We start from the raw sequence: 144,179 nt of genomic DNA on the forward strand, positions 1-144,179 counted from the left end.
CCCCAGTACTGAAGGATGGAGTTATACTCCATTTCATATCCATGTATCTCTTGATACCACGGAATGGATTTGATCTTCAAGATGGCCGCCTCGTCTTCTTTGGATAAGGGAAGGCCCCGGTTACTTTCGGACGAAGAAGTAAACCTCCTCCAGGTGGTCGGGAAGTTAAGATCTGATGGAGGCGCTCGACAAAAAAAATATCGTTCGCGCCATCTTTTGTGGTTAGAAGGGCAAGTTCCTTTGGCGAGGATGCTGCCCCTCCAATCAAGTTCAGCCCTATTGCGTTTGGAAAGAAAGACCCATCCGGGAGGATGGGAGATAGAAAGAACATGAAAATGTACAAAAAGAGAAAGAGATGGCGTGATGCCAAGCTCAAAACACAAACCCAAGAAGCCGACGATGAGACGCCAGCTATTGGGGAGGAGCATTCCAGGACAAATGTTCCAGTGATTCAAAATCATGGAAAATAAAGGATTAAAAAAGGGAAAGCGAACCCCGCTTTCCAGTGTATCTATGTACAGAGAAAATTCACCCGAAAGGGATGAATCGACCCTCTCATCAGGGTGGGGAGCCCTAACCTGATATGAGGAAGGAAGGTCAAAATCTTGAACAGCGGAAAGAAGAGTTTCTCCATTATAAATGGAGGGAACAGAGCTAGGCCCACCATTGGACCCGGAGGTTTGAGGTTGCCTAGAGGAATCGACGATCTTGGAAGATCTAGACTCGACAAGAACAGGAGAAGTTTCGGTTTTTCTTTCAAAACCTTTTTGAGAAACTTCAGCGAACTCCTGCCAGAGGACGGTTAGGGTTTTGTTATCACTATCCGACTGTTCGGGAGCAGGAGAAGCAAAAGCATCACCGCTATCACCAACATGGGGTACTAAAGAAGCCCTATCATCCGCCATTACTCGTTTCAAGAAACTACAAAAAGAAAAGATCAAGTAAACTTACTGATTCAATGGAGACGGAAGCTTGAGAGCAGGAAGGCGAAAAGCAGACGACAAAGGTTCAAATTCCAAACAGGAAGAATGAAACCTACGAAGACAACGAACCGCTTTTAAAACTCCCGCACGAGTGTTCAGGAATCTGAACGATCGAGATTAATTCAAAATCAACGATCAAGATTGAAAGACGTTTTGAAAGTTTGAACTCACGAATCCGGAATAGGCGTTCGGAAACCGTCGCTTGGATGACGTGAGCCACGACAGATCAACTGCAACGGAGACATGTGGCCTTACACTCACAACGCTCGAGGAAAAGTGACCACTGCATTAAATGTGATATGACATTTAATGAAGCACGCAGAGATCATCACCTGACGACGAACCCAGTTAAAAACCAAGCCCTCGGGATCGACCGAACGCTTGGTCTGGGGGGCTCGTGATATGGAGAGTTTATGATCAGACCGGGTTCATACCTGGTCCGACCCTCGACCCCGGTCGAGATGGAGAAAACCAAATCGCTCCCGAGCGAACCGGATCCAGAAGATGGTTTGCTGAAGAAGAAAGATTACTCGGCTGCAAGCGTGCCCTAATCTTACTTATGGATTAGGGTAATCACCCTGATGACAGCAGACTCAAACTGACGGCTGCGGATAATCGTCATCAAAGGGATAACTATCGCATAACCTAACGGTTATCTCAGGAGTCCTCTACTAGCCCGAACTAGTAGAAGTCTATCGCTCAACGGATCTTATTGATGAGATCCAACGACTACCCGAAGAAGGCTCGAGTGCATCCAACGAAGGAGATTCAAAGGTACACTCTATATAAACCTCACTACTATACAGGGTGAGGGAGGGATCAATCGATCAAGGAGAATACTATCTGAGACTCAGGTTCAGATACATACTGATAGACCTCAACTATCAGCGTCCTGCTATCTAGATCACCTTTCCCGTTTCTTCATTCATTAGCTCTGTGCTTCTAGCAGAGCCGTTTGTGATTAAGTTCATCAACTGACTTAGCCTTCGGAGGTGGACTCCCGACCCCAGCGGTCGGGCCACATCTGACGCTTTTGTTTTGCAGGACACTACGTGGAGATCCAAGGGCTGAGCAGATTTTGGACGCATCACCATCCCTCGAACTTTGGAACTTAGATTTTCTATCCACAAACGTACAAGTGAGAGCAGATACCCACCTTCCAAGAAGTTTTAAAACTCATCATAAAAATCATGATCCAACGCCAAGAAATACTTCCACACCATTAGTAACTGTTCGCGTATTTCTTGCTGGTAAAAATCCTTGACTCAGTCATCCCATAGTAGTCATGGTCATGCTAATAAATTCTCACTTGACCATATTTTGTGATTTTAAATGATCTTCATGATAAATTTTCTCATTCATGTATATGCTCGAAAACAAAAAAAATTCAAATTGAATGTCACAATCAGGTCTGAAAGTAAACCACAATTGTAAAACAATGTGGTTTTCTTTGTGAGAGAGGTCTTAGTCCTCGGTCCTCCCTGGGAGCTGAGGTCAGGTGGGGTCTTTGCTTCGAGGAAATTGAAAGGAATTCATGGTATGAGTCGTTTGTCAAAATCAAAACTGCGTCGTTTACACTGTACTAAATTGTACTAAATTTTTTAATTTATTTTTAAAGAGGCAATTTTTATATATTAGAATGGAGTATTACATAATGGAAAAATTACTTGTGGACTTCCTAAATTTACAATTAATTATATACTATTCTTAAAAAGAATTAACTATAAATATTTTCTTACCATTAAGAATTGAGTTAAGTGATGATGTCACTACTAAATAAAAATTCAAAAGACCAATTTTATCCTTTTTTGTTCAAACATCTCTCATACTCAATTTGAACTCCAATATTATGGAAAATGCCTAAATAAATAAGGGTAAAATTGATCTTTTGAATTTTTATTCAGTGGTAACATCATCACTTAACTCAATTCTTAACTACAAAAAACGTTTGTAATAATATTTTTTTCAAAAGTACTAGATGTAATTGATTGCAAATTCAAGGGATTTATATGCAATTTGTCCTTATATGATATTAAGGGTGTCAATTGCATACCGAAACCGTTTAACCATACCGAACTGCGCCGTCTAAAACCGCACCATACCGTATAGTTCAAAATTTGGTACGGTTTCGGTTTTAGGTACTCATATCGTCGGTATATACCGAATTGGTACCGTATTGTTCAAAATTCGGTACGGTTCCGTTTTAAGTACTCATACCGTCGATATGTACCGAATTGATACCGTACCAAATTAAGGGATATAAATTGTAATTTTACAATTAAAACACTTTACCTTTACCCTATCCCTAATTCCCTATTTTAGTTTTTCATTTCACCATTTACTCATCTTCTTAGATTTACTTGTTTTGTCTCTATTAATTAGATTTTCTTGCTTTATCTATGTTAATTTCAAATTATATCGATTGGTTGATCACAATTTCATTATAATCTTAATGAACTAATAACAAAAGTGGCATAAGTTCATTCGTACAAAAATTGTACACGCACTAGATACTGTGCTTAAACCGTTTTTTGGTACCGATATAATACCGAAACTGTACCGAACCGTTTTTGTAAATACGAAACTGCATCTGCATCGTTTAAATAATTGATAAGATCGATTCCGTTTTTCGGTATTCAAAGTTGGTACTGTACCGATTGACACTCTTATATAATATACAATTAGGAAAAATCGAACTTACGATTTATTTACTGAAAGATATTGGTATTACCAATCGGACAACCCTGCAATGATTACATTGTACTAAAAAATTACAATAAGAAACTGATACGACATATTTATACCGTTCGATGGAATAGTACGATAATAATCAGACAAAATGATAGAATTGAAAAATGTAACACCGAAAACCTTTTTGTGTTGAATAAGTATAACATAGTGATGATATGATAGACTTTTTATTTTTTTGGGTAAAGTTATAAGACAGACTTCCATTAATATTATAGCAAATACGGATCCTCAGATCGTGTATGAAAAATGAAAAACCCACGATAGTACCATTTCTTCTTAAACGTTTCATGGATGTTGCTGGGAAAGGATGCAACAAACGGAGAAATAATGGCACGTAAAAGTTCATGTCTAGACTTTTCTCAACAAAATTTGTCCCAAGCAGCATTTATGTTAATAAAAAGGGCACTAAGAAGGTGAATGGACTTCTACTTTCACGTGTGAAAATGAAAACCAGAGGTGAGATTCCGGGAACCATCCAGCAGTGGAGTCATGGTGGCTTCGGACATCAGAATTAATATTAGGTCCCATTCATATGATTATATTGTAGTGTTGGAAAGTAAACCTGTTTGGTGTAATATGTATATATGAATCACTTGATATATATATATATATATATATATATATATAGAGGTTTCAACTTAACAGTATTTGAATGATCAGGCTGGTCCAACAAGACGAAATTTGAATAGTTCTCACTTCTCAGTCATGTGGATAGGCCAACTGAGACTTTAGACACATTACATATGGATTAACACTCAATTCTTTCAAACCCGTAATTCCTGTATCAGCTCTGAAAAAAATGAAAATTTTCTCTTTTATGAGGATGGGTAATGGGTTCCACCGAACTGTGAAAGGACAACAAGCCATAATGATTCATGTGGGCGGCGTTACTCTAATTTCAATGGGAATCGGCCCTCTCACGGATTCTGACCCTTCGCTTTAAGTTAGCAGTTAGGAGTTAGGACTTAGGAGATGGATAATTTTATTAATATATTTGTTTGTTGTCCTTGGGAATTTGAGCTTTGCTTGGTACAATTAAGGTAAGTATTTTTTGAATGGTACTACCGTACATCCTTTGCACGTGGGTTACTAAAAACCTTTGCCCCTATTGGTAAAAACCATAACATGGGGAAATCATCATAATCAGGCTATACTAACATGCACTAAAGTGCAAAGTTATAGAAATATCAATCAGTCCCTTTAGTACAGTCAGTCCAAAGTGAACGTGGAGACTTAGTCATCACTTGCAATCTAGTATGCACTAATTAATATATATATATATATATATATATATGAAAGAAAAACCAACATAGGAGATGGGTATACTCAGAACATATTTTTATAACAGAAGGTATCAAATCAAAATTGAACATATATATACACTAAAATGCAAATGAAGACCAGTCGTAGAAGACTAATATGTATTGAAGTGCAATGTGATTCATGGGTCTTGATAACCCCCCCCCCCTTCTTCTTAAGGTAAAGGGCCAGGCATGGTGGGGTAGGAGCATCCACTCAGCAATCTTTTTGGCTTGACCAAGAAGTCTTATGTCCTCCGAGTCGCACAGCGTTTTAACCGCAAGAACTTCTTGCGCAATTGATGCCTTTCTGTTTTTATAACAATTAATTGTTTCTTGATTTCCATGTAAGGATTCTACGTTTTTAACAATTCATGGGTTTGCAAGTGATGGGTCCAATCTACCTAAACCCAACTTGTCTTACATTAGTTTTGACCAAGGTTTAACATGTCAGTGATGTCACTGGGTGTCGACATGTCGGCGACTTTTGGCGGGGTGTCGTAAAAAATTCGCCCCCTAGTTTCGAAGGTATTTAGTGTTGTTTTGGCTTGAATTTTGTTGTGTAGCATAATTTGAGGCGAATAAACACACTGAGAGCATTATTTTGCCTTAAAACATCACTTAATCTAAAGTTCCTGATTAGCATATGCTCGACTATATGCGGGCAAAATTGGAAGCCTGGAAACTCATATAAACTAATATAAACATGAAAAGAGAACACAAGTACACAACTAGTGAAGAAAAGTACTAAAATCTATAATCCATTATACAATTATGTTGAGTATGGCTCATGCTTCACATTCTGTTGTCCACAAATACGGGGGTCCCGCTCCTAGGTAAGTGGGTAGGGGTCTAGGGAGGCCACTCTGACAAAGGTGTGGGGTTAGCTCCCTAGAGCCTGTAGAGGTTCTACATCACTTTGGCAAAAATCGAATGAAATTTTGCTAAATATCATGAATTTGGTGATATATAGCTGAAAAATCGACTTTATACATCGTCGATTTTTCAGCTATATATGGGTGATTTTTGGAAAGTCAATGTTGCTCATTGTTTTGTGTCGCCTCCCACCGACACAACAATATATCACCAACACCTTGTACCTTGGTTTTGACACAAAACAAGTATGAAATGAATAGTGTGAAATTATATATTGAGGTTACAAGTCTTAATACATAAATGAATGTACACATAAGCAAATAGCTATATTGCGCCTAGAGTAATGTACTCATTTCACAAAAAAAAAAAAAAACCCAAAAAGAAAGATCTACTCACTACCACCTCCCTGCAAGCGAGTTGAGTCTATGACCATGACCTTGTCATGGAGAGGAAGAAATCTAGCCCGAGACAACTCTTGTAGTGTACCCGCACTGTGGTCTAGTGTAGAGATGAATTGCACGTGTAACTGGTGTGATGCAACATGATCCCTCACGGTATGAAAGTCAATCTTGATGTGTTCCGTACGAGAATGAAACACAAGGTTGGCAGTCATGTAGGTAGTGACAATATTACCGCATCAGATAACAGAAGGAGTAGAAAGAAAAGCACCGAGCTTACCAAGTAAGGAATGAGTCCATAGCATATCAGAAGCAATAGAAGCAACAACATGATGCTCAACCTCAGTTTAATATTGAGAAATAGTGCACTATTTTGCAAGAATTCCTAGAGACTAACGGCGCGTTTGATAATGTTCTTAAAAAATGTTTTTGGCGTTTTTCTGTTCTTTGAGAACGGAAGAACGGGTTAGAGACGTTTGATAAAACGGTTCGTTCTTCTATTCTTTAAGAACGGACCGGTCAAAAAAGTGTTCTAAATAATGTTTTTTGCAGAACATCAAAAAGATGTTTTTACAAAAGAACAGAAATGGAAGTGATAAAATTGGTTCAAATTGAAGCCCTAGAACAAGTTTATCAAACACCAACTTATTTTTCAACCCAACAAAAAAAAAAAAAAAAAAAAAAAACACCAACATATTATCAAACACCCATTCAAAGAACGGTCTTTTAGCACAGAAACATTAAAAAATGGTTTTGCATAAGATTGGTTTCTCAGAACGCGGAAACGTTACCAAACGCATACTAAATGACTACCAAGGAAGATACTAAAGCCAGTGGTATATCACCAACCATTAGGACAACTTGCCCAGTTTGCATCATAATAACCAACCAAAGACATAATAGATTTGCACGAAAAGAATATACCATAGGAAGTAGTTCCACATAAGTGGTGTAAAATACGCTTAATTGATAGTAGCCCAATGAATATCAATAATGGCATGCATACACTACACAACCGGATTGATGGTAAATGGTTTAGTGTCAGCAAGGAATTGCAAGGCACCAACAATATGTCTATAAAGTGTGTCATCGGGAAGGGGAGGGCCACTACTAAGAGATAGGACCTCCAAAAGACATAGGAGTACAAACAGGCCTTGCCTCATGCATGCGAGTATGATGAAGAAGATCTTAATTGTATTTAATCTGAGTAAGATTAAGCCACTAGAGGATCGAGTAGCCTCAATACCCAAGAAATAATAGATGTTGCCCAATTGATGGCAGAGGCAATAGAAAGCGCCTTGAGAAAACTAGAAATGGTGTCAACATTGTTACTAGGAATGAGAATGTCATCAACATAGATGAAAAAGTAAAGGGTGCCACTCGAAGACTTGTATATAAACAAGGAAGCATCATTCTGAGATGCAACATAGCCATGTGAGATGATAAATGTGGTAAGCTTGGTAAACTAGGCCAAGGTGCCTATTTAAGCCCATATAAGGATTTATTGAGATGATATACATGATTGGGCTATGATGGATCCACAAAATCAGGTGGTTGGGCCATGTAAACTATCTCAGTGAGATCTCCATAGAGAAAAACATCAGAGACGTCTAGTTGTGTAATGGGTCATCCTGCGGCAATGGCTAAAGAGAGAACCCTATGAATGGTGGTATGCTTAAACCACAGGGTTGTAAGTAGCATCGAAGTCAAAACTTGGGCATTGGTAAAACCCCTTTGCAACAAGGTGAGTCTTGTACCTATCAATTGACCCATCAGGATTGCATCTTACTCTAAAGACCCATTTACAGCCATTTATATTATTCTAATAAGAGGAAGAAGGAATGAGAAACAATGTGCCATTTCTAACAAATGCATTGAATTCCTCCTTGATCACACAATGCCAATTGGGAGACTTCCAAGCCTTACTATAACAAGCGAGCACAACAGTATCATCACAATAGGAGAAATATTTAATGAACTGAAATTTTTGACCTAATAACTGTGAAATCCGGCCCAAACCTAGCTAAGACACCCTATTTGTTTTGGGTGAAGAAAGACTTGTTTGATGTTAGACCTTGATGTTGGACCTTGATTTCAGTGTTACTATCTTTGAAAACCTTAGGAAGTCATGTCAGACCTTTCCCTTAGGGTAGATCCATGTCCTGAAGTGAAGGAAGAGGTCTCTATGGGCCCTCTCTATAGAAGACATGGTATTTGACCCAAAACCCTTGGATATGGTTGATGGTGCTCCATACTTGGATGCATTGTTAGTGTTAGTTAAGAATCTGCAGCCTGAAGAAGGAGAGCTTAGTTGGTGGACCTAATGCACTCACGGACATGTTCCGAAGGTAATTCCCTAATCTAGACTTGTTGATTGACTTGTAGGAGAAAACCCACCTCAATTCGAGTTGATATCAACCTCCAATTCCCTCCCCCAAGTTGTTGTTCTTGTTTGGTCGATGGCCAGTCTACCAGTCAGTCAACCAGTCAGTCGACAGAGGATTATAAGCCCGAGAATTTTGGGGTTTTTGGTCATTTTGGGTTCTATTTAAAGGGACTTCATGGTTTTAAACCTATTCTATTGCTGGGACTCTCTTGGGACGTGGGAAGGCTCCTCTTAGGCTCCTCCTTGGCTTGGGTGATGATCTTCTACAAGGATCATTGTTCCTCTTCTCTAATTTCATCTTCAAGGTATGTTTTCTCTCATTCTCTCTCTATTCTACTTCTACCTCACATTATTCTTGCTGTTGGGACTATAAAGAAGGTGTTGCAACCTTGCAACCACCTCTTCTATTGTCTCTTTTGGTTTCTATAATCCCCCATTCATTCTATCAATGCTATGCATCTCATATCGATTCTTAACCTTGTCTTTCTTATGAAATTCTTTCATAGCAACATGATTTCATCTCCTAAACCGATTCCTATAGTATGCTAGGTCTGATTATATGTTACTAATCATTCCTAATTTATTGCTTATCATTCTCTTGATTGAACCCCTGATTTCCCCTTGCAATTACAATTGATATCATTATAGAACATGATGTTTAACATATAGAAATTAAGGTTTCAAGTTGGGGGTTTTTCAATTGGGCCATTGGATTATGCTCATTCTTGCTAGATAGTGTTCTTCTACTATTCCTAACAATCCCTCCAAGTTTCGGATCGATCCGAGCCCCGGAAGATCGGTTTCGGGCCAAAAATCACTATTCAGCCTGTTACTGTTCATTTGGTCGACTGAATCAGTCTACCAGTCAGTCAACCAGCTGAATATGATTTTTGATGCTTTGTCCGTTTTGATCCGTTCGACCTTCGATTTGCTTGATTTTCTTCTGATATTGCACCTATGTTGTCTAGGGTTCAAGTACTAACCTTGGGACCATCCTCTTTGATATCCGGACCCTCTTCGATTCGAATTAAGGTAAGGACAGTTATTACCATAATTACATGGATTATGTGAATATTACTTTTATGATTGGAAACTTAGTATACTCACCTTCTTTATCGTATTTCTTACAATATATGACTGTTGTAAGTACTTCAAGTACAGTAGTATTATGTTTATCTACTCTTTTGTTATCATGAATGTTCATTCTTGTTAATTACGTATGAGATTGATCATGTTTTATTGAATATCTTCTATATGATGAAATATCATTTGTATATGATGTGATGGAATTGGGAATGTGATTGAATAGGTATAATTTGGGATTGGGGAATGTCCTTTTGACATTTTTGTCCTTGGACATCAGAGGGATTAATATGGGATGTTCTCCGAAGATGCCCATCGACGCTTTCCCGGATTATTGGATGACATACATAGGACTTGTCTAGTGGTGTTGGCTAGGATGTCCCTGTCGTATCAGACCCGAATCGGAAGGGCATTGAGACCGAACAACCCGTGGTAGTAGTGTGATTTAATGGGAACTCAAGACCGGCGAGTTATATCCGTGAGAGGACATAAATCACACTGCGGATACCCAAAAGGGGCCAATTACTGGTAGGGTTGCAAATTGCTAGATTTGGGCTCATGGGAGCTCGAGACCGGTGAGTTATATCCGTGAGAGGACGTGAGAGCTTCCTGTCTACTATTTGTGGATGACCAATGGGTTTGGTGAGTCCGGTGAGTAATATTCGTGACTCTAGTGTGAAGGATACCAGAAAGGATAGCCCAGGGCGAGGAATGGACGTATCTGGATCTGACATGATATGACTGAGTAGATGACTTGCATTGGGCTAGGCTTTTCCGTGACATGAGCCAATACTTATACCAATGGTGATGTGAGAGAGCGGTGACTCAAACCCCAGCCATGGATTGTCCCGAGGGATGCATGACCCAATTACCACCGGAGAACCCAAGATACCGAGATGGTTGAGGGAAGAGTGATTTGAGACCTACCCAAAGAAGTATGGTGCTATGACTTAAAGCATGTCTACCTTAGAGACTAGCATACATAGAGTTAGTTTCATAGTTGCATCGTGTGTTTCATATCATCTTGCATTATGCTATACTTTGTATCATATATCTGTGTTATTGTGGAATAACCTGCCTTGCTGAGTTCTTTTGAACTCACTCCTTTTTGCAACATCTTTTGTTAGACTCTACTGTAGGTACTACTACTACTGTCGACTATGATGGTCAACACTTTGAAGACCAAGTTAGTGATTCTTACACTACTGGTTATGGCGACTACATCGGTGAAGACTATCAGTACGAGACCGATACTTATTAGGAGTAGTTCGGCATTTGCACTTGTGGGCCAGCGATGGGATATCGTCCCATTCTCTTTTTGACCTTTTATTTGATTCGTCGAGACCGTAGTTTAGTTTGTTCCCCTTCATTTGGGAACCGGATGTAACCTTTATTTCTATTCGATCTACCTTCCATTGTTGTTGTAGAATGGTTTCCCCCCCTTCATTTTGCACTTTGACTATTTATTTTATTAGTATCATTTTTGCACTCTGATGTTCTTTTGTGATCCTTCTGTGATCCTTTTTGGACTTTTAGTATTAAATTACTTGAATACAAAGATTTGTTCTTGCTTTTGATTATATTATTGTGCTAAGTGGATATGATCGTTCCTAAACTTGATCTTTTGGGCTGTGGATCACTCTCCCGAGTAATCCAGGTAGGGTATACCTTGGGTGGATTTTGCGGGATGTGACAATAAAGCCAAAGGTGCTACCACCATGAGAAATGCGAACGGCAGATCCATTACCTACAACAATGTCCTCTACACCTGTGTGTAGATCATAATTTACCTTGTTGGAGATGTCTACATATAGATGCCAATTAGATCCAGAATCAAGTAACCAAGTAGAAGAACAATTAGAACCAGAAATTGCTGAGCAACAAAAGCAAAGAATGGTTAAAGCGTTGAGGGCACTGACTACAGGTATGACCTTCAATTCGACAGAGCTAACAATAACCTGAGGTTCTTGTAAAAAGGAAGGAGAACCTACAGATGTAGATCCATAAGCTTGATTACCCACATGTTGATTTCGGGAAGCATTGTAATAGCCGCATTTACCACTATTGTAGTTGCTAGGACGCTGATTACCATTGTCATAATTCTGGTTACTAGAAGTAGTTGAATGAGATGGACGATCATTTACTGGAGGTTGATCAAGAACAGATCCTCCAGAAGAATTATATGCAGTAGCAATAATGGAGGAACGATCAACAGTTGTTCCAGAGCTAGGTTCAGAATTTTGAGTTGGTCGAGAAAAAGAATGACAAGAAGAATGATCTTGAACTACAACATTTGCAGTCAAGACTAAACTAGAAGCAGTAGTCGCTAGTACGTAAGTAACACTCATGATTGAGAAAAAGGCTGGAAAGTTCTTGAAAGTAACAAGATTGGCTCTTTCATGAATCGAAGTTGAGAAATCACGATAAGAATCTCCAAGACCACGAAACATGACCAATACCAAGTCCTCATCTGAAACAGGATTGGTCACAGTGAGTCAGTGCTGGCTTTGACGGAGAGAAGAAACTCAGACAAAGAGGAATCACTCTTCTGGAGTCAATAGAGCTGTTCTTTGAGATCCATTATATGAGACCAAGATGAAGGAGAAAATATACGAATAAGCGTTTGCCAAGCTTCATGAAACATTTTGGTAGAAATATTATGAGGAAGAGTAGCGTTGATGGGGAGGAGGCCAACCAACTGAGGACCAGTTGGTCTTGGCAATCCCAAAGATTAGCTGTAGAATCATTGGAAGTGGAAACATCATCGGAAGGAGAGTAGAACATTATATGCCAGAAACGAAGCAGAAGGCCGAGAAAAAGAACCGTCAACATACCCTAACAAGTTGTGACCATGCACGGAGTAGAGGGATGAATTTTGCTCTCCAGAGCATAAAGTTTGTAGGATTAAGCTTCAAGGGCAATATGGATTGCACATTAATAAGGGAAACTAAAGTAGAGTTTGCAGAAGCCGTGGAAGAACACTACAGGAAATAAAGAAACAAAGACAAGAAAACACTAACTAGACAGGAACGAGAAAGCCACTGGATATCATGAACGCAGCAAGTATGAAATGATTAGTCAATACAATGTTGATAGAGTGGTAAGATCCATACTTCTCAGTGGAGAGGTCATGGGTTTGACCCTTGCGAACGACAAAGCTCCCTTTGAGGATGTAATCAAGGTGTGCGTAAGCTAGCCCAGATGAACCTCAGACAAAAAAAAAAAAAAAAAAAAAAAAAAAAAAGTACTCAAAATACAATGAATGCATCAACAATTGTATACATAAGGAAATAGCTACAATGCGCCTAAAGTAATTTACTCACTAACAGGGTTTCATTCCAAATGCTGGGAAATCGATAAGAATTAATAGTTCATGGTTTCCTAACATAATCTATTCATTGCTAAGCTTGATGTAAAAATGGCATTTGTAGGTTGGTAGTAGCAAGCAAGAAGTACCTCAAGGAAGCCTTTCCTAAAGGTCTGCAACCAGCCCTAGCGTATAAACGTCTCTCTTAGTTCCTCCTCTTCTTCCCCCTTATTCTTCCTTGGAAATGCTAATAAAAATTGGAAAAGAATATGGTTCAAAGTTTTTATTCATAGTGGGGCTTTATTAAGAGTTCATTTGGCTAGGACACTTTGACCAAATTGTTGGGATTGCCACACCAGCCCTAAATTAATTTTAATCATAATAAACATAAAACACATATTTATCGCACCAGAAAATTAGACCAAGGCAAAGTAATTAAGATATAGACTGGGACAAGGCATGATTGAAAAACAAAATCCAACCAAGAGTGCACAAGTGTGTTGATGTGAACAACTTGAAGACTGAAGTCCACTTGAAAACAAAGAAGACCAAGTGCACTCAGAACATACATTACTTGTAATTTAGCAAACACTCATGCATCATGCTTAAATTTACATGACAAAGACCTAGTGTCACATACACCCAGCCGGTACCCTATCTGGAATACCCGAGTGTGTGATCCATAGTCCTGAAGATCCAGTATTCGAGGAAATCCTCCTTTCACATTCACAATAATATAATCAAGAACAAGATTAAATCAAAGTTAACTATATTAATCAAAAGATCAAGATAAGGTTAAAAAAATACAATCAGAGTGCGGAAAATGATACCAATAGAATAAGTCAAAATGTATAGTGAGGCGGAAAAGTCACTCTACAGTAGCAGCGGAAAAGTAGACCAAAAAGATAGATTACAACCGGTTCCCAAAATGAAAAGAGGAAGAAACAACTAAGGTCTTAGCGAATCTAATAAAGATAAAAAAGAGAATGAGACGATGTTCCATTGCTGGCACACAAGTGCTAAAGTCAAACTAATCTTGATAAGCATCAGTCTCGCACTAGTAATCTTGATCGACGTAGTCACCGTAGCCAGTACCTTAAGTACCATATGATTCATCAACTTGGTCTTCAAAGTATTGACCATCATAATCAGCAGTACCTGCAGATAAGTCTAACAAAAGATGTTGCAAAAAGGAATGAGTTCAAAAGAACTCAGCAAGGTAGTTCAATCCATAATAACATAATAACACATGATAGCAAATCATACCGAATGCAATATGATATGAAATAGACAATGCATATATGCTTCTAACTCTATGTTTGTTGGTCTCTATTGGCAGACATGCTTTAAGTCATAGCACCATACTCCCATGGGTAGGGTCCATATCACTCTCCCTCAACCAACTCGGTATCTTGGGTTCTCCCGGTTGGCAATGGGTAATGAAACTTTGTCGGACAACCTTGGCTAGTGTTTAGGTCAGCACTCTCTCACGCCTCCGTTTGGTTTGAGTACTGGTGCATGTCAAGGTTAAGCCTAGCCAAATGCAAGTCTTCTACTTAGTTATATCAACTTAGATCTAGATACTTCCATTCCCGCCCTAGGCGATCCTTTCCGGTATCCTTCTCCCTAGAGTCAGCGTATCCTATGGCTACAGCCAACTCGGACTACGAACTCATCAACTCTATTGGTATCACATCCACACAGCCGGTATTCTATCTGGCATACTCGGCATGTGATCCACAGCCCGAAGATCCAGATTGAGCGGCCATGCCTCCCACATACATGATAACATAATCATGAACAATATAATCAATGTATAAAGTAAACAATAAATAGATCAAATGAATGAGAAAAGGGTAATTAATCAGAGTGCGGAAACATTAAGTATCAACTTCTAAGTGACAAAATCTCAAAGAGAAAGAGTGATCAGAAGTCACTCCTTCACAACAGCGGAACAGTGGTAAATAAAGTTAAGTTACAACCAGTGTTATGAACAAATCCATAGGAACTAGAGAGAGAATATCCAAATGATTACAGTCAACCAGGGAAATGGGGCCTACACATAGGTTTCCTCTATCCTAATGATATCCTCTTCATATGTGTGGATAAAGTAAACCCAACGTGGCCGCTCCCTCACTAATGTGGGGCTAACCCTGGTACGCACTATAATCCTTCTCGGTATAGCAATCTTGACTCTCCGCGTAGCCATCACCCGAAGTGTAGTATGCGAGATCATAGCTCGGGTCATAGGACGTGCCATCAAGGTCTTCTGTACCTGCAGTATAATCTAACAAATTGCACAAAAGGAATGAGTTCAAAAGAACTCAGCAAGGCAAGTCGTTTCATAATCCACAGTTCATCCAACACAAGTCACAATATGATGCAATATGAGAGACAATGATGTAATATGATTCTAATCTTACGTATGCTAGTTTCTAAGGTAGACATGCTTTAAGCCATAGCACCATACTTCTTTGGGTTGTCAGTCACTCCCCCTCAATCATAAGATATCTTGGGTCTGCCGTGGTAATTGGCTAAGGTCCACATCAAGCCATGGTTGGGGATTTAGTCACCACTCTCTCACATCACCATTGGTATAAGTATTGGCGCATGTCGCGGCAAAGCATAGCCCAATGCAAGTCATCTACTCAGTTGTATCATGTCAGATCCGGATAATTTCCCTATGGCACTGACCAAGTCAGTTCCGTATCCTTCACACTAGAGTCAGCGTATCCTATGGCACCGACCAACTCGGACTACGGACTCATCAACCCTATTGGTCATCCACAAATGGTAAACGGGAAGCTCTCACGTCCTCTCACAAGTTGGTTACCGGTCTTGAGCGCCCGTGAGCCCAGGTCTATCCATTTGCAACCCTACCAACAAATGGCCCCTTTCGGGTATCCGCAGTATAGTTCAAGTCCTCTCACGGAGTGGATACCGGTCTTGAGCGCCCTTCAACCATCCTCTACCACGGGTCGTTCGGTCTCAATACCCTTCCGATTCGGGTCTGATACGACAAGGGGAAAATGTCCTAACCATACACCTAGACAATCCTATATATGTCATCCAACAACCCGGGAAAGCGTCGGTGGACACCTTCGGGGAATATCCCATACTACACCCTCCGATGCCCAAGGACAGAAGTATCGGAAGGACACTTCCTAATCCCAAGTCATACGTAGTCAATCACAAACTAAATCTCATCATATTATACTAAATCAATGATTCATCATATAAACAAATACATATAATAACATGATTGATCATATATAAAATCATAAAGTAAAACTGAACATGATATTCTAAATGATATATACATTCTATTGCTAATAAGAAAACACATAATAGTCATGTATAGTAAAGGAATATTCATATGAACATAACCATTAAACTCCCATAATGTAAGCATGTTGATATAATTAACATACGTGAGTTAACGACTGTCCTTACCTTAATCAAGTTGTAAATAGATTCAATGATTACCAAGTATGGTCCCAAAATCAGTGTTGTTACCCTAAATAATCATACAATTAATGTCAGAGAAGAAAGCAATTGAATTGATGTTCAAACAGATCAAATTGGCTAAGTACAGGGCCTTAACAACTCTTGGTTGACTGGCTTGGTCGACTGTCAGTCGACCAAGACTTGTTATCTTCAGGACAGCAATGGAAACTTGATCCGAAACTACCCTTCCGGTGCTCCGATCGTCATGAAATTTGGAGGGCATGTTTATAACAGTAAGAGGATACTACACACTAATTTTCATGATGATCCAACGGTTCAATGAAAAATACCCAAATCGAATTTTAGATCTTATATGATACTTATCAAGAATTAAATTGGAATTTATAGAAATTGAAAAGGATGATAAGAATCAATCAAATGAGTGTTAAGAATCAAGCTAGAATCTTAATTTCATTATAGTCTAAGCTTATCATGCATCTACATATCAGATTTGAATCAAAATAGGTAAGATTGAATAGAATCAAAGTGATGGAGTGCAATTAATCTCATTTGAATCATAGCATAGCAAGAGTGGGGGAGGATTAAGAAATTGAAAGGGGGAAAATCATGGTTAAGTGTTTGCAAGGTTGCAGCACTTCAACCATGGTTTCAAGATCATTAATTGATAGAAACATGAATAGATTAGGAGAGGAATAGAAGAAATCATACCTTGAGTTGATGATTAGTGTATACAATAATGATTGGAGTCAAAGATCTTCCCAAACATCAAGGAATAGCCCAAGAGAGTGTCCAACCTCGAGCTTTAGAGTGCCAATGATTAGTTTAGGTCCTCATTCATGAGTTCCAAAAAGGTAGGGGAAAAATGGGAAGAGATTTAGTGCAAATTCGAATTCCATTACTCTTGGTCGACTGGCTGGTCGACTGCCAGTCGACTAAGCACTCTACCAAGCTATGACAGCAACTTCAGGAGTGGATTCGGGAGGCTATACAGGGTCAAATCGAGCGGGGTTTTCTCCTACAAGTCAATCAACAAGTCTAGTTTCAGAAAATACCTTCGGATTGATCACGGGGTTCCGGGAAGTGCTTCAAATAATTCAATCTTCATCAATGCGCAGATTTTCACCCAATACTGACAATGTGCTCAAGTGAGGGGCATCATTGTCAATGTCCATAGGCTCAGCATCAAGCATCGAATCATCCACTAAGAGGGCCCACAAGACTCTTCTACCACCACTTCGGGTCTTCGGACCTGCAACAGTATAAAATCCGGGCCGGGTCAAGGTTAGGATAAGGCCGGATTTTACATTTGGTCAGTTACAGCAAGTTAATAGGAAGTTCCAATATCTTCTCACATGTTGGTTACCGGTCTTGATGTCCAAGGGCCCATGTTCCACTTCTGCAACCATACCATTGAATGTCCCCCACAATGTGATATATGTCCTCTCACGGATATAACTCACCGATCTTCAGCTCCCACAAATCCCCATTGCTACCACGGGTTGCTCGGTCTCAATTCCATTCTTATTGGGTCTAATATAACAGGGACATCTTAGCCAAACACTTCTAGATATGCCCTAGGTATGTCAACTAGTAATCAGGGAAAGCTTCAAGGGGCACCATAGGAAAATGGCTCATACCACCTCCATTGGTGTCCAAAGATAGAGACACCAAAAGGGTATTCCCCATTCTCCAATCACAACCTAGGGAATCACATTCCCAATCAGTCATTCCCAATCACAACTGATAATACAAACATAAGTAAATAATCATTCATACAAGATTGAAATAATAATTGAATTATATACACAAGTACTACTATAGTTGAAGAAACTACAGCAGCAATACAATTATAAGAAAGCTAATATGACATAGTATGATCATGTAATCCAATCCAATTATAAGTAGACAAGTATATTAGGTTATTAGGGATCAACCGTCCTTACCTTAAACAAACGTCGAAGAATTTCAGAGAATAACAAGGAGAGGTCCAAGACTAGCAAATAAACCCTAAACAAGCATATAACATTCATTAGTAATAAACCCTACAAGATTAGAAGTCAAACGGATTGAATCGAAAGAAGAAACAAGCTGCTGTTACTGTTGGCAGCTTGGTTGGTTGATTGGGTCAATCGACCAACCAATAGACCAATGGACCAGAAAACCCTAATTTGGTCATAACTTCTTCGTTTGAAGTCCGATTGCTCCGAAATTCGAAGGGGAGCTTCCTAGAACATATTAAGACTATTTAAGAAGGTCAAAGCATTAAATCATGGTCAAAAGATAGGATCTTGATTGAGCCATAAAATTAGGGTTTCATCATATATAGTCCATGGCTCTCATGGAAAGATTAGGGAGAATCAAGATTCACCCTAGGTAAAGAGAAGCATAAAATTTACAATCAAGAAAGTGTTGGGAAGGATCCAACAAATTAAAAGAGGATTAGGGTTTCCCAATTTGGTTACCTCTCATGAGAGTTACCCAAAATCAATTCTCAATATAACCCAATGTAGGTTCATAGAGGACAAGGAAAAAGGGGATCAACATAACAATCATGGGGATAGAAGGAAAGGTTGTAACACTGATGTGAGACCTTTCCCACAATCACCAAGATCGGTAGAAAAATAATGAAGGAGTGATCAAGATCATCGATAAAGTCAATTTCAATAATCATCGCTATATGGCTTCAAGATCATAGAGTGAATTGGAGATTCACTCTAGGGCTAATAGAATCAGAGAAGAGGCCATTATAGTAGTGTAATACCTTTCTCAATAGCAAGAGATCAGAAGAATAGAAGAAAGAATAGATCAAAGAAGCAACGATTCGATTCCTAAACCTTTTCAGAAGAAGAATCGATGAAGAAACTCGAACGGATGCTTGGGTGTAATAACCCCCGTATTTCTTACCCAAGATCCGTATTGCAAGTCCGAGAACCCGAAGGTCTAGTCGGGTTAGTTTGTGGAGTGTCCGGATAGAAGTCCATGATCCATATCTAGAACCCATGGATCTGGATTCTCTTGATGAAGAACCTACCTTAATGGGAAGTTGGATCTCTGGTGGAAGGCAAGTGGTATCTGGAGATGTTCGGAATGAAGGTAAGATCTTCCCCATGTGTTGATTAGGGTTAGGTTGTATTTGAGTTTCAACCCCTTGAGCAAAACACCCTTGTATAGTAATATACTAGGGGGTGGTTGCTTGAACCAAGCAACCGTCAGGTTTTGTTTGCGGTAAAATACCCTAATTTGCCCCATGTTCGTTATAAATAGCAACCCTTGCCCTATTAACTCAATATTATATTCTGGATTGCTATTTTGGGCGATTAGGTGGTAGGTCGGACCAATGTTACAAACCCTAATTTTAGATGCAGAGAGCACATGAGATTTTAGAGGGAAAGAACAGAAAATTAGAAGATATGGGTTGAAGAAGACGAATAAGGGAGAGAGACACTTAGGAGATGCGAATTATCATTCTTCCTTGCTCAAACTGCCTTTACCCTATTACATTTACAGTATGGATTGGTCCCCATTCTTAAAACCGTTTTACCCCTAGTATTCCCTGACTATGACTACCTTACAACTCACCCACAAATGACCTAACCCCATAGAACAGAGTCGTAACATTGCTGACCCCTTAAGAGAGCCTTGTCCTCAAGGTTCGGATGCACTACCATTAATTCAAGGTAAAAGAAACTTCCTTGAATGTCTGCGAAGATGTTAGTCCCATCCGGTACCCTACCTTTAATTGCTGTCGAAAATTGTCCGAGATCCCCAAATGCTGAAAGTGAACGAATCCCTTGCAGCAACCCCATCACTTGTCCATCCTTGCAAGCCTTCACGTCCGGCCAGATCAAATAGTGAAGCTTACTGTATGGGTTCGTCTCGGTGCTCCCCATGTCATAGTGCATATGAACAGCTCCTACCAGATGATGTTCACCCTTTCTTTGCTCAAGTTCTGTAGCAAAAGTAGGTGGTGCCACATGGATCCTATGCTCAACAGAGTCATTGGTATGCCCATCATGACCAAGAAGATCCACCATACAACCATAATGTTCTTGATTAGGCTGACAACTATAGGTCTCTGGCATCGCTTTGAAATACTCCCAGCCTCCTTTCACAAAGCCTGAATTAACACAAGCAAGAAACAGCCAAGAAAGGGTACTCAGTCTGGCCTTTAGTTTCATATCTTTCATATGCCTGTAGAGTTCAAGACATTGAGACCAGTTCCTATGTGTTGGTAATACATCAAAAGTAATTCAATTCAATTAATTGATGGGGGGAAAATTCCTTACCTGGATTCGCTTTCCCTTACTTGAAGTATTCGCAGCGGAAGTCTAGATCCACGTTCTCGTTCCACCACCAAAGATTTACCGGCGAGATTCCACAATCACTGGGAAAGGGAATAATATCCACAACCCAAATGCCGTGGATTAATGGAATGAAGATCAAAAACTAGGAAAGAAAAATTTCTAAGCTTGCGATTCTAAGAGAGAGGGAGAGAGAGATGGAGCCGCCGTTTCTCAGAGATTCGCTCGTGCGAATGAATCACTCAGTTACTTCCTCACTAATGCGGTGGTTACCAAAATATATAACCCTATTTTGTAACCGCCCTAATAGTGAGTTTCCAATATTGCCCTTGGGCATTTAATTTATTAATCAAATTAATAAATTCCAACAGCTCCCACTTGCACAAGGGCAAGTGTTAATCTTTCAATGTGCCCCAGACACACTTGTATGTCCCAGATATACACATTCAATCTCTCTGCTATGTATCCCAGATACATAGACCTCTTGTGTCCCTGACACACATGCATATCCCAGATATACATATATATTGATCTCTTCACTATGTATCCCAGATACACAGACCACCTGTGTCCCAGACACTAATATCCACAAGTCATACTGGCAAAATGGGTTGTGTGACCGGTGATATACCTGCACACGTGAGCCCCAAACTAGAAACCTTCCCAGAAGGCCAGAATGGCACATCACTCATAGAAACAAATCAAATAAGCATTAGTATAACACAGTGTCCTAGGTTTATTCAAACTCACCAGACTAAAGGTATCTTGATCCCTCTGAGAGATCACCTTCTTGTCCTTAAAATGTTCACTACTGTAACATATACGGTTGGCGCCAAGAAAACACTTTTTAGGGTGCGATTGAATCAAACCTTTCCTTTCGCCCCAGCACCATCACTACACTTAGGATTGACTCCTTTCCCGGTAGTGCCCCTTTAGGTCGAATCAATCATGACCATAGGTAACACCCCAAAGTAGCCACATCAACCCTTCGTTTCATGATGTCGTCGAAAGTCACTAAGAACACTAATGGACCATAAGGTCCAGGACTCACACAATGAGAGGAGCAGGATCCATCCTCTCATTTCCAATGATCGCTAAGCACACATAGTATGATATATGTGCTATGGTGGAGCACTCTATATACAATAGAACGTATGTCCATCTCAACACCATACAGGTCTTAGTCTAGTCGCAACCTCTTGCGCCTAACCCGAGTTTCTTTATTGTCGCCATCCTAGCGCCACATAAAGTACTCGCACCTGGCTCCTCTAGGCAACATGAATAGTGGGAACATTCATGTCGATTCTCTTCACAATAGAGAAACTCATCTTGATTCCAAATCAAGGCGACATCATGATTATGAATTGACCTACACAAAGTCATTCACAATCCGTCTCATCTCTGCTCGCCTCCAAGGCGCCAAAGGCGAATGCTCGTGTGAGTGAGCCATTCTCTTGCCTATTGACATATGTTGTTTTATGCTAGAAGAAACACAATCACACAGAAAGTGAATAAAAAAAAATGCTGGAATGAACTCATATTATTCATTAATAAGAAAGTCTCAGTACAAAAATAAGTCACAATCTACGCAAGCCCAAGGATTTTACATGAGAAATAAAAACATCCTTGGCTATAGGTTTGGTAAGAGGGTCAGCTACCATCTGACTAGTAGATATGTGCTTAAGTACAACTTTCTTCCTTGATGTAATGTCTCTAACAAAGTGATATCTCAACTGTATATGTTTGGTCTTCCCATGATACTTGGGGTCCTTGACATAGCTAAGAGCTGCCGTACTATCACAGTAGACAAGGGCAGCCTCTTTGAATGTCAACACAATCCCAAGATGTCGAAGGAATCTCCTTAACCAAACAGCCTCTTGAACCGCAGCTGAGCATGCCACATACTCTGCTTCCATGGTCGAGAGGGATATACAAGCTCGCTTCTTGCTACACCACGAAATGGCCCCACCATTCAGCAAGAAAGCATATCCAGAGGTTGATTTGCGCTCATCGATGTCTCCAGCCCAGTCGGCATCACTATAGCCAACTAACCGCAAATCCGATCCTTGGTAACACAACATGTAGTTACTCGTTCCTCTGAGATATCTCAATATCCTCTTGATCGCTTTCCGATGCTCTATGCCCGGGTTTGATTGGTACCGACTAACCAAACCCACTTTGCATAACAAATATCCGGCCTAGTACACATCATAGCGTACATAAGGCTACCCACCGCACCGGAATATGGAACTCTTTCCATCTTGGCTTTCTCCTCTAGAGTCTTAGGACCCATATCAAGGCTCAAATGCAAACCCTTCTCCACTGGAGTATCAATTGGTTTGCGGTTGTGCATCTCTGTATCTCGTCAAGACATTGTCAATATAGGTCTCTTGAGATAAACCTAGTAATCTCTTTTGCCTATTTCTGACAATCTTGACACCAAGCACATAGCTTGCTTCACCCATGTCCTTCATATCAAATACGGAGGACAACCATTTCTTAATGGTTTCCAATAGCTCCTTGCTATTGCTAGCCATAAGTATGTCATCTACATACAATGTCGAATGACATAATTATTATCGAGATCTCTTGGTGTAAACACGGTGGTCTTCCTCAAGCATGGAAAAACCATTTTCCATCATAGCTTGGTGGAAGCGCACATTCCACTGTCTAGATGCTTGCTTTAAGCCATATATGGACTTCTTAAGCTTGCACACTTTGCGCTCAAGTCCATGTGCTTCAAAGCCTTGAGGTTGATCCATATAGATCTCTTCCTCAAGTTCTCCATTGAGAAAAGCGGTTTTACATCCATCCGATAAAGCTCTAAGTCCAACTGAGCAACAATGGCTAGTATGAGGCGAATTGAGGCAAACCTAACCACGGGGGAAAAAGTTTCCTCATAATCAACGCCCTCTCGTTGGGTGTAGCCCTTAGCCACTAAACGAGCCTTGAATCTCTCAATAGATCCATCCGCCTTTCTTTTGATCTTGAGAACCCACTTGTTCCCAATCGCCTTTCGGCTCGGCGGCAAGTCAACCAAGTCCCGGACATGATTAACTTTCATCGACTCCAACTCTTCCTTTATTGCTTTTAACCATTCCTTTGAGCTTGACCCCGCAAGAGCTTCCTGCACGCTCTTTGGTTCATGCTCATCGACTGAAATCAACTCACAGTCAATCTCTTCAGGAGTTACCATGTAGGCTTCATCCTCTATTTCGAAACGTCGACGAGGAACTAGCCCGCGCCCACTACGGCGCAAGTGCATGTCAGATTGCTCACCGTCTAAGGTAGCTATCACATCTGCACTCCCACTCCCACTAGGATCTTCCGGATGAACCCCGGGTTCATTATCCGAGAATCTGAATCCCTGGAGTGACAAGACCACTATCTTGTATCTCAAAGAATTCCGATGATTCTTTGTTAACTCCTGAAAGAGATGGAAAATCATTCTCCAAGAATGTTGCATCCCTAGACTCAAGTTCCGTTCTCCTCTCACTCTCATCTAGTCCAATGAAGACATGGCCCTTTAAGGGTTCAGAATATCTCACAAAGATACACTTTCTTCCTCTAGGTCCAAGCTTTCCACATTGGTGAGAAGTAGAGTGAACATATGCTGCACATCCCCATGCGCGCAAATAACTCAAATCTGGCTTCCTTCCGGTCCACAACTCATATGGTGTGGAAGGAACCGATTTGGTTGGAACTCTGTTGAGGATATAGGCCGCAGTCAGCAAAGCATCTCCCCAATAAGAGATGGGTAGATTTTCCTGCGCCATCATGGATCTCACCATGTCTAGCAAGGTTCTATTCCTCCTCTCAGCAACCCCATTTTGCTGTGGAGTCCCTGGAATAGTAAGTTGTCTAGATATCCCCTTTTCATCACATAAACCTTTGAACATATTGGAGAGATACTCTCTACCTCTATCCGTTCTAAGAGTTTTAATCCTTTTATCTAACTGATTCTCAACCAAGCTCATGAATTTCTTAAAACATTCCAGAGCTTCTGACTTATGAGAAATTAGATAAATGTGACCATACCTTGTATAGTCATCTATGAATGTGATGAAATATGACTGTCCTTTTCTAGTATGCACATTCATGGGCCCACACACATCTGAATGGATAAGTTCTAAAGGAAGAGAGGCTCTTAAAGCCTTTTTAAATGGTTTTCTAGTTGCTTTTCCTGCTAGACATGACTTACAGGTTGGCAAATCAGATAGTGAACCTTGGCCTAAGAGACTTTCTCTTGCCAACCTGTTCATCCTATCTAAGCCAATATGTCCTAGTCTAGCATGCCACAAATTAGAATCAATACACACAGTATTTTGGCAAGCAAAATCACTACTAGAATTAAATGAATAATCAATTGTATCCAATACAATGAATTCATTATCAAGAAAACCATAACCATAAACTGTATCACCCAGATACAAAACCAAAGAATTGTTTTCAAATACAACTCTAAAACCATGTCTTAAAAGATAAATAACAGAAACAAGATTTCGCCGAATGTCTGGAGCATACAGCCCATCATGGAGTAACAGCGTCTGGCCACCTCGCAAAACTAATTTGCATGTGCCTATGCCATGAACCTCCACGCTTGAGTTGTTCCCCATCGTTATCTTTTACTTCCTCTTGGAATACGATGGTATTCCATGAAGCTCGAGCGTTCCCTTGTTATGTGTTCTGTCGCACCTGAATCAACAATCCACAAAGGATTTAGTTCAGCAAGCATAGTAGAACTTGTTACATAACAAGATGAGGTATAACACACAGTACATACCTCTTGCTCAGTGCAATCACGAACAAAATGACCAGGCTTTCGGCACTTGAAGCAAATCAAAGCTGATTTCTTCTTGCCAGCACTAGTCCCCCTTGAACGCTTGGGCCCACTCTTGTTTTTGTTCCCACCCTGGTTACTTTGCTTGGACCGCTGAGGTTGAGCTTTCTCTCTCTTGCGCTTGAAGCCTGCACCCTTACTAGTGCTAGCTTCAGCAGCAAATACATCAGTTTGAGGGGTATCGGCCAACATCCGATCCTCATCAAGCTCAAGGTGCTTGGCAGCTTGATCGAAAGTCTTGACCTCATCGGCATGAGTCAAGAAGATCTTCATATGCTCCCAAGTCTTTGGCAATGACCTGATGACTGCGGAGACTTGCTCCTCATCGGCTCTTCCGGCGCCCACATGCGCTCAACTCACTAATCATGTTAGACATGATGGTTATATGCTGCCTCATGGTGTGACCCTGACGCATCTTATAACCGTCAAAAGTGAGTCCGAGCTGGCGGCCTCTTGTGGTGGATGTCCCTCCACTGGAACTTCACAGCCTCCCACAAAGACTTTGCAGTCCTATGCTTCTCATAACGAAGCATCAGGTCATCCCTCATGGAGCTCAGGATTGTAATCCTGGCTACCCGGTCTTTCCTCTTCCAAGCATTGTATGTATCAAGGTCCCTGCGATGCTGTGTAGTGGTACCTTCCTCAGGTGGGTTCATGGTCTGGTTTATGGTCTCCAGCATATCTTGCTCTTCCAGGAGATATTGCACCTTTCGGTGCCAGAGGTCATAATTCCTCTCATTCAGCTTATCTCCTTTAGTGAGGTCAACAACAATGCTCTTGGTAGCAGCCATTTTTTCTAGAGATATTACATACAAGAATGAGTTCAATAAATCTAGCATAAAACACAACTCATGCAACAACAAATCACACTAGCATAGTCAACCTATGGGATAAGCACTTAAACCAAAAGAGATGCTAAAAAACATTCAATCAAATTCTCATGCAAACCCACATAGACTTATACACTAGCTTCATTCTGTGCAAGAAACATGATTGATAGACCCATAATTAAAAAATAGTTTTATTAAAATAAAACATGCAATCATGTTCAAGCTATGAGGTGGTTCACACAGAACACTTCTACCTCATTAGCTCCCACTAGGCCCCATTAGGCCCTCAATGCCCAAACATCACATAGATTGTCGGGCCATTGGTGTCCAGTAAGTTAGAAACACATTCCGAACTCGGACAGACCAATATCCAAAAAATCCATCTCCCAGACGGAATTCCGTCTGCCTTTTATGCCCAGACGGATGACCTTCTGCCCCGACGGAAATTCCGTCTGGCATTCTGTGACCAGACGGATGACCGTCTGGGTCACTGTGACTACTCTGATAATAGACGGACGACCGTCTGGTCAGACGGTCGTCCGTCTGGTCCACAGTGACAAAAAAACGGCGATTTTTCAATTTTTCTTGAACGAAATATTTTCAAAAAAAAACGGTAAAACACGTTTTTTCACTCAAAAAATCATCCAAAAACACATGAAAAAAATCCAACAATAAATTTTAAACAAAAATTATCATCATGGATTATCAATTCATGCAAATCTTCATTAGGGAAATTCACAAGGATCTCTCACTCGGATCCGAATCAAAATTAAGGGTTTTCAAAAACCCTATCAATTCTCCCATGGGTTTCGTATTAAACCCTTGATCCTCCCATTGGATCCATACAATAAAATTAAACAATGGGGAGGAACAATAAACGTGGGAACCAATGGCTCTGATGCCAATGTTGGTAATACATCAAAAGTAATTCAATTCAATTAATTGATGGGGGGAAAATTCCTTACCTGGATTCGCTTTCCCTTACTTGAAGTATTCGCAGCGGAAGTCTAGATCCACGTTCTCGTTCCACCACCAAAGATTTACCGGCGAGATTCCACAATCACTGGGAAAGGGAATAATATCCACAACCCAAATGCCGTGGATTAATGGAATGAAGATCAAAAACTAGGAAAGAAAAATTTCTAAGCTTGCGATTCTAAGAGAGAGGGAGAGAGAGATGGAGCCGCCGTTTCTCAGAGATTCGCTCGTGCGAATGAATCACTCAGTTACTTCCTCACTAATGCGGTGGTTACCAAAATATATAACCCTATTTTGTAACCGCCCTAATAGTGAGTTTTCAATATTGCCCTTGGGCATTTAATTTATTAATCAAATTAATAAATTCCAACACTATGCTTAGGGTATGCGCTGATAATAGAGTCCCATCATACGATATCTTTGGAGTCAACAGTTATTTGTATGCAACCACATTTCCCGTAGCTAATTAGAACTGCCATAACCACAGAGATGTCAAAGTTCAAACCCTTCTTTCTAGAGTACCCACGAAGGTATTGTAGAGTTTCTTATGCTCCTACAGGTAATATGTTAATTGCTGTAATTGAATCCACCTTGATTCCTTTGATGCTCATTTTAATGAAGAAAGACAGAGCATCATCATAGTGACCATGTTTCACATAAGCAACGATTGGTGAAATCTAGGGAATAATAGATTTGTTCAATAACAAATCAAAGATCTTCCGTGCAGATTCCACATTCCCACATTTACCACACTTCTCAATCAATGAGTTTAAGTACATATACTAGATAGTCCAAACCATTCCTAATCACCTGGGCGTGGATCTGCCTACCTCATTGAAGGGTAAAACCAAAACCAAATCCGAACCTAAATTTTAGGTGCTGATGCGATTGGCCCAAGTCTTGAAATTCCATTGTGTCACTTCAGGCCCATTCCTTCCATGCACTTTCTTAACCCAATAGCTTGGTTCGATCCAAGCCCAGAGAAACCACTAAGCCAAACCCAGTCCAGTGATCCAACACCTGCTCAAACCCTCTCCTCTTTTCTTCTGCTCCTGTGACCACTCTTCCTTCACTGAAAGTCCTAACTGCCACAACACCTGAAATCACCATTACTTCCCTGATGGACGACAATAATGGACCGTGGCTAGAGAAATTTGAGGACGTTGTTTGTCGCCACCGCTGCTTACAATGAGGCCACTATCCTCCTCTCTCATGGCGATTTTCAACTTCGTCCATGGAGGCTTCGCTGGTGATTGCGTCATCCAATTCATCTCTGCGGCTGCAACCCAATTTGGCTTATTCGGGTGATGACACCTTCTTTTCTTCCCATCGTGCCTGTTCACTGCACCAATGAAGAGTGTATATGCAATTCCCTTAGCTGCAGCTTTTCCTGTTCCATCAATACGGTGGACATAATCTTCTAAGTACCCGGGAATAGCATGAGTGAGCATAACTTTGGCATTCTTCACATCTTCTGTCTCACATCCAGCCAGTCGGTCCCTATTTGGAATACCCGGAGGAGTGATCCATAGCCCCGAAAATCAAGTTTATGAACGATTATATCCATTTAGCATAATAATATAATCAAAAGCAAAATCAGATCATTGTATTCAAGTAATTTAATAATAAAAATCAAGAAAATATCTTAGAATGATCACAAAAGAACATCAGAGTGCGGAAAAAGATACCAATCAAGTGTAGAGTGAGGCGGAAAATCACTCCATAACAACAGCGGAAAAGTATATCAAAAGCAAAGATTACAACCGGTTCCCAAAATAAAAGGGAAACAAACAACTAAGGTCACAACGAATCTAATAAAGATAAAAAAAAGAGAATGAGACGATGTCCCATCGCTGGCACTCAAGTGCAAGAATCGAACTACTCTTGATAAGTATCAGTCTCATATTGATAATCTTCATCGACGTAGTCACCGTAGCTAGTATCTTGAGTATCATAAGAATTATCAACTTGGTCTTCAAAGTACTGACCATCATAGTCAACAGTAGTAGTACCTGCAGGAATGTCTAACAAAAGATATTGCAAAAATAAAAGGAGTGAGTTCAAAAGAATTCAGTAAGGCAGTTCAATCCATAATAACATAATAACACATGATATCAAATCATACAGAATGCAAAATGATATGAAATGGACAATGTAGATATGCTTCTAACTCTATGTATACTGGTCTCTATTGGCAGACACGCATTAAGATACAACATCATACTCCTCTGAGTAGTCTCAGTCACTCTTTACTCATGGCTTTGATGCACATCTTTTGGGTTCTTCGCGGTAATTGGGTCAAGGCATCCATCTCGGACATTCCATGGCTGGGGTTTAGGTCAACACTATCGCTCACCACCATTGGTATGAATACTGGCGCGTGTCAAGGTTAAGCCGAGCCAAATGCAAGTCTTTTACTTAGTCATATCAACTTAGCTCTAGATACTTCCATTCCTTGCCCCGGGCAATCCTTTCTGGTATTCTTCACCCTAGAGTCAGTGTATCCTATGGCTACAACCAACTCGGACTACGAACTCATCAACCCTATTGGTCAATTACATCAAGTTACCAGGAAGTTCCGTGTTCATCTCACGGGTGGGTTACCGGTCTTGAGTTCCAGGGCCCATGTTCCACTTCTGCATTCGCACCAATGAATGGCCTCTCACGAGTATCCACAATGTGATTCATGTCCTTTCACGGATATAACTTACCGGTATCCGAAGCGCCCACAAATCCCCATTGCTACCATAGGTTGTTCAGTCTCAATTCCCTTCCAATCATGTCTGATATAACAGGGACATCCTAGCCAAACACTTCTAGACATGCCCTAAGTATGTCAACCAGTAAGTCAGGGAAAGTGTCAAGGAGCACCATAGGAAAATGTGTCATACCACCTCCATTGGTGTCCAAAGATAGAAATGCTAAAAGGGCATTCCCCAATCCCCAATCCTCAATCCCCAATCACAACCTAGGCAATCACATTCCCAATCAGTCATTCACAAGCACAACTGATAATATAAAACATAAGTAAGTAATCATTCATACTTAATTGAAATAACAATTGAATTATAGGAACAAGTACTACTATAGTTGAGAAACTACAACAACAATACAAATATAAGAAAGCTGATATGGCAGTAGTAATGGTCATGTAATCTAATTCAAAGACATGCATATTAGGTTATTAGGGATCAACCATCCTTACCTTAAGTAACTTCATAGAATTCCGAAAAATAATGAGGAAGAGGTCCAAGACTAGCAAATAAACCCTAAACAAGTATATAATAATAATTAGGAATAAGACCTAGAAGATTAGAAAGCAAACGGAAGCAAACAAAGAAGATTTGAGGCTACTAACTTGGTTGGTCGATTGGTTGGTAGGTTGGTCTAGTCAACCAACCAGTCGACCAATGGAATCAGTACGGGGCTGCAAACCCTAATTTGGTCATAACTTCTTCGTTTAAAGTCCTATTGCACCGAAATTCGAAAGGGAGTTTCCTAGAACATATTAAGACTATCTAAGAAGGTCAAAGTATCAAATCATGGTCAAAATATAGGATCTTGATTGAGCCATCAAAATTTAGGGTTTCATCATATATAGTCCATGGCTCTCATGGAAATGCTAGGGAGGATAAAGATTCACCGTAGGGAATAAAGAATAAGAAATCATATCAAGAAAAGCTTTGGGGAGGACCCAATAAATTACAAGTGGATTTGGATTCCCCAATTTGGTTACCTCTCATGAGAGTTACTCAAAATCAACTCTCACAAAATAACCCAAGGTAGGTTCACAGAGGGTAAGGGAAACATAGAATTAGTATTTCAAAATCAAGAATCGCATTGGGGATGATCCACTAAATTAACAGAAATAATAGGGTTCCCAATTGGGTAACCTTTCTTGAAGATAACCGAAATTTTCTTTAACAACACGCATAGGGTAGCTCACAAAAGAGCCAAGGGAAAGATAGGGATCCACCCCATAATCATGGGAACACAAGGGAAGGTCATGGTAATGGTATGAGACCTTCTCCATAATCATAAAGATAGGTAGAAAGAGTCATCAAGATCTCAGGTAAGATCATAGGCATAAAACATCTCATATGGTTTCAAGAAACATATAGTGAATGGGGGATTCACTCTAAGGAGAAAGGATAGTATTTCATAATCAAGAAGGTATTGGAAAGGGTCTAACAATTTAACAGAAACATTAGTTTTAACCAATTTGGTTATTCTCTCATGAGGGTTATCCAAGGGTTTCCTCCAAAATACCCTCCTTTTGGTTTCCCATAAACAACTCTCAAAATAGCCCAATATGGTTCACAGAGGATGGGGGAAAGAGGGGATCAACATAACAATCATGGGGATAGAAGGAAAGGTTGTAGCACTGATGTGAGACCTTTCCCACAATCACCAAGATCAGTAGAAAACAAAGAGGGAGTAATCGAGATCTTAGGTAAAGTCAATTTCAAGAATCATCGCCATATGGCTTCAAGAACATAGAGTGAATTGGGGGATTCACTCTAGGGATAATAGAATTAAAGAAGAGGCCATTACAGTAGTGTAATACCTTTCTCATTGTCAAAAGATCAGAAGTATAAAAGAAATAATAAATCAAAGAAGAAACGAATCGATTACTAACCATTTAGAAGAAGAACCGATGAAGAAACTCGAACGGATGCTTGAGGATCTTCATTGGCTTTGGAGGAGAGGTTCTAGGGTTCTTCCCACATTCTCCAGAGGCTTAGAACTGATTGTGAGTGAGAAACACGAAGTCCCCCCCCCCTTTAAATAGCATAAAAAGTCCAAAAATTACCAGAATTTCACCAATCTAACCAAACTGCCCCTGTTGGTCGATTGGCCAGTTGACCAATCAATTGACCAACCATGTTACCAACTCTAGAAATGGGATTTGATAGGCCTAACTTCAATATCTTTGGATGGGCTTCTCACAACTCCTCAAATAACTTACCTAGCATGGAGGAATGCCTTCAAACCAAGTCCAACTAGGCTTTAGGTCCAACAACCAGGCTCTCCTTCATCAATGAGCAGTTCAATGCCAAATCAAGTGAGGTCTCCATAAGGGAACATCATCATCAATATCCATGGGTTCCAGGTCAAACACCATGCCTTCTACTGAGATGGCCCACAAAGTCTTCTTCCTTCACTTCGGGTCTTCGGATCTAAACTAAGGGAGAGGTTTGACTTGACTTCCTAGGACCTTCCAAGGATAATAACACAATACTTAAGGTCCAACTTCAATGTCAAACATTAAACAAGCTCTTCTTCATCCAAAACAAATAGGGTGTCCAGGTTAGGTTTGGGCTAGATTTCACATCCATGATTCCTCGGATTGGCTTGGAAACCTCCTGCACCTATAACTAGGCTTCAGATTGTTATGTCTTGCCATTCTCAAATGCCATCATCGCTACACTGCGTGAATCACCATTTTCCATACTATTCAAACCACCATTTATAGGATCCGAGAAGATAGAAACAACTTGAGATTTGGTATGGAATTGTTCACCATTGGCACCATCTTTGGAAGCATCCTGTACGCCATCTAAGACAAAGAAATCATGTCACACCTCATCCAGCTAGATCTAGACTCACCCAAATACTGCTGGGGGTAATAATACTACAGGATTAGGTTCATAGACAATCCATACAATAATACAACACAACATAATCCAAGAGCAAGAAAGGAAAGATAAAGTTTCAAATGTTTAAAAATACTTGTTATTATAGTCATCCATGAACTTATATTCAAAGTTAGTATCCCAAGTTAGTAAAATCAGACATTAGAGTTTAAAAGAAGTATCTGTTCACAGCAAAAGGCTAAATGCTACCGAAGAGAAGTCAGGAATCTAAGTAGTGCCCTTGCCTAATAAAAGGACAAAGAATGAAAGTGATAGCCACTAGGGTGACTAGTTTCTCCATCGGTATCTCCATGATCTCAGAAGGAGTAGACTCTATAAGCACAATCCTCACAACGATATGATTCACCATTTGACTCCGTGTCCTCTGTCGTGGGTCCCTTGTAGGACTCTCGACGACAAATTCTTAGGAGAATGGGATCCTTATAACCTGCAGTAAAGTCAAAGAGAAAAATGCATATAAAAGGAGTAAGTTTTAAAGAACTTAGTGAGATTAACACAATCACACATCACGAAACAGTCACACGCATTTGTATATACAATATGATCATAGTGAAATAATGAATGATGACGATGATAATGCAAATATGAGTATAGACTCTAACAAATATAAGTCTCTATGGTAGACACACATTAAGTTATAACACCAGCCTCCTCTGGGTGATCTCGTCACTCTCCCTCAAGGATTGGTTACCTTTTTTGGGTTCTTTGTAGCTTTGGATTCAAGTCACATCATACTTTCGCTGGGGATTAAGTCACCGCTCTCTCACTATCACCATTGGGTCTGAGAACTGGCGTGTGTCAGGGATAATCTAGCCCAATGCAAAATCAACTATGTTTCATGCTACATGTGGTCCGGATACCTTCTCTCATGCCTAGTGCCCTTTTGGTCCTCATATCCTTCCCATCTAGGGATGTTGTTCCCCACGAAAATCGCACATTATGTTGGACTAACATCTTGTAACCCTATGGTTGTCCACATATGCATAGGCGAACACCCTCGTGGCTTCCCCACAGTAATCACATATTGTGCTAAAAGTACCAACAGCCTAACACTATACATATGCAACCTTCCCATTTGTATAACAATAGTGGGCCTGTGCCTTTCCATAGAAATCACACATCGTGCTGGATGACTACAAGACCCAGCCATTGCCAATCATACTTCTATACCCATGCCGAATGCATAGCAACACTCAATGGGTTTTCTAACTAATGCATCTAAACACCAATCGACTATGTCGCTAATGATTCTAGGGAAATGCAATAGACACCTGGGGTAATGGGTGGACCCATAACCCCCGGTGATATATATAAACATGTAGGTGACGATCTACCATCGAAATCCAACACACATTCAACACATCATTCCAATGAGTTAAAGAAATATCATGAACATATATTTCCAAGAATAATAAAATGAGCAAAACATCAAGTTACTGTCAATGGTGGGTTAGTAAAGCGGTTAAAAGCCCAGAATCCCATGGGGAGGTCTCAGGTTCGCACCTATCTGGCGACATTTCATTTCCAGTATTAAAAAAGCACTAGTACCAAAAAAAAAAAAAAAAAAAAAAAAAAAAAATCAAGTTACCTTCTGTCCGTGTAAAGTCCCACACAATTCTTAAGAGAATAAGTGAGATTGATAATAATGAGGAATATAAACAAATTAAATACATGATGTAAGAGAGTGTTTTCCCTCACCTGTCAATGATAATAATTTATCTCCAAAGTCCAAAGGAATCCACATATTGAAAGTGCAAAAGACCCAAAATAACCTTAGAAACATGAAGATCAAAATGGGCATCAATCGGGAATCAACCAGACTTCAAATGAGTCAAAACTCCCACCTTTAACTAGGAGGGGTTGGATAGGCCTATTAGGACCGATCGACTGCCCCTGGTGGACTGCCTACCCTAGGGTTGCAACCAAGTTTGGTCGATTTTGAATTATTGAAATGAACTCACTTGGGGGGGGGGGTTTAGGACTTCAATAGGACACTAGTATTTTCCCAAAAACAACTTCCAATCATCCCAATTAGTTCACAAACAAAAAAACCCAATTTGGCTCTCAAAGAGTCGGTTGCAGGCACCTCAAAGAGGTCCAGTTGGTCTTAAATGGGTGAAATGACACTCAATATAGGCTAAGAGGCTTAAAAGAAACTCAACTAACATTCAATACTATCCAACTCCCACAACAACCACCATTATTGTAATATCCTATCATAAATACACCAAGAAAAAGGTTGCAAATAGTGTTTTTAGAATCTCCTTACCTTAACACGTGTTTTGCCTTCATATCTCACGCCTTAACACCACCAAATGATTGAGAATTCTTCAAAACTCCATGTACTTCCTCTCTCCCATATTCACAACCTCCCTCTAGCATAAACAATGCATTTAGGAGGTAGGAGAATCATAAAATAGGGTTTTAACTCAATATTTTGAAACTGCCTCGAATTTGGAAAGGAGGAGGTTGATCTAGCCGTGCAATAGGCCCCCATTGGCCGACCCTCTATGTGAAATCCAACCCTAGCCTAACCCTGACCCTAACCTAGAATCCTTGATGTTTGTAGGTTCGAAGACCCAAAGTGGTGGAAGAAGATAGTTGTGGGCTCCCTCAGTAGAAGACACGGTGTTTGATTCCAAACCCATGGACATTGATGGTGGTGCCCCTTACTTGGTGAAAAGCATGCATTTACCATTATTTATTTGATTTAATTCCCCATACTTATTTAATTAAAGAGAGCTAATTGAGTATTTTTGTGTATTTTTCAAGAATAAGGTGATTTTGGATATTAAAGATAATATGAAGTAAAGTTGGCAAATATATTAGATATTGGTGGATTTTAAATTATGGCATTCAATCTTGCTGCCCAAGAAATCATGAAAAGTGAGATCTTAGCCAAATTGGAAACAGGTGGAGGTCTAAGGAACAAAATTGGTAATAAATCTGAAAATCGGGTAAACAGACCTACCTTCAGTATTTTGGGAATATCTCTCTCGTATGAGCTTGGATTTTGGTGATTCAAGATGCTATGGAACGATATTGAAAGTATCTACAACTTTCCAGTTTTAAGGTTTTTCAAAATCCGAAAGAATAAAGGTTAAATCGACAGGTAAAGAGAAGGGACTCATTGTGTGCGGGAGACATAAAAGAGAAGCCAACCACAGAAAAGAAGACGGCGAATGCGGCTCATCTCTCATTGCTGAAGAAGAAGACCACATCTCTCTCTCCCCCCCTATGTTTCATCTTTATTTTTCTTATGAACTTTGTAATATGAGTAGCTAGTTCCTTTTCTTTGGGATGTAGATGAACCATGCTTATTTCATTAATTTGATTGTTCTATCTCTTCTAGTTGATTGTGTTTGAGTTTGGCCAAAGATGTTCTATAGCTCAGCGAACTAAGCGTGCCAAGCTTCCGCAAAGGACGATAGTCTTGCGAAGATAGGGCATATCTAGGAAGACCATCCCTAATTTACTTTGAAGTATAGAGTTATATCGGTTAGGGAAAAGCATTGGGGATTCGAAATCCCAAAGATCTTCACATATTCATAGTTAACGTTTTTGCATTAATTAATAGATTTAGTTTAAATTAGTTTTGTTGAATTCAATCTTAGTAACTTAGCCTTTTAGTTCCCCATAGTTCGACTCCGTACTTTCTGCTTGCTAGATTAGTATAGGATTTTATTTTTGATTGGTTAGTGACACGATCAAATTTTGGCGCCGTTGCCGGGGAACCAAAGCACGGTTGCTAGGATTGATTTTTGTCAATTAGGCATAATTTTTAGAGTAATTTTAGTGTTTTTAAATTTTTATTTTTCTTTGCTTATTTAACTAATCTCTTTTTCTTTTGTTTTGTGGGTAATTGCAAGAGTAGCAATTCGATAATTAGTTTAGGTTGTTATCTTTTTTTTCTTAGATATAATTGTATTTAAGACTTTTCAATTGTAATATTTGCATCAGATTGGGTTGTTTAGGTTAATTTTTAAAAATCCCCATCCCTCAGATCCCACATGTGTAACTTTTGTTCTAAAGATCATGTGGATTGCGCTTCAGGTACGTCCTAAACTCTCCCTTTTGCTATAGTTATTTTCTTTTAATTTTACTTATTTAGCTTATTCTTTTTTTTTATTCTTCTGTGTGTATGCATGGTCGTCGGTCCCTAAACCCTGAGTTGACTCCACTTGACTTAGAGTTAGAAGAGACTTTGGCCAACCTTATAAGGCAAAGAACCATGGCAAACTATGAGCCTCCAATGAGGCCCTTGAGTGAGCATTTCATTCCTACGATATATACTCCAGTTTCTTGTATTAAGTTGCCTAACATAGAGGAGGCTCAATATGAGATCAAATCTAGTGTGATTCAAATGCTACCATCTTTTTACGGACTTGCCAATGAAGAGCCCTATCAGCACTTAGATGAGTTTTTAGAGGTGTCCTCCACGATTAACATTCAAAACCTCTCAGTTGATGCTTTAATGTTATTGCTTTTCCCATTCTCCCTTAAAGATAAAGCTAAGCATTGGCTTCATTTTTTGGATAATGTTAAAATTTCCACTTGGGCAGAAATGCAACAAGAGTTCCTTAAAAAGTTCTTCCCCATTGGTCGTACCAATAGCATTAGGAGAGCAATAACAAGTTTCTCCCAACAAGAAGGAGAACAATTTCATGAGGCATGGGAAAGACTAAAAGAATTACTTCGAAAGTGCCCCCACCATGTTATTCCTAAATGGCAATTGGTTCAATGCTTTTATGATGGCCTTAGAGACAGACATGGGCAGATGGTTGATTCTTCTTGTGGTGGGACTTTCATGCACAAGAATGAGAATAAAGCATGGGAACTTTTTGAGACCCTCAGTGAAAACTCCCAACACCATGCTTCAGCAGCTACGAATGAGATTCCATCCATTGGGCAACCAAAGAGGAGCGGTCTCTATGAGATCAATCCTACCATTGAGATGAGCACTAAGGTTGACTTACTATCAAAGAAATTAGACTATCTCTTGTCATTAGGACAACAAACCCCACCTACACTTCCTACAAGTTTTTCTCCACCTAATCAGATTGAAGCATGTGCTTTATGTTCTAGCATATCCCATCATGTCAGTGAGTGCTATTTGGCTACACAATACCCTGAGTTTGTTAAGGAGCATGCACATTTGGCCCAAGGAGTCTCTAAATTGGGTAATGATCCATATTCCAATACCTACAACCCAGGATGTCAAACCCACCACAATTTTTCATGGCGAAACTCAATGCAGAATCCCTCTAATGAAATACCTTATAGGCCACCTCCATTTAATATGCAACAAAATGCCTATAGGAATGAGCAACCATCATCTCCACAACCCTCACAAATTCATCATTTGAGGATAAGGTACTAAAGGCACTTAATGGACTAGAGCAAAACACTCAATTGTTACATTCTCATTCTCAATCCATTAACAAATTGGAAACCCAACTTGGTCAACTAGTTGATGCCATCAGTAGGAGGGAGGTTGGCCAATTATCTAGTCAACGAATAGGTAACCCTAATCATCAAATTGGGTTTAGGAAAGAACAAGTCCAAGCAATCTCTATTGTGACATGCAGTGGGAAGGAATATTATGCACCTTTGCCTACTCCTAAGCCATTGCCCATTGATCTTGAGAGTCGAGAAGAGGTTGATTTGACCCATGAGACTGGCAATGATGCACACAAGCCTAGTAAAGAAACACCACCTGTGAGTATTTCCCATCAATTTCCTTGTAAGGGGTTGCACATTCCGATTGTAGAGGGTCCTACTCCTGAATCTTACACTCCCAAAGCCCCCTTCCCTGAAGCTCTTGAGTCCTCAATTCCAAATTCTATAAAGAATGTATCTTTAAGCCCAAATAGAGATGAAGAGTGCTTTGTGATTAACTTTATTGATGAGGTAGTGGTTGATTATATTCTAAACATTCTTATTGATGATCCCCTACAACATTACTTGCCATTTGGGGAATATAACCTAAATATTGAGGAAGTCAACACATTGTTGGACTCTTCCACTTCTTTGGAGCAGTCACCATTCACATTTTGATTTGAGCTTCCACCTCCATTGGCTGCTTCTTACTGAGTTTGGCTGAAGACACTAAACTTAGCGCTTTATGGGAGGCAACCCATATGTTTAGATATTATTTCTTGTTCTTTTTCCTTTATTTTCTTTGGTTGTTGTTAGGTTTTACTGTTGCGTGCTCTATCATGATTTCAAACATCGGGTACACTCTTTCCTCTATTTGCTTCTATCATTTTTTTGCATGCACTGAGGTCATTGCATAATTTAAGTGTGGGGGGGTGTCAACTCGAGTAAGACTTGTTGATAGTTGGTAGAGCATTGTCACAAAGATAAAAAGTGCCCAATTTTTTCTAGCTTTGGTAAGATAAATGTTTTAATTCCTTGCTTAGATACAAAATGAGAGTTTAAGTGTTTTAGAAATCCCATCTGATGTAATGAACACCCTCTTGAGAGAATAGTAATGGGTTTTACATTTTGAGACCGAGGTTGAATCGGAAAATAGGAATTCCAAGTAGTCCAAAAAGTTTGACCATCTAGTTATCTTGTATTGCCTTGTGCTTATGGTGACAAGTTGAGACAGATTTTAGACTATTTAAATGTGAAGTGAATTAAAGTAAAATGTGAAAAAAAAAATGCTGAAGTTTAAAGGTTAGACCTCCTTCTTAGTAACCAGGTCTCGGTGTCACCAACATCGTGCTTCGCGTCAAACAGTTGGGGTGTCTTTGGTCCAGTCTTGGCCTGTAGCCTAGTTGGCTTGAGTAAGTAAGTTCAAGGGGTATTCTACACCTAATCCCTTAAGGCCATATGGCTTGAGAGCGGCTGACCCAACACTCGTTACATAGGCTATCTAGAAAGCTTAAGAGGCAAGACATTGCACGGACTAGAACTGTGACCATTAAAGAAAGAAGTGAATTAATGTGCTTATAAAGGTGAAATGTCTAAGAAGGTCAATATTGCTTAGATCTTGAGTTCTTGGTATTATTTGGTATCTAGTTTAGTTTTAATTGAGGGTGAACTGGTAGACTGAAGATAAGAAGAGACTTCTCGATTGAATTGTTTGCCTAGAGCTAGACTCAAGAGAGGGTGTAAAGAGCTTAAGTGTGGGGGTGCCTCTATTCCCTTCAATCTTTAATGGAGTGTCTTTGTCTTAGAATCTATCTTTCTACTCTTACTACTGCCAGAATAATTAGAAGCGCACTTAAGAATTTTGTGTGTATATTCTCTGCAAACACTCACGAGACACAACTTGTCCACTAGGGTAACCTAGGGGTTTAAAGGCTTGTTGTACATGCTAAGTGCAACCGTGATTCCTACGAAAGTGAGTTAGGTTTTTCTTTCTTTATTTTCTGTATTACTTTTATTGTTTTGTTTTGCTCGAGGACTAGCAAACACTCAAGTGTGGGGGTATTTGATAAGCATGCATTTACCATTATTTATTTGATTTAATCCCCCATACTTATTTAATTAAAGAGAGCTAATTGAGTATTTTTGTGTATTTTTCAGGAATAAGGTGATTTTGGATATTAAAGATAATATGAAGTAAAGTTGGCAAATATATTAGATATTGGTGGATTTTAAATCATGGCATTCAATCTTGCTGCCCAAGAAATCATGAAAAGTGAGATCTTAGCCAAATTGGAAACAGGTGGAGGTCTAAGGAACAAAATTGGTAATAAATCTGAAAATCGGGTAAACAGACCTACCTTCGGTATTTTGGGCATATCTCTCTCGTATGAGCTTGGATTCCGGTGATTCAAGATGCTATGGAACAATATTGAAAGTATCTACAACTTTCCAGTTTTGAGGTTTTCCAAAATCCGAAAGAATAAAGGTCAAATCGACGGGTAAAGAGAAGGGATTCATTGTGTGCAGGAGACATAAAAGAGAAGCCAACCACAGAAAAGAAGACGGCGAATGCGGCTCATCTCTCATTGCTGAAGAAGAAGACCACATCTCTCTCTCCCCCCCTATGTTTAATCTTTATTTTTCTTATGAACTTTGTAATAATGAGTAGCTAGTTCCTTTTCTTTGGGATGTAGATGAACCATGCTTATTTCATTAATTTGATTGTTCTATCTCTTCTAGTTGATTGTGTTTGAGTTTGGCCAAAGATGTTCTATAGCTCAGCGAACTAAGCGTGCCAAGCTTCCGCAAAGGATGATAGTCTTGTGAAGATAGGGCATATCTAGGAAGACCATCCCTAATTTACTTTGAAGTATAGAGTCATATTGGTTAGGGAAAAGCATTGGGATTCGAAATCCCAAAGATCTTCACATATTCATAGTTAACGTTTTTGCATTAATTAATAGATTTAGTTTAAATTAGTTTTGTTGAATTCAATCTTAGTAACTTAGCCTTTTAGTTCCCCATAGTTCGACTCCGTACTTTTTGCTTGCTAGATTAGTATAGGATTTTATTTTTGATTGGTTAGCGACACGATCACTTGGATGCACTATCAATGTTTGGTGAGAAGCTGCACCTAGAAGAGGGGAAGATTAGTTGAAGTACCTAATGCACTTCCGGACTTGATTCGAAGGTAATGCTCCGACCTAGACTTGTTGATTGAGTTGTAAGAGAAAACCCAAGTTAATTTGAGTTGATCTGGCCTTCCAATTCCCTGATCCAAGTTGTTATTCTTGCTTGGTCAACTGCTTGGTTGATTGGGCCAGTCGACCAGCAAATTATTAAATGCAAAAATTGCATTTTTCTTGATTACTTTATGCCTACATAAGGGCACTTCGTAGTTAGAACCCTATTCTATTCATTTAGCCTCCTGAGAACGTGGAGAGAGCCTCCTAAGACATCTCCTTGGTAGTTGTGAAGCATTCCTTTAAGAATCATTGTCTCTTTACTCAAATCTCTTCTCTAAGGTATATATTCTCTTATTCTCTCTCTATTCTACTCTCACCTCTTCTCTTTCTTGCTGTTAAAACCATGAAGATGGTGCTGCAACCTTGAAACCACCTCTTCATGTGTTTCCCCCTTTTCATTTGCTTAAACCCCTTTCAATCCATCTATGCTATGCTCCCATTTTGATTCTCAACCTTGCATTTCCATGATTCTCTTCATAGCAACGTGATTTCTTATTCTAAACTAATTTGTATAGTATGCTAAGTCTGATTTCTTATTAGTATATGATTCTAATCTATTGCTTATCATTCCCTTAGTTGATTCCCTAATGTTCCCTACAATTACACTTGATTTCATTATGGAACATGATGTTTAGCATATAGATGTTAGAATTTCAAATTGGGGATTCTTAATTAGACCATTGGTTGATGATAATTCTTTGCTAGATAGTCTTCATTTACTGTTCCTAACATTCCCTCCAAATTTCGGAGTGATCCAAGCTCCGGAAGATAGGTTTTGGACCAAAACTCACTATTCAACCCCGACATTGTTCACTTGGTCGACTAAGTCAATCAACCAAGCCAGTCGACCAGCTGAACCCAGAATTGATGATTTTGCTCCATTTGATCCATTTGACCTTCGATTTGCTTGATTCTTCTTCTGATATTGCACATATGATTGTCTAGGGTGCAAGTACTGAACTTAGGACTATTCTAATTGATCTTTGGATCATCTTCGATTTGATTTAAGGTAAGGATGACTATTATCATAATTACACGGATTATGTGAATCTTGCCGCTATGTTGGAAACTTAGTAGATTTACATTCTTTGTTATAGTCTTAACATCATTTGACTGCTGTGTGTACTTCAAGACAGTAGTACCATGTTATATATCATTTTGATGATCATGATTAGTCATTCTTGTTAATTACATATGTGATTGACCATGCTATATCATATCTCTTTTCATATGATGAAATATCATTTATGTATGGTATGATGGAATTGAGAATGTGATTGGATAAGTATGATTTGGGATTTGGGTAATGTCCTTTTGACATTTCTATCCTTGGACATCGGAGGGAATAATATGGGATGTTTCCAACGATGCCCATTGACGCTTTCCTGGATTATTGGATGGCATATATAGGACTTGTCTAGTGGTGTTGGCTAGGATGTCATTGTTGTATCAGACCAGAATCGGAAGTGTAAAATCCAACCCAAACCTAGCCCGGGATACCCTATTTGTTTTGGGATAAAGAAAGACTTGTTTAATGTTAGACCTTGAAGTTGGACCTTGATTTCAATGTTGTTATCCTTGAAAGCCTTAGGAGGCCATGTCCGGCTTTATCCTTACCTTGACCCGGCTCGGAATTTTTATTGTCTGTAGATCCAATGACCCAAAGTAGTGGGAGAAGTCCTTGTGGACCCTTTTGGTTGATGATTTGGTGTCGGAGCCCAAGCCCATGGACATTGACGATGATGCCCCTCACTTGAGAGCATTGTTAGTGTTAGTTTTGAATCTGCGCACCGAAGAGGGGTGAATTAGTTGAAATACCTAATGAACTCCTGTGTACAATCCAAAGGTATTCCCCTAAACTAGACTTCTTGAGTGAACTATAGGAGAAAACCCCATGCAATTTGACCTTGTATAGCCCCCCAAATCCCTGTCCGAAGTTGCTGAACTATGTTTGGCAAATCCTGCTTGCGCATCGAATAATGTGAGCTTAGTTTGTGGACCTAATGAACTCCCATGCTTGATCCAAAGATATTTCTGGAAACTAGACTTCTTTATTGACTTGTAGGAGAAAAACTCACTCAATTTGACTTTGTATAGCCTTCCGAATCCCTGTTCGAAGTTGCTGAACTTTTCCTGAGAATTTTGTTGAAACTGCTGTTGGTCGATACTATTGGTCGATACCATCAACCAAGAGCATCGACCAAAACAAGCCCAGAATCGTGAAAAAGGTGCTTTTTGGATATTCCTTTGTCCTTTTAAGTAAAACCTCGAACCTAAATCATTATTTCACTCTTTTCAACATCTGAGAACGTGGGAAAGCTCCTCTAAGCCTCTTCCTTGGCTTGGGTGTTGATCTTCTTCAAGAATCATTGTCTCTCTTCTCTAATCTCTTCTCTAAGGTATGTAATCTCTCACTCTCTCTCCAATCTACTCATACCCCATCTTGTTCTTGCTACTGAGTTCGTGAAGAAGGTGCTGCAACCTTGCAACCACCTCTTCTACAAGCTCTTTTGCTTTGATTAAACCTCTCTTCATTCTTTCCATGCCATGATTCTCATACATGATGTTCTTGCTTTCTTATTTTGATTTTCCTCTTCTTTACAACATGAATTCATCTCTTAATCTGATTTTCCCTTTCAATTAGGTCTGATTATATGTTAGTATGTATCTCTAATCTACTGCTCATCATTCCCTTAATTGAATTCATAAGTTCTCTTGCAATTTCAATTGATTCCATTGAAGAACATGATTCTTGCAAGTTTAAACCTAGGACCTCAATTTGGAGGTTTTCAATTTGACCATTGGATCATGTTAATTCTTGCTACATAGCCTCTTGCTACTGTTCCTAGCATCCCCTCCAAGTTTCGTATCGATCCGAGACCCAGAAGACCAATTTTGAGCCAAAACCCAAAGAAATAGCCAATGCCATGATTAACAACTCTTGAACTTGATATGCCAATTTGGGGATTTCTAATTTGACCATTGGATGATGTTAATTCTTTGATAATTAGTGTCTCTATATTGTGTTTGAACTGTTCCCCAAGTTTCGTATCGATCCGAGACCCGAAAGACCAATTTTGAACCAAAACCCCAAAAAAGCCAGCTTGCTGTCCGAGACTCTATTGGTCGATACTATCGACCCAATGTATCAACCAACAAGGTTGCTGTCAGAAACTTTTGCCCAGTTTTGATCCGTTCGTTCTCCGATTGTTTTGATTTCTTCTCTAATCCTTCATGTATGTTTGTTTAGGGCTTTAAGACTATAATTGGACCATTCTCTTTTGACTTCGGATCATCTTCTTCACAATTTGAGGTAAGGACAGTTATTGCCATATAACATAGACTGTATGACTTTTACACTGTTGTTGGTAACTTAGTAGACTTAACTTATTAGTTGATTTTAGACATCATATGACTACTGTAGTTACCTTATGACAGTAGCACCATGCTTAATTACTTGGTTTATCATGTTTACTTATTTTTGTCATTTATTTATACACTGTATTATGAGATGTTATGACATGTTTTCAATATGATAATGTAGTTTTGATATGTAATGGATGGAAATAAGCATGTGATTGCTTAGGTATGATTTGGGATTGGGGAGTGCCCTACTGGTACTTCTGTCCTTGGACATCGGAGGGAATAGTATGGGATGTTCTCCGAAGATGCCCATCGACGCTTTCCTGGATCATTGGATGACATACATAGGACTTGTCTAGATGTATGGCTAGGATACCCCTGTCATATCAGACCCGAATCGGAAAGGCATTGAGACCGAACGACCCGTGGTAGTAGTGTGGATTTGTGGGCGCTCAAGACCGGTAACCACTCCGTGAGAGGACATGAATTGCATTGCGGATACCCAAAAGGGGCAATTTATTGGTAGGGTTGCAAATGGCTAGACTTGGGCTCACGAGAGCTCAAGACCGGTGAAATGATCCGTGAGGGGACGTGAGAGCTTCCCGTCTACTATTTGTGGATGACCAATAGGGTTGATGAGTCCGGTGAGTAATATCCGTGACTCTAGTGTGAAGGATACCAAAAAGGATCCCGAGAAGGGAGGAATGGACGTATCTGGAACTGACATGATATGATTAAGTAGATGACTTGCATTGGGCTAGGCTATACCTTGACATGCGCCAATACTAAGACCAAATGGTGATGTGAGAGAGTGGTGACCGAAACCCCCAACCATGGATTTGTCCGAGAGGGATGCAGGACCCAATTCCCCCCCGGTGATGAGTGACTGAGACTACTTAAAGAAGTATGGTGCTTTGACTTAAAGGATGTCTACCATAGAGACCAGCATACTTAGAGTTAGAATCATATTTGCATCTTATGTCTCATATCATCTGCATCATTTCATGATTGATATCATATGGCTTATGTATTATGGAATAACTTTCCTTGCTGAGTTCTTTTGAACTCACTCCTTTTGGCAACATATTGTGTTAGACTTTTCTGCAGGTACTTCTATTGTTGACTGTGACGGTCAACACTTTGAGGATTAAGTTGGTGACTCATACCACTTTGGCTACGATGACTACATCGGCGAAGGCTATAAGTTCAACACTCATATTTGTCAGGAGTGGATCCGGCCTGGCTTAGTTTCTTATGATTATGTTATTGAGGAGACATTGTATAAGTTAGAAGAAATTGTAACTTAGTTGCTTACCTTTTTATTTTCCTTCTTTGGAGATTTGGTTGTAATCTTTACCTTATTTCGATCTACCTTCTGCAAATGTTTGTAGAGTATGTTTCCCCTATACTATGTAGTTGTCTTTGATTTGGTACTTGTTATTCCGCACTCTGATGTTCTTTGTGATCCTTCTATGATCATTTCTTAACTTTTATTATTAGATTACTTGAATACTATAAATTGTTCTTGCTTTTGATTATATTATTGTGATAAGTGGATATGATCGTTCCTAAACTAGATCCGTTGGGCTGTGGATCACTCCCGAGTAACCCAGATTGTGAAACCCAGCCCTGACCCTAATCTGGAAACTTTGTTATTTGTAGGTCCAGTGACCCAAAGTAAGGCAAGAAGTCATCTTTGGGCCTTTTCTGTTGAAGACTTCATGGCTGGATTGGAATCCATGAGTGTTGATGCTAGTGTCCCAATGGTGGAAACTGCACCCGGATGAAGTTGGATTAGTTGATGGTCTTGGAGTGGTCTTTGTATTGATTCGAAGGCATTTATAACTCCTAGGTATGTCACTCTAGGTGTGTGCAAAACCCCTTGATGTTTGGACTTGATCTGAGCCTTCAATTCCCTGTTTTGAAGTTGCTGTCTTGATTGGTCGACTCATTGGTCGATTGGACCAAACGACCAATTTATTCTGTTTTTGAAATTTGAATCCTGTCTCTTCTATTTAAGTCTAATCCCGGGAATACTCCGCCTCCTCTACCTCCTAAGCCTCTGGAACGAGTTAGAACCCTAATCTAACCCATTCCCTTGCATTCTTTGGTGATTTCTCGCAAAGACTTGAAGAATTCTTCATCTTTCTACGGCAAAGGTATGATTTCACTCACTCTGTCTTCTATCTCTGATTTTCTTTCTTTTATTCTGTTCTTCATTGAGATCAGAAAGATGATGAAGCATTCTTGTAATACTCAATTCTCTGATCTCACCATATTCTTTAAGACTCATGATCATCATCATGATCTTAAACCCTGCCTGTTGAATTCTTGAAAACCTAACCGTAATTTTTTGAAACCCTAACCTGTGTGATTGTCTGGAGAACTTTTGGTAACCTACCTTGTGAAAGGGAAATCCTTTTTGGGTGACATTGTGTTAACCTAAAACTTAATCATCTATATTTTCCTGTTTTGATTTGTCTTTGTTCATTCAGATCTCACAATTATTTGTTCAGGGAGCCAAAAGGGTGAAACCCTAATTTTCTTGGATCAAACCCAGGAACCCCCTTGTTGATCATGTTAACCCAATTATTATGTTTTCTTTACTAGATCTGAATTCTTTCTTATCCTAGTTCATTATCTTTAATTTTTCTATTTTTCCCTCCTAACCTATGTTCAACCTAATTAGGTTAACCTCATGATTTCTAGGTTGTAACTTGAGAACTTGTTTTGATTTATGATTTGATATCCTCTATACCCTAGAATACTACCATGATAATTCCCCTCTGATTTGTATCCTTTTGAACCATCGAATTCAGTTCTGGATTCTCAAAATTCGGATTCTTGTAGGCCACTGTCTGCATTGGTCGACTCATTGGTCGACTGGTCTAGCAGACCAATCAATCGACCAATGATTACAGCAACCTCAATCTTGGTCTGTTTCGATTGATTTTTGATCTTTTCCTTTATGCATCTTTCCTAACATGTTGTGTGCACTTGTTTAGGACTATCTTCTCATGTTTAGTCAAGATCATACTTGATTCTTTAAGATTCCATCCAAGCTAGAAGGTAAGGACAGTTAATTCCTTAACTGCATAGATTACTTGTTCTCTGGTTTCTACTTTATGAAACTATGAGATTACCTACTGTTATTGTATTTTAATTCTGATCTCCTACTGTGGGAACAGTAGCACTTGTTTATATCATTTTTTTCATTATTTATGTTATATGAATTACTTATTACTGCTTAATCTGATGTTGCTTTTACATTCTCTTTTATATGATGAACTACTGGTTGTGTATGTCATGACTGATCTGAAAATGTGTTTGATTAAGTTTGGTTTGGGATTGGGAGGTGTCCTTTTGACACTTCTGTCCTTGGACATTATCAGAAATAGTATGGGATGTTTCCGGGGTTGCCCATCGACACTTTCCCGAATCAATGGTTGTCATACCTAGGGATGTCTAGCAGTGTTTGGCTAGGATACACCCTTGTTATATCAGACCTGATTCGGAAGGGTATTGAGACCAAACGACCCGTGGTAGCAATGGGGATTCACGGGAGCTCAAGACCGGTGAGTTATATCCGTGAGAGGACGGGAATCACATTGTGGGGACCATTTATTGGAGGGTTGCATATGGCTAGACTTGGGCTCATGGGCGTTCGAGACCGATTGAGTTATATCCGTGAGGGGACATGAGAGCTTCCCGTTTACCATATGTGGATAACCAATAGGGTTGATGAGTCCAGTGAGTAATATCCGTGACTCTAGTGGAAAGGATACCGTAAAGGATCGCCCGGGGCGAGGAATGGAAGTATCTAGACCTGAGTTGATGTAACTGAGTAGATGAGTTGCATTGGGCTAGGTTTTTCCCTGACATGCGCCAGTACTTATGCCAAATGGTTGTGAGAGAGTGTGTTGACTTAACCCCCTACCATGGTATGTCCGAGAGGGATGTAGGACCCATTACCAACCGGCTGCCCAAGATATCTTAAATGGTTGAGGGAACCCAAGATATCTTATATGGTTGATGTCACACCCCGCCCGCCAGGCCCGGTTAACCGCCCGACAACCCGCGGATGTGAACCGTCACAGGATCCATGGTTTTAGTCTATCAATAATAATAAATACAAATACAGATAATCAAGAGCAAGAATAGTGCAATAATTAATAAACAGGTTACAGGAGTCCAAATACTCCGATAAATATCCAAGAAATAATCAAAGGAAAGAATCAAGAATCAAATGTAATATCGAGTTCAGCGGAAGCAAAATAAATAACTAGATAATCTTCATCTTCAGGAGGCTTCATGCTCTGCAAGTCCATGTACCACTGTCAGTGCCACATCAGCTTCAAACGAGAAGGCTCTTTCATACGAATCATCTCCAACTTCCGACGTTGTGCAACCAGCTGTACAGTTTATATAATACATACAATGAAAGGAATGAGTTCCAACGAACTCAGTAAGGAACAAGCAATTCTCATATATATGTCAATACAATCCACGAATGCACAGATGAAATGATATGGATGGTATGCAGAAATATGAATGCTACTAAGATCTAACTATGCAAGTCTCTAATGGCTGACATGCTTTAAGATATACACCAGCCCTCCTTTGGGTAAGTCTCATCACTCTGATCCGGCAAGGACTGGTTACCTCTGTAGGGATCCTGGGCAAAGGGGTAAGTCCACACCGGCTCTCAAAACCGTGGCTGGGGGTTATGTCAACACTCTCTCACCACGACCATTGGCAATGAGTACTTGGCGCATGTCGGGGTTTCTAATCCAATGCAAGGTCATAATGGTAACATACTATATGAAGTCCAGATACTTCCCCTATGGCACCAACCAACTCGGTTCAGTATCCTTCGCAACCTAGGAGTGAGAATCCTCACGGACTGGCTACCTCTGTTGGACTCCACTCCTTAACCCTATGGTCATCCACATATTATTGGGGCGGATGCTCTCATGACTCCTCGCGACACCCGGTCCGCTCCTTGGACGTCCATGAGCCCAACCCTAACATATGCAACCCTACCATTACATGACCAATAGTGGACCACTGAGTCTCCGCACGGACTGGTTACCGCTGTTGAATGAAACATAGTCACGTCACCATTGTCACGGGTCACCCGGCTTCAATTCCCCTACTTAAAGGGTAATAGCATGTGGGGTACCTAGCCATGCAATTCTAGACTCCCTAAGTATGTCATCAAGTAATCATGATAGTGCTGGAGACATCAGCAGGCATGTGTCCCATTCCACAGCCTTCTGATATCCCAAGCCAAGATATCCCAATGGAATACCCCTTCCATCACAATCACACTACATCACTCTTTATCATATCATGAACAGTTGTGCAATATCATAAAAGATGAAGTACATCAAGGAACACCACAAACAGCAAGTGTACAATAAGATTCACATGCTTTATACAATTACAGCAAGTTACATGATCAAAGAATAGTAAATAGAACAACAGAATCATCATGTATATGTAATTGCATATAAATAAGAATGCATGTCCTTACCTGTAATTTAGTAGAAGTCCTCTAACTTGCAATCCAAAAACTATTATAAGACTTTTATTTGAAACAGAGAACACCTAGGCATAGGGTTACAAGAATGTATAAGAGTCAAGAGTCAAAACAATTCAAAAATCAAACCTACACAGTTACTGGAAACCAGCCGGTTCCTTGTGGCGGTTGCTTAAGTTAAGCGACCTCCACAAGCGACCGCCCCTGTTTCAGACAGTTTCCAACTCCGAAAATCAGACTTTTTATCATCCGATTTCAATCCGTTTTGGGATGATCTTAGTCCGAATTTCAAGCTTAAAAGGTCTAGAACAAGGGGGTAATAAGAAACCCTAAAATTAACAAAGATTTATTACCCAAATCATTCCCCTTGATGGGATCCATCCATTAAACAAATGCGGGGATTCGTTTCTGGACAGGATCTCATCAAGAACATTGGAAAGGGAGTACAACAAATCAATTGGGTAACCACCAACAAAAAGGGGATGGGTTCAAATCAATTAGAGGTTAAAAGAAGAGAATTGCAGATGGAGATTCATTACCTTAATAAGAATCACCAAGAATAGAAGAGAAAAGGTTTCATATCATTAACAGCACTTCAGACCTGAATCCCGCACGTTTCCACAGCCGCCTAATCGCCCAAAATAGCAATCCCGAACATAATAATGCGTTAATAGGGTGAGGGATGCTATTTATAACGAACAGGGGGCAAAATAGGGCATTTTCCCGCAAGCAGAACCGGGCGGTCGCTTAAGGAGGTCGCTTGGTTTAATCAACCGCCACTAGTAACCGCCCCCAAGTATATTGCTATACAAGGGTGCTTTGCTCATGGGGTTGAAGACCAAGTACAACCAAACCCAAATGAAGACATGGGGGAGATCATAGTCCGAAAAATCAATCATAATAGGTTTGTAACAAAGAGGTTAGGGTTTCATCATAACATATGGCTCATGAAAAGGTTATGATCACGGAAAGAGAGGGAATGATTGTTATCAAGAAAATAACAAGAAATCATAGGAAATCTAGTTTATGTTAACAGAAACATTACCCATGAGGTTTCCCGCACATGGAAGGTTACAAGAGGTTTCCAGAAAGATCATTCAAGGGTTAGGGTTAAGGTTTCAAGAATCTATTAGCTAGGGTTAAGATCATGATGATGATCATAGATCTCAAAGAATAGAATGAGATCATGGAATAGATGGTTGCAAGAATGCATCATCTTCTTCCTGATCTCAAAAAAGAACAAGAACGAAGAAAGAATAATTAGAAATCCTAATTAGGTTAAACATGGATCATGAAGAAAATATAGTGATCAAGTTTAGGTTAACACAAATATCACCCAAGGGAAAGAGAAACAAAGAATGCACAATCTGAAAAAGGTGTTGGGGAGTTTCCAACAAATAAAAGAACAATAGGATCTCAGATATGGTTACCTCTCATGAGAGTTGGTTACCTCCCATGAGAGTTACCCATAAATAACTCTCACAAAAACAACCCAAGATAGATAAAAGAACATCTCATTAGTATTTCAAAATAAAGAATGGAATTAGAAAGGGTCTACCAATGAGAGAAAATAAGGTTCTCAATTAAAGTGAAGGGAAAGAAATTCAAATCATATAATTAGGGATTTACTAACAAGAATCCGTGTATCCCACGAAAAGACTAAGGAGAATAAAGATTCACCCTTAGGGCAAGGAATTTACAATCAAGAAAGGTTTTGGGGAGGGTCCAATGAATTAATAGAAAATAAAAGGGTTGCCAATTGTTCCAAAGAAAAATAAGGATCAACTCCTCAATCATGAGGACACAAGGGAAGGTCATGGTAATAATATGAGACCTTCCCCACAATAATAAAGATAGGTAGGAAATTAGGGAAAGTATCATTAAGAGCTTTGGTGGAATCAAATTCAAGGATCATCGCCATATGGCTTCATGATCATAGAGTGAATTGGGGGATTCACTCTAGGGCTAAAAGAATTAAAGAAGAGGTTATTACAGCAGTGTAATACCCTTCTCATGATCAGAAAATCAGAAGTAGAGAAGAAAGAATGAATTAAAGAAGAAACGAATTGCATACCAACCTTTTAGAAGAGAAACCGCTGAAGAAACCTGAACAGTTGCTTGAGGATCTTCCTTGGCTTCGAAGGAGAGGATCTAGGGATCTTCCCACGTTCTCCAAAGACTTAGAAACAGATTGAGAGTGAAACACATGGAGTTCCCCCTTTTAAATAGCACAAAGAGTTCAAGAGTTACTAGGGTTTCACCGAACTGACCAAACTAACCCTGTTGGTTGATTGGTTGCCAAAGAGGAAGTTCAAAGGTCGATCTCACACTATCTAGAGGTTTAGAAACATGGTGGGAATAGTTTACCACGAAATTAAAAGAAATAAAGCTTTTGAAAACCTTCAAAACAGATATTTACGAAAATGCCACTGCCTGGACAGCTTGTTCAAAAATAGGGATTTAATGGGCCTAACTTCAATATTTTTGGATGGGCTTCTTTCAACACATCATACTACTTACCTAGTATGGAGGGAAGTCTTCAAACCAGGTCCAACTAAGCTTTAGGTCCATCAATCAAGTTCTTCTTCACAAATAAAAATAGTTCAACACCAAATCAAGTAAGGTTTCCATAAGGAAACACCATCATCAATATCCATGGGTTTTGGGTCAAACACCATATCTTCTACTGAGATGGCCCACAAAGACATCTTCCTAAGATTTTCAAAGATAGTAAAACTGAAATCACGGTCAAACTTCGAAGTCAACATTAAACAAAACCCGACTTCACCCAAAACAGATCGGGTCTTCGGGCTAGATTTGGGCTGGGTGTCACAGTTGAGGGTGTGAGCGGACTTTCCTTAAGAAGTACGGTGCTATGACTTAAAGCATGTCTACTATAGAGACCATCATACATAGAGTTAGATGCATTCATACTTTATCTGTTTCATATTGCATTGCATCATGTTATGTTTTGCCACATGTTATCTATGATGTTATGGATTAACTACCTTACTGAGTTTCTTCGAAACTCATTCCTTTTGTATATTTCTTTTGTTAGATTATCCTGCAGATATAGATTATCATGACGAGCAGTACAGTGAAGCACAAGTTGATGAAGCGTATTACACGCAAAGTGCTGGCAACGATCAAGATTTCTTTGATGATTCCCCGGCAGATCAAGCTGCGCACTACTTTTGAGAACTGCATAGAGTTAGAACGGATTCATTGGATTGATGAAGTCCATACTTATGAAGACGTTATCTATAAACTTGAAGACGCTTGATCTTAGTTTATTTCTTAGTACATTTGTTTTAGTTGTAATTCCTTTTGATTTTCATACTACGTTCCGCTATTTTTGGTGAAGTGAGTTTCCGCCTCACTTTACTCCTTTTTGATATCATTGGATATCTAGTAGCTTTCCGCACTCTGATTATACTGATTATTCATTTTTGTTTTGAACCTTGTTTATAATATTAAAACTTGATTTATTTCCTATTTATGATTATGTTATTGTATATGTGGGAGGATGATTTCCTCGATACTTGATCTTCGGGGCTGTGGATCACACTCTCGGGTATGCCAGTTAGGGTACCGGCTGGGAGGATGTGACAGAATGGTATCAGAGCCCAAAGTTCAAGGAAATCCTAACCACAGAAAACAGTAACGTAACATTCCTGAGTCATAGATCCAGAAGTGACTCATCTTGTGAAACCCAGCCCTAACCTTGACCCGGAAACCTTGTTATTTGTAAGTCCGATGACCCGAAGTAAAGTAAGAAGTCAGCTTTGGGCCATCCCAGTAGAGGACTTGGTGTCTGGCTTTGAATCCATGAAGGTTGATGATGAGGTTCTATTTATGGAAACAGAATCCTGATGAAGATCTAATTAGTTGATGGACTTGGAGTGCTCTCTATCTTGGTTTGAAGGCATTTCTACCTACTAGGTAAGTCACTTGACTTGTGTACAAAACCCCTTTAGGTTTGGATTTGATCTGGGCCTTCAATTCCCTGTTTTGGCCTTCTTTGTCTGCATTGGTCGACTGATTGGTCGACTGGGCCAGTCGACCAATCCACTCGACCAATGGGTGCTGTCTTTGGCAATTAGGTTGATTCTTGCTCTATTTAAGTCTAACCTCGAGTCCACTTCGTATTTGCTGCCTCCAAACCCTCTGGAGCGAACCAAAGACCTCTGCAAGTCATCTCTCTTGCATCCTTGGAGTTTTCTTGGCGGATCTTCGTCGGAACTCTTCTTTTTGCATCAAAAGGTATGTCTACTCTCTCTTCTTCTCCTACATCTTTGTTTTTTTTTTTTTCCTTTTTGAGTTGAGACAGTAGAAGAGATGCTGCATCCTCTGTTGCAAACATCTCTGAACATGTTCTCATGATCATCCTAAGGATTAAAGGCTAGAACAATGATCTTAACCATGATCATTGCAAGCTTTTGAAGGATTCATGATCAAACCATGATTTAATCTCTGTTAATTTCCTAATCTGAATTCTGATCTCTTTGGATCTTCTTTCATTGATCATGTTAGTGGTTAATGGTTGTGTTTTCTTTCTATGATCCATAATCCATAGAATTCTAGTTGTTCTCTTCTACCTTACTATGTGTTCTTCATGATGCATGATAGTACATATATGGTAGGTTTTATTTCCTTATTTAGATTTATGCTTCTAAGCCTTATTCCATGAAGACCTATGCATGTTTTCATGTTTTCATTACCAAAAGCAATGATCCATCCTCCTATAGTTCTTATCTTTGTTTTCTATTTCAAAATTCATCAAGATCCATGTTTGATTTATTTATGGTAACTTTTTGTTTCCTAATTTGGATTTTGATACCTTGATTTGATTAGTGTTTTGAGGTCCCCTATATGTTAGAATACTACTGATGTAGTCTACCCCTCGATTAGTACCCTTTTGAACCACCAAATTCGGATTTCATATCTCAAAACTCTGATTTTCTAAGCTCTCGTCTCGCATTGGTCGATTGATTGGTCGACTGGACCACTCGACCAATCCACTCGACCAATGAGTACAACAACTCCAGAATTGGTCTGTTTCGGATGTTTTGATATATATTCTGTTAGGGATCTTTCCTAATATGTTGTATATATTTGTTTAGGACCTTCTTCTCAAGTTTGCCAAGATCTTACTTGATTTCTTTGGATTCTTTGCGAGTTATAAAAGGTAAGGATGGTTATTTCCTTAATTACATAGATAGCATGAATCTAGTTTCTATATTTGAATATCACTAATATGTTTCCTAAATTAGATTCTTACAATGATATTCTACTGTTGCATAACTTTGATTACAGTAGCATTATGTATTCATATTGAATTGATTCATGTATGATTTACTTACCAATGATATACAAGTGATTGTTATACTGATTTCTTTCCATATATGGAGTTACCATATATGTGATGATATGAATTGATGCATGTGTATGCTTACGTATGGTTTGGAAAGGAGAGGTGTCCTTTTGACACTTCTGTCCTTGGACTACTACGGGACTATTATGGGATATTTCTGGAGATGCCCTCTGGACACCTTCCTAAACTGTTGGATGACATATATAGGATTGTCTAGTAGTGTTTGGCTAGGATGTCCTGTTATGTCGGACCCTAATCGGAGGGGGTATTGAGACCGAACGACCCGTGGTAGCAATGGGGATTCATGGGCGCTCAAGACCGGTAACCAACCCGTGAGAGGACAGGAATCACATTGTGGGGGCCATTTGTTGGTAGGGTTGCATATGGTTAGACTTGGGCTCACGGGCGCTTAAGACCGGTAACCAACCCGTGAGAGGACGTGAGAGCTTCCCGTTTACCATATGTGGATAACCAATAGGGTTGATGAGTCCGTAGTCCGAGTTGGTCGGTGCCATAGGATACGCCGACTCTAGTGTGAAGGATACCGGAAAGGATCGTCGGGGACGAGGAATGGAAGTATCTGGATCCGACTTGATGTAACCAAGTAGAAGACTTGCATTTGGCTAGGTATTACCCCGACATGCGCCAGTACTTATACCAAATGGTTGTGAGAGAGTGTGTTGACTTAACCCCCTGCCAAGGTTTGTCTCGAGGGATGAAGGACCCATTACTAATCGGCTGCTCAAGACCGGTGAAATGATCCGTGAGAGAATCCAAGATATCTTAAATGGTTGAGGATGTGAGTGGACTTTCCTAAAGAAGTACGGTGCTATGACTTAAAGCATGTCTGCCAATAGAGACCAGCATCCATAGAGTTAGATTCATTCATTCATTGTTTGTCTCATATCATATTGCATTTATGATTGTTCGGAATCCTGCCATTTATGTTATTATGGATTTTAATCGCCTTCTTGAGTTTCTTTGAAACTCATTCCTTTATTGTACAATGTTGTTAGACTATCCTGCAGGTACGGAATACTATGACGGTCCCTATGAGGAAGCGCAAGGCGAAGAGACATATCTCCGGGGAAGGTGATTGCGGTTACCACAATTACTCCGAAGATCCCACGGGTGGTTATGCTCCGTACGATGCTTAGTCCGACCATTGAGTGGAAGCGTCCTTGTGCTATTTATGAGATCTACACCTACAAGGATGTCGTCTACAAAGTGGAGAATAATTTAGTTACCCAATGTACTTGCTACTCGGGATTAGCTTTTATCTAGTTTATTCTTTAGAGCTACTTTTCCGCTGGATGTAAAGTGGGATTTTTGCTTCACTTTACTTATCTGTTTTGACACTCGATTATATCTATTATTCCGTTTCATTTATGATTCATTCTTTCATTATTGGATCTATGATTTATCTTCCGCACTCTTGTTATGGTTGTTCATGATTATGTTATTGTTTATGTGGGAGGTTGATCACTCGATACCTGATCTTCGGGCTGTGGATCACACTCTCGGGTATGCCGGATAGGGTACCGGCTGGGAGGGCGTGATGATTGGTATCGAGCCTCTGGTTCGAGGAGATCCTAACCACAAAAGACAACAACTGAACATTCTCGAGTCATTGATCTGAAATGACTCTTCTACTCTTAGAAGTGAATAATAGAACCTCGAATTAGAAACTTGAACTTTGAGGCATAACGAACATTTCGAATAACATACCATAATTATACTTGAACAAATGTCACTAATGCAAGGAAAATAAAAGTGCATAATATACAATAATTAAAGAGAAACAAAATGAACTTCATTAATTTCAAAAGTTTTTACAATGATTACATCCGAAAAGCATAAATGGAAAATCCTAAAGTACGGTCTATCTAGGTGATCTACTCGATCTCTATATGCTCGAACTCCTCTGCTAGGCCGAGTCACCCGACGCTCTATCTCGTCCTCGTCGAGACTCCATCCTCTCGTACATCTGCTCTGTCCGACCTCCATCCTCTCTAGCATGGAAGTCATCGATCTCATCTGTGCACCAAGATCTGAAGTCTCCGGAACCGCATGTGAAGGGCCGCCTGCCTCGAAGTGTGATGAAGGAAACTCGTGATGCACGGGCTCGGCCTCGCGCATATCCCGTATCATCTCCGGCCTGATCATCACTATCGGGACCGATATCCTCTCCTCCATCCTCCGATCCCTGATCCTCATCCTCCGATTCATCATCATCCTCACCCTCTGGACCAGGAGATCTCTCTAACCGATGTAGTCTCATCCGTCGAATGGTCCGAGTCCCAATGGGGTATCCCCGTGATCTAGTGTCCATCGGAGTATCCTCGAAACTCACCCCGAAATGCCCGAAGATCAAAGTCGAAGCCTTCCATAGCAAAGGTTCCGCATGCTAGGCCGCGAGAACTAAGTCCAGCATGACCTGCTGAATGATGTAGGAAAGATCGATCTCGAAGCCCATGTAGATGCGGTAAATGACCAAGGCCTCCATCACCGTGACCCGACGATGGTGATGTCCGGCTTTCGGCATGATGTTTCGGCCGACTATGCGACCGATAATACGTGCAGAACCCGTCATCCGTCCGCTAGTCCACGGTGTGAAGCATCGGCGGCTATCCCATAGCGTAGAGCATATCTCGCGAAGCTCGTACGGCATCGAGATGGCTGTCCAGTGCCGCTCCTGCAGGTATCCACACACCCTGCTTGTGGGTAGTAAGGGACCCCCAAGATCTCGGCCGGTGTCCGGGTGGAGAAGCGAATCCGAGTCGAAGGACCACTGCTCCCGAGGACAAGTCCGAGTGGATGTCCCCGGCCCCGAGCCTCCTCTGTGTAAGTAAGGTTGCTGAAGAACAACCTCACTAGCTCCGGGTATACCGGCAAATCCTCGGTGAAGAGGTGAGTCCACCTTGTAAAGTGTCGAACCTCTGCCGGATCTCGAAGGCTCCGAGCTGGCGTAAGTGAAGTAGACGCCCCATCTCGATGTTACAATAGCTGAAGTAGGCCTCGTATAGAAACTCGGCTCGAGGTGTGTCAAATAGGTCCGGTCTCCTAACCTCCTCTCTCGGGCTCGAAAGGAACCCGACCTCCGCCCCCGAGAGCACCTACGATGCGACCTCGACCTCTACCTCCTCCTCGTCCTCCCCTCCGCATGATGTATCCGTGGAAGAGACAAGAGACAATTCCAATTAGTGCTATTTCAAGATTTGAGCCAAAAGGGTATTTTCGTAATTTTTCGGAAAATTTCAAATTTGGGGGAAATTTGATTTGAACATACTAGCATGTGCACAATACTTGGAATTTCATGTCTATGAAGTTGTTTTGATGAAAATCGATCGAAAACATGGATTAAAGCGAAAAATTCAGCAAGAAGAAATTTGGGGATTTTGCAATTTAGGTCAAAATTGGATTTTTGAAAAGTTGAAATTGGTTAAATCAAATTGTATGGACCTATCTACAATGTCATCTTGAGCATGTAGCATTTGATCTCGTGCGAAAATTTCAAGCGGTTTGAGAGAAAACGAAATTTTTCTAAAGATATCGATTTCGATATAAAACTTTGCGAGATGAGCACCAAATGTGTTAAAACTTGTTGTCTATGCATGTCATTGTGTTTGAAACCTAGGGAATATGTTTCTAAGCATTCCTAAGCATGATTTCTAGCATTGGATACAAGTAAAGCATGGTTTTATTGAAATGCAAGCATGAGAAGATGAAAATGGAAGAAAGAATGAGAGATTTACCTTGTTTGTGAAGATGGTGTGTTGTGGTGTTGTTGTGGAAGCACTAAATCACCTCAAGAACACTTGTGGGAACTCTTGGATATTTTCCCTAGAGCTCTCTCACCTTTGGAAGAAGTTAGAATGAGGTTGGAATGTGGAAATGAGGCTTATAATGCGAATTTTCGCATTACTGTCTTCATTGGTCGATCGATTGGTCGACTGGGTCACTCGACCAACCACTCGACCAATGGTCACAGTGACCTCATTTGCTGTTGATTTTTTGGGAAATGTGATTTTTGCCTTATGGAATATTGTTTGATGACTATATGGATATATTTGAGCATGATTTAAGTTTTCAAATCATTTGGACTTGTGGTTTATGTTGAATCTTCGAAATTCGGTATTTTGATGTTCTCGGTTTTGCGTGAATGGTTACTCCGAGAAGTGGGCGTGGTGAATCCAGTGGTCATGGAGGTGGTGAAGTACCTCGGGGAGGTGGTGAAGTACCTCATGGAGGTGGTGAGATACCAAATGCTGATCGGGGTACTCATGAGATCCCCGGGTGCCCCGAATGTTGGAAGTTTCGAGAGATATTGCCAATATCATGGGCAATATGATGCAGCGACAAGCGGCTCGGTTCAACCGAGATGTTGGTGGGTTTCATGACTCGCATAATGAGACCCGGGCTGGTGCTAATGTGAATCCTCATGCCGCGATCCCGAATGCGGGAGGTTTAGCTGGAACTCCTCATACTCCTCCGATGGAGAGTTTTCCGCAAGATGCAAGTACCCACTTTCTTTGGAGTTACCAAGGACCCCTTGTTTCCTAACAAGTGGCTTCGTGAGTTGGAGAAGGCTTTCCGGCATCTGCAATGCTCGGAAGCTCGAAAGATTCCGTTTGCTTGAGCGGAGTTGCAACAAGAAGCCTGATGCATGGTGGATCTCCACTCGTCTCTGTTTTGGAAGGTTTGCATGCGGGAGTTGTAACTTGGGAGTTATTCAAAGAGGCTTTTTGTATGAACTACTTTCCCGAGGCGGTGAAGGATGCAAAGGAAGCTGAGTTTATGATTCCGACTCAAGGAACTTTGTCCGTGTTGGAGTACCAACGAAGTTCGAGGAGCTTCATTTCTTTGCTCCGATTCTTTGAAGGAAGACCTCGCGAAAGCAAAGAAGTTCTTCAAAGGACTGCGCCCGCCATTAAAGCTTATCTCACGATCCGACCTATAGTGAGCTATGCTCAAGTGGTGCAGTAACTCGAAGAAGTTGGAAGAAACAGAGAAGGAAAGTGCTCGTGTGCGAGAAGCCTTGGCGATCAAGGAATTCTGGTTTGGTGGATCGCAATGACCGTCGTTATGTGAGACCTACACCCTACCCCACTCCTACCTTTCGGGCTAAGAGTGTAGGTCGTAACACGGGTTTTCAGCAGCCCGGCCGGTTTAAACAAGATGCGGCGGAAACCGATCACCAGCAAATGCAAGTGCAAGTGCAAGTGCGAGTGCAAGGCCTTTTGTTCGAAGCCCTCTGTTGCAGCCACCCCTGTTGGATCCAGCAATCTCGTTTGCTTGCTTCTCTACGCAAGCAAGCTGGTCATTTTGCTCGTGCTGTCCGAAGCGGCCCGCCCAAAGCCGCCCTGTGGTGAAGAGTGCTCCTGCTCCTCCCTCCGGTAGAGTTTTCAGTATTTCCAAGATCGAGCAGGATCCAAGCCATGATGTGATTACGGGTACATTGTTAGTCGCTTCTATTTCGCATTTGTCTTATTTGATACGGGTGCATCTCATTCGTTCATGTCATCTCGCATTCATCAAGAAGACTAACCTAATCCCCGAGAAGTTGTCTAGTTGTTTATTGATTAGTACACCTACTGGTCCGTTGTGAAACTAGATAAGGGGTTATCTAAATGTCCCGTGTTGATTGGTGAGAAGAACTTGGAAGCCAATTTTGTGATTCTTGACATGAAGGACTTCGATGTTATTTTGGGAATTGATTGGTTGACAGCCCACAAAGCTGTGTTCCTTTGTTCCTCAAAGAAGATTCAGTTCCATATTTGTGGAAGTCCGGTCTTTGAATTTCAAGGTGAAAAGAGAAGGGTTTGTAAGAAGGTGCTGTCTGCGCACCGATGCAAGTCTATGCCCTAGTGGATGATGCTTCATCCGAAGGCAAGGGTATAGTGGAGAAAAGAGTCGATGAAGTCGAGTTGTCTGCGACTTTGTTGATGTCTTCCCGATGATCTATCGGGAGTGCCTCCGGACGAGAGATGTCGAATTCTCTATTGATCTCGTCCCCGGTGCCGCTCCGGTATCTAAAGCTCCGTATAGGATGGCCCCTACCGAGTTGAAAGAGTTGCAAAATCAGTTGAATGAGCTCATTGATAGAGGTTTCGTACAGCCTAGTGTGTCACCTTGGGGAGCTCCGGTCTTGTTCGTCAAGAAGAAAGACGGTAGTATGCGCTTGTGCATCGACTACCGTGAGTTGAATAAGTTGACTATCAAGAATAGATATCCGCTGCCCGTAATCGATGATCTCTTCGATCGGTTGAAGGGTGCAGTTTGTGTTCTCGAAGATTGACTTAAGGTCCGGATATCACCAATTGAAAGTGAAGTCTAGTGATATCTTCAAGACAGCTTTCCGAACGCGGTATGGTCACTACGAGTTTAGAGTCATGCCTTTCGGATTGACCAATGCTCTGCGGTGTTCATGGACCTCATGAACCGAGTATTTCATGATGTGCTTGATAAGTTTGTGATTGTGTTCATTGATGACATCTTGATCTATTCGAAGAGCGAAGAAGAGCATGCGAGTCATCTAAGTTTCACTTTGCAAAGGTTGCGAGAAAAGAAGTTGTTTGCTAAGTTTAGCAAGTGTGATTTCTGGCTTAAGAGAGTGGTTTTCCTTGGTCATGTAGTTTCAGCCGAAGGTATTCGTGTCAATCCCGAAAAGGTCCAAGTCGTGGCTGATTGGGAGAGACCGAAGTCGATAACGGAAATAAGAAGTTTTCTTGGATTGGCGGGGTACTACCGAAGGTTTATTGAGAATTTTTCTCGGTTGGCTGCTCCTATGACTAAGTTGACCAGGAAAGAAGAGAAGTTTGTTTGGTCTGACGCCTGTGAGAAGAATTTCCAAGAGTTGAAAGATAGATTGACCAGTGCCCCGGTTTTGACTATACCTGATAGTTCCGGTGGTATGACAGTTTATACCGATGCGTCAAAGATTGGTTTGGGTTGTGTACTGATGCAACATGGCAAGGTCGTAGCCTATGCTTCTCGGCAATTGAAGGATTATGAGCGGAATTACCCCACTCACGATCTAGAACTTGCCGCCGTTGTCTTTGCTTTGAAGATTTGGAGACATTATCTTTACGGTGAGAAGATTGCCATTTTCACGGATCATAAGAGTTTGAAATATTTCTTTACCCAAAAGGAGTTGAACATGAGACAAAGGAGATGGTTGGAACTAGTCTCCGACTATGATTGTGATATTCAGTATCATCCTGGGAAAGCAAATGTTGTTGCTGATGCTCTTAGTAGGAAGAACCAGAAGAAGACTTTGGATTTAAATGCTTTGAGTTTACCATTGTGGTCTTCTATTGAGAGTTTTGGTTTGGAAATCGTCCCTGAGAATTCTGATTTTATTCTTTCGCCATGACGGCAAGATCTGGTCTTAGAGATAAGATTGTTGCTCTGCAGAGTTCCGATCAGAGTTTTTGACCAAAGTTGAGAAGATTTCTTCGAATCCCGAGTCGGACCCCGACTTTGGTATATCCATGGATGGTGCTTTGTTGTTTAGAGGAAGACCGTGTGTGCCTCAAACGATGAAGTTAAGAAAGAAATATTGAAGGAAGCACACCAGTCGGTCTTTCATGTACACCCTGGAAGCACCAAGATGTACAAGGACTTGAAGGAACATTTTTGGTGGATTGGTTTAAAGGCGGATGTTGATGATTTTGTTGCCAAGTGTGAGACTTGCCAGCGTGTGAAAGCCGTTCGACAACCTCCATCCTGGATTACTTCAACCTCTTCCTATTCCTAGTTGGAAGTGGGAAGATATCTCCATGGACTTTGTGACTAGCTTGCCTCGGACAAGTAAAGGCAATGACACCTGTGTGGGTGATTGTTGATAGGTTGACCAAATCAGCCCATTTCATTCCTATGAAGATCACTCATACTCCGGATAAGCTAGCCGGGCTTTATGTGGATAATGTGGTTCGTCCGCATGGTGTGCCATTGAGTATTGTCTCGGATCGTGATCCTAGGTTCACCTCAAGGTTTTGGAATAGTTTGCAGAAGGCCTTGGGAACCCAATTGAACTTGAGTACAGCTCATCATCCACGGTCGATGGACAATCGCGAGCGGACAATTCAGACATTGGAAGACATGCTCGATCTTGTGTGGTGGATATGGGTGGAAATTGGGATGAACACCTAGCTTTGGTTGAGTTTGCCTATAACAACAGCTTATCAAGCAACAATAGGCATGGCTCCATTCAAGGCTTTGTATGGTAGTACTTGTAGGACACCTTTGTACTTGGGCTCGAGACAGTTGAAAGAAAAGTCTTAGGTCCCGAGATGATTGAAGCTACAAGTGCTATGGTAGATATGATAAGAGAAAGGATTAAGTCCGCCTAATCGAGACAGAAATCTTATGCTGATAAGAGAAGGACCGATTTGGAATTTCAAGTTGGAGAGAAAGTCTTTCTGAAGGTCTCACCAATGAAGGGTGTGATGAGATTCAATGTTAAGGGTAAGCTTAGCCCTCGTTACATTGGACCTTTCGAGATTTTGGAAAAGGTTGGACCTGTTGCGTATCGATTAGCATTACCTCCGTCTCTTGCTGGTGTGCACAATGTGTTTCATATTTCGATGCTCCGAAAATACATAGAGAATCCGGAACACATTTTGCAGCAAGCACCGAAGGACTTAGTGCTGATTCCCCCCCCTTAGAGGAACCCCCCCCAAACCCCGGTTGGGAGGGCCAACCCCCGCGGAATCGCGCCATTCCTTTGGTGAAGATTCGGTGGAAGAACCATACCCCTGAAGAAGCTTCTTGGGAGAAGGAAGAAGACATGAAGGAGAAGTTTCCTTACCTCTTTGGAAGCACAGTACGCTTTCAATTTCGGGGACGAAATTTCTTTAAGGGGGGAGAATGTGAAACCCAGCCCTAACCTTGACCCGGAAACCTTGTTATTTGTAAGTCCGATGACCCGAAGTAAAGTAAGAAGTCAGCTTTGGGCCATCCCAAAGAGAGGACTTGGTGTCCGGCTTTGAATCCATGAAGGTTGATGATGAGGTTCTATTTATGGAAACGGAATCCTGATGAAGATCTAATTAGTTGATGGACTTGGAGTGCTCTCTATCTTGGTTTGAAGGCATTTCTACCTACTAGGTAAGTCACTTGACTTGTGTACAAAACCCCTTTAGGTTTGGATTTGATCTCGGGCCTTCAATTCCCCGTTTTGGCCTTGTTGTCCGCATTGGTCGACCGATTGGTCGATCGGGCCAGCCGACCAATCCACTCGACCAATGGGTGTTGTCTTTGGCAATTAGGTTGATTCTTGCTCTATTTAAGTCTAACCTCGAGTCCACTTCGTATTTGCTGCCTCCAAACCCTCCGGGGGCGAACCAAAGACCTCTCGCAAGTCATCTCTCTTGCATCCTTGGAGTTTTCTTGGCGGATCTTCGTCGGAACTCTTCTTTTTGCATCAAAAGGTATGTCTACTCTCTCTTCTTCTCCTACATCTTTGTTTTTTTTTTTTCCTTTTTGAGTTGAGACAGTAGAAGAGATGCTGCATCCTCTGTTGCAAACATCTCTGAACATGTTCTCATGATCATCCTAAGGATTAAAGGCTAGAACAATGATCTTAACCATGATCATTGCAAGCTTTTGAAGGATTCATGATCAAACCATGATTTAATCTCTCGTTAATTTCCTAATCTGAATTCCGATCTCTTTGGATCTTCTTTCATTGATCATGTTAGTGGTTAATGGTTGTGTTTTCTTTCTATGATCCATAATCCATAGAATTCTAGTTGTTCTCTTCTACCTTACTATGTGTTCTTCATGATGCATGATAGTACATATATGGTAGGTTTTATTTCCTTATTTAGATTTATGCTTCTAAGCCTTATTCCATGAAGACCTATGCATGTTTTCATGTTTTCATTACCAAAAGCAATGATCCATCCTCCTATAGTTCTTATCTTTGTTTTCTATTTCAAAATTCATCAAGATCCATGTTTGATTTATTTATGGTAACTTTTTGTTTCCTAATTTGGATTTTGATACCTTGATTTGATTAGTGTTTTGAGGTCCCCTATATGTTAGAATACTACTGATGTAGTCTACCCCTCGATTAGTACCCTTTTGAACCACCAAATTCGGATTTCATATCTCAAAACTCTGATTTTCTAAGCTATCGTCTCGCATTGGTCGATCGATTGGTCGACCGGACCACTCGACCAATGAGCACCAATGAGTACAAGAACTCCAGAATTGGTCTGTTTCGGATGTTTTGATATATATTCTGTTAGGGATCTTTCCTAATATGTTGTATATATTTGTTTAGGACCTTCTTCTCAAGTTTGCCAAGATCTTACTTGATTTCTTTGGATTCTTTGCGAGTTATAAAAGGTAAGGATGGTTATTTCCTTAATTACATAGATAGCATGAATCTAGTTTCTATATTTGAATATCATTAATATGTTTCCTAAATTAGATTCTTACAATGATATTCTACTGTTGCATAACTTTGATTACAGTAGCATTACGTATTCATATTGAATTGATTCATGTATGATTTACTTACCAATGATATACAAGTGATTGTTATACTGATTTCTTTCCATATATGGAGTTACCATATATGTGATGATATGAATTGATGCATGTGTATGCTTACGTATGGTTTGGAAAGGAGAGGTGTCCTTTTGACACTTCGCTCCTTGGACTACTACGGGAATATTATGGGATATTTCCGGAGATGCCCTCCGGACACCTTCCTAAACCGTTGGATGACATATATAGGATTGTCTAGTAGTGTTTGGCTAGGATGTCCGTGTATGTCGACCCTAATCGGAGGGGTATTGAGACCGAACGACCCGTGGTAGCAATGGGGATTCATGGGCGCTCAAGACCGGTAACCAACCCGTGAGAGGACAGGAATCACATTGTGGGGGCCATTTGTTGGTAGGGTTGCATATGGTTAGACTTGGGCTCACGGGCGCTTAAGACCGGTAACCAACCCGTGAGAGGACGTGAGAGCTTCCCGTTTACCATATGTGGATAACCAATAGGGTTGATGAGTCCGTAGTCCGAGTTGGTCGGTGCCATAGGATACGCCGACTCTAGTGTGAAGGATACCGGAAAGGATCGTCGGGGACGAGGAATGGAAGTATCTGGATCCGACTTGATGTAACCAAGTAGAAGACTTGCATTTGGCTAGGTATTACCCCGACATGCGCCAAGATTTATACCAAATGGTTGTGAGAGAGTGTGTTGACTTAACCCCCGCCAAGGTTTGTCCCGAGGGATGAAGGACCCATTACTAATCGGCTGCTCAAGACCGGTGAAATGATCCGTGAGAGAATCCAAGATATCTTAAATGGTTGAGGATGTGAGTGGACTTTCCTAAAGAAGTACGGTGCTATGACTTAAAGCATGTCCGCCAATAGAGACCAAAGCATCCATAGAGTTAGATTCATTCATTCATTGTTTGTCTCATATCATATTGCATTTATGATTGTTCGGAATCCTGCCATTTATGTTATTATGGATTTTAATCGCCTTACCGAGTTTCTTTGAAACTCATTCCTTTATTGTACAATGTTGTTAGACTATCCTGCAGGTACGGAATACTATGACGGTCCCTATGAGGAAGCGCAAGGCGAAGAGACATATCTCCGGGGAAGGTGATTGCGGTTACCACAATTACTCGAAGATCCCACGGGTGGTTATGCTCCGTACGATGCTTAGTCCGACCATTGAGTGGAAGCGTCCTTGTGCTATTTATGAGATCTACACCTACAAGGATGTCGTCTACAAAGTGGAGAATAATTTAGTTACCCAATGTACTTGCTACTGGGATTAGCTTTTATCTAGTTTATTCTTTAGAGCTACTTTTCCGCTGGATGTAAAGTGGGATTTTTGCTTCACTTTACTTATCTGTTTGACACTCTGATTATATCTATTATTCCGTTTCATTTATGATTCATTCTTTCATTATTGGATCTATGATTTATCTTCCGCACTCTTGTTATGGTTGTTCATGATTATGTTATTGTTTATGTGGGAGGTTGATCACTCGATACCTGATCTTCGGGCTGTGGATCACACTCTCGGGTATGCCAGATAGGGTACCGGCTGGGAGGGCGTGACACATCTACTCTTAGAAGTGAATAATAGAACACTTGGACTAGAAACTATTAATGAAGCATAACTGAATACTTCTGAATAATGCACAATAATTATATTTAAACAATTGTCACTTAATGCAATAAAAGAAAAGTGCATAATACACAATGATAAAGTGAAACAAAGAGAACTTCATTAACTTTAAGAAAAGTTTTACAACTACTACATCTGAAAAGCATAAAAGAAAATCCTAGTACAGTCTATCTAGGTGATCTCCTCTGATCTCTGTAAGCTCGGAACTCCTCTGAAAGCTGAGTCACCTAATACTCTATCCTATCCTGTCGTGACTCCATCCTCTCATATAGCTGCTCCTGTCTGACCTCCATCCTCTCCTGCATGGAAGTCATTGATCTCATCTGTGCGCTGAGATCCGAAGTCTCTGGAACCGCATGAGAAGGACCACCTGTCTCGAAGTGCGAGGAAGGGAAATCGTGATGCTCCGGCACTGTCTCGTGCATCTCAGTATCATCTTCGGCCTGATCATCATCACTGTCAGGACCGATATCCTCTCCACCATCCTCTGACTCCTGCTCATCCTCTGTCTCATCATCCTCCTCACCCTCTGGACCAGGAGATCTCACTGTCTGTGTCAGTCCCATCTGACGTACCATCCTAGTCTCCATGACATATCCTCGTGGACCAGTGTCCACTGGTGTATCCTCGAAACTGACCCTGAAATGCCTGAAGATCAAAGTCAGTAACCTCCCATAGCAAAGATTCCGCATGCTAGGCCGCAGAACCAGATTCGGCATGACCTGCTGTATGATGTAGGAAAGGTCAATCTCGAAGGCCATGTAGATCCGGTAGATGACTATGGCCTCCATCACTGTAACCCTATGATGATGTCCAGCCTTCGGCATGATGTTTCGACCGACGATGCGACCGATAACTCGTGCAGAATCTATCATCTGTCAGCTGTTCCTAGGAGTGAAGCACCGGCGGCTGTCCCACAGTGTGTTGCATATCTCGCGCAACTCGTATGGCATCAAGTAGCTATCTATATCTGCTCCTATAGGTATCCATACGCACTGATCTGGGTAGTGAGGGACCTGCAAGATCTCGGGTAGTGATCTGGTGGAAAAGCGAATCTGAGTCTGAAGGACCCTGCTCCTGAGGACAAGTCTAAGTGGATGCCCTGGACCTCTAGCCTCCTCGGTGTAAGTAAGGTTGTTGAAGAACAACCTCACTAGCTCTGGATATACAGGCAGATCCTCTGTGAAGAGATGAGTCCACTGCAAGGTGTCAAACCTCTGTTGTATCCTAAAGACTCAGAGCTGGCGAAGGTGTAATAGACGTCCTAGCTCGATCTGGCAGTAGCAGAAGTAGGGCCTCATACAGGAACTCAACCTGTGGAGTGTCGAAGCGCTCTGGTCTCCGGACATACTGTCTAGGCTCTGAAGGAACCTGACCTCTACCCCTGAGTACCCCTACTATGCGACCTCTACCTCGTCCGCGTACTCCTCTCGGCATAGTGAATATCTGTAGAAGAGACAATGACATTGTTGGTTAAGTGCTATTTCAAGACTTAAGCCAAAAGGGTATTTTCGTAATTTTTTGGAAAATTTCAAATTTGGGGGAAATTTGATTTGAAGATACTAGCATGTGCATAATACTTGGAATTGCATGTCTATGAAATTTATTTGATGAAATTCGATCGAAAACTTGATCTAAAACGAAAAATTCAGCAAGAAGGAATTTGGGGATTTTGCATTCTAGGTCAAAATTGAAATTTTGAAAAGTTGAAATTGGTTAAATCAAACTATATGGACATATCTATAGTATCATTTTGAGCATGTAGCAATTGAATTCATGCGAAACTCCAAGCGGTTTGTGAGAAATCGAAATTTTTCTAAAGATAACGATTTCGGTACGAAAACCTTGCAAGAAGTGCAAAGAGGTGTTAGAACTTGTTGTCTATGCATGACATTGTGTTTAAAACCTAGGGAATATGTTTCTAAGTATTCCTTAACATGATTTCTATCAATGGATACAAGTAAAACATAGATTTGATTGAAATGCAAGCATGAGAAGATGGAAGTAAAAGAGAAAATGTTAGTCTTACCTTGTGTTTGATGAATGCGAGTTGTGGTGTTGTTGTTAAAGCACTTGAATCACCCAAAGATTCTTGGAAGAACCTTAGAAGATGTTTCCCTAGAGCTCTCTCACTTGTGGAAGAAGTTAAAATGAAGTTTGAATGTGAAAATGAGGCTTATAATGCGAATTTTCGTATTCTGTGAGCATTGGTCGACTCATTGGTCGATTGGGTCAATCGACCAATCAACCGACCAATGGACCCAGTAGCTCCAATTTTGGTTGAAATGTTGGAAAATGTGATTTTTGTCCTATGAATTGTTGTTGGATGACTAAATGGATGTATTTGAGCATGATTTAAAATTTTCAAATCATTTGGACATGTTGATTTCATTGAAACTTTGAAATTTGGTATTTTGACGTTTCCGGTTCTTACAGAATGGTTACTCTGAGAAGTGGGCGTGGCGAATCCAGTGGTCATGGAAGTGGTCGTGGTGAGATACCTGAAGGTGATCATGATCAGCAGACTGGTGACCAAGGTACCCAGGACATACTAGGTGCCCCGAATGTCGGAAGCTTTCATGATATTGCCAACATCATGAGCAATATGATGCAACAGCAAACAACTCAGTTTAATCGATGTTGACGGGTTTCATGACACTGCATAATGAGACTCGTGTTGGTGTTAATGTGAATCCTCATGCCGCAGTTCTGAATGCAGGTGGCCTTGCTGGAACTCCTCATACTCCTTTGATGGAGAGTTTTCTAAAGATGCAGTGCCCAACTTTATCGGTGTTACCAAGGATCTCTTGTTCCCTAACAAGTGGATTCGTGAGTTGGAAAAGACTTTTCGTCATCCGCAATGCTCCGAAGCTCAAAAGATTTTGTTTGCTGAGCGTGGTTGCAAAGCATGAAGCCGATGCTTGGTGGACTTCCACTCGGCCTGTTTTGGAAGGTTTGCATGCAGGTGTTGTAACTTGGGATTTATTCAAAGAGGCTTTTTGCATGAATTATTTCCCTGAGGCGGTAAAGGATGCAAAGGAAGCTGAGTTCATGGTTCTCGCACAAGAATCCTTGTCTGTGTTAGAGTACCAACAGAAGTTTGAGGAACTTCATTTCTTTGCTAAGGCGAAGAAGTTCTTTAAGGGATTGCGCCCTGCCATTAAAGGCTATCTCACTGTCCAGCCTATAGTGAGTTATGCCCAAGTGGTGCAGAACTCGAGGAAATTGGAAGAAAATGAAAAGGAGAATGCTCGAGTGCAAAGGCCTTGGCAGTCTAGAAATCCTGGTTTGGTGGATCGTAATGATCAGCGCTTTGTGAGACCTACGCCCTATCCCACTCCTGCTTTTCAGCCTAGGAGTATAGGTCAAAGCCCTGGTTTTCGACAGCCTGGTCAGTTTCAGTATGGCGGGAATAGACCACTAGTGAATGCAAGTGCTAGGCCAGTGAATGCGAATCCTAAGCCTTTTGTTCAAAAGCCTCCCGTTGCAGCTATTCCGGTAGGACCAAGCAATCCTGTTTGCTTCTACTATAAGCAGTCCGGTCATTTTGCTCGCGATTGTCCGAAGAAGTTTGTCCAGCAGCCTACCCCAGTGGTGAAGAGTGCTCCTGTAAAATCCAGCTTTTACCTAACCTTGACCTGACCCGGTCATTGTTATGTTTGTAGGTCCAAAGACCCGAAGTGGTGGTAGGAGGGACTTATGGGCCCTACTGGTTGATGACGTAATGTCGAGATTCCAGTTTATGGACATTGATGATGCTGCTCCTTCCTTGAGCACATTACCAGTGCTAAGTTAGAATCTGTGCACTGATGAAGAGCGAGACAGTTGAAATAGCAAACGGACTCCTGTGCATAATCCGAAGGTACTCCCTGAAACTAGACCTCTTGAGTGAACTGTAGGAGAAAACCCCATGCAATTTGACCTTGTATAGCCCTCCAAGTCCGCACCTAAAGTTGCTGAACTATTCTGTAAAATTTCTGCAGAGATTGTTTTGGTCGATACTATTGGTCGATACCATCGACCAAAGGTATCGACCAACAAGTCTCTCGAGCCCAGATTTAAAGATTCTTGGAATATTCTTTTCTATTTATTTATTCCTCAAGACTGGAGCCCTATTCTCGCGTTTTTAACATCTGGGAACGTGAGAGAGCCTCCCAAGAACTCCTCCTTGGTAGTGGTGAAGCATCTTCTTCATCAATCATTGCCAACCACTTATTCCTACTTTCTTGTTCCACTTTAAAGGTATGACTCTCTCTCCTAATCACTTTCTCACTCATCTTTTCTCTATTTTACTGTTGGGACCATGGTCAAGGTGCTGCAACCTTGCATACACCTTGCCATGAACCTTCTAAACCCCATACAATGATGTTTTCACCGATATGACTATGATTGATTCACCTCATGATCATTGACTACACATTTCCATGAGTTATTGCTTACCAACTTGCTTTATTTACCAAAACTGAGATGAAGCTCGTGATTAACCTAATCTATACCTTGCATATGTGCTCCATGTTACTTCTAAACGATTCCCTACCTAATCCCCCATGTTTTCCCCTAATTTGCATTGAGATATAGCCAATGCCATGATCTACAACTCTTAACCTTGATATGTCAATTTGGGGATTTCCAAATGGACCATTGGATTATGAAAGTTCTTGATAATTAGTGTCCCCATGTTGTGCTTAGACTATCCTCCAAGTTTCATGTCAATCCGAGACCCGGAAGACCAAATCTGGGCAAGAATCCGAAAAGCCAGCTTGCTGTCCTCGGAATTGATTTGGTCGATACTATTGGTCGATACTATCGACCAAATGTATCGACCAATAGAGTTCTTGTCGAAGCAACTTTTGCCCGATTCCGATTCGTTTGATCTCCGATTGTTCTGATTTCTTCTCTAACCTTTCATATATGCTTGTTTAGGACTTTAAGACTATTTGGGCCACTCGCTTGTGATCTTGGACCATTCTCTTCTCCGATTCAAGGTAAGGATAGTTATCGATGTAATTACCTAGGATATGGAAATCTTGACTTGGTATTCCTAACCTAGTAAATATAGTTTCTATTTCATATTCTTATCGTGTTAGACTTGCTACATATGTCTTTTAACAGTAGCTTTGTGTTTACATTATATTACTTCAATGTTTTATCATGTTTATCAATTTCAATATATGATGACTTATGTCAATGTCATGAATTGAATGTTTATTATGACGTTGTATCTTGTGAACTGATATGATGAACTTGGGCATGTGATTGCTTAAGTATAACTTGGGATTGAGGGGTACCCTACTGGTGCTTCTGTCCTTGGACATCGGAGGGAATAGTATGGGATGTTCTCCGAAGGTGTCCATTGACGCTTTCCCGGGTTATTGAATGACATGCATAGGATTTGTCTAGATGTATGGCTAGGATGTCCCTATCATATCGGACCCGATTCGGAAGGGCATTGAGACCGAACAACCCGTGGTAGTAGTGTGGATTTGTGGGCGCTCAAGACCGGTATCCACTCCGTGAGAGGACATGAATTGCATTACGGTTACCCGAAAGGGGCCATTTATTGGTAGGGTTACAAATGGCTAGACTTGGGCTCACGGGCACTCAAGACCGGTGAAATGATCCGTGAGAGGGACGTGAGAGCTTCCCGTTTACCATTTGTGGATGACCAATAGGGTTGATGAGTCCGGTGAGTAATATCCGTGACTCTAGTGTGAAGGATACAGGAAAGGATCCCGAGAGGGGAGGAATGGAAGTATCTGGAACTGGCATGATATGATTAAATAGATGACTTGCATTGGGCTAGGCTATACCCTGACATGCGCCAATACTTAGACCAAACGGTGATGTGAGAGAGCGGTGACCGAAACCCCCAACCATGGATTTGTCCGAGAGGGATGCAGGACCCAATTCCCCCAGGTGATGAGTGACTGAGACTACCTAAAGAAGTATGGTGCTATGACTTAAAGCATGTCTACCATAGATGACCAGCATACTTAGAATAAAGTCATATTGCATTATATGCCTCATATCATCTGCATCATTTTATGATTATCTTGTGGTTTATGTGTGGTGGGATAACTTCCTTGCTGAGTTCTTTTGAACTCATTCCTTTTCTCATTGCAATATTTTGTTAGGCTATTCTACAAGTGATTACTCGATGGCACCCTCCCCGAGGCGGACCCGGATACCTCATACTACCATCCGGAGGTCTGGCTACGTTGAAGACTTCGGTGACCATACCGAAGAAGATTACCAGGCGTACCAGGGTTAGCCCCGGAGTTGTATGGGAGCAGTCATGTTGGGTCTCCATGGTCCTCAACTTTGAAGAAGATATATTTATTATGGAGGAGACTTATGAGTAGTTACCCCTTCTTTTGTGACAGTATACTTAGAAGAATTGTAATAACTTTAACTTACCTTTATAACTTGAGACTTGTACTTAACTAAATTTTGACCTCACTTCCGTTTGGTGAAGGAGTGGATTCCGCCCACTGCCTTCTTAATTTATCTGATTTGATATTTATTTCCGCACTCTGATTATGTCTGACACCTTATTTCTGAATTCCATGATCATTCATTGTTAGTTTATGATTATTATCTGTTCATGATTGTATTATCGTCGATGTGGATTATGTGGTCCCTGAACTATGGATCTTCGGGGCTGTGGATCACATCCCGGGTATGCCAGATAGGGTACCGGCTGGGTGGATGTGACAGCTCTTGCTCCTCCCTCTGGTAGAGTGTTCAGTATCTCTAGTACAGAGCAAGATGGAAGCCATGATGTGATCACAGGTACATTGTCAGTCGCTTCTTTTCCTGCATTTGTTTTATTTGATACTGGTGCATCTCATTCGTTCATATCATCTGCATTCATTAAGAAGATTTACCTTATCCCTGAGAAATTGTCTAGTTGTTTGTTGATTAGTACACCTACTGGTCCTACTGTGAAACTAGATAAAGGATTAGTTAAATGTCCTGTGTTGGTTGGTAAGATGAACTTGGAAGCTAATTTGGTACTTCTTGATATGAAAGACTTCGATGTTATTTTGGGAATTGACTGGTTAACAGCCCACAAAGTTGTATTTCTTTGCTCCTCGAAAAAGATTCAATTCCATACTTGCGTAGGTTCAGTTTTTGAATTTCAAGGTGAGAAAAGAAGGGTTTGTAAAAAGATATTGTCCGCACTGATGCAAATCTACACCATAGTAGATGATGCTTCTTCTGAAGGCAAGAGAAAAGTGGAGAAAAGAGTTGACGAAGTCAAGGTTGTCTGTGACTTTGTTGATGTCTTCCCTGATGATCTATCGGGAGTGCCTCCAGATAGGGATGTTGAGTTTTCTATTGATCTCGTCCCTGGTGCCGCTCCGATATCTAAGGCTCTGTATAGGATGGCTCCTACTGAGTTAAAAGAGTTGCAAAACTAGTTAAATGAGCTCATTGAAAGAGGTTTCATACAACCTAGTGTGTCACCTTGGGGAGCTCCGGTCTTGTTCGTCAAAAAGAAGGATGGTAGTATGCGTCTGTGCATTGATTACCGTGAGTTGAATAAGTTGACTATCAAGAATAGATACCCGCTACCCCGGATTGACGATCTCTTTGATCAATTGAAGGGTGCAGCTGTGTTCTCAAAGATTGACTTAAGGTCTGGATATCACCAGTTGAAAGTGAAGTCAAGTGATGTCTTCAAGACAGCCTTCCAAACAAGGTACGGCCATTATGAATTCCGAGTCATGCCTTTTGGATTGACTAATGCTCCTGCTGTGTTCATGGACCTCATGAACCGAGTCTTTCATGATGTGCTCGATAAGTTTGTGATTGTCTTCATTGATGATATTCTGATTTATTCGAAAAGTAAAGAAGAGCATGAAAGGCATCTAGATTTCACTTTGCAAAGAATACGAGAAAAGAAACTTTATGCTAAGTTTAGCAAGTGTGATTTCTGGCTCAAGAGTGTAGTATTCCTCGGCCATGTGGTTTTTGCTGAAGGTATTCGTGTTGATCCTGAGAAAGTCCAAGCGATTCTTGATTGGGAAAGACCGAAGACTGTAACGGAAATAAGAAGTTTCCTTGGTCTGGCAAGTTACTACAGAAGGTTTATTGAGAACTTTTCTCGGTTAGCTGCTCCTATGACTAAGTTAACCCGGAAAGAAGAGAAGTTTGTTTGGTTTGACGCTTGTGAGAAGAATTTCCAAGAGTTGAAGGATAGACTGACAACTGCCCCGATTTTGACTATACCTGATAGTTCTGGTGGTATGGCAGTCTGTATTGATGCGTCGAAGATTGGTTTGGGTTGTGTACGGATGCAGCACGGTAAGGTTGTAGCCTATGCCTCTCGGCAATTGAAGGATTATGAGCGGAACTACCCCACTCATGATTTAGAGCTTGCCGCTGTTGTTTTTGCTTTGAAGATTTGGAGACATTACCTCTATGGTGAGAAAATTGCCATATTCACGAATCATAAGAGTTTGAAATACTTCTTTACCCAGAAAGAGTTAAACATGAGGCAAAGAAGATGGTTGGAACTAGTCTTTGATTATGATTGTGATATTCAGTATCACCCTGATAAGGCAAACATTGTTGCTGATGCTCTTAGTAGGAAGATTCAGAAGAAGGTTCTGGATTTGAATGCTTTGAGTCTACCCTTGTTGTCTTCTATTGAGAGTTTTGATTTGGAAGTTGTTCCTGAGAATTCTGCTGTTGTTCTTTCTGCTATGACGGCAAGGTCTGGTCTTAGAGATAAGATTGTTGCTTTGCAGAGTTCTGATCCGGAACTTAAGGACAAGGTTGAGAAGATTTCTTCGAATCCTGAGTCGGATCCCGACTTTGGTATATCTTTGGATGGTGCTTTATTGTTTAGAGGTAGATTGTGTGTGCCAGCAAATGAAGATCTTAAGAAGGAAATATTAAAGGAAGCACACCAATCAATCTTTACAGTACACCCTGGAAGCACCAAGATGTACAAGGACTTGAAGGAACATTTTTGGTGGATTGGTTTGAAGGCCGATGTTGAGGACTTTGTTGCCAAGTGTGAGACTTGCCAACGTGTGAAAGCCGTTCATCAACCTCCATCCAGATTGCTTCAGCCCCTTCATGTTCCTAATTGGAAGTGGGAAGATATCTCTATGGACTTCGTGACTAGCTTGCCTAGGACAAGTAAAGGCAATGACACTGTGTGGGTGATTGTTGATAGGTTGACCAAATCAGCCCATTTTATTCCTATGAAGATCTATCATACTTTGGATAAGCTAGCTAGACTTTATGTGGATAATGTGGTTCGTCTACATGGTGTGCCAATGAGTATTGTGTCCGATCATGATCCCAGATTCACCTCAAGGTTTTGGAACAGTCTACAGAAGGCCTTGGGAACCCAATTGAACTTGAGTACAGCTCATCATCCATAGTCAGATGGATAGTCTAAGCGGACAATTCAGACTTTGGAAGACATGCTCAGATCTTGCGTGGTGGATATGGGTGGAAATTGGGATGAACACTTAGCTTTGGTTGAGTTTGCCTATAATAACAGTTATCAAGCAACGATAGGCATGGCTCCATTTAAGGCTTTGTATGGTTGCACTTGTAGAACACCATTATATTGGACTGAGACGGGTGAAAGAAAAGTCATAGGTCCTGAATTGATTGAAGCTACGAGCGCAATGGTGGATATGATAAGAGAAAGGATTAAGTCTACCCAGTCAAGACAGAAATCCTATGCTGACAAGAGAAGGACTGATCTGGAATTTCAAGTTGGAGAGAAAGTTTTCTTGAAGGTTTCACCAATGAAGGGTGTGATGAGATTTAATGTTAAAGGGAAGCTTAGCCCTCGTTTCATTGGACCTTTTGAGATTTTGGAAAAGGTTGGACCCGTTGCTTATTGATTGGCATTACCTCCGGCTATTGCTGCTGTGCATAATGTGTTCCACATTTCGATGCTCCGAAAATATGTTGAAAATCCGGAACATGTCTTACAGCAGGCACCTGAAGGACTTAGTGCTGATCTTACCTATGATGAAGAGCCAGCTGAAATGTTGGATAAGAAGGACAAGCAATTGCGGAATCGCACCATCCCTTTGGTAAAGATTCGTTGGAAGGACCATATCCCTGAAGAAGTTTCTTGGGAGAAGGAAGAAGATATGAAGGAGAAGTTTCCTCACCTCTTTGGAAGCACAGGTACGCTTTCAATTTCGAGGACGAAATTTCTTTAAGGGGGGAGAATGTGAAACCCAGCCCTGACCCTAATCCGGAAACTTTGTTATTTGTAGGTCCAGTGACCCGAAGTAAGGCAAGAAGTCATCTTTGGGCCTTTTCTGTTGAAGACTTGATGGCTGGATTGGAATCCATGAGTGTTGATGCTAGTGTCCCAATGGTGGAAACTGCACCCGGATGAAGATTGGATTAGTTGATGGTCTTGGAGTGGTCTCTGTATTGATTCGAAGGCATTTATAACTCCTAGGTATGTCACTCTAGGTGTGTGCAAAACCCCTTGATGTTTGGACTTGATCTAAGCCTTCAATTCCCTGTTTTAAAGTTGCTGTCTTGATTGGTTGACTCATTGGTCGATTGGACCAATCGACCAATTGATTCTGTTTTTGAAATTTGAATCCTGTCTCTTCTATTTAAGTCTAATCTCGGGAATACTCCACCTCCTCTGCCTCCTAAGCCTCTGGAACGAGTTAGAACCCTAATCTAACCCATTCCCTTGCATTTTTTGGTGATTTCTCGCAAAGACTTGAAGAATTCTTCATCTTTCTACGGCAAAGGTATGATTTCACTCACTCTGTCTTCTATCTCTGATTCTCTTTCTTTTATTTTGTTCTTCATTGAGATCAGAAAGATAATAAAGCATTCTTGTAATCATCAATTCTCTGATCTCACCATATTCTTTAAGACTCATGATCATCATCATGATCTTAAACCCTGCCTATTGAATTCTTGAAAACCTAACCCTAATTCTTTGAAACCCTAACCTGTGTGATTGTCTGGAGAACTTTTGGTAACCTACCTTGTGAAAGGGAAATCCTTTTTGGGTGACATTGTGTTAACCTAAAACTTAATCATCTATATTTTCCTGTTTTGATTTATCTTTGTTCATTCAGATCTCACAATTATTTGTCCAGGGAGCCAAAAGGGTGAAACCCTAATTTTCTTGGATCAAACCCAGGAACCCCCTTGTTGATCATGTTAACCCAATTATTATGTTTTCTTTACTAGATCTGAATTCTTTCTTATCCTAGTTCATTATCTTTAATTTTTCTATTTTTCCCTCCTAACCTATGTTCAACCTAATTAGGTTAACCTCATGATTTCTAGGTTGTAACTTGAGAACTTGTTTTGATTTATGATTTGATATCCTCTATACCCTAGAATACTACCATGATAATTCCCCTCTGATTTGTATCCTTTTGAACCATCGAATTCGGTTCTGGATTCTCAAAATTCGAATTCTTGCAGGCCACTGTCTGCATTGGTCGACTCATTGGTCGACTGGTCCAGCAGACCAATCAATCGACCAATGATTATAGCAACCTCAATCTTGGTCTGTTTCGATTGATTTATGATCTTTTCCTTTATGCATCTTTCCTAACATGTTGTGTGCACTTGTTTAGGACTATCTTCTCAGGTTTAGTCAAGATCATACTTGATTCTTTAAGATTCCATCCAAGCTAGAAGGTAAGGACAGTTAATTCCTTAACTGCATAGATTACTTGTTCTCTGGTTTCTACTTTATGAAACTATGAGATTACCTACTGTTATTGTATTTTAATTCTGATCTCCTCTTTGGGAACAGTAGCACTTGTTTATATCATTTTTTTCATTATTTATGTTATATGAATTACTTATTACTGCTTAATCTGATGTTGCTTTTACATTCTCTTTTATATGATGAACTACTGGTTGTGTATGTCATGACTGATCTGAGAATGTGTTTGATTAAGTTTGGTTTGGGATTGGGAGGTGTCCTTTTGACACTTCTGTCCTTGGACATTATCGGAAATAGTATGGGATGTTTCCGGGGTTGCCCATCGACACTTTCCCGAATCAATGGTTGTCATACCTAGGGATGTCTAGCAGTGTTTGGCTAGGATACACCCTTGTTATATCAGACCCGATTCGGAAGGGTATTGAGACCGAACGACCCGTGGTAGCAATGGGGATTCACGGGCGCTCAAGACCGGTGAGTTATATCCGTGAGAGGACGGGAATCACATTGTGGGGACCATTTATTGGAGGGTCACATATGGCTAGACTTGGGCTCATGGGCGCTCGAGACCAATGAGTTATATCCGTGAGGGGACATGAGAGCTTCCCGTTTACCATATGTGGATAACCAATAGGGTTGATGAGTCCAGTGAGTAATATCCGTGACTCTAGTGGAAAGGATACCGTAAAGGATCGCCCAGGGCGAGAAATGGAAGTATATGGACCTGAGTTGATGTAACTGAGTAGATGAGTTGCATTGGGCTAGGTTTTTCCCTGACATGCGCCAGTACTTATGCCAAATGGTTGTGAGAGAGTGTGTTGACTTAACCCCCTACCATGGTTTGTCCGAGAGGGATGCAGGACCCATTACCAACCGGCTGCCCAAGATATCTTAAATGCCCAAGATATCTTAAATGGTTGAGGGAACCCAAGATATCTTATATGGTTGAGGGTGTGAGCGGACTTTCCTTAAGAAGTACGATGCTATGACTTAAAGCATGTCTACTATAGAGACCAGCATACATAGAGTTAGATGCATTCATACTTTATCTGTTTCATACTGCATTGCATCATGTTATGTTTTGCCACATGTTATCTATGATGTTATGGATTAACTACCTTACTGAGTTTCTTCGAAACTCATTCCTTTTGTATATTTCTTTTGTTAGATTATCCTGCAGATATAGATTATCATGACGAGCAGTACAGCGAAGCACAAGTTGATGAAGCATATTACACGCAAAGTGCTAGCAACGATCAAGATTACTTTGATGATTCCCCGGCGGATCAAGCTGCGCACTACTTTTGAGAACTGCATAGAGTTAGAACGGATTCATTGGATTGATGAAGTCCATACTTATGAAGACGTTATCTTTAAACTTGAAGACGCTTGATCTTAGTTTATTTCTTAGTACATTTGTTTCAGTTGTAATTCCTTTTGATTTTCATACTACGTTCCGCTATTTTTGGTGAAGTGAGTTTCCGCCTCACTTTACTCCTTTTTGATATCATTGGATATCTGGTATCTTTCCGCACTCTGATTATACTGATTATTCATTTTTGTTTTGAACCTTGTTTATAATATTAAAACTTGATTTATTTCCTGTTTATGATTATGTTATTGTATATGTGGGAGGATGATTTCCTCGATACTTGATCTTCGGGGCTGTGGATCACACTCTCGGGTATGCCAGTTAGGGTACCGGCTGGGAGGATGTGACACAGATAGGGTACCCCCTAGGTGGATTCGGGGCGGGATGTGATAGGAAGGACATTGAGACCGAACGACCCGTGGTAGTAATGTGGATTTGTGGGCGCTCAAGACCAGTAACCAACCCGTAAGAGGACATAGATCACATTGCGGATACTCGTTAGAGGCCATCTATTGGTAGGGTTGCAAATAGCTAGACTTGGTCTCACGGGCGCTCAAGACCGGTAACCGACCCGTGAGAGGACGTGAGAGCTTCCCGTCTATTATTTGTGGATGACCAATAGGGTTGATGAGTCCATAGTTAGGGACTATCCTGACTCTAGTGTGAAGGATACCCGAAAGGATCGCCAGGGGCGAGGAATGGAAGTATCTGTATCTGACTTGATACAATTGAGTAAATGACTTGCATTGGGCTAGGCTTTACCGTGACATGCGCCAATACTTATACCAAATGGTGATGTGAGAAAGTGGTGACTTAAACCCCAGCCATGGATTGTCCCGAGGGATGCAGGACCCATTGCCTACCGGAGCCGAGTGACCGGACCTACCCAAGAAAATTATGGTGCTATCACTTAAAGCATGTCTACCATAGAGACTAGCATACATAGAGTTAGATTCATATTTGCATCATCTATTTCATATCATCTTGCATCATGTTATGTTTTGTATCATGTATCTGTGTTTATTATGGAATAACTTGTCTTGCAGAGTTCTTTTGAACTCACTCCTTTTGTGCAATGTTTTGTTAGACTATCCTGCAAGTGTCGAAGAACTTGATGGCCCCCACTATGAGGAGACCACTGATGAAGCATACTACCCTCTGGGTGTTGGCTACTACGAAGATTACTCTGAAGATCCCAGGGTGATTATGCTACGTTCCAAGATTAGCTCTACCCTGGAGTGGGAGCGGCCGTGCCTAGTGTCTTTTGTTTACACTTATGAGGACATTTTGTATAAAACTGAAGAAACCTTAGTTTAGATGTTTAACTCACTATCTTATGTGACTTGGTTTGTAAACCCTTATAATTTTTGAACTACTTTCCGCTGCAACTTAGGGAAGGATTTCCACTCACTCTCTTCTTTTCGATTATATATACATTGATATATTTTACTTCCACACTCTGATTATATTATCTCTTTTAATCTTGTCTTGATCTTATTGTTTATATGACATTACTTTGATTATATTGTTCATGATTGTGTTATTGCGTATGTGGGAGGCATGGTTCCTTGATACTTGATCTGCGGGGTTGTGGATCACATACCCGGGTATTCCAGGTAGGGTACCGGCTGGGTGGATGTGACACTCTATCTCCTTCATGCGAAATCCGATTTTGATAGGCTTCGGTGGGTAGAAAGCTCTAATTATTTCCCAATCAATGGTATAGTTTACCTTGACATTTAAGTCTTCTAGCATCGATTTTCGGGCATGCCAAAATCTTCTTTTAATGCCTTTTGGACTGACCTTATCTCTCCTTTTGAACTCGATTAGTGGACCTACAAACAACAGGGTTTCCGGCTCAAGGTTAGGGCTGGATTTCACAAAAAGAACTCAGCAAGGCAAGTTATCCCATAGCAACTTAGTAAAACATGATAACACAACATAATATGATGCAAAATGAAATGAGATAGACAATTCATGTGTGAATCTAACTCTATGTATGATGGTCTCTATTGGCAGACATGCTTTAAGTCGTAGCACCATACTCCTCTGGGTAAGGTCCAAATCACTCTCCCTCAACCATCATGGTATCTTGGGTTCTCCGGTTGGTAATGGGTCCTCCATCCCTCTCAGACATTCCATGGCTGGGGTTTAGGTCACCGCTCTCTCACGCCACCATTTGGTATGAGTACTGGCACATGTCAAGGTCAAGCCTAGCCCAATGCAAGTCATCTACTTAGTCATATCAAGTCAGAGTCAGATACTTCCATTCCTCCCCTTTCGGATCCTTTCCGGTATCCTTCTCACTAGAGTCAACGTATCCTATGGCTACAACCAACTCGGACTACGAACTCATCAACCCTATTGGTCATCCACAAATAATAGATGGGAAGCTCATGTCTTCTCACGAATATAACTCACCGGTCTCGAGCGCCCATGAGCCCCAGTCTACTAATTGTGACCCTACCAATGAATGACCCCTACAATCTGATCCATGTCCTCTCACGGGTTGATTACCGTTCTTGAGCGCCCACATACTCACATCGTTGCCACAGGTTACTCGGTCTCAATACCCTTCTGAATCGGGTTTGATATAACAGGGACATCCTAGCCAAACACCGCTAGACAAGCCCTAGGTGTGACAACCAATAATCAAGGAAAGAGTCAAAGGGCACCATAGGAAATGTCCCATACCATTCCCACTGATGTCCAAGGACAAAAACGTCAAAAGGACATTCCCCAATCCCAAATCATACCTATCAATCACAATCCCAATTTAGTCATAACATACGCAATTGATATTCCATCGTATAGAATGATACATAGAACATGATCAGATGAATAAGTAACATCGCATGAATAAGTATCCATACATGATCAAAGAAATATGAGAAATACATGATTAAGATCCTACTATACTTAAGGTACTTACAACAATAGCATCACGATAAGAAACTATAAGAGCAGCAGTGTTTTTGTGAAATTCCCAAATTAGAAACTAAGATCATGCAATCTAGGTTATTATGGAAACAATTGTCCTTACCTTAATTAGCTTCTATGAAATCTAGAGATCAAAGGGAATGGTTCCAAAGTTAGCAAATAAACCCTAAACAAGCATAAAGACATCATTAGGAAAAAGACCTAGAAGATTAGAAGTCAAACGGATCAAATCGAACGAAGAAAACCAAAGTTTTCAACCTTGGTCGATTGGGTGGTTGCTTGGTCCAATCGACCAAGCAATCGACCAGATGAACATTACGCAGCATAATTCATAATTTTGTTCCGAAACTCATCTTCTGGGATTCAAAGCACTCTGAAAATTCAAAGGAACATTAGGAACAATAATCTAAGACTAACTAGCATAGATTAGACACCAAACAATGATCAAAATCATGACTTTATAATTTGAAACATGGCTTTCTAATTTGATCAAAACATGGTTTTCAATGAAAAACAACCATGGATTCAAAGGAGAAAACAAGGATTCATTCTCGATGAACATCAACAATAGATCATTCATGAATCTAACATGAAAACATATCTAACATGCTAAAGAAATCAAATCATAAGAATCATGGTTAAAATCAAGTATGAAGATCATTGGAATGAAGGGAGATTCATTCCCAACCTTGGAGACTATAGAAGAGGAGTTTGCAAGGATACAATACCTTCTTCATAATCACAATACATGAATTAGATCATGGCAAGAGTAAATTCAATAGCAAGTATGAGAGATTACTAACCTTAATTGAGGAACAAGAGATGAAAACTTTAAAACTTGCAAGTAGCTCTTCCACAACACCAAGAGAGGCTTTGAGATGGGTTCTCCACGTTCTCTAGGGGTTTTAGAAACAAAAGAGGCTAAGAAACACATAGTTCTAATATATAGAGCACCAAAAGACCTAACCAGAGGATCTTCAAAGATTGTGTCCCTGTTGGTCGATTGGCTGGTCAACTAGCCCAGTCGACCAAGCATGACAACAAGGCCAAACGAGGGACATCAAGGTCCAAACCTCTTCCAAATCCAATAGGCTTCTCCCAACTCAACATATGACTTACCTAGTATAGAGGAATGCCTTCAAATCATGTCCAACTAGGCTTTAGGTCCATCAACTAAGCTCATCTTCATCAAGGTGTAGTTTCATTTCTAAATCTGCCAAAGCTTCCAAGTATGGAACACCATCATCAACTTCCATGGTTTCTACGTCAAACACCATGTCTTCCACTGAGATGGCCATACTTGACTTCTTCCTTCACTTTGGTTCTTTAGACCTACAAACAACAAGGTTTATGGGTCAAGGTTAGGTCTGGATTTCAGGAATTTGATCTTGGAGATCCAAAATTTAGCAAGATGAAGGTGGGAGACCCTTTGGTCGATCCCATTGACCAAAGCATCGACCAAGGCTGCTTCGTAAACAGAATAAGTTATTTTTGGATGTTTTGGATTTTGGATCCCCTATATATTGTAACCTCGTGTTAAACCTAATTGTTTGGCCTCTCAACTATTGAAGAACGTGAGAACAACCTTAGAGCCTCCTCCTTAAGCCAAGGAAGATCCCCAAGCATTCAACCAAGTTTCTAATTTGATTCCTCTTCAACAAGGTTGGTATTATACCTCTTTCTTCTCTAATCTCTTCTCTCTATTGTTGTTTCTTATTGTTTTGATTATGAGGAAGGTATTACACCCCTGATCTCCTTTGTCTTAGAGTGAATTCCCATTTAATCTATGGATTCCTTGAAGCCATATAGTGAATCTCCTTGATTTTGATTGATTTTGATTTAGTTTTGATAGCATGATCTATTCTTACTATAGTTTTCCATTCTAAACTATGTTAGACCTATTTCTTACTTGTTTTATATTACTGATTTGTTGTCTTCTATCTCTTTGAATGAATCCCCATTCATTCTAGCCATTCAAGCCTTTCCTTGATGATCCATGGTTTTAGATTATTATGGGTTCTGTTAGAATTCTATTCCATTGACCTTATTAGATGTCTAAACCTTCATAGATAGTCTTAGTATGTTTATCTGGATCTCCCTTTCAAATTTTGGAGTAATCGGACTTCAAACGAAGAAGTTATGACCAAATTAGTGTATTATGTCCGTACTGAATCTACTTGGTCGATGCCTTGGTCGATCCCATCAACCGAAGCATCAACCAAAGGAGCTACTGACAGCAACTTTTCACTATTTTGACTCCGTTTTGACTCCAATATTTTGGAATTACTTCTTATTACATGTTTTTTCAAGCTTGTTTAGGTGATTTTGGAATTGTTCTCTGATCTCTTACTTGAAGATTATAAGTTTGGATTACGAGGTGAGTATTCCAACTCACAATATGCCTATTTACATGCGTTTTTGTGATATGACATAATGCATGATCTAGTTATTGCGGTTTTGTTTTCTTTAGCATGTTTATAAGGTGATTTATATATTGGAATTGACTATGGATTGATGTGAATGTGATTTGGATTGTGGTGTGATATGTATGGAACCATGATATGATGCAAATGCCTAGGTTGTAGTTGTGGAATGGGAAATGCCCTTTTGGCGTTTCTGTCTTTGGACACCAGTGGAAGTGGTATGAGACGCTTTCCTATGGTGCCCCTTGGCGCTTTCCTTGACTACTGGTTGACATACCTAGGGCATGTCTAGAAGTGTTTAGCTAGGAAACCCTTGTCATTCTAACCCCATTGGAAGGGGAACTGAGACCCAGTGACCCGTGGGCAATGGGGAGAAGTAGGTGCTCAAGACCGGTAACCAACCCGTGAGAGGACATGGATCACATTGTGGGGGCCATTCATTGGTAGGGTTGCATGTTAGACTTGGGCTCGTGGGCGCTCGAGATTGCGAGAAGCATGAGAGGGCACGAGGGCTTCCCGTTTACTATGTGTGGATGACCAATAGGGTTAAGAGTCTACGTAGCCGGGAAGGAAACGATGACTCTAGTGGGAAAGGTATCGGAAAGGATCGTGAGAAGCAAAGAATGGACGTATCAAATCCTAAGTAGATATGACTCAGTAAATGACTTGCATTGGGCAAAGATTATCTCTGTACACGTGCCACTACTTAGACCAATGGTGATGTGAGAGAGTGTTGACCTAAACCCTAGCCAAGGTTGTCCGAGAAGGTTTCAGGACCTTTTACCAACTGGAGAACCCAAGATACCGAGATGGTTGAGGGAGAGTGGTTTAAGACCCTACCCAGAGGAGTATGATGCTATGACTTAAAGCATGTCTGCCAATAGATACTAGCATACATATATAGAGTTAGAAGCATACTTGCATATATTGTTTCATATCATTGCATATATGTTTGCCTTGGAATGTGTGTGAAGATGTTTATTGTGATTGGATATACTTGCTAAGTTCTTTTGAGCTTACCCTTCGGTGGACTTGTTTTTAGATGACTTTGCAGGTTTGGAAGAGAACCCATGCCACGGTGTGGAGGACCCTTCCTCATATGGTGCAGCTCCAGAAGTCTCTAAAGAAGGTTATGACCAGTGGAGTAGCCAGTTCACAGGTTTGGACTGCGTTGACGACTCCTATTGATGGTAGTCGGCATTGTCTTGTTCGCCGATGGGGTCGTGAGCTAGATGCTAACCTAAAGCTACAAGAGCATAACCCAAAGGTGAAGAAGTTGAAGATTGAAGAAGAAGAAGAGCCGATGAAAAATGTTGATTAGATTTCTCTTTTCTTCTAGACTTTTCCTTTTATTTGTAGTAGCTTAGCATTGTTTTAGTTTTTGACCTACCTTCCGCATATGTTTGTGGGGTATATTTCTACTCTACTCTGCAGTGTCTTTTGGTTGGGTATTTTGTTATCCGCACTTTGATATTCTTTTTTTATCCTTTTGAGATCCTTTCTTGACTTTTATTATTGAAATACTTGAATACAATGATTTGTTCTTGCTTTTGATTATATTATTGTGCTAAGTGGATATGATCGTTCCTAAACTTGATCTTCGGGGTTGTGGATCACACCTCTAGGTATTCTAGATAGGGTACCGGCTAGAGGGATGTGACATCTTGGGTTCTCCGCGGTAGTTGGATTAGGGCATCCATCTCAAATATTCACCATGGATGGGGTTTAGATCACCACTCTCTCACTCCACCATTGGTATGAGTATCGACCATGTCAAGGTTATACTTAGCCCAATGCAAGTCATCTACTGAGTCATATTAATCTCAAGGTCAGATACTTCCCTTCTATGCCCCAGGCAGTTCGTTCAAGTATCTTTCCCTCTAGAGTCATTGTATCCTATGGCTCCAACCAACTCGGACTACAAACTCTTAACCCTATTGGTCATCCATATATAATAAACGGGAATCTCTCATGTCCTCTCATGAGTTGTCTACCGATCTTGAGTGCCCATGAGCCCAGACTTATTACATGTGACCCTACCAATGAATGGCCCCCACAATGTGATTACGGATCAGATACCAGTCTTGAATGCTCATAATCCCCATTGCTGCCATAGGTCACTCGGCCTTAATACCCACGCTGATAGGGTGAGATATGACGGGGTTTCCTAGCCAAACACTTCTAGACAAGTGTCACATCCCCCCAGCCGGTACCCTAACTGGCATACCCGGGAGTGTGATCCACAGCCCCGAAGATCAAGTATCGAGGAAATCATCCTCCCACATATACAATAACATAATCATAAACAGGAAATAAATCAAGTTTTAATATTATAAACAAGGTTCAAAACAAGAAATGAACATTCAGTATAATCAGAGTGCGGAAAGATACCAGATATCCAATGATATCAAAAAGGAGTAAAGTGAGGCGGAAACTCACTTTACCAAAAATAGCGGAACGTAGTATGAAAATCAAAAGGGATTACAACTGAAACAAATGTACTAAGAAATAAACTAAGATCAAGCGTCTTCAAGTTTATAGATAACGTCTTCATAAGTATGGACTTCATCAATCCAATGAATCCGTTCTAACTCTATGCCGTTCTCAAAAGTAGTACGCAGCTTGATCCGTCGGGGGATCATCAAAGTAATCTTGATCATTGCTAGCACTTTGCGTGTAATACGCTTCATCAGCTTGTGCTTCGCTGTACTGCTCGTCATAATACTCTGTACCTGCAGGATAATCTAACAAGAAAATGTACAAAAAGGAATGAGTTTCGAAGAAACTCAGTAAGGCAAGTTAATCCATAACATCATAGATAACATGTGGCAAAACATAACATGATGCAATGCAGTATGAAACAAGTAATGAATGTATGCATCTAACTCTATGTATGCTGGTCTCTATGGTAGACATGCTTTAAGTCATAGCACCGTACTTCTTTGGGAAGGTCCGCTCACATCCTCAACCATTTAAGATATCTTGGATTCTCTCACGGATCATTTCACCGGTCTTGAGCAGCCGGTTGGTAATGGGTCCTTCATCCCTCAAGACAAACCATGGCAGGGGGTTAAGTCAACACACCCTCTCACAACCATTTGGCATAAGTACTGACGCATGTCATGGAAAAGCCTAGCCCAATGCAAGTCATCTACTCAGTTACTGTCACATCCTCCCAGCCGGTACCCTATCTGGCATACCCGAGAATGTGATCCACAGCCCTAAAGATCAAGTTTAGGAACGATCATATCCATTTCGCACAATAACATAATCAAAAGCAAGAACAAATCATAATGTTCAAGTAATTTATAATAAAAGTCAAGAAAGGATCTCAGAAGGATCACTATAGAATATCAGAGTGCGGAATAACAAGATACCAAATCAAAAGACAACTGTAGAGTATAGTGGAAATACACCCTACAAACACATGCGGAAGGTAGATCAAAATCTAAATAAGGCTCTAAGCTAATACAAGTAAAGTAAAAGATAAGTCTAGAAGAAACAAAAGAAATCTAATCCACATCTTCAGTCAGCTCTTCTTGTTCTTCAGTCTTCATCTTCTTCACCTTGTGCTTCCTCATACGTATCGTCAAAGAAATCCGAACCTGTAGAGAAGTCTAACAACAGATTGTACAAAAAAAAGGAATGAGTTTCGAAAGAAACCCAGTAAGGCAAGTTAATCCATAACATCATAGGTAACATGTGGCAAACCATAACAAGATGCAATGCAATATGAAACAGATAATGTATGAATGCATCTAACTCTATGTATGCTGGTCTCTATGGCAGACATGCTTTAAGTCATAGCACCGTACTTCTTTGGGTAGGTCCGCTCACATCCTCAACCATTTAAGATATCTTGGATTCCCTCACCCATTTAAGGTATTCTTGGGCAGCCGGTTGGTAATGGGTCCTTCATCCCTCAGGGACAAACCATGGCGGGGGGTTAAGTCAACACACTCTCTCACAACCATTTGGCATAAGTATCGGCGCATGTCGGGGAAAAGCCTAGCCCAATGCAAGTCATCTAGTCAGTTATATCAACTCAGTTCCAGATACGTCCATTCCTCGTCCCTGACGATCCTTTCCGGTATCCTTCGCACTAGAGTCAGCGAATCCTATGGCACCGACCAACTCGGACTACGGACTCATCAACCCTATTGGTTATCCACATATGGTAAACGGGAAGCTCTCATGTCCTCTCACGGGTTGGTTACCGGTCTTGAGCCCCCATGAGCCCAAGTCTAGCCATATGCAACCCTCCAATAAATGGCCCCCACAATGTGATTCCCGTCCTCTCACGGGTTGGTTACCGGTCTTGAGCGCCCGTGAATCCCCATTGCTACCACGGGTCGTTCGGTCTCAATACCCTTCCGAATTGGGTCTGATATAACAGGGGTGTATCCTAGCCAAACACTGCTAGACATCCCTAGGTATGACAACCATTGATTCGGGAAAGTGTCGATGGGCAACCCCGGAAACATCCCATACTATTTCCGATAATGTCCAAGGACAGAAGTGTCAAAAGGACACTTCCCAATCCCAAACCAAACTTAAGCAAACACATTCTCAGATCAGTCATGACATATACAACCAGTAGTTCATCATATAAAAGAGAATGTAAAAGCAACATCAGATTAAGCAGTAATAAGTAATTCATATAACATAAACAATGAAAAGATGATATAAATAAGTGCTACTGTTCCCACAGTAGGAGATCAGAATTAAAATACAATAACAGTAGGTAATCTCATAGTTTCATAAAGTAGAAACCAAAGAACAAGCAATCTATGTAGTTAAGGAATCAACTGTCCTTACCTGATTATCGCCGAAGATAATCCAAAGATCAAAGAGAGAGACACCAAACATGGCAAATAAACCCCTAACAAGCATAGATATAACATTAGGAAAGATACCTAAAAGATCAGAGAGCAAACGAATCAAATCGAGTGAAAATTGAAGCTACTGACTTCATTGGTCGATTGATTGGTCTATCTTGACCCGATCGACCAATCGATCGACCAATCGAGTCGATACGGATAGTGAAAACTGTTTTGGCCATAACTTCTTCGTTTGAAGTCGGATTGATCCGAAATTCGAAGGGGAACTTCCTAGGATGTATTAGAATCATATGGGAAGATAAAATCATCAAGTCATGGTCAAAAGATGGGTTCTTGATTTAACCCAAGAAATTAGGGTTTCAACCTTATGGCTCTCATGAAAAGGTTATGATCACAGGAAGAAAAGGGAATGGTTGCAATCAAGAACATAATAAGAAAATCTTGTTTAGGTTAATAAAAACATTATGGGAAGATAATCATGGTCAAAAGATGGGTTCTTGATCTAACCCAAGAAATTAGGGTTTCACCCTTATGGTTCCCATAAAAAGGTTAAGATCACAGGAGGGAGGGAATTGATGATTGGCCAATTACAACAAGAAGAATTAAAGAATATTGAATTTAGATCAACCTCCACATTACCCATGAGGTTTCCCTCACATGGGAGGTTACCAAAAAGGTTCTCAGGTAATCACCCAGGTTAGGGTTTCAAAGGATTAGGGTTAGGGTTTTCAAAGATTCCACTGGCTGGGGTTGAGATCATGATGATGATCATAGATCTCAAGGAACAAGATGAGATCATGGAGTGGATGGTTGCAAGAGTGCATCATCTTCTTCCTGATCTCAGCCAAGAACAGATTAAAGAAAGAAAATCAGAGATGGAGAAGAAAGAAAATAGAGTAGACATACCTTTGATGCGAGAGGAAGAAGATTACTTCAAGTCTTGTGAGAGATCACCAAGGAATGCAAGGGAATTGATTAGATTAGGGTTCTAACTCATTCCAGAGGCTTAGGAGGCATAGGAGGCGAAGTAATCCCGAGATTTGACTTAAATAGAGGAGACAGGACCAAATTGGTAAATTCAGACACCATTGGTCGATTGGATTGGTCTACTGGTCCAGTCAACCAATGAGTCGACCAATCAGGACAGCAAGGTTCAAATAGGGATTCGGAGGGCTATACAAGGTCAAATTGAGTGAGGTTTTCTTCTACGAGTCAATCAAGAAGTGTAGTTTCCAGAAATACCTTCGGATCAAGAATTGGAGTTCATTAGGTTCACCAACTAGGCTCATCTTCTTCGATGCGCAAGCAGGATTTGACAGACATAGTTCAGCAACTTCGGACAGGGATTTGGAAGGTTATATGAAGTCAAATTGAGTGGGGTTTTCTCCTGGAAGTCCATTAAGAAGTCTAGTTTTGGGAAATATATTCAGATTGAGCACAGGAGTTCATTAGGTATTTCAACTAATTCACCCCTCTTCGGTGCGCAGATTCAAAACTAACACTGACAATGCTCTCAAGTGAGGGGCATCATCGACAATGTCCATGGGCTTGGGTTCCGACACAAAATCGTCAACCAAAAGGGTCTACAAGCAACAAGCTAAAATCAAATCAAGGTCCAACTTTAAGGTCAAACATTTAAACTAACCCTTCTTTACCCAAAACAGATAGGGTGCCCTGGCTAGGTTTGGGCTGGATTTCACATTCTCCCCCCCCCTTAAAATAATTTCGTCCTCGAAATTGGGAGAGTGCTTGGTTTCAAAAAGGCAGGGGTACTTTCCTATTATCTTGGCTTCCTTTTCCCAAAGTCCACGGAAAACAAATAACAATAAGTCTTTTTGTAAGAAAACAAGGAGTAAATCTGACATGCTTTGAAATCAAATGGAAAGTATGATCATGGCTTCATGAAGATTTCACAAGGATCATGGCGAAGATTAATATGAAGATCATAAAACTTTAAGAATGAAAGGAGATTGTAGAAGAGATGGTTGCAAGGATCAATATGTTGCAAGGATGCAACATCTACTTCATAATCTCAATCTCAAAGAATAAATCATAGCAAGAGTAGATCAATACAACACAAGAGAGATTACAAATCTTTGATTGAAGAATAGGAGATGAAAAGCTTGAAACAATTAGAAGGAATAACAAATCATGAAGATCACACTTGATTTCTCTTTGAAATCATCATGTGGAGAATTTACAAGGTTATAGAGTGTATGGAGATCCACTCTAGAACAACAGGGATAGAAGGATCAGTCATGGGAATGATTTAAGATCATCCTCCTATCAAAGGGAAGGTAAGGCACAAGAAGAAATCATGGAGAGAATAGATCAGCTTTGGGGTAAACTTCTACCAAACGAAACTAGGCAATTCGTACAGCAGAGAATAAATTGAACAATGCATATGGTATATATGTATTTAGTACAACAGCAAGGTTAGGAATAGGTGGGATCTCACAGTTACATCAACTCAGGTCCAGATACTTCCATTCGTCGTCCCTGACGATCCTTTCCAATATCCTTTCCACTAGAGTCCTAATAGTCCCTGACTACGGACTCATCAACCCTATTGGTTATCCACATATGGTAAACGGGAAGCTCTCATGTCCCCTCACGGATCATTTCACCGGTCTTGAGCGCCCATGAGCCCAAGTCTAGCCATATGCAACCCTCCAATAAATGGCTTCTTTCGAGTATCCACAATGTGATCCATGTCCTCTCACGGATCTTTTCACCGGTCTTGAGCGCCCACGAATCCCCATTGCTACCACGGGTCGTTCGGTCTCAATACCCTTCCGATTCGGGTCTGATATAACATGGGTATATCCTAGCCAAACACTGCTAGACAGCCCTAGGTATGACAACCATTGATTCGGGAAAGCGTCGATGGGCATCTTCGGAGAACATCCCAGACTATTCCCTCCGATGTCCAAGGACATAAGTGTCAAAAGGACAACTTCCCAATCCCAAACCAAACTTAAGCAAACACATTCTCAGATCAGTCATAACATATACAACCAACAGTTCATCATATACAAGAGAATGTAAAAGCAAAATTAGATTAGGCAATAATAGGTAATTCATATAACATGAAAAATGAAAAAGATAATATAAACAAGTGCTACTGATCTCACAGTAAGAGATCAAAATTAAATTATAATAACAGTAAGTAATCTCATAGTTTCACTAAGTAGAAACTAGAGAACAAGTAATCTATGTAGTTAAGGAATTAACTGTCCTTACCTGATTATCGAAGAAGATGATCCAAAGATCAAAGAGAGCAACTCCAAACTTAGCAAATAGACTCCTAACAATCATAGATACAACATTAGGAAAGATGCCTAAAAGATCAAAGAGCAAACGAATCAAATCGGGCGAAAAACGAAGCTACTGACTCCTTTGGTCGAGTGCTTGGTAGATCGGCCCGATCGACCAAGCGATCGACCAAGCAAGTCGATCGGAATTGTCTGATCGCTTTGGCCATAACTTCTTCGTTTGAAGTCGAAATGATCCGAAATTCAAAGGGGAACTTCCTAAGGTATATTAGGATCATATAGTAAGATAAAAACATCAAGTCATGGGGAAAATTTGGGTTCTTGATTTAACCCAAGAATTTAGGGTTTCAACCTTATGGTTCCCATAAAAAGGTTGAGATCACAGAATGAAAGAAAATTAAATAATTGGCCAAAGGCAATAAGAAAATCATAGGAAACTAATTTAGGTTACTAGAAATATTACCCATGAGGTTTCCCTCGCATGGGAGGTTAACAAGAGTTTCCAGAACTCAAGCAAGGGTTAGGGTTTCAAGAAAATCTTCGGCTAGGGTTGAGATCATGATGATGATCATAGATCTCAAAGAAACGAAGGAGATCACGAAGGGATGGTTGCAATGATCCAGCATCAACTTCATGATCTCAATCAAGAACAAGATCAAGAAAAGAGAATTAATAATTCAGAAGAGATACTAACCTTGAATTGTAAGAACAGAGAAGAGAGGTTTCAGATCTGCAGAGGAATCTTCGAAATCACCAGAGAGAGTTTCGGAGAGGTGTTCTCACGTTCACAAAGTGTTTAAGAGGCAGCCGTAACAAAGAAATATGAAGTAGGGTTTAAATAAGAGTGAAAAACCCTAAAATTACAATTTCTCGGATTTCACCTTCCTTTGGTCGAGTGCTTGATCGAGTGGCCCACTCGACCAGTCAGTCGACCAAGGCAGACAGTAAGGAATAATCAGGGATTTGGAGGATCAAATGGGCTTTAAACCTTATGGGCTTTTGCATACGCATCAAGTAACAAGTCAAGTGTGAAGAAATACCTTCAAACCAAGTCAGATAATACTCCAAGTCCTTCAACTAATCTCATCTTCAGACAACTGTAGCTTCCTTTCCAAATCTACACAGACAACCAAGTATGGAACTCCGTCAACAACATCCATGGGTTCAGAGTCAAACACCATGTCTTCTACTGAGATGGCCCATAGTTGGCTTCTTTCTTTACTCCGGGTCTTCGGACCTAAAAACAACCGGGTTACCTGGTCAAGGTCAGGGTTAGGTTAGGGCTGGGTTTCACAACAAGTCCTAGGTATGTCATCCAGTAATTATGGAAAGCACCAAGGAGCACCAAAGTAAAGCGTCCCATACCACCTCCACTGATGTCTTGAGACAGAAATACCAAAAGGGCATCCCCATTCCACAACCACAACTTAAGCCATCACATTACAATATGATTCCATATATAACATCATATCATAATCCATTCATATTCCAACATTTACATTCATAAGAAATATGCATATCACATAATTAAATTCATACTGAAATTACAAAGGCATATCCATCATGCATAAATCCTAAAAATAGTAAATAAGATCATGCTCTCAAAATAGAAAGTAAATCATGTTATTTGTAAGTGAATGACCTTACCTTATGTTCGATTCGAAATCTCCGAAGAACAGATCAAAGGATAGGTTCAAAGTTGCCAAAGAAACCCTAATCATACAAGTATTAAGTATTAGGAACAAACCCTAAATGATCGAATATGAAACGGGGTCAAAACAAGGCAACTTGCTATCATCGTACCCTTTGGTCGCTTGGCCTGGTCGCTTGAAGGGACCAAGGCAATCAACCAAGCCTTCCCAGAATGGACAATGAAACCTAGATTTAATCAAAAACTCATTGTTTGAGTCCCAAACACATTGAAATTAATAGGAACTCTGAAATAATATAAGGAGACTATCTAACATGGTTTAGGCCTCAATCATAGTCAACAGAATAAAAACCTAACGGATCACATACTAGGCTTCTTCCAAAATCAATCCGCAGATTTTATGAATAGACTAGGACTAAGAAAACATAGATCAAGGTCTGAAAAATAACTTAGAAATAGATCTGGCATGGATTAGAAATCAAATCAATCAAAAGAGAATACAATCATGAAGGTCATGCTAGGCTTTTACCAAATAGCATTGTGATGTTCACAAAAGGAATAGAGTGAATTGGGATTCACTCTAAGACTAAAAGGATGAAAGAGTAAGTCATTACAGTAGTGTAAGACCTTCCTCACAATCACAATTATGGAAATCAATAAAGAGTGTAGATCTACAAGGAATGAGAATGTCTACTAAACTTGAAGAAGAAGAGTCTTCAAGTGGAAAATCTCACGGATGCTTAGAGATGTTCCTTGGCCTTGGAGAGAGTGTTCGAGGGTTCTTCTAACGTTCTCCAATAGCTTAATGACAAAGTGACTTGAATTAGATCGAAGTTTGAATATATAAGGCTTCGAAAACCTAATTTCCAAAAAGTACCAACTTTTGTCCCGAGGATAGTTGGTTGCTTGGGGCAACCAAGGTCGGCTGCCAACCAATACCTTTTTGACAGAAATTGAATTTTACTCTCTGGAAGTCACAAACTCCTCTTGGGTCCTTTTCCAAGTTATGAAAGGGTCTTACCTAGTTTTATGGGACCTTCCACTTGTGTCATCACCACACTTATGGTCCATCCACCAAGTCCGTCTTCATTCAAGTTGCATCTTCTTCCAAAATTAGATAAGGTTTCTATCATAGGATCATCACCATCTACTTCCATTGGTTCCAAGTCAATCGAATGGGTTCAATTGGGATGGCCCACGGTTGTCTCCTTCCTTTACTTCGGGTCTTTAGACCTACGATATGAATTTTCGGGTTAGGGTTGTGAGGGATTTCACAAGGCTTCCTCTTCACAGACTCCCCTTCTTGCTGCTAGTGGGCAAGAGTGATCCCTTCCAACCCCTTGTCATCTTCATTGTGAGATCTTCTCTCCACAGTTGGGATAGGCAAAATTAGTTCTAGGTTCCTCTTCATCAGTTGATTGGGTATATTCTCATCCAAAGGCTCTTGAACAAACCCATTATTGCAAGGGATCAATCTAACCTCATTATATGATTCCTAAGAAGTATTGGTTTGCTCAAACTCGTGATGTGGGTCCCTTGACTAGGTCATCCTAATCTGAATTTTGAAAATTTGAAGTTTGAACTTCCATATCAACCTTCAATGCACCAACCTCTCTTGATGTGTCTTCCTCCATATGGGAACTGTTGGGCCCCACCTGTGAAGTTAAAATATTTTTACAACATTATTTGTTTTCCTTTTGGTCAATACAACATTATTTGTTGAAAGTTTGATTTTGAATGGTTCCTTCTCCCCAACCAGCATTGATTGAAGTCTATTCGTTGAGAGAGTTTTATCCATCAAAGGAATTCTAGCTCCATCCATGGCCGCACTTCTAAGATGGCCATCCCCAACCTTCTCCTTTCCCTTGCATTGTGTGGTTGCATGTCCCCCTTGATGACATAAGGAACACTTTGGAAGACTATCTTCATAGACAATTTACTACAAGAAGCTAAAGACCCGTGTAGAGCTAGGTTCTAATCTCTCAATTGGATCTCCTACGTTCTTCCCCTTCTTCCAACTCGACTAAGACATGCACATAATGCCCCATTGCGTCACTGTGAGTTCACTGGCACTACAAGAAAATGGACCTACGGCGGCGTTTCACGCCGCCATAAGTTAAAAAGTGCTGTTGAAAAGCTTTCCCGGCGCTTCAAAAACGCCAGCAAAACCACTGCCGTATTGTTACATCGGCACTAAATAGAAGCGACAATGATGGGCACTAACAGCAGCACTTTTAACGGCGTTTCCTAAAAGTGCTTGTTGCGGCGTTTCTTATAAATGCCGGTAAAAGTGCTGTTGAGGCGTCCACTTTAATGACGGCGTTTTAACAAACGCAGTGGTATGTTAGTTATGCCAACATTTGTAAAAAGCCGGGAAAGGTTTTTTTAATTTTTTTAAAAAAAATCGTTCTAAAAAGCCAATTTCAATTTTACAAATGAATATTCAATTCCATCAATCCAAATTCAATTTTACAAAAGAATATCCAATTCCATCAATCCAAATTCAATTTTACAAATGAAGTATATTATTTAACAGGAAAGCTTTGCTTTACTCCTACTTTACAATTTTCATTTTTATACTTGCTCTCCAGTAAGCTTCTTCACCATAGATAATATCAACTCCATATCATCACTTCTCCTCCAACTTACTTCAAGTGAAGGCACTTTCTTTTCCCTCTCAACAAGACTCTGAGCACTCAAAACAAACTTGACGCCTCTTCTGAGCTTTCCAATTGCCCTATTGTTCTTGCTGATGTCTTTCCCATGCTTCTTCTTGATCAATTTGATGAAGTACTCCGTAATCTGATTTCAAAGAACAAAACATATGTTCCTGGAATAAATTGCGACCTCTATAATCCTCCTATGACGCCTTCTACTTCATAGGAAGAAAAATGATGTAAAGAGAATGGAAATTAGCAACCTTTAATTATGGGAGGACACACTAGTACCTTCATCTGATCTTAATCACATCCATAATTAAAGGAGCCTACTATCATCAAGCCGTGAATAGAAAAAGCAAGCAAAGAGAAGACTAGCATGCCTACAGTTTTGTACTTATTTTTCTTCATACAGAAAAAGAAAACCATGTACAAAGTTGTTCCACCATAAGTAGTCTGTCAACATGAAGAGAGAAGATACAAGAGATAGTGGCTTAGCAGTACTGGTAAAGAATTTTCCAGTAATCCTGATGAGTTAATGTTGAACACATTTCTTTGTCCTTAACTTCCACAAACTGGTGACTTTATTTAAGGCTCGGTCATGAATTGATAACAAGTAACTAAAGCCCATAATATGCTCAGTCACAAAGGTAAAAGAGGAGAAGCTTCAATCAGTCAAGGAGTAACGAAGAACATGCAAGGAGTAACAAAGAACATGCTAACCCCAAGCTGTCATAGAGTAAATCAGGCTCACATTGGCCAATGAGTAGCTACCAACTCTCAATCAATTCTCCCCTGCTTCAACCAATACCTAGCTCACCACTATATTCACTAAAATATTCAAGTCAAATGAGATCCTTTGTGCCATACAAGGACCAACTATTTAAACTTGGGGTTTTGAGAGTTCTACATCCCTTCCTCCACCCCCTGGAAAAAGAAACCCATATACCACCTAAAAATCATTCCACAGATGTGTGGTTTTCGGGGCTTTAATATATTTTTACGACATAATTATAGCAAATGAAGGATTGGAATCATGTCAAACACAGTTGAGCTCTCAACTTAGAAGTAGGGATACAGCAAATTGGTTTCCCAAAATCTAAAGAAGGCTATGGAAGATTACTCAAGCAATAAGAAAGGTATTCAAGCTGCATGAAAGTAATTAACTCACCAAATTGCTGTGCAAGAATGTGCAGAATGGATAGCACCTAGAAAACTGGCTTCAGTTTCACAATTTTGAACTTGAGTATTAGTAAAGGAATAGAAAAAGCAAGCAAGGTGAAAACTAGCATGCCTACAGTTTTGTATTTATTTTTCTTCATACAGAAAAAGAAAACCATGTACAAAGTTGTTCCACCATACAGCATTCACATATTAAAGACAACTAGAAGACAAAAAGTAGTGATTAATTCATTGGAGTTATCCATGGAAGAACAGAGTAGATGTAAGACAAATAAATATATCATTTAGATCCAGAGCTCCTAAAACATAAACACCATAGCTAAATTTCATTTCAATATCTGCAACTGTAAGTCACATTTTCATGTAGTTCTGTAAGTGATACACTCCAACCAGATGTTCAGGGACAGAGAATCAATGATGATTTAAGACCCTTCATCATCGGCAACGTATAGATCCCACAAAGGATTCCACATTTAGGGGGACAGACAGCCTAAGAGTTTTCTCGACTTAAAACAAATTACTCCATAACAAACAACAAAAGCAAACACAGACTTATCACAGTAATCATTCATCAATTATCAGCAAGTACAACTTATCTCCAAGACATAGTGCATGTTATAAGCATTTTCCAGAATGCTACAAGTAACATTACACTAGTGTCCATAGTCTAACAACATCCTTCAAGAAGCACCAACGAATGGAAAACCTCTTCTTGAACCTATTCAAAAGTAAGCACCTGGTGCCATGAAAGCCAATACTTATAATTCCCAAATGGAGGCATTTTTATAATGTGAACCACATATAAATCCACCCAAGAACCATGCTCCATAGAACTATTAAATGTGATTCAGGTTTTGGGTTTCTGCTCCCTAACTTTAAAATTCAGTTGCCTCTTCTCAACTTATAGCATTTTTAGGGCATTAGTTGATCATGTCTTCCCTATATAAATGCATTCAAAACCTTACTAAAAGCTCTTACATCGCTCGCTTGCTCTCTGTCTCTCTCTCTCCCCTCTTCAGATGAGATCTTAATATAACCATTCATCTCTCATCCAAATTCTCATAACAACACACAGACAAGAAAAGAGAATTATACAAAAAACTTATTTGCCATTTGAAGCTTGTAGTTTAAGTGTTTAACATAAGAGAGTAAATGGCAACATTTTTCAAAGCCAGAAATGAAAAGCAGAATGGGGAATTGATGCCCAAATATATATTTTACGATAACAGTTTTTATGGTAAAACAATAGACTCCCCATTCAGCCATCTTCTTTCCCGAATCAGCTTAAAACATAACAGGATGGGGTTGGAGTTCCTTATTTTCTTTGACCTCTGCTGCTGCAATTCCCCTTAAAATTTCTCACCCTGGCCTTTTTCACTCAAAAGCAATATCAAGAAATCAACATGGACAGAAGCATTTATAACAGGGTGGGGATGGGGATTCCTTGTTTTATTAGACCTCTGCTGCTGCAGTTACCTTTAATTTCTCACTTTTCTTTTCACCCAAAACTAATATCGCACAGTAGCATCCATGTGTGATGTGTTTTTAGTTAAAAGAGGAGATTTTGAATGAACAAACTGGGGAACTGGAAGATGACCCAATCTAGCCACCTATAACATCCTCAGTAAAATTGCACATGGCATTGAGCACTGTCATCCTCTACTGAATTACCAAATAGATAGGGAGTTTACAAACCCCCACATTTTGACTCCTCTAGTTCTTGCCTTAATGCTTCCTAGAAATTATTCCAATCTGTTCAGAACAACCTACCTCCCTGTTTACTTATGGGTTAAGAAAGGGGGGCAGGTCAAGCCAGAGGGCTCACTTCATTTCTTATGTATGCTTCATAACACATGCCTGTAAGAATGCACACAACTGCAACTAATAATCATGCTAAATCGAACTTAATGAAAAATCTGTCTGAAGCGAAACATGTGTTTTAACAGAATAAGTCATCATTTAATTCCTCTATAATCCTGTATATCATTATTAAATATTAACTCTATATAAAAGAATTGTAAAACCAACTATAATCCTGTATATCATTATTAAATTCCTGCAATGTTTATTCTGCTGAGAGAAGAAATCTAGAGCTGCTTGTTCCTATAAGACTATCCGACCATCAAAGGAATGGAGAAAACCTAGCCAGAGATTTTCTTCACATTAATTCCTCCTTTGCAAGCTATGTAAGCACTATGGATGTTCCTACATTTTTTACTGCAAGACAGATTGATAATATAATAGGGAAACAGCTACCATATTAGACTAAATAACATATAAACATTGAGGAAGAAAAATAACTCAAAATGATGAAAAGTTATCCATCAGATGAATGTAAAGATGAATGAAGAGTGACCAAACATTTCCTCACTTAAGTTATAATGATGAAACAGCACAAAATGCTTCCAGATTTCCCACTTCTTAAACATGAAATCCACTGTCATTGCTCACACCTTCAGATACACAAAGAGGTTCCAACCATAAACAAAAAGCATAGGAGAGAAGTCCAGAGCAGCACCTACTAACATCATTCAACTAAAAAAATCAAACAGCACTTCCACAAGTAACCTTGGTGTGATAAACAAAAGTTCAACTTAAAAAGTTCAGAAGCCAAAAAAAAAAAAAAGGACGAAAAGAACATCTATAGTGAAAAATACACTCAAAAAAGTGAACCAATTACGCAATCAACAACTAATCCGGAAAATCAAGCGTACTATATTTTCCATCCTTAATCAATAATTCCTATTTAACACACATGCAGACGATATATACCCAAAAATGAAAGCGAGACACAACAAGATATACAAAAACCCTAACATGCTTTAGACAGATTTTATACACGCTTCAAAGATAGGCCAGATCAGAAACAGAAAATCCAAAGAGATGTAGTATGACTTCAAAAACAGAAACAGAAAATGGCCTGTTTTGGAAAGATAGTATGATTTCCACTGCAAAAATTTGGGAAATAAAAAATAAAAAGAGGTAAAATCCCAGAGCAGAGTAAGGCAGAGAACTGCAATACTCGTGATGCTCAGATCTTAACTAAAACAGCAAAAAAAAAAAAAAAAAAAAAAAGGAGGCCAATTGTCTGTTTTGGATTCCCAAGCTTCAAACTAACAAAATTATTAGGATTTCATAAAAACGAAGAAAATGAAAATAACTTTTTACAGGGAGAGGGAGAAAAGAACTCAGGATCTCAACAATAATCTAGTATATCAAATAAGGGAATTAGTTCTCTGTCCAGAAGCATAGCGTAGTCTAGCACTCCCCAAGTTTCCAAAGGGGAAAAGAGAGAATAAAGGAAGTGCAAACGAATGCTACGCTCCGAGACAGAGTACATTTCCCAATTAAATAAGCAACCATAATGAACAACAGAAGAGAAAACAAACAATAACTAATGCAAGGGTTTCTCTGTTGAATAACTAGCAGATGTTTCTAATTAACACGAGAGATGGAGAGCAGTGAAGAACACTAGAAGAAAGAAATTATAATTGGAATTACCAGACGCACGGGGAGGGAGTCTCAAAGGCAGATTTGGATCGAACAATCTCGGGAGTATATTTGTTGCCCAAGAGTGAAAACCACCTGGAATCAGCTTTGAGCAATTAGAGCCAGTAATCGAAGCCTTGAGCAATTAGAGCCAACAATCTTTTCAAAACTTCGCAAATCTCTGAGTCGTAACGACTGTCAAGTAAAGGAGCCGGCGCACACACAAAGAAAACCGATGAAATTTGCGAGAGAGAGCGCGAGACAGAGGGATTGCGAGGGATTGAGAGAGAGAAAGAGCAAGAGAATCAGAGGGATTGCAAGATTTGCAAATCTGAACTTCAAGATGAAATTTGCAAAAACGATGGGCCAAAGAAGATGCTTGAAGAAGAACTCCAGAAATGCCTCATTTATTTCGGTCTACCTTGGATCTGTTCATCTGCTAGTGATTGGAGCTGATCCAGGTTGGATCTGCGTGAAGAAACAAAAACTATTGAATTGAAGACAAAGTGAAATGTTGGCGCGGGCTTGGGCGGGAGGAATTAGGAAACAGCGTTTGTAATAAACGGTGCAAGTGAAAGGGACATACAACGCGGCTAAAAAGTTTTATATCGTTTAAATTGGAATTCAGAATAGACATACAAAGACTTACAAATGAACATACAACGGCATTTCTTAGAAATGTTGTTAAAAAACTGAATGGTAATGTTTCAATTATTATTCTTTCAATCTTTTTTAAATATTGTAAATTTGCAAATTATCATTTCATCCTCTGGTACAATGTTTGGAATCATTTTGGTATATGGTCGTCCTCAAATTGAGTAACGACAGCGAATTTGGTATGAATTGTCACAGTTGGATTCCTCTGTAAGTTCCTACTGGCTTGTTCTTGGTGATTTTAATGAATTGTTATCAAATAATGATAAATTGGGAGGGATCCCTAGACCCCAATCACAATTAGATGCACTTAGAATGACCATTGATAGTTGCCACCTCTTTGAGGTTAAGTACATTGGGCCTAAGTTTTCTTGGTCAAATAAGCATCAGGGGAGGGATTTGATAAAGGAATGCCTCGATAGGGCTTTTGTAAATATTGAGTTTCTTAATCTTTATGAGAGTGTTCAAGGCCATAGACATGCCATGGTAGGTCTAACCATACCCCCTTGGAAATATCCCTACACCCTGCAAACAAACACCCTATGAGATTTCATTTTGAAACTAAATGGGAAGATCACCTTGACCTTATTTCTCAAATTAACATCGGTTGGTACTCACCTAATGATGGCTCCCCTGCATACAAGTTGCATCAAAAGATCAAAAATTGCACAAGATCCTTAAGGTTATGAAGTAAATATACTTTCCACAATGCCTCAAAGGAAATTTTTAGGTTATCCCAACTATTGGAAGAGTGTTAGACCAAATCTGTTTCTAAGAGTTCTACTAAGGAAGAATTTGAGATGAAAAGATAAATTGAGAAACAACTATTAACGAAGAAAAATTTTGGTGCCCAGAGATCTAGAGTCCAATGGTTACAAGAAGGTGATAGAAATACAAAGTTCTTCCATGTTTCCACTGCACAAAAGAGGCAGGAAAATTCTATCACAAAAATTAAAAACCATCTGGGTAACTGGTTTTCTGAAGACTTTCAAATCAATTCTGCAATATGGTTTCTCAAGAGTACTCCTGTATGCATTACAGCTTTAGATAACTCTCTTCTTTGCTCATGTTTTTCTCTTGATGAGATTAAAAGAACTTTGTTTCAAATGAAGGGCACCAAGGCTCTTGAATATGATGGGCTCCTTGCTATTTTCTTTCAAAGGCACTAGGATATCATTGGCAATGATTTCACCTTTGTTGTGCAACACTTCTTTAATGGGGGATATATGTTGCGTAGTCTTAATAAAACCATTATTTCCTTAATTCCCAAAAAAACCCACCCTTAGGATGTCTCTCACTTTAGACCCATTAGTCTATGCACTACTCCATATAAAGTCGTAGCAAAATTTTTGGCTAATAGATTAAAACCCATTTTGAGGTTCATTATTAGTCAGACTCAAAGTGCCTTTGTTTCAGGTCGTGCCATTTCTGATATTATATATCTTGCTCATGAGTACTTACACTTTATGTGCTAATCCAAATCCAAATCTAGATATATGACTCTTAAGTTGGATCTTTGCAAAGCTTATGACAAATTAGAGTGGTTATATATTGAACATACTTTGAGACATCTAGAGTTTAATTCTAAATGTGTTCAATAGGTTATGCAGTGCACCACCACTATTGAATATAAAATAAAAATCAATGGTGCCCTGTCCAAACCTATTGTGCCACAAAGAGGGATTAGACAAAGCTATCCCTTATATCACATCCCCCCCCCCCCAAATACACCCTAGCTGTATTACCCAGGGAAGTAATCCACAGCCCAAAAGATCAAGTTTAGGAACGATCATATCTATTTAGCACAATAACATAATCAAAAGCAATAACAAATCATAATGTTCAAGTAATTTATAATAAAAGTCAAGAAATGATCTCAGAAGGATCACTATAGATTATCAGAGTGCGGAATAAAAAGATACCAAACAAAGACAACTGTAGAGTATAGCGGAATTATACTCCACAACATAAGTGAAAGGTAGATCGAAATCTAAGTAAGGTTCTAAGCTAATACAAGTAAAGTAAAAGATAAGTCAAGAAGAAACAAGAGAAATCTAATCCACATCTTCAGTCAGCTCTTCTTCTTCTTCAGTCTTCATCTTCTTCACCCTGTGTTTCCTCGTACGTATCGTCATAGTATTCCAAACCTTGTACGAAGTCTAACAAAAGATATGGTGAAAAAAGAGTGAGTTTCGAAAGAAACCCAGTAAGGCAAGTTAACTCATAACAACATAAATAACATGCGGCAGAACATAACAAGATGCAATGCAATATGAAACAGATAATGTATGTATGCATTTAAACTCTATGTATGCTGGTCTCTATTGGCAGACATGCTTTAAGTCATAGCACCATACTTCTTTGAGTAGGTCACGCGTACGGCTCCTGTTGGTAGTGGGTCCGGCATCCCTCAGGACAATCCATGGCATGGGGTTAAGTCACCTCTCTCTCACATCACCATTTGGTCTAAGTATTGGCGCATGTCAGGGTAAAGCCTAGCCCAATGCAAGTCATCTACTCAGTTACATCAACTCAGGTCCAGATACTTCCATTCCTCGCCCCGGACGATCCTTTCCTGTATTCTTTCCACTAGAGTCCTAATAGTCCTGGACTACGGACTCATCAACCCTATTGGTTATCCACATATGGTAAACGAGAAGCTCTCATGTCCTCTCACGGGTTGGTTACCGGTCTTAAGCTCCCATGAGCCCAAGTCTAGCCATATGCAACCCTCCAATAAATGGTCCCCACAATATGATTCTCGTCCTCTCACAGGTTGGTTACCGGTCTTGAGCGCCCGTGAATGACACTGCTACCACGGGTCGTTCGGTGTCAAAACCCTTCCGATTTGAGTCTGATATAACGGGGACATCCTAGCCAAACACTGCTAGACAACCCTAGGTATGACAACCACTGATTTGGGAAAGCGTCGATGGGCATCTTCGGAGAACATCCCATACTATTCCCTTCGATGTCCAAGGACAAAAGCGTCAAAAGGACACTTCCCAATCTCAAACCATACTTAATCAAACACATTCTCAGATCAGTCATGACATACACAACCAACAGTTTATCATATAAAAGAGAATGTAAAAGCATAATCCGATCAAGCAGTAATAACATTTCATATACTTGAATAATGGAAAAGAATACATAAATAAGTACTACTGTACTTACAGTAGTATATTAGAAATATAAAATACAAGAACAGTAGATAAACTCAGAGTTTCTTAAGGTAGAAACTAGAGAGTATGCGATCTATGTTATTATGAAATAACTTTCCTTACCTTGATTATCGCCGAAGATAATCCAAAGATCAAAGAGAGAGGCTCCAAACTTAGCAAATAAACCCCTAACAATCATAGGTATAACATTAGGAAAGATGCCTAAAAGATCAGAGAGCAAACGAATCAAACTGAGCAAAAATTGAAGCTACTGCCTTCATTGGTCGAGTGCCTTGGTCTACTGACCCAGTCGACCAAGCAGTCAACCAATCGAGTCAGTACGGAATTGCAGAATTTAGATTGGTCATAACTTCTTCGTTTGAAGTCGGATTGATTAGAAATTCGAAGGGAAACTTCCTAGGATGTATTAGAATCATATGGGAAGATAAAATCATCAAGTCATGGTCAAAATATGGGTGCTTGATTTGACCCAAGAAACTAGGGTTTCAACCTTTATGGCTCTCATGAAAAGGTTATGATCACGAAATGAGAGGGAATGATTGCTATCAAGAAAATAATAAGAAATCATAGAATAATCAAGTTTAGATTAACATAAATATTGCCCATGAGGTTTCCCTCGCATGGGAGGTTACCAAAGGTTTCCAGAAAGATCATACAAGGTCAGGGTTTCAAGAAATTAATCAGGTTAGGGTTAAGATCATGACGATGATCATAGATCTCAAGGATTAGAACGAGATCATGGAATATATGGTTGCAAGAATGCAGCGTTTTCTTCCTGATCTCAATCAAGAACAAGATTGAAGAAAAGAAATTCGTAATGTCGAAGTGATTACTAACCTTGAATTGGCAGATCAAAGATGAGAAGCTTCAGATCTGCAGAGGAATCTTCGAAGTCACCAGAGAGAGTTTCGAAGAGGTCTTATCATGTTCAAAAAGTGTTTAGGAGGCAGCCATTGCTAAGAAACACGAAGTAGGGTTTAAATATAAGTGAAAAACCCTAAAATTGGATTTTCTCGGATTTAGCAAACCTTTGGTCGAGTGCTTGGTCGAGTGGTCCAGTCGACCAATCAGTCGACCAAGTAGAACAGCAAGGTTCAAACAGGGATTCGGAGGGCTATACGGGGTCAAATTGAGTGCAGTTTTATTCTACAAGTCAATAAAGAAGTCTAGTTTCCAGAAATACCTTCAGATCAAGCATGGGAGTTCATTAGGTCTTCCAACTTAGCTCACCTTCTTCGATATGCAAACAGGATTTGCCAGACATAGTTCAGCAACTTCGGACAGGGATTTGGAGGGTTATATGGGGTCAAGTTGAGTGGGGTTTTCTCCTACAAGTCCATAAAGAAGTGTAGTTTTGGGAAATACTTTCAGATTGAGCACAAGAGTTCATTAGGTATTTCAACTAATTCACCCCTCTTCGGTGTGCAGATTCAAAACTAACACTGACAATGCTCTCAAGTGAGGGGCATCATCGTCAATGTCCATGGGCTTGGGCTCCAACACCAAATCATCAACCAAAAGGGTCTTCGGACCTACAAACATAACATATTCCGGGCCGGGTCAAGGTTAGGATAAGGCCGGATATTACAAATCTACCCTAAGGGAAAGGTCTGCCATGACTTCCTAAGGCTTTCAAAGATAATAACACTGAAATCAAGGTCCAACTTTAAGTTGTAACATTTAAACTAACCCTTCTTTACCCAAAACAGATAGGGTTTCTTGGCTAGGTTTGGGCCGGATTTCACACTTTAAGCCCTTACATCTTTATCCTCTGCCAAGAGAGTTTTTCACAAAGGCTTAGTTCCACTTTAGGTATCCCTCGACTATCGGGTTTGAGGTTCTCCCATTTTGCTCCATAAATTAACCATCTCTTTTTTGCTGATGATAGCATGATCTTTTTCCCTGCATCTATTTCTAATGCATCACAGATAAATATTTTGTTGCAAGATTATGAACAAGTCTCTGGCCTTCATATCAATTCTGAAAAGTTTGCTGTTATATTTAGTACCAGAACCCCTCATGACCTCCGGACTGATATAGTCTCTGCTATTGATATTAAAGAGGTCAATTCTCATTGAACCTATCTGGGTCTTCCTTCCTCTATTGGAAAATCTAAAGTGCAGACTTTCTCTTTTATCTTGAAGTGTTTAGATTCTAAATTATCTGGGTAGAAGGGGAAATTGCTTTCTCATGCAGGGAAGGAGATTTTAATCAAAGCAGTAACTTTTGCACTTCCTATCTATGTTATGTCGTGTTTTCTCATATCCAATGAAACTTGCAAACAAATGAATCAAATGATTCGACAATTTTGGTGGAAAAATGATCAAGGAATGGGTATTCATTGGGTAAAATAAGAAACTCTGTGCAAGGGAAAAAGAGATGGAGGCCTGGGGTTCAGGGATGTACACTGTTTCAACAAAGTTCTCATTGCTAAACAAAGTTGGAGACTTTTACCAACCCAAACTCATTATAGGCCCAAGTGATGCATGCAAAATACATTAAAGACATTCCATTTTTTGAATGTAGTGTCCCAAATAATTGTTCATAGGGTTGGAGAAGTATGCTGTCTGGGAGGGATATTCTCAGACAGGGCATTATTAGGCAAGTAGAAAATGGTGCTAATGTGCATATTTTTAAGGACCCATGGCTTCCCTCTTTGCCTTTCCATGGCATTAGTAGTGCCCCTTTGGGACATAGTTCATCTTATGTGCAAGAGCTTATTGATTGGGACACTTGCCATTGGAAATTACCTTTATTTCAATCTCTATTTTCTCCAGGGGAGGTCTCCTGATACTTTAGACTCTTGGATATGGGACAAAACAAAGGATTGTAAGTTCACTGTGAAGTCTGCTTATTATCAATGTTTAGCTATGGTTGATGATCAATGTAATGTTGCTTCTTCTTCCTCCACTTCAATATATTGAAAAATTATTTGGCAGATTCCTATTCTTCCAAAGATTAAATAATTTTTGTGGCGATCCTCATATGAGACTATTGCAATTGGGAGCTCCCTCTTCTCGAGGAATGTTTCACTTACCCCTCTTTGTCTAATTTGTGGTCATGGTTCGGAGAATGTATGTCATGCCTTTTTTTTGTCATTATGCGAAAGAGTGTTGGAGACTATCCCCTCTCCATATTAATACATCTGATTTTTTAAGGACAAATTTATTTGATTGGATGGATTTTATCAAAATAAAGTTCAATGGTTGTGACAATTTAACCCTAGTGAATCAAATGTGGAATGCCTTAGATCGGTATATATGGAATACTAGGAATGCTACATTCTTTAGAGGGATTGATGCCTCCATAATTCATACAATGACTACTTTCTCTTATCTATGTGCATATATATAATCTCATATTATGGAATTTCAAAAGGCTCATGGAGTTCTTTATCTATGGCCTAGTCATATCATTTATGAAGAACTAGCTCTTTTTAAAATTTTTGTTGACGGATCATGGGATAGTACTTCTCACAAAGGAGGTAGAGGGTGCATTATGTGGGATTATAATAGTGGTTTTGTAGCGGCTCAAAGCAGATGTGGTCATAGAGCTTCAACAACCTTAGTTGAACTTGAAGCAATTAGAGATTACATTATTCTATGCTCTTCTTTAGGAGCGGTTGATTTGCATATTCATTCGGACTGTTTACTAATTGTTAGTGCTCTCCAGGGTCTCCACTCATCTTTAGATTGAATGTGTCTCAATTTAGTAGTAGATATTTTAAAGCGTTGTTCATTCTTTCCTAGGGTTTCTTTTAATTATATTCCTAGAACTGGCAATGGCTTTGCTGATTTTCTTGCTAAGGGTGCTTGCAAGTTATTTCTAGACAAATCTTAGTGGGGTATACCACCTTTGTTTATTGCAGATTCTTCTCGTTTGTAGAGGTTCTTTGACCTAAACTCTTTCATTTAATACATTCGTTACTTTTTTGTTTTGGCTAAAAAAAATAATCGGATCATTGGACCTATTTCGCTTGAGGGGGCACGTTAAGGAAAGATATCCTACTCTGACATCTACAATAGTATAGCCTGTCTTGTACAACTGTTGGCAGCTTCTAGATGCTCAGTTTCGTGATCTTGCCTCTCTTGTATTCTTTGTATATATCTTGGCAGCCCATTCTGGATGCTCACCTGCGTGATCGCGCCGCTGTTGTATTCTTTATAAGTATCTTGTAAAACCTTCCTTAATGAATATAGTGATAGAAAAATCTCTCTCGCTCTATATCAGTAAACAAGCATGCGCAAACGCAGTGTTTGTGTCTCAATCTACTATCTACTACAAAAATTAAAAATTAACAGACTCATTGGCAGAAATCATAAAATTACTTCTTGAATCATTTGTCTCAAGTGCTAGCTAGAACACGTAAGGTTCAGTATGCATGACAGACATGCATATAAATATGAAGTATGATACTTTTACATGATCATCGTGCCTATTAAAATATTTACCACCTCATGCATGATAGCTTGCAAATCAATATGAAGTAAAATACTTTTACATGATCATCGTGCCTATTAAAATATTTGCCACCTCATGCATGCATGATAGCATGCATATGAGTAAATTTCATATGATTAAGTTGCCTGATTTTGCAAACAACGATGTTTCCACTTTTGGAATTTATATTCTACTACAAACATCCCAATTCCCACGTGCCTAATCCTAAAGACATTTGTTTTTACAGAAAAAGTTGAAAACATACACAAGATCGAATCTTACTCCTCACTATAGTCTTTTTTCCCCCAAAAAAATTTGGTGGACCATCATCCTTGCCTCTAGCCCTTCTCGATCTTCCCAACAAACCTTCCTTTCCAATCATTCAAAAATGCAAAACTCTCCTTCATGTTTGAAGGGTATAAAAGCGAAGCAAGCATGTAACTCTTCCATTTCACAAGAACAAATCATACACAGAGAGGAAGATCAAGGCATGGAGGCGCTTCTAATCAAATTACCATTTTCAACATTTCCTCTTCGCACTTACCCATCATCTCTTGAAAGAGGTATGATTTTTCGGCTAGCACAGTTTTTATTGGAATTGCCATAGAAAATTTTTTTTTATCATATTTTATCTTAAGTGTATAAGTTAATTACTATATTTTGTGACGGTAGGGATTTTTTAAGTACGTGAATGCATTTGAGGCATCCTAGAATCTACCGAGATAAGTCCCACAAGGTAGATTTAACATGAATATCTTAGATGCATTCGCATTGGCTCGCATACATAAAGATTCAAGGGACTTAGTATCCACTGGATTTCTGTTTTCTAGTGGCAATACAAACAGATTGTCCGTTCTCTCTCAGCCCCAAAATCATACGACTTGGTCAGCCTTCTGCCTCATCCGCCACTGCAAATGGGTTCACTAATTGCCCCTAGCCTTATTCTGAGACTTGGCTTCAGGGGAACCCTTTATCGAGAAAAAAAATCTTCTGCTGAAACAATATGCTGAAATTTAATGCATGATTTCAAATTTAAAAAGTTCAAAACAGGCTTGTAATTTTATTGTTTTTTAAGCCTATTGTTTAGTATCTATGTGCATTGTTGTGCACAACAGAGACTTATGTGCCAAATCAAAGAGCAAAGCGTCTCACATATAAGAGCTCGTCAATCTTTTTTGACTGGTGCCATGTTATCAACCATCAATATAATACAAAACTTGAAATCTCTCTGACCTTCAATGTCTTTGTTCTCATTTGTAGGTAATTACTTGATGCAGAACTCCACCAACTTAACTCCCAAAAGAAGTAAGTTACTATCTTTTTCTTTCTTGATTTTCTTTTTCTTCATAGCCATGCGTGTAAGACACCTGAAATTTTGGCTTAAGCCTATCTTAAAGAATAGATCAGATTTCAACCCCCATCGCCAAATGCTTCTTTTTCCATTGAGAAATATAATAATAAAGAAGAGGTAGATGATATGTGATATATAATATTCTTTTTCACTTTTAATACAACTAAACCGTTAAGGCTTAAAAAAAGAAGAAGAAGAACTAGATGACGCATAAAGACTCTCTGACGCTGCTTAAGTCAAACTTCTTTGCAAAAGAAGCATTTCTTAGAGTGGTTAGATTTTAAATCTGTGGAATCATAATTTATAAAATTAAATATTTGGTTGGAGAATGAAATTTGTGGATTCATCCAAAAAAATGACGTGATTTTTGTAAATGTGTAAATGTATAGCTTTTTTGAAATCTCTGGATTTCACCCCTTACCCATAAATCTACAAATTCACATTTTTAGTGTAAAAATGTGAATCTCTAGATTTCATGAATTTATAGATTTTTACAACCAATCGGGTATAATTCTCAGATTCATGAATCCAGAAATTTGAAATCTTTGGATTCATGTGACCAAACAGGCCCTTAAGGTCCTCAAATTTTTGATAGCTAAGTTTAGTGAAGAGAGAGAACGCAAGTCGCATATACATTCTATGGAAAGGTCCTTATTTAGACGTGCTTGAATGCTTAATTAATGTTCTCACCAACTCATTAAATAGCTACCTACGCATGTAAAGGTCAAACTCTAGCTTAATCAGAAATCAATGGTTGAGATCTCAATTGCCTCAAATCTGGCTGATTGTTAACGATAATTCTAATTTAATAATTTGAGAGCAAAACAGGAAAACCATAGGCAATCCTGGCTGAACCTAGGATTGCCCTAGCTGCCACTACTCCATGTGTGTAAGGCTTTAAAAACTCTACTCAATTTCAACCACCTTCTCCATGCGTGCAAGACTTCAAGAACTCCATTTAAACTCTACTACCTTCTCCATGAGGTTTTAAGAATCAAACTCAAACTCAACTATTTAAGAGACTCTAGTAGATTGACATCTTATCCACAAGTGGATTAGACTCAGAGTTGTACACACATGAGACATAGTTCATGCCAAACACAAATAGATAACTTATGTAATTCAAACTCTAAAGTAAGAGTTCAAGATTAATATTGCAAGTGACTCTTGTAACTATAAATATGTAATTAATCTATGCTACAATCAATCTCAAGGAAACAAATCACATTCCCGTGAACGTAAGTTGCAAAGATCAACCAAACCATGTACATCACCTTGCTAAACTCTCTCATCCTTTATCTCTCCCTTTCTCTCTCTGGAAAACATCTCTCTTTTGGAAATTATGGACTTTAGCACTGATAAACTCAAAAATCTCAATAGATTTTGTCTCATGTAGTTAGTTTTTAATCAAATAGAAAAAATAAGGCATTCTCCTACGATCCCTGAGTAAAAGGAGTAACTACCTTTGTTTAATTTGCAGACTTTATTTGGGTCCTTTTCCTAATGCTTTTCTTCTAATTTTATTCATATTCACATTTTTTTTTTCTTTCATTTCTAGTGCCGGTGCAGAATTTACATGCTAGCCAAAAAAAATGGAATTCCAAGGAAAGCACTAAGCTTTCAGCATTTTCTGATGAATATAATATCTTAGAGAATGAGTTTTCACTAACAAATGAGGACTATTATGCCATCCCTCTGAGGAAGAAATTTGAAGCATTTTGTCACTTATGCCGGCCTTACACTATCAAAGCAGGTGTAAGTATTGCTTTACTTATATCATCATACATTACACATTTTAAATTTAAAAAACTTAATTTTGAGAAAATTAATCACACATTAACATCTCTCACCACTTAATGGTCCTATCAAATTAATTTTTGTTTACCAAACTAAGGTTTGTTCGAGTCAACTTATGTTCATCTTGATTACATCCTCAAGGGGGTAGTAAATTTTTTTTTTTGAGGTTTGCCAACCCCAATTTCTAAGGCTTTGCCCTGACTAATCCGGTGTTCGATCCGGGTCGCACACTTGGCTGTGGTGGATGAGTCTTCCAACGGGAATTTTTTGCATCCACAAGCTAGATTTCGATACCAGAACCTTGCTTAAGCGGACCAAGCTGCTTATGGGAGGTAGTAATTTAAATACTATGAGGGACTTCACTCTTATTTCTCATACTATGAGGCATCGGTTGATTACCAACCCTTGAGGTTGGCCTGTGAAATTACGCATAGACACCATAGACACCATAGACACCATAGCAATCCTCTCCTTTTTAACATTTTAACATAATAGGAATACTAATCAATTTTTCTTAATTATCAGACTGTGGCTGTATCAGCAGTTTGTTTTCTACCAATACAATCAATTGCTGATCTTTCTCCAAAGTTCTTTGTAGGATATTTGCAGGTGAGAAATTATGGTAACAAAGGAAGATTATATTTTCACAGTTAATAACTAGTCTTTCTACTAAAAACATTGTTATTTGTTTTAGGCATTAGTGGTGGGAACATTGAATCTCATCTATATAAATGCGATGAATCAGCTGTTTGATATCGAAATTGATAAGGTAGATCATATATATTCTAAAGTTATAAATAAATATTTGGAAATCATATTTTTAAAGCTTAGTTAGAGTTATTACAGCAATACTGACCTTCATGCATCATTTATGACATTTTATATGTATACCAGGTTAATAAGGGGCACCTTCCACTGGCTTCTAGCGATTTGTCAATTGGAGAAGTTGTGGCCATTTCTTTGTCAGCTATCATATTGGTATACACTTTAATATAATTTTATATTTAAATGAAAATTTTCAATGTCATCTCTTAAGTGAAATTAATGCTATTCTTTGAGTTATTTAATTTATCAGAAAGACCCCTATTACTAACACTGCTAATCTCAATTAGTTTTTATTTCTGTATTTACAATATTATCTTCACATCCTAAGTTCAAAAACAATATTGATGGTGCATATCTTCTAAATCTCTGTGAGGATTTAAGATTAGGGAAGAAGTAGCCACACACGGTAGATAGAGATGAAAAAACCAGTTAACCGTGGATTATTTGTTTAATGTTATTTTTGTCATTTTTAAATATTTAACTTGCTTACATCAGCACTTATGATTTCCTAATTGTAGAGGGTATTTTGATATATTTTTACATTTCAGAGGGGTCTGACTGATAAACTAGATAACTCAGGGGGTGATGTTACAAATTCCCTTATATAAATAACATAGTTTTGTAGAAAAAAAATTAAAAACTTGCTTTAAAAGAGACGTGTGATGACTAAATTTGTTTTTATCATTTTTTTGTAGAGTGTCAGCCTGGGATTGATGTCGAAATCACCACCACTTATTTGTGCTGCAGTTGCTACCTTTGTGTTTGGAACTGGATATTCTGCCAATGTAACTCATCTACTGTCAATCTATTATTTTTATATGGTTCATTAATTTGCAAAATGAATAGCAGTGAAGCAAAAGATTAAACTAGCCAAATAAATGACCAATAGGAAAAACAATTATAGAATAAATTTGATAATAGACGTAACTCTTTTGGGGGATTTAGTATTTCCTATTAAAATAAGTTCATTTCTTAAAGTGTACTTCTGTTTTTTAATTTGACATTTTAATTTATTTGTGAAGATGCAAGAAAAAAAAAATGCTAGATAGATACTTTATGCTTTTAAATGCCTTCTAAATGAAATGAATTTATGAGATTTAAATATATATTCAAAAAGAATAATTATCCATAAAATTAGTATTAGTCAACTTCTATGATAATACCAAAAGAGTTTAGGACTAACAAACATTATTATAATAAAAATTTGAAGACTATGACATATATAATTTTGTTGTGGGTATTCGGTATAGTAAAGAAAAAATGTGGGTACCAACAGGGGTTGGTTCAAGTGGTAAGTAGCTTGGTCCGCTTAAGTAAGGTAAATTATGTCAATACTCTTATAGATTTTATGTGCATTATATTTGAATTTAGTGTGCTATTGATTTCTTTTTTTCCTACAGTTTCCCTTCCTTAGATGGAAAAGACATCCTTTACTTTATGTACCAGGTCAAGCATTTTGGAGTGCTTTTGGTGTTCAAATCCCTTTTCTTATACACATTCAGGTATGAAAAGCATCATATGTTAATTAAATTAAATTTATTTAACTGTTTATAAAGATTTATTAGCTTGACTTTACATAATTCCATATTGGATTTAGTATCCTATCCACATTTGATGATCACATAAAGCTAAACTAACAAGCTAGTAGTTTTATTATAATGAGCCTCTAAATTCTCATGTATCCCATTACGACATAATTTGCAGAAATATGTGCTTAGAAGGTCAAACATCATTAATACTTCCTTCATATTTTCAACAATGATGATGTGTTTGTTATGCATTCCCCAAATGCTATTAAAGGTAAGCACTATATATCATATTAGATACAAGCATAAATTTCAGTTCAATTTTTTTAAAGTGATTTTGTCATTATTTATTTGCTTCAATTCTTTAAATGTTCACAAATATTTTATTTGCTTAAATTCTTCAAATGTAAGATGAGGTTTCTAACAAAAAAATAAATAAATAAACAAAAAAACAATGCTATGAGGTGGATTCTTTTTTTTTTTTTGTTATTTCCCCCTATATTTTATGTCAACTCTATTGGAAAAAGCAATGTCCTTTAATGAAGATTATCAAAACTTAACTTATGATTAAATTATGGAGAGGCTATTAAAGTTCAAAGGTACTAAGAAACTTGACTGAAAATGCTTTGATGAAAAAAATAATAATAATATATAGTAAAATAAACTTATCTATTAAGAGCATTAGTAAAAAATTATAACTCTAACATCTTGTGTTTAAATACCATTTATTTTAGAAATAATAGAGATACATGTAGTTTCAAAAGTTTGATGGGTGGAAATTACAATACACCATATCTTAAGGAGGTATGTACATATTTTTCTTTATTTTTTAATATTATCCTAAAGAACTAGATTAAAAACTTCTACAAAAGGAATAAAGATTCGTTCGGAGTTCTTGGTTTCTCAATTTTACCATGGAAATAACTTGAAAAATGTAATAAATTTAAAAATGTTGATTGTAGATGTCAACCTATTCATTATTGTCCCTCAACTTAATTCAGTTTTAAATTTTGAAACTTCAACGAAAAAGTGCATGTTTGCAAAGACTAAAACTTTTGATTTAGTGGGGTTAAAGAGAGAAGTGTGCTTATCTTTTTTCTTAGTATCATAGTGAACTTGGATCAGTAGTTTTGAATAAATACGCCTCATAAATAATACGTGCTAGAACGATTATATTTAAATTTTTGATCATCAGAAAATAATTTTATTTGCTATTAGAATAACATTTATCAATGATTGACAGGACATTCCAGATACAATTGGAGATAGAGAAAATGGCATCACAACTTTCAGCACCCTAATGGGTGAAGAAAAAGTCAGTAAAAGAATTTCTTCTGTATTACTATTATAAATAAATGTGATTCCATTACTTTAGTGCTGATTTTTGTGGTAAAGGCTTTTATGATGATTAATATGTTCAATATATTTTAAAATAGTTTTTAATCCATCATTAATAATCTTTAATATCTATTTTTGGTCGCTAGGTAATTTGTATTAAAAGCAAAAAAGATATACAATAGCAAGAGAATTACATAGGTTTAGGAACCTAAACACTCAGCTTTATGACATTAGTTGCCCCAATATAAAACCCATGCAAGCACTCAAAGACATAATTCAAGATATAGAAAACAATCACTTGTGTCAATCAAAACCTAAACTTGGGATGACCACCAGTCCAGCTCTTTCAACATCATAGGCGGCCAAGGTGGATTGATTTCAGAATTTTCATTCCCAGTTACTGATCTTGCCAAGAAATTAGTTGTTGCTGCATTAGTCTCTCTATAACAGTGAGAAATCTTCCACTCAATGTTCTTAAAGGAGGAATTGATTCGTCTCCATCTCTACAATATGCACTAAGGGATGTGTCTCTGCTATACATGAAATATCAGTATGGCCGAATCATATTTGATCCATAGCCTTGTAATGTCTAGCCTTCAAGCCCATTCCATTCCATGCATTAAGGCTTCAAGCTCAGTTTCGAAGTTAGTTTGCACCTCTAATTAAACTCTGAGGGATCACAAAACCTTTGTCATACATCCTTAAACAAACCTCTAGCTCTTGCTCTTCTAGGATTTCCTAATGAGCTCCCATCTACATTCAATTTCACCCATCCCAGACTTGGAGCTTGCCACGACATCTCTTGAGGATTCAACACACTACTGGCCTTCAACTTCAACTCCATCATCTGTGATTGCAGCAACATTCCTTGGGTCATTCGCCTTCCCTGAAGGGAGTATGTTTGCTGCCCCATGTCAAGAAAAAGTTGTTGCATTACCCACTCCGGCGAGCGAATCATATTAATTACCATGTCGTTTCATATTACGAACAATCCAAATATAGTAAGGTATTAACAAGCAACCATTCAACCAAGTAGTTTCTAAATCACATCTCTATAATTGTTGCAGCCATTATGTCAGTGCCTCACTTATGGAGTTTTTAACCTCTAATCAAATGCCAAAGTTATAAAGCAGTCTATTACAACAACCCTGTGCAAAGGCAATTCAACAACAACTGTGTTAGATCTTTAGAATTTTGCCAACATAGGTTACAATGGGGAGCCATCTTGATTCCCTTATACTATACAAGTGCATCAACCGCATCCCTTTCATGTATCAATTTCCACCCAAAAATGAACTGCTTAGGCAGAATGGGAGCATCCCAAATTGCCGAACACCAACTAACCTTTGTAGCCTTTTTTCTAGTTAACTCCCAAGCCAACTTCAAGGAAAACTCCTTATTAGGATTTCCTACATAGTAGTGTACATCTTTCATCACCGAAGATGGCAAATGAACTCTTCCAATCTTCTGAACAGTTCTTGTAGCTTGGAGGATTGCACTGATGGAAGAATCCAAGATAATCCCTCAATGTAGTTCTTTGATGAAAAATTTTGAACCTCTTGCTGATCCAATTCTAAAAGTGCTGCTATAGAAAAAGACCCTAGCCACCTATTCTATTTGAATTAATTTTGCTTTCATCCCCTATAATCCTTTGTTCCTTTTTCAGCAAAGAAAAACCACACCTTTCTAAGGCCAGCCATAAAAGATGAGTTGTTTACAAACACTTCTAAATTTCCTTTCACATCCATCAATCTATTTTGAAGGAATTTTGAATCATGGTCTTCTTAGGTTTTATGGTTCATGCCAACTTACATAAACCAGCATACTTTACCTCCCTCAGATGACAAACCCTTCCAATTTTGGCTTGCATATGTTCTCTCACTTTACAGTAATTTTTTAATAGTTTCAATGTCTCTAGCCCATATGAAGTTCCTCATCCACCTCTCTCAATTCTGCTTATGCTAGTTGGTCTCCAATAAATAGAGAAGTTGTGAACTAGAATGCTCGCAATGACAGAGTGAACCAATTCCACCCATCCCCCTTGAGAAAGTAGTTTTTCTTTCCAATGATTTTCTATTTTATCTAGCATTGGCAGCATTTTGTCATGACTCATCTTGCCTTAAAACACTTCCATGCCAAATACTTTGTGGAAAAATAGTGACCGGAATACACAGTTAGTCTGCAATTGGTTGTTTCTTGTGAGGGACAACTTTTCCAAGAAACAACTTACTTTCTTCTTGAGTAATTTGCTGCCTAGAAAATTCTTTATATTTTTGTAAAAAACACATCAAGTTCTTCACGTAGCTCAGAGAAACATTTCCAATTAGAAAGTATCACTAGCATATAACAAATGAGAAGGGACTTTGGCTCCTCTAGGGCCTAACAGAGGATGCTATCTTTCACCCTCCACCATTGCTTTTAGACCACTCCATAACATTTCTTTTGCCATAAAAAACAACAGAGGACAGAGGGGGTCTCCCTGCCTCAAGCCATGCTCAACACCAAGAATCCCACCAGACCCTCAATTCACAATATTGAGATCCTAGAAGACGTTGGTAGCTCATGGATCCAAGCTTGCCACCGATTAGAAAAGCCAAATCTAGAAAGCACATCAAATAAAAATTTCCAAGACAGAATCATAAGCCTTTTTTATACCTAATTTTTGCCCCATTCAACCTCCTCTTACTGAAGTAAACATCATGTTTGATAGTTCAATAGCCATAGAAATATTTTGAAAAATAACTTTCCCTTTTTGAAAAGCCCTATGGTATTAAAAACCAATGAACGCAGAAAAGAGGTAAGTTTAGAGGCTATTATTTTCGATAGGCCTAAATTTATCCAAGATCACTGCATTCCCCCCTTTCAGGATCAAACTTAAAAAGCAATTATTTACCCCCTTTGGCTGTTTACATTTCTGAGAAAGAGAAAAAGAAAAGAAAAGCCTAGACAGCAGCACAAAAACACTCATGGACTATCTCCCAACACTCCCTAAAAATGCTTCTAGAGAAATCATCAAGCCCTGAAGAGCTTTGAGGGTCAAGATCCCAAACAATTTTAACTTCATTTTCTAGGGGAATAGAGCCTAGATAATTTACGTTCGATAAAGGTAAAGTATTTAGGATTACCTCTAATAAGTCAAAGTGCACCACATACTCACCCGACCTATGGAAGTTGTTGGAATTTATTAATATAATTAATAAATTAAATGCCCAAGGGCAATATTGGAAACTCACTATTAGGGCGGTTACAAAATAGGGTTATATATTTCGGTAACCACCGCATTAGTGAGTAAGTGTGTGATTCATTCGCACGAGATTTATCTCTGAGAAATGGCGGCTCCATCTCTCTCTCCCTCTCTCTTAGAATCGCAGGCTTGGAAAATTTTTCCTTTCCTCGCTTTTGATCTTCATTCCATTAATCCACGGCATTTGGGTTGTGGATATCATTTCCTTTCCTAGTGATTGTGGAATTGCCCCGGTAGAGCTTTGGTAGTTGAACGAGAACGTGGATCTAAACTTCCGCTGCGAATACTTCATAAAAGGGAAAGCGAATTCAGGTAAAGAATCTTTCCCCCATCAATTAATTGAATTGAACTACTTTTGGAGTACGTATTACCAACATTGGCATCAGAGCCACAGGTCCCCACGTTTTTGTTCCTCCCCATTGTTTAATTTTATTGTATGGATCCAATGGGAGGATCAAGGGTTTACGGAGAATCCAGGGTTTAATACGAAACCCATGGGAGAATTGATAGGGTTTTTGGAAACCCTTAATTTTGATTCGGATCCGAGTGGGAGGATCTTGTGAATTTCCCTAATGAAGATTTGCATGAATTGATAATCCATGATGATAATTTTTTGTTAGGGATAATTACTATTGCCCCCCTGTACTTTGATTTTATTACTAATGTATCCCCTGTATTTTGCAAAATTACTAATCTAACCTTTAACTTGTCTATAATTACTAATGCCCCCCTACTGTTAAGTTCCGTTAGTTTACTGATGATGTGGCATCTCCATATTTTTTAAAAATCCCAAAATACCCTTTTACTTATCTCTTTACTTATTTACCCTTTTGTTAAGTTACAGTAATACCCTTAATTAATTGTAGAGAAAAAAATAATCATAATCTGTTTTACTCTAAAAAAAAATCACCAAAATAAAGAAATAATAATTGAATAAAATTAAAATAGAAACCGAAGAGGAGGGAAGATAGAATTCAACTCAAATTTGGAAACTGAATATCACCTACTTCGTTAATTCCTTCTCTGGCAAGATTTTGTGGTTTCGTCAATGGTGGGTTAGTAAAGCGGTTAAAATTCTAAACTCCCATGGGGAGGTGTTACGTATGCTAGAGGAGAAGGTGGGAAACCAAATCGAATTTGAATTTTGTCAATTTCTTTAATTCAAATAAATAAGTTTAGTGAAGGTGGAAAACCAATATTTTTTTAATTCAAAATAAATGAAGTTAGGGTAAAATTGACATTTAATCTGGTTTTTATAAATGGGGTAGTATCGTTTTTCGATTTCTTAATTTTAATGAAGGACAAAGTGGACATTACATATTCAAACTTAACGGCTACTTAACACCGTTATAAGAAAGGGGGCAACAGTAATTTTGTAAAAAACAGGGTTTTATTAGTAATAAAATCAAAGTACAGGGGGACAATAGTAATTATCCCTTTTTGTTAAGATTTAATGCTGGATTTTTTTTTCATGTGTTCGTGGATGTTTTTCCTTTGAAAAAAAAATCGTTAAATGGAAAATTGACGTCTGTGTACCAGACGGATGCTGAGACGGTGAGCCGTCTCAGAATCCGTTTGGTCACAGAAGCCAGATGGACTCTCAGATGGTGCGCCATCTCAGAATCTGTCTAGTCACAAAAGCCAGACGGACTCTTAAACGGTGCGCCGTCTCAGAATCCGTCTGGTCACATAATGCCAGACGGACTGTCCGTCTGGTGAGACTGAAGTCCGTCTGGGTAGATGGACTCCCAGACGGAGAGCCGTCTCAGAATCCGTCTCAGAATCCGTCTCAGACGGATTGTCAGACGGCGATCCGTTTCATCACCGTCTCAGAATCTGTATGAGTTTTTTTTTTGTTGGTCCAATTTTGAATGTGTTTCTATTTATTGGACATCTATGGCTCACAATCTATGTGATGTTTGAGCATTAAGGGCCTAATGGGGCCTAGTGGGAGCTAATGAGGTAGAAGTGTTCTGTGTGAACCACCTCATAGCTTGAACATGATTGCATGTTTAATTTTAATAAAACTATTTTTTATTTATGGGTCTATCAATCATGTTTCTTGCACAGAATGAAACTAGTGTATAAGTCTATGTGGGTTTGCATGAGAATTTGATTGAATGTTTGTTAGCATCTCTTTTGGTTTAAATGCTTATCCCATAGGTTGACTATGCTAGTGTGATTTGCTGTTGCTTGAGTTGTGTTTTATGCTAGAATAGTTGAACTCATCCTAGTATGTAATGTCTCTAGAATAAATGGCTGCTGCCAAGAGCATTGTTGCTAACTTCGCGAAAGGAGATAAATCGAATGAGAGGTATTATGACCTTTGGCACCGAAAGGTGCAGTATCTCCTAGAAGAATAGAACATGCTGGAAACCGTAAACTAGACTATGTCCCCACCTGAGGAAGGTACCACTGCACAGTATAGCAGGAACCTTGAGCTTTACAATGCCTGGAAGAGAAAAGACCGGGTAGCCAGGATTACAATCCTGAGCTCCATGAGGGATGACCTAATGCTTCGTTATGAGAAGCATAGGACTGCAAAGTCTTTGTGGGAGGTTGTGAAGTTCCAATATGGAGGGACTTCCACCACAAGAGGCAGCCAGCTCGGACTCACCTTTGACGGTTATAAGATGAGCCAATGTCACACCATGAGGTAGCATATAACCATCATGTCTAACATGATTAGTGAGTTGAGCGCATGTGGGCGCCAGAAGACTAATGAGGAGCAAGTCTCCGTAGTCATCAGGTCATTGCCAAAGACTTGGGAGCATATGAAGATTTTCTTGACTCATACTGATGAGGTCAAGACTTTTGATCAAGCTGCCAAGCACCTTGAGCTAGAGGAGGATCGGATGTTGGCCGATGTCCCTCACACTGAAGTAGTTGCTGCTGAAGCAAGCACTAGTAAGGGTGCAGGCTTCAAGCGCAAGAAGGAGAGAGCTTAACCTCAGTGGTCTAGGCAAAGTAACAGAGGTGGGAACAGAAACAAGAGTGGTTTATGAGACATGGTTTTAGAGTTGTATTTGAAAACAATTCTTTGGTTTTGTATCTGGGTGATATAGTTTATGGTTATTGGTTTTCTTCTGAATGGTTTCATTATATTAGATACAATTGATTATTCATTTAATTCTAGTAGTGCTTTTGTTTGCCAAGATACTGTGTGTATTGATTATAATTTGTGGCATGCTAGACTAAGACATATTGGCTTAGATAGGATGAACAGATTGGCAAGAGAAGGTCTCTTAGGCCAATGTTCACTATCTGATTTGCCAACCTGTGAGTCATGTCTAGCAGGAAAAGCAACTAGAAAACCATTTAAAAAGGCTTTGAGAGCCTCTCTTCCTTTAGAACTTATCCATTCAGATGTGTGTGGACCCATGAATGTGCATACTAGAAAAGGACAGGCTTATTTCATCACATTCATAGATGACTATACACGGTATGGTCACATTTATCTAATTTCTCATAAGTCAGAAGCTCTGGAATGTTTTAAGAAATTCATGAGCTTAGTTGAGAATCAGTTAGATAAAAAGGATTAAAACTCTTAGAACGGATAGAGGTAGAGAATATCTCTCCGATATGTTCAAAGGGTTATGTGATGAAAAGGGGATATCTAGACAACTTACTATTCCAGGGACTCCACAGCAAAATGGGGTTGCTGAGAGGAGGAATAGAACCTTGCTAGACATGGTGAGATCCATGATGGCGTAGGCAAATCTACCCATCTCTTATTGGGGGAGATGCTTTGCTGACTGCGGCCTATGTCCTCAACAGAGTTCCAACCAAATCGGTTCCTTCCACACCATATGAGTTGTGGACCGGAAGGAAGCTAGATTTGAGTTACTTGCACGCATGGGGATGTGCAGCATATGTTCACTCTACTTCTCACCAATATGGAAAGCTTGGACCCAGAGGAAGAAAGTGTATCTTTGTGAGATATTCTGAACCCTCAAAGGGCCATGTCTTCATTGGACTAGATGAGAATGAGAGGAGAACGGAATTTGAGTCTAGGGATGCAACATTCTTGGAGAATGATTTTCCATCTCTTTCAGGAGTTAACAAAGAATCATCGGAATTCTTTGAGATACAAGATAGTGGTCTTGTCACTCCAGGGATTCAGATTTTGGATAATGAACCTGGGGTTCATCCAGAAGATCCTAGTGAGAGTGGGAGTGCAGATGTGATAGCTACCTTAGACGGTGAGCGATCTGACATGCACTTGCACCGTAGTGGGCGCGGGCTAGTTCCTCGTTGACGTTTCGACATAGAGGATGAAGCCTACATGGTAACTCCTGAAGAGATCGACTGTGAGATGACTTCAGTCGATGAGCATGAACCAAAGAGCGTAAAGGAAGCTCTTGCGGGGTCAAGCTCAAATGAATGGTTGAAAGCAATAAAGGAAGAGTTGGAGTCGATGAAAGTTAATCATGTCTGGGACTTGGTTGACTTGTCGCCAGGCCGAAAGGCAATTGGGAACAAGTGGGTTCTCAAGATCAAAAGAAAGGCGGATGAATCTATTGAGAGATTCAAGGCTCGTTTAGTGGCTAAGGGCTACACCCAACGAGAGGGCATTGATTATGAGGAAACTTTTTCCCCTGTGGTTAGGTTTGCCTCAATTCGCCTCATACTAGCCATTGTTGCTCAGTTGGACTTGGAGCTTTATCAGATGGATGTAAAAACTGCTTTTCTCAATGGAGAACTTGAGGAAGAGATCTATATGGATCAACCTCAAGGCTTTGAAGCAAATGGACTTGAACGCAAAGTGTGCAAGCTTAAGAAGTCCATATATGGCTTAAAGCAAGCATCTAGACAGTGGAATGTGCGCTTCTACCAAGCTATGATGGAAAATGGTTTTTCCATGCTTGAGGAAGACCACTGTGTTTACACCAAGAGATCTGATAATAATTATGTCATTTTGACACTGTATGTAGATGACATACTTATGGCTAGCAATAGCAAGGAGCTATTGGAAACCATTAAGAAATGGTTGTCCTCCGTATTTGATATGAAGGACATGGGTGAAGCAAGCTATGTGCTTGGTGTCAAGATTGTCAGAAATAGGCAAAAGAGATTACTGGGTTTATCTCAAGAGACCTATATTGACAATGTCTTGACGAGATACCAGATGCACAACTGCAAACCAATTGATATCCAGTGGAGAAGGGTTTGCATTTGAGCCTTGATATGGGTCCTAAGACTCCAGAGGAGAAAACCAAGATGGAAAGAGTTCCATATTCCAGTGCAGTGGGTAGCCTAATGTACGCTATGATGTGTACTAGGCCGGATATTTGTTATGCAGTGGGTTTGGTTAGTCGGTACCAATCAAACCTAGGCATAGAGCACTGGAAAGCAGTCAAGAGGATATTGAGATATCTCAGAGGAACGAGTAACTACATGTTGTGTTACCAAGGATCGGATTTGCGGTTAGTTGGCTATAGTGATGCCGACTGGGCTGGAGACATCGATGAGCGCAAATCAACCTCTGGATATGCTTTCTTGCTGAATGGCGGGGCCATTTCGTGGTGTAGCAAGAAGCAGGCTTGTATATCCTTCTCGACCATGGAAGCAGAGTATGTGGCATGCTCAGCTGCGGTTCAAGAGGCTGTTTGGTTGAGGAGATTCCTTTGACATACTGGGATTGTGATGACATCCAAAGAGGCTGCCCTTGTTTACTGTGATAGTACGGCAACTCTTAGCTATGTCAAGGACCCCAAGTATAATGGGAAGACCAAACATATACAGTTGAGATATCACTTTGTTAGAGACATTACATTAAGGAAGAAAGTTGTACTTAAGCACATATCTACTAGTTTGATGGTAGCTGACCCTCTTACCAAACCTATAGCCAAGGATGTTTTTATTTCTCATGTAAAATCCTTGGGCTTGCGTAGATTGTGACTTATTTTTGTACTGAGACTTTCTTATTAATGAGTAATATGAGTTCATTCTAGCATCTTTTTTATTCACTTTCTGTGTGATTGTGTTTTGCTAGCATAAAACAAGATATGTCAATAGGCAAGAGAATGGCTCACTCACACGAGCATTCGCCTCTGGCGCCTTGGAGGCGAGCAGAGATGAGACAGATTGTGAATGACTTTGTGTAGGTCAATTCATAATCATGATGTCGCCTTGATTTGGAATCAAGATGAGTTTCTCTATTGTAAAGAGAATCGACATGAATGTTCCCACTATTCATGTTGCCTATAGGATCCAGGTGCGAGTACTTTATGTGGCGCTAGGGTGGCGACAATAAAGAAACTCGGGTTAGGCACAAGAGGTTGCGACTAGACTAAGACCTGTATGGTGTTGAGATGGGCATACGTTCTATTGTATATAGAATGCTCCACCATAGCACATATATCATACTATGTGTGCTTAGCGATCATTGGAAATGAGAGGATGGATCCCTGCTCCTCTCATTGTGTGAGTCCTGGACCTTATGGTCCATTAGTGTTCTTAGTGACTTTCGACGACATCATGAAACGAAGGGTTGATGTGGCTACTTTGGGGTGTTACCTATGGTCATGATAGATTCGACCTAAAGGGGCACTACCGGGAAAGGAGTCTAAGTGTAGTGATGGTCTGGGGCGAAAGGAAATGTTTGATTCAACTGCACCCTAAAAGGTGTTTGCTGGCGCCAACTGTATGTGTTACAATAGTGAACATTTTAAGGACAAGAAGGTGATCTCTCAGAGGGATCGAGATACCTTTAGTCTGGTGAGTTTGAATAAACCTAGGACACTGTGTTATACTAATGCTTATTTGATTTGTTTCTATGAGTGATGTGCCATTCGGCCTTCTCGGGAAGGTTTCTAGTTTGGGGCTCACGCGTGCAGGTATATCACCGGTCGCACAACCCATTTTGCCAGTATGACTTGTGGATATTAGTGTCTGGGACACAGGTGGTCTATGTATCTGGGATACATAGTGAAGAGATCAATATATATGTATATCTAGAATATACATGTGTGTCTGAGACACAAGAGGTCTATGTATCTGGGATACATAGTAGAGAGATTGAATGTGTATATCTGGGATATACATGTGTGTCTGGGACACATTGAAAGATTAACACTTGCCCTTGTGCAAGTGGGAGCTGTTGGAATTTATTAATATAATTAATAAATTAAATGCCCAAGGGCAATATTGGAAACTCACTATTAGGGCGGTTACAAAATAGGGTTATATATTTTGGTAACCACCGCATTAGTGAGTAAGTGTGTGATTCATTCACACGAGATTTATCTCTGAGAAACGGCGGCTCCATCTCTCTCTCCCTCTTTCTTAGAATCGCAGGCTTGGAAAATTTTTCCTTTCCTCACTTTTGATCTTCATTCCATTAATCCACGGCATTTGGGTTGTGGATATCATTCCCTTTCCTAGTGATTGTGGAATCGCCCCGGTAGAGCTTTGGTGGTTGAACGAGAACGTGGATCTAGACTTCCGCTGCGAATACTTCATAAAAGGGAAAGCGAATTCAGGTAAAGAATCTTTCCCCCATCAATTAATTGAATTGAACTACTTTTGGAGTACGTATTACCAACAGAAGTCTACAAAAAAAATCAGCAACATAGTTGTTCAGTCGTTTAATTCTTTGTCTAAAAACCATCCTACCTTTTTAGCTTTGATGTGATTCTTCACTCTTCTAACTTTTGTAGTTAGATGGAACAACCTTGAAGTTTTGTCTCCATCTTTGAGCCACCGAACCTTGGCTTTTTGGTGAAGATGATTGTCCTACAACTTTGTTGCTGTCAATTTGCTCTTGAATCTGCTGAAGCTCTCTTTTTGCATTTCCCACCTCTAAAAGCATATTAGGAAAAGTCTCTCTTGCCCACCTCTTGGGAACACCTTTTATTTTTTTTTCAATTTTTGAGATAGAACAAAAATAGGCTCCCTTTCCACCGAATCCCTCCACACCTCTTTTACTACCCACTTTAAGATTCTTACTGATCATCCAAAAATTATTAAAACTTAAGGGAATTTTATGAGGGGTTTCACCTTTATCAGAGAATAACAGGATTTGACAATGATCTTATGCTGGAGTTGGGAGAACTTTCTATCTTACATCTCCAAAAATATCCAACCATGGCAAGTTACAGAAGCTTCAGTCAAGTACAACTTGCACATGACCCCTTCTTCAATGGTCAGACCATGTATACTTTCTTCCTGCAGATGCAACCACCAGCATATCACAAGAATCCACCATTGCTTGAAAGTCTGTCGCTGACCCAATGTTGTATTTTCTTGGACCTCTTCTTTTAGATACATAGAGAAAGGGATTGATGTCACCTAACACAGTACATGGTACTCTAGTCATTGGCGGAAAACTATGTCCATCCACAATTGCATGTCTTCTATTTGCACGAAAACAAGCCATCACCATAGAGACCCTACTGTAACATTATTCCAACAAATATGGACTGAAATGTGTTGATCCGATGAGGCAACGACTATTTGAGTAGAACTACCCCTTTTCCAAAACAACCAAATATTCGGTTTCTTCTCATTGCAAACATTATGATAAAAATTACTGTCAAACCCCAACCTAATCAAGGACAAAATTGGGCACTTCGGATCCACCTTTGGTTCAGAGAGACACAAGATATTAGGTTAACATTGCATTAGAACAAACTTCAACGCCCGTCTTCCCGCCGCTCTTCGTTTTCCCTTGATAATCTAATATAGGATCTTCAGCAACAACAATAAGTCTTGTCCCAACTAAATCGGGTCGGCTACATAGATTCTTGCATTCCAATCAGTATTGTTTGAGGTCATGCTAGATACAAGGCCTAAGCTATGCATATCTTTTCTCACCACTTCTCTTAAGGTTATCTTAGGTCTACCCCTAGCTCTTTTAGTTCCTTCAATCTGGATTATATCACTTCTCCATACAGGGGCATTTATAGGCCTCCGTTGAACATGGTCATGCCACCTCAAACGACTTTCTCGAAGCTTATTACTTATAGGAGCAACTCCTAGACCAACTATAATATGATCATTTCTTATCCTATCCTTCCTAATTTTGCCACTCATTCATCTTAGCATCCTTTATACTGAGTTTATCTAATATAGGACCTTCATTGATGATTATTGAGAAGCTACAGTCCAATAACACTATTTGTAGCTGAATGGTATTGTTGCTCTTGATTTACCTTTGCTACAAGTGTTGGATTTCCTTTAAAACCACTGAAAGCCTCACCTCGCCACGACCAACCAAGTTCCCCCTGATCTGACATATTAACCTTGGTCTTAGCAATCTTCTTTGGATGCCCTCTCCTTGAACCGACACCACCCAACACCTTGGAATCATTAAGCATCACTCTTCCTTCTTCCTACTTCCTACTTCCTACAAAGAAGGAATTCTGTCCGATTGGGATAGAGTTCCAAAACGAGGCTAGACTCTAACTGATTCAACCCCACCTTCCTCAAAATCCTTGTGGACCCCATGCTGCCCCACATCAGCCAATTTCAAAATAGAAACCGTTTCCTTCACTTCCACATCTTGCTCTGCTAAACACCCCTTGTTGTAGGGTCCCACCTCCTCCACTGACTGAGAAAGTATGATTGCCATCAAGTCTCTTCTCTCTTGCAACTAACTCATCCAATTCTGGACTTGCATTGTGCTCCAACTCCACCAAGTTTACTATTGCATTTGAAATTAAATTTCAAATTCTCCTCCACCAATTGATATTGTGTTTGAATTGGAATTCAAATCCCCCCCCCCCCGAATTTAATAGTATTTAAATTATAATTCAAACTTGAATTCAGATCTTCCCCAAATAGATTTTGAGGCATAGACTGAGGACTCTTTAGCACGTGCTCCTTCATGATCGTCTGTTTGTTCTTCTGTTCCACCGATTGCATTTTTACTTTGCATTGCTGAACATAATGTCCCATACAATTGCACACACTACATTTTTCAATTCCATCCTCATAAATAACTTTTGAAAAGAAGCTAAATACATGAAAGGAACAAGGTTCTAGATGTTCAATCCAATTTCACTAGTATCCTTGCATAAACAAACCGTCTCTTAGCTAAGGACACCGACCTACCAATAGTCTTAGCTGTTTGTTCTCTATATTTACATAGGAGATAGAATGATAGTCCAGATATATTATTCTAGAGAAGAGAATGATAGAATCTTACCTAGATTCGCTATTCCCAAACTAGAAAAAATTGCAACGGAAGACTAAAGGGATCCATGTACTCGTTCCTCCACACAATCCGTCGCTGACAAATCCTCCTCAATCTTGTGGAAAGGGAATAGAATCCACAACCGAAGTACCATTGTGAATGGATGGTCAAAGTGTGAGATTGAAGCAAGGAAGAAGAAGACCTCCAGAAGAATCCTCTCATTCTTGTGTTTCTTGGAGAGAGAGAGAGAGAGAGAGAGAGAGAGAGAGAGAGAGAGAGAGAGAGAGAGAGAGAGAGAGAGAGAGAGAGAGTCCAACAAATCCCGTATCACACTAATGTGTTCAGTGGGTTGGCGGTTATCAAAATATATCCTCATATTTTGTAATCGCCTAATATTTGAATTTCCAAAATTGCCCTTGGGCATATTCAAATTCCCAACATCTCCCACTTGCACAAGGGCAAGTATCGATCTCTTTGTCACAGTGTGTCCCTACACATATGTATATCCTAGATATACACATTTCAATCTCTCTACTATGTGTCCCAGATACATAGACTAGTTGTCCCAAACACCAACATCCACAAGTCATACTGGTAAATGCGTCGTGCGACCAGTGATATCCCTACACTCATGAGCCTCAAACTAGAAACCTTCCCAAAAGGACAGAATGGCAGCATCACTCAAAGAAACACATTAAATAAGCATTATTATACCACAGTGTCCTAGGTTTATTCAAACTCACTAGACTAAAAGGTATCTCGATCCCTCTGAGAGATCACCTTCTTGTCCTTAAAATGTTTGCTAATGTAACTAATACAACTGGCACCAGCAAACACCCTTAAGGTGCAATTGAATCAAACCTTTTCCTTTTGCCCCAGACCATCACCACAATTGGGATTGACTCCTTTCCCGACAATGCCCCTTTAGATTAATCAATCATGACACTAATGGACCATAAAATCTAGGACTTACACAATGAAAGGAGCAAGGGTCCATCCTCTCATTTCCAATGGTCGCTTAGCACACGTAGTATGATATACATGCTATGGTGGAGCATTCTCTATACAAGAATGCATGTCTCTACCAATACCATACAGGTCTGAGTCTAATCGCACCGCTTGCACATAACCCGAGTTTCTTTATTGTCACTACCCCAACGCCACATAAAGTACTTGCACATGGCTTCTATAGGCAACATGAATAGTAGGAACATTCATGTCGATTCTCTTCACCATATAGAATCTCATCTTGATTCCAAAATCAGGGCGACAATATGATTTTGAATCGACCTACACAAGGTTATTCACAATCCGTCTCATCTTTTCTTGCTACCAAAGTGCCAGAAGCAAATGCTCGTGTGAGTGAGCCATTCTCATACCTATTAACATATCATGTTTTATGCTAGAAGAACACAATCACACAAAAAGTGGAAAAACAAAGGTTGAAATGAACTCATATTACTCAATAATAAGAAAGTTCCAGTACATATATAAGTCACAATCTATGCAAACCCAAGGACTTCATATGAGAAATAAAGAGATCCTTGGTTATAGGTTTGGTAAGAGGGTCAACTACCATCTGAGTAGTAGATATGTGCTTAAGTACAACTTTCTTCCTTGCTATAGTGTCTTTAACAAAATGATATCTCACTTGTATATGTTTGGTCTTCCCATGATACTTGGGGTCCTTGACATAACTAAGAGTTGTTGTACTATCATAGAAGACAAGGGCAGGCTCTTTGGATGTCAACACAAATCCAGTATGTCATAGGAACCTCCTTAACCAAACAACCTCCTATACCGCAGCTGAGCATGCCACATACTCTGCTTCCATATTCGAGAGTGCTATACAAGTTTGCTTCTTGCTATACCATGAAATGGCCCCACCATTCAGCAAGAAAGCATGTCCGGAGGTTGATTTGCGCTCATCAATGTCTCTAGCCCAGTTGACATCGCTATAGGCAACCAATCACAAATCGAATCCTTGGTAACACAACATGCAGTTACTCGTTCCTCTAAGGTATCTCAATATTCTCTTAACTACTTTTCAATGCTCTATGCCTAGGTTTGATTGGTACAGACTAACCAAACCCACTGCATAACAAATATCCAGCCTAGTACACATCATAACATACATATGGCTACCCACAGCACTAGAATATGGAACTCTTTCCATTTTGGTTTTCTCCTCTAAAGGATTAGGACCCATGTCAAGGCTCAAATGCAAACCCTTCTCTATTGGAGTATCTATTGGTTTGCAGTTGTGCATTTGGTATCTCTTTAAGACATTGTTAATATAGGTCTCTTAAGATAAACCCAATAATCTCTTTTGCTTAATTCTAACAATCTTAACACCAAGCACATAACTTGCTTAACCCATAGTCTTCATATCAAATATGGAGGACAACCATTTCTTAATGGTTTCGAATAGTTCCTTGTTATTGCTAGCCATGAGTATGTCATCTACATACAGTGTCAAAATGACAAAATTACCATCAAAACTTTTGGTGTAAACATAATGGTCTTTCTCAAGCATGGAAAAACTACAGTGTCAGAATGACAAAATTACCATCGAAACTTTTGGTGTAAACACAATGGTCTTTCTCAAGCATGGAAAAACTATTTTCCATCATAGCTTGGTGGAAGTGCGAATTCCACTGTCTAGATGCTTGCTTTAAGCCATATATGGACCTCTTGAAGTTACACACTTTGTGCTCTAGTACCTTAACTTCAAAGCCTTGAGGTTTATAAATCTCTTCCTCAAGTTTTCCATTGAAAAAAGCAGTCTTTACATCCATCTGGTAAAGTACTAAGTTTATCTGAGCAACAATGATTAATATGAGGTGGATGGAGGCAAACCTAACCACAAGAGAAAAAGTTTCCTCATAATCAACTCCCTCTCTGTGGGTGTAGCCCTTAGCCACCAACCAAGCCTTGAATCTATCAATAAATTCATCCACCTTTCTCTTGATCTTGAGAACCCATTTGTTCCTAATTGCCTTTTGGCCCGGTAGTAAGTCAACTAAGTCCCAAACATGGTTAACTCTCATTGACTCCAACTCTTCCTCTGGAGCTTTCAGCCATTCCTTTGAGTTCATTTCCACAAAAGCTTCCTACACTCTCTTTGATTCCTGCTCATCGACTGGAGTCATCTCAGTTGCCTCGCAGTCAGTCTCTTTAGGAGCTACCATGTAGGTTTCATCCTTTATGATGAAAGGTCGATGAGGAACTAACCCGCACTCAATATGGAGCAAGTGCATGTTAGATTGCTCACCCTCTGAGGGAGCTATCAGATATGCACTCCCACTCCCACTAGAATTTTTTGGATGAACCCTAGGTTCACTGTCCAGAATCTGAGTCCCTGGAGTGACAAGATCACTATCTTGTATTTCAAAGAATTCCAATGACTCTTTGTTAACTCCTGTAGGAGATGGAAAATCATTTTCCAAGAATGTTGCATCCCTAGATTCGAGTTCTGTTCTCCTGTCACCCTCATCTAGCCCAATGAAGACATAGCCCTTAGAATATTCAGAATATCTCACAAAGATACACTTTTTTTCCTTTGGGTCCAAGCTTCCCATATTGGTGAGAGGTAGAGTGAATATATGCTACACAACCCCATGCGTGCATGTGACTCAAATTTGGCTTCCTTCTGGGCCACAACTTATGTGGTATGGAAGGAACCGATTTAGTTAGAACTCTGTTGAGGATATAGGCTGTAGTCAGCAAAGCATCTCCCTAAAAAGAGATGGGTAGGTTTGCCTACGCCATCATGCATCTCACCATGTCTAGCAACGTTCTATTCCTCCTCTCAGCAACCCCATTTTGTTGTGGAGTCCCTGGAATAGTAAATTGCTTAGATATCCACTTTTCATCACACAACTTATTTGAACATATCGGAGAGATACTCTCTACCTCTATCTGTTCTAAGAGTTTTAATCTTTTTATCTAACTGATTCTCAACTAAGCTTATGAATTTCTTACAACATTCTAGAGCTTCTGACTTATGAGAAATTAGATAAATGTGACCATACCATGTATAGTCTCATCTATGAATGTGATGAAATAAGCCTGTCCTTTTCTAGTATGCACATTCATGGGTCCACAAACATCTGAATGGATAAGTTCTAGAGGAAGAGAGGCTCTCAAAGCCTTTTTGAACGGTTTTCTAGTTGCTTTTCCTGATAGACATGATTCACAGGTTGGCAATTCAGTTAATGAACCTCGGGCCAAGAGGCCTTCCCTTGCCAACCATTTCATCCTATCTAGGCTAATATGCTCTAGTCTAACATGCCACACAATAGAATCAATACACACAATATTTTGGCACACAAAAGCAGTACTAGTATTAAATAAATTATCAATTGTATCTAATACAATAGAACCACTTTGGAGAAAACCGCAACCATAAACTGTATCACCTAGATACAAAACTATAGAATTGTTTTCAAAAATAACTCTAAACCATGTCTCATAAGAAAAATAACAGAAACAAGATTTCGCCAAATATCTGGAGCATACAGCACATCATGGAGCAACAATGTCTAGCCACCCTGCAAAACTAATTTGCACGTGCCTACGCCATGGACCTCCACACTCGATCTGTTCCCCATTGGACATGATGGTTATATGCTGCCTCATGGTATGAACCTGGTGTATCTTATAACCGTCGAAAGTGAGTCCGAGCAGCCGGCCTCTGGTGGTGAAAGTCCCTCCATACTGGAACTTCACTGCCTCCCACAAAGACTTTGCAGTACGGTGCTTTTCAAATGGAAGCATCAAATCATCCCTCATAGAGCTCAGGATAGTAATCCTAGCTACCTTGTCCTTCCTCTTCTAGGCATTGTAGGTCTCAAGGTCCTTGTGATGTTATGCAGTAATACCTTCTTCAGGTGGGGTCACAGTGTAGTTTATGGTTTACAGCATGTCCTGCTCTTCAAGGAGATATTGCACCTTTCGGTGTCAGAGGTTATCGTTCCTCTCGTTCAACTTATCTCCCTTCGTGAGGTCAGCAACTATGCTCTTAGTTGTAGCTATATCAACTAGAGACAATAAATGCAAGGATGAGTTCAAAATTTCTAGCATAAAACACAAGCAACAACAAATTCACACTAGCATGATCAACCTACGAGATAAGCATTTGAATGAAAAGAAATGCTAACAAGCATCAAATCAAATACTTATGAAAATCCACAGAGAATTTATATACTAGTTTCATTATGTGCTAGAAGCATGATTTCAATAATTAAATTTGCTTTATTACTATAAAAGAAAAACACAAAGTCATGCACATGTTATGAGGTGGTTCACACAGAACACTTTTACCCCAGTAGCTCCCACTTAGCCCCATTAGGCTCTTAATGCCCAAACATCACTTATAGTGTCAAGCTACCAGCATCCAAAAAATTAGAACACCTTATGAACCAGATGGACTATCAGACGGATTCTGAGATGTATCGCCGTCTAGGAGTCTGTTTGCCCTCTGTGACCAAACAGATTTTGAAAAGGATCACACTGTCTAGTAGTTCATCTACTCTCTATGACCAGACAGATTCTAAGACGGAGCGCTGTCTAGGAGTCTATCTGCTCTCTATGACCAGACGGTGCACCGTTTGGACGGAAAAAAATTTCCTCCCTCCAAAAAAAACCCTAATGCCCACACATGACTGGACTCTTGGATCTCATCATCCCATTCATAAAAAAAAAATAATAAATAAAAAAATGCATGAAAAATCCAAGAAAAAATATATTAAAAAAATAGTATTTTCATGGATTAATAACACATTTACTATGATGATAGTCCCATTTAGATCCAAAAACCGGAAGGAAAATTATACAGGATCCTTCCATTTGGATCCAATCCAAGAAATCAAACAACAGAATTCAAGAGGAACAAAGAAACGTGGGAACCTGGCTCTGATGCCAATATTGGTTTCTCTATATCTACATAGGAGATAGCATGATACTTCAGATATATTATTCTAGAGAGGAGAAGGATAGAATCTTACCTATATTCTCTATTCCCAAAATAGAAAAAATTGTAGCGGAAGAATAAAAAGATGATCCACGTACTCGTTCCTCCACACAATCCATCACCAAAAAACCCTCCTTAATCTCGTGGAAAGGGAATAGAATCCACAACCCAAGTACCATTGTGGATGGATGGTCGAGGTGCGAGATTGAAGCGAGGAAGAAGAAGACCTCCAGAAGAATCTTCCCTTTAGTTCTTACGTTTCAGAGAGAGAGAGAGAGAGAGAGAGAGAGAGAGAGAGAGAGAGAGAGAGAGAGAGAGAGAGAGAGAGAGAGAGAGAGAGAGAGAGAGAGAGAGAGAGAGAGAGAGAGAGAGAGAGAGAGAGACCAACAAATCCCGTATCCTCTTATTTTGTAACCACTTAATATTTGAATTTTCACAATTGCCCTTCAGCATATTCAAAATTCCCAACATTAGCGATCAACAATAAAACTTTCTTTTGTCAGTATTCCGAAGGCAGATTTGGGAGACGAACACAAATAAGTTTGGAGATTTGTTAAGGGAGTGAATGTTAAAATCTGGATGCAACCTCTAGAAGTGGATTACCTAGTTTATATGCCTCCACCTCCTAGACCTTAGCCATGTCTCCTTTAGTTTTGAACTGAAAAGCTATAAAACCAGGACCAAGAGAACGAAGAATCACCCCCTGATTTTTTTCTTATCTCTCCCCCATGACCTCCACTACCTTCCTCCAATCTCCCTCTCACCAAAGACTTCAAGACTGACTCCCTAATGATCTCTAAATTCTCTAGAGCTTCTTGTTAATGAAGATTGAATCATATCACTTTGTTATGCCTTCCACGAACGTGTGATATATACACATGGAAAGAAAATTACTTTCCTAACTCTAGATGTTGTCTTTCCTATTACTCCTATCAATTTGTGATTACAACAATATAATCTTTCCTAAAACTATTCCTAGCAATTTGTTGAAGAAGATTGAATCATATCACTATGTTATTCCCCCCACAAACGTGAGATATTTATACATGAAAAGAAAATTACTTTCCTAATTCTAGATATTGTCTTTTCTACTACTCTCAATTTGTGACTACAACAAAGATGAATATATATATATATATATATATATATATATATATATATATATATATATATATATATATATATATATATATATATATATATATATATAAAGGATGAAAGTATATACAAAATACATATGTGGCAAGATATGGAATGATGAATCATAAAGATATAGTTAGACTTGTCTCTCCTCACTCATCTCTCTTTCTTTCGTAGTTTTCGTTAGTTGGTATAATGATGCCTGGTGCCATACTTTAGTCAACCTAATAAGAATAGAACTAGATTTAAAGAAATATTCTGTAAAATGTTATATTAACAAAACACTTCTCATTTAACTTTTTACTATTTTTTTGTCTACTTTTTCGACATTGAGATCAAAACTTCAACTAATTAATAGAGTGTATCTCAAAATATCTTAGGTCTTGTTTGGTTACATGAATCCAGAGATTTCAAAGTTCTAGATTCATGAAGAATGAGATTTATACCCGTTTGGTTGTGAAAATCTCTAGATTCATGAAATCTAAATATTTATCTTTTTACACTAAAAGCATGAATCTATAAATTTTTGGGTTTGGGGTGGAATCCAAAGATTTTATTCCACTGATTTAGGTAACTTAGCAATTTTTCAGGATGAATTCATAGATTTTATTCCACAGATTCATGTTACTAAACAGTTAATTTTATGAATTATGACTCCATATATTTGAAATCTCCAGACTCATGTAACCAAATAGGCCCTTACAGAATTGTTAAGACATTGGTTTTCAAAGGAAAAACAAATAATACGTTATTATTATTGTGATTGCCCCCCCCCCCCTCTCATCTCTACTTGTGTGGAGACCTTTCGCATCAGGTTTGCCTTTTAATTGCAATTTCTTCTTGTGTTGTGTTTCAATAACATTGCTAGTTTCAACATCTATAGAGCATTTGCAAAATTAATTCTTTTTTCACTCAGTACTTGTGCATATAATGGAGCAGGCATTTCATACTGTAGTCAACATTCTATTAGCAATATATGGACTTGCAATTGTAGTGGGGGCTTCATTGACAAATTGGCGTCGCAAGCTTATAGCAGTATGTAAATTCTCTCTCTCTCTCTCTCTCTCTCTCTCTCTCTCTCTCTATATATATATATATATATATATATATTTATATATTATCTCTTTTGACATATATATTTTTTTTCTGGTAGGATCTTTTGTCACACTTGTTTGTACATTAAATTGTTTACACATTCTTCACATAAGAATGACTTTTTCTCCTTCTTCTTCTTTTAATGTATAACCTATTTTGGATATAGGTATTTGGTCACCTGGCACTTGCTTTAGTGACTTGGAACCGTTCCAGAAGTACTGATCCTACAAATCCTGAATCAGCACAATCCTTTTATATGTTCTTTTGGACGGTATGTAACATTGGCTTCGTTTTGGTCATTTTATTCTAATACTAGAATAAGATGTTTTGTGCGTGAGTTGAGCTAAAATGAAATTTTTGTTCATGAGTACATCAAAGAGAACAAGATTATCTTATCCTTTAAAGAAACAATATTAAGAGACTACATGTAGAGTCTCCATTTGTTATGGGAGATCGTTCAGTTTGGTCTTTTTCACTATTCCAAAACGGTATTGATTATTGTGAACACATAGAAACAAATATTCATGATATTTCATAAAGTATATGTATATCCTATTTATAAACAAATCTCAATAGAGAACAGCTGGACTCCTAGTACACCTGTCACTCTCTCACACGCCCCCACAAGCGTAGGGAATCTAAAACCCAAAGCTTGTGCCGAAGGATAAGAAACTGCTGCTTGGGCAAGCCTTTTGTAAGAATATCAGCAACTTGATCAATAGTAGAGATGTAACGAACAAACAGTTGCTTGGAAGCCACCAAATCATGCACAAAATGATAGTCAATCTCTATGTGTTTTGTACGTGCATGAAAAACCGGATTGGAAGTCATGTAAGTGGCCCCTAGATTGTCACACCATATTAAAGGTGTAGTAGGTAAGAACACCCCAAGCTCACAGAGGAGAGAGCGCAGCCGTAGAAGCTCAAGTGCAGTAGAAGCAACGGCCCTATATTTCGGCCTCAGTTGAAGAGCGCGAAACAGTCCATTGTTTCTTAGAACTCCATGAGATAGGATGTCCTCCAAAAAAGATTGTGTATCCCGTAGTAGAATGTCTATCGTCAGGACACCCGGCCCACTCGGCATCTGAATATGCCACTAAAGAGCCCAAAGACTGTAATCCAGAAAAGAGCCCATGAGAGATGGTACCACAAAGATATCGTAAAATTCGTTTAAGGGCACTCCAATGACTAGCCGTTGGACAATGCATGAATTGGGCTACTTTATTGACCGCAAAACTGATATCCGGTCTTGTAGTAGTAAGATATTGCAAGGCGCCCACAACTTGACGATACTCAATGGCATCAGAAAGTGGTTGTCCATCATGTGCAAAAATAGGCCGCCTAGAAACCATAGGAGTCATAATGGGTTTAGCGTCATGCATTTTGGTATGATTTAATAAATCAGAAATATATTTCTTCTGAGTCAGAAATAACCCATCGGGAGAGCAGGTGACCTCCATACCAATAAGATAATGAATATCTCCAAGATCCTTGAGAGCAAATGTTGTAGATAGAGTCTTGAGAAGACAAGAAATGGCAGAGAGATCATTACCAGTTACCAGGATGTCATCAACATATATGAGAAAATAGAGAACCATTGTAGCCGATCGATAGATGAAAAGAGATGGATCAGTTTTAGACCCAACAAAGCCATGTGATATAATAAAAGAGCTCAACTTGTGAAACCATGCACGAGGAGCCTGTTTAAGACCATAGAGAGACTTGCGGAGATGACAAACATGTGTAGGATGTTGAGGATCAACAAAGCCGTGTGGTTGACTCATAAAAACATCTTCAGTTAAATCCCCATGCAAAAATGCATTAGAAACATCCAGTTGACGAATTGGCCACTCGTTAGTAACAGCTAAGGACAAAACTATCCTTATTGTAGTATGTTTGACAACAGGACTAAATGTATCATTGAAGTCATAACCGGGTCTTTGGTGAAAGCCTTTTGCTACTAAACGGGCCTTGTAACGTTCGATAGACCCATCAGATCGACGCTTTACACGGAAGACCCATTTACATCCTACAACATTTTGAGCAGATGTTGAGGGAACTAGAACCCAAGTTCCATTTTGAATAAGAGCATTAAATTCTTCTAACATAGTAGCACGCCAATGAGAAAATTGCATCGCTTTACTATAACATGTAGGAACGTCGGAATCATCACATGTGGCCACCAAATTCAACTTGTTTGGAGGAGGAATTAAAATACCACTTTTAGACCTTGTTGTCATTGAATGCATAGAAGCAGAAGGAACATGCCCCACAACTACAGAATTATTACCTTCGGTGATGGCAAGTTCAGTGGACCCGTCTATTGTGGGTCCTACTATGGCAGTGGATGACGCAGCAGCCACAATCGGTGCAGATGGTATGGAGAGCACAAGAGACTCATATGGCACATTCGAGGGCCCAGATAACATTGGTGGAATTGGGATGGGCCTTAATGATGACATAGGCCCATTACAAATAGTTAAATCGGTAGAATCCATGGATGGATGGCCCACTAAACTTGGACTTACAGGACACCCATATCCCAAATTGTCTACTAGGGGAGGGATGATTTTACTATGGCCATATGGAGAATTACAAAATGTAGAAGGGGGTGGGTTGTTACAAGGAAAAATTACAGTTGGAGAATGCCATTGCAGCTTACAAATTTCAGAAAGAGAAGAATGAGCCATCTGAAATGGAAATAGTGACTCAACAAACTGAACATGCCTAGATACATACATCTTTTTGGTAGAGATATCCCAACACTTATATCCTTTATATTGCAAAGAGTAACCCAAGATAACACAAGATGTAGATCGTGGCTCTAGCTTTGACTTGGAATAGGGGCGGAGCCAAGGGTAGCATAAACATCCAAAAATTTTAAGAGACTTGTAATCAGGTTTGACATCAAATAGAGCTTGAAGAGGTGACACATGACCAAGTACAGCAACAGGAAGACGATTTAGTAAGTAAACTATTGTAGTGAAGGCTGCTGTCCAGAAAGAAGAAGGCATACCGGCCTGAAATAGTAGAGATAGACCAGACTCCACTATATGGCGATACTTTCTTTCAGCCAACACTTTTTGGGCAGGAGTGTAAGTGCATGATAAACGATGGGAGATATCAGCTGATGCAAAGAGAGGAATTAAAGCCTTATATTCAGTTCCGCCATCGGATTGAAAAGCCTTAATTGTGCAACTAAAATAATTTTCAACTTGGCTCTTAAAATTCTCAAAAACAGATAGTAAATCTGATTTTCTTTTCATTGGAAAAATCCATGTATATCTCGTATGATGATCAACAAAAGAAATGTAATAGGTAAATCCATCAAAAGAAGTACAAGGTGTTGGTCCCCAAAGATCACTATGAATCGGATCCAATGGTCCTCTACAAGAACTTACAGCCCTAGGAAATGGAAGTTGATGACTATGAGCACAACTACAAGCCTTACAATTATGTAAGGTACCTCTATATGCTATATCAGAAGATTTAAGGACATCAATAGTTCTTCGAATGGCAGGATGACCCAGCCTGCAATGCCAATCTTGAAGAGATGCAAAAGCAACAGTAGAGCAAGCTTGCAGACGAATAAAAAAAAACTCCATTATTACTCTGGCCTTGAACAATTGTTTGATGAGTCAAAGTGTCCTTGATTTCAAATGAATCAGCATGAAAAACAAAGTAAACACCATTGTCAGCAGAAAACTTAGCAAAAGAT

At 39.6% G+C, this 144,179-nt stretch overlaps 1 non-coding gene across 1 annotated transcript; it reads right to left on the reverse strand.

The window, feature by feature from the left end:
• Nucleotides 1-37,768: 37,768 nt before the first annotated feature.
• On the reverse strand, nucleotides 37,769-37,875 carry LOC149028798 (small nucleolar RNA R71). The gene has a single exon (XR_016171307.1). It is a non-coding gene; the product is annotated as a small nucleolar RNA R71 (small nucleolar RNA).
• Between the last annotated feature and the right edge of the window lie 106,304 nt (nucleotides 37,876-144,179).

This window comes from Hakea prostrata, chromosome 1 (assembly GCF_041222555.1).
Source record: "Hakea prostrata isolate BN-2017 chromosome 1, UWA_Hpros_2, whole genome shotgun sequence".
NCBI classification, from domain to species: domain Eukaryota; kingdom Viridiplantae; phylum Streptophyta; class Magnoliopsida; order Proteales; family Proteaceae; genus Hakea; species Hakea prostrata.